The sequence below is a fragment of the Lemur catta genome, chromosome 9 (assembly GCF_020740605.2).
Source record: "Lemur catta isolate mLemCat1 chromosome 9, mLemCat1.pri, whole genome shotgun sequence".
In the NCBI taxonomy this organism is placed as follows: domain Eukaryota; kingdom Metazoa; phylum Chordata; class Mammalia; order Primates; family Lemuridae; genus Lemur; species Lemur catta.
The window spans coordinates 62,823,798-62,967,976 of NC_059136.1; the positions used below are offsets into that span (position 1 = coordinate 62,823,798).

Sequence of the window (144,179 nt, forward strand, 5' to 3'; positions counted from 1 at the left end):
GTGGGGGTGTGTGTCCAGGGACCAATCCCCTTGGGATACTGAGGGATGACTATACACTGAAGCCACCAGATATCCTACGTACCCTAGAGAACTGTTTGGGGCCATGAGCTTTACCTATAAAATGTAATTCTGGGAAAACATAGAGAAGAATGATTTTATTTTTAAAATGTAGACTTGATTCTATAGAAATATATTAAATTTGAAAAATGTACCAAGTCAAAAGATTATTTCATCCAATACATTAGTAATTTAGATAGTGGATAGATTATTTTTACCACCTCCTTATGTTTCTCTTATCCATGTGAATTTAAATGGATAAGTTGTTACAAGTTAAGTATTATGACTTTCTAAAGGTAGGATTTATAATGGCATTCTCAGAATAGTTAATGAAACTCATTTCTAACAAATGCCAGATTTCTTAGAATAGTCAAATCAAGTACTTTTTTTTGTATGATGAGACATCAACTTGGTGTTATTTCATTTTTCAAGAAGTCACTCTACCCTGTTCTATTTTTACTTATGTGAAAATGCTTAAAATATGAGTTATTTTCCATGTGCCTTCAGAGTAATGTCAAATTTTCAATAGACATGTTTATATAACTTAAAGTGTAATAAATTGTATTTAATATATACTGTAGATGATGATGGTTAAATGCTTTGTTCATACATGTTCTTTTAAATGCAAGATAATACAATGTACTGATGTGTGTACTTTTTTTGTGTGCCATAAGACAAAGAATTCAGTACTATAGAGGTAGAATTTTTTGATGAAGCATGATTGGAATAAATTTATTTAGATGATTATGTTATAATACATGCCAAATGTACCATATCTAAATATCATAATTCACTTTTTTCAAATGTTAAGATCCACAAATTGTCAAAATCAAATACTTGATGAATTTGATTATAAATAATAATTAGATGAAATAAAATTGTCACATACTTCACTAATACAAAAGAGTAAGTTCTTAAAATATACAAGTTAAACGTTAACAGTTATGCTGAATCTTTGTATATGATTTTGAGAAATTGCTCAATATATTTTCATATATCATTTAAATTGTTTGATTAAAAGTAGTAGTTATAATTTGAGTATATATTATTTTTAGTTTTCAATTGCTTTGTAAATAGCAGAAAGCAAAATAAATGAACAAATGAAAATAAAAATCCATCCTTGTCAGCCCAAACAATTTAACTAAAATGAAATTACACCTCTTTAGTAGGTCTTTTGTGTTTTAAAATTATGTGTGAACTTACCTCTATTACAACGATTTTCTTTCCTAACATTTTATTAAGAAACCTTTTAAACATATAGAAATAGTTGAAAGAATTTTGTAGTTAAGTATTCATATGCCTACCACCTAGATTCTGCAATTAATGTTTTACTATGTTTGCTTTATCACATATTTATCCATCTGTGCATCCAACAATTCATTTTTTAAGACAAATGTTATTTTAAAACAAGTTGTAGAATTAGAAGAATTTATTCCTAAACTCTTCAGCATGAATATTATTAACTAGAGTTCATTATTTGTGCCTATGTGTTTTTTTAGGTAAAATCTGCATACAGTGAAATGCATAAATCTTAAATGTACCATTTGATGAGTTTTGATAACTGCCTACTGTTCAAGATTTGGAACATTGGCCGTATCTTGTGGCTTATGCCTATAATCTGGCACTTTGGGAGGCCGTGGCAGGAGGATTGCTTGAGGCTAGGAGTTTAAGACCTGCCTGAGTAACACAGAGGCTCTGTCTCTACAAAAAAATAGAAAAATTAGCCAGGTGTGGGGGCTTGGGCCTGTAGTTCCAGTTACTTGGGAGGTTGAGGCAGGAGGATTGCTTGAGCCCAGTTAGAGGTTGCAGTGAGCTATGATGATGCCACTGTACTTTAGCCCAGGCAACACAATGAGACCCTGTCTCAGAAAAAGATTTGGAACATTATCATCAACTCACAAAATACCTTCCTGCCCCTTTCTAATTATCTCCTAACATCTCAAACATTGTTCTAATTTTTAGAAAATCATAGATAAGTTTTGCCTACTCTAGACTTTCATATAATTGGAATACAATATGTATACTTTGTTTTTTCATCCATTTGAATGTTTTTAATGTTCATCTATGTTCCTCCATCCTCTTATCAGTAGTTTATTGCTTTTTGTTGCTGAGTAGTATTCCATTATAAATCTACCATAGTTTGTTTATCTGTTATCTTTTAGATGGCTTCTGGGCAATTTTCAGATTTGGGCTATTGTGTACAAAGTTTCTGTGAATATTCTTGTGCAAGTTTTCTGTGGGCACAATACTAGAGAACCATATACATTTAACCTTTAAGAAACTGCCAGAACTTTTTCTAAAGTGATTGTATCATTTTACACTTCTATCAACAGTGTATGAGGTTTTTTTTTTTTTTTTTTTTTTTCAAAATAAAGCTTTGCATGTTCAATGATTGGAATGTCAGAATTGAAATTGATGAATAACTTTTCTAATATTTAAATGAATTCAAAATGCTGGGCAGATAATTTACATATCTGGGAATATTGTAGTTTATTTAATTTCCCCCCCATTTTTAGCACTTACTGCATATATGCTCTTACATGAGATATTGAAGAAATATGATGAATTGTATAGTCACTGTCTTGCTTGTAAAGTATAATTCAGAAAATGATCTTTAATGCAAAGAAATATCTCTTAGGTTTATTTCATACATAATAATACTTGTACTTGGTTGACATTCAGTCTCTTACTAGGTAAAGAAAACTGGATGATTATCGTGTTTGAAGGGATTTGTATATTGTTTGTATATTTTTTAGTGTAATAAAAACTTAAATTTATATTGCAGTTATATGTTAATGCATATTAAAAGTTTCGGTAGATTTTGGTAATTTTATTTTTTATTTATTCTTTTTTTTTGAGACAGAGTGTCACTTTGTTGCCTGGGCTAGAGTGCCGTGGCGTCAGCCTAGCTCATAGCAACCTCAAACTCCTGGGCTCGAGCAATCCTCCTGCCTCAGCCTCCCAAGTAGCTGGGACTACAGGTGTGCACCACCATACCCGGCTAATTTTTTCTATTTTTAGTAGAGACGGGGGTCTCGCTCTTGGGTCAGGCTGGTCTTGAACTCCTGAGCTCAAGCGATCTTCCCACCTCGGCCTCCCAGAGTGCTAGGATTACAGGCGTGAGCCACCGCGCCCGGCCAGATTTTGGTAATTTTAAAACTCAGAAGATACAATCTATAAGAGTATTTACATTCTTTATTCAATTTGATTATATGGTACATTTTAAATTTTATTTGTGCCATTGAAAACAATGTGTGTATTTAGAATTGTTAAACAAAAAAATATTAAAGGCCTGGGTTTATGGGATCCCACCCTGGAGTGGCGATGTTTAGGACTCATTCATTAAGATGATAATGCTTGCTATTGATATCAAATTACATTTTTTCCTTATTTCTCTTTTATCAAAGCATAGTTTTAAGCATCCTTCCGTTGTGAATCTTTCTGGTAGGCCTTCAAGTCTCTTGTTTATGCAGACCATTTTTAGGTATTGATTTCACAAGTACATTACAGGGCCAAGGGGAAAATAGATCAGAACCAAGTTTGGAAATAAAAAATTACAAACCTGGAGCGCTGGCTCATGCCTGTCATCCTAGCACTCTAGGAGGCCAAGGTGGGGAGGATTGCTTGAGGTCAGGAGTTTGAGACCAGTCTGAGCAAGAGTGAGACCCTGTCTCTACTAAAAACAGAAAAAATTAGCTGTGTGTGGTGGTGCGTGCCTGTAGTCCCATCTACTTAGGAGGCTGAGGCAGTATCACTTGAGCCCAGATTTTGAGGTTGCTGTGAGCTAGGCTGACGCCATGGCACTCTAGCCTGGGCAATGGAGCAAGACTCTTTCAAAAAATGAAATGAAACAAAAAATTACAGTTAGAATGGAATTGTTAGGGGTGGTTATTCTGGCACATAGCAAATTAGTCAATAGGTTGTATAATACAAGTTTTCTAGATATAGAAGGTTATGTTCCATGATCCCATGTTCCTAATGATTTTGATTCTACTTTTTAGAATAATTTACCCTCTCCCTTCCCTGCCCTATGGCCTGCATGATTTTTAAAATGGGACTAAATGGGAAAGTGACAAGGACAAAATGGTGATAATAAACATTTAGGCAGCACTTACTATGTGTCAAGTACTATTCTAAATGTTTTACATACTTTTGCTAATCTATGCTCACAGTAGGTCTATGAGGTAGGTGTTAGTATTACATTCATTTTATAGATTCATAAACTGGCACAAAGGGGTTAAGTAACTTGTTCAGGGTTACAGAACTAGTAAGTGGCAGACTGAAGATTCAAACCCAGCCTGTCTGGCATCATAGTTGATGCCATTCTGCAAAAGAAAAGGGTATGTCTAGGTCTTGGAATCTTATGGTATTTCAAAGTAAATTACAAGTAATTTCTGAATTCTCAGAATTATTGTCTTTTGTTCATATTTTTCCTGGGGGTGGGGAAGGCAGCAGGGAGGGTTTTGGACGTAATGGTCATTCCTTTAGACCCTGAGAGTACAACAGAGTTTTTGACTCTAGGATGTTTTTCCTAGCCATTTTGGTGAAGACATTCTTTTTACCCCCACTTTGGGTCAATCTTGAACTATTTAAAGGGGAATTACACTTTTCTTTTGGGTAACTAATAAAAAACAGAGGAACAACTTGTGAAAATGCAGAAAGATGTTGTCAGTCTTTTATTCAGTGTACAGTGCTTGCTACTGGTAGATTAATACAAAAAGGAAACAAATAAAAATTGGCTAAAGTTGCACACCGCGAAACTTTTTGGACTTCAAAAACTTTTCAAAGCATCTTTTTTGTTAATGCTAAAAACCTCAGAACTTTATCTGAGAAAATCAAACTTGGTAAAACAACCAAAATAACACATGACCAACAACTACCAATTTAAGAAGTGGTAAATTTTCTTGACTAAATGATGCATTAATATAATCTTAATATTTATGTATGCAAAATTTGACTCAGCAAAACTGCATTTGGTAGCAATTATGTTTATAAAAGAACTCATTGGTAAAAGTTATAGTCAGTAAAACATGATACAGGAAAAGTGACTGAGTCAAATTTTTATTATAAAGTTTACTTCGAAAAATAATTGATCCCCTGAAGGTAACAAGTCTTTAAAATGGAAATAAAAATGGACAATAATGGAAATGAATTTTAAGATAATTCTATTTTAATTAAATATTTTCATAAATAAGTCAAAATGTACTTAGAGTCAATATAGCAGTTTTGAAAAGTATCTGTTGCTTTGGGAATATGGTGATGAACAAAATCAAAATAGACCCCCTCCTCAAAACTTTATAGTTTAGTGGGGAAGGCTGACATTAAATAATTTATTACATAACTAATTGTTGAGATATTGCTGAGGTAATAGGGCAACTTGATCTGGTTTGGCAATCAGGGAAGTTTAAGCTGTACAGAGGAGTAGAAATTAATTTAGGTAAGTGATTTAGAGGAAGCTAGGTAAAAGTCCTTGTGGCTGGAAGTAGCATGCTTCCTTCAAGATAATTATTGGATTTTAAATAAGAGATACATGATCAGATTTACATTTAAGAGTAGATAACTATAATAAATCTGGGAAATGGTTTTAGGGAATAGAGATGGCAAGAAAAGATCTCAGTAGATCTGTTGGGAAGTTCCTGCAGTAGTACAGAAATCCAAATCAGAGATAAAAAAAAAATGAAGGCAATGGAGAAAGCAAAAATAATACATAGCTTTGAGAACCTTGTAGGGGGCAGAATTTTCTGGATTTTGTGGTTGCTTGGCTGTGAGACTGAAAAAGTGGAAAGTGTCAAGGATGATTTCCAGTTTTCTGGCTTGAATAAGTATAGGACATAGGAAGATAAAAGGAGGAGCAATTTTTGGAGATAAGTGGACATGGTGAGTTTGAGATTTTTGTGAGACATTCATGTAGACATGTCTAGGAGGCAATTGGTTATACAGATATATGGATCCAGAGTTATAATCTGAGCTAGAGAAAAAAAATAGTTGTTAGTACCTGGGTTGTATTGAAGACATGGGAGTGGATGAGCTAATTAAAGAGGAGTGTTGCACAGTGAGAGAAGAGGGCCTAGAACTCAATTCTGAAGAAGTCCAGTAAATATTAAAAAAAGGTAGATGAAATGTAAACTGGCAAAAATGCCTAAGAAGAAGCAACCAAAGAAGTGAGAGGAAAATTTGAAGGATGTTAGAGAAGCTACAAATACAAGTTTAGTATTTCAAAGAGAAAGTGGTCAACATTGTCCAAAGCTTTTGAGAAATTTGATTAGAACTAAAAAAATAACCTGTGGATTTATTGACAAAGAGCTCCTGGTGACCTTTAGCAAGGGCAGTTTTGGGGAAAGACTGTATTGGAAGCCAGATTAGAGTAGCTGAGGAGTGACTGGGAATTTGAAGAAGCAGAGGCAGTGACTGGGGTGTTTGGGTACTTGAAGTGGAGACAGTGGGGGTAGACAACTTTTCTGGAATTAAAACTTCCCTTTTCCTGCATGTGTTTCTTCCTGAAACATAACACAACACAGAATAATCTTGACCTGATTTTTCCATGCTATATAGCCTTTTCCATGATTTATTGTGGGGAAAGGAATTTATCAAGTAGGAAGAGTGACCTTGTTAAAAGCTCTTTATTACTCCCAAAATGATGCACTAACTCCCCCTACACTTCCATATTTATTAAAAAAAAATCAGGTTTTGTTTGGCCCTTTTACTAAAGCATGTTGATTTATTGATTTAGAGTATAGTCATGTGTCACTTAACAATGAACATAGAGTCTGAGAAATGTGTCTTTAGGCGATTTTGTTGTGTGAGTGAACGTCAGAGTGAACTTACACAAACCTAGATGGCATATACTAGACACCTAGGCTATATGGCATTATAGCGTACTGCTCCTAGGGTACAAACCTGTGCAGCTTGTTACTGTACTGAATACCATAGGCCATTGTAACACAATGATATTTGTGTATCTAAATATAGAAAAGGTACAGTAAAAATATTGCATTGAAATCTTATGGAACCACCATCGTATATGTGGTCTGTGGTTGACCAAAACGTCATTATTTGGTGCATGACTGTATAGTAAAGTGTGTTGCCAAAATGTCTTGTCTTTTTTTTTTTTTTTGGTGGGAGGCAGGTGGTGAGAGGAATAGAAAGGAGTGTTTAAATGACCTGGGTTTATTTTAAATTTTACAACAGCTTAGTTGTAAAAAAAAAAAAAAAGTCTTAGTTATTAAGGAAGATGTTAAATGGATTCCTGATTCTTCTAGCACAGTCAAAACTTATGTTTTAGGTATTTTATCAATATTTTACATATTAAAATTTAATGTTTATATTTTTCCTTTAATTTTAACAGAATTTCTTACTAATTTAACATCTCTTTTATGTCTATTTTCTACTTAAAAGTTTAAATGAAATTTTGAAATAAGTAGTAGTTGAATGTTCTAATCCATGAAATAAGAGCTCTGCTTATTTAGATCTTTGTTAATTTTTTTCAACAGAGTTTTAAAATTTTCAGTGTATGGGCCTTGGATGCCTTTTGTTAAATATTTTTCTAAATATTCCTTGTGTGTGTTTTATGGCTACTGTGAATGGAATTTTTAAAATTTTAGTTTCCAGTTACTTATTGCTAGTCTATAAAACTACAATTGATTTTTACATATAAACCTTCCATCCTGTGACTCTGCTAAATTTGTTTTATTAATTCTAGTCATTTTTAGATTCCCTGGAGATTGTGTCATCTGCAAATGGTACAGTTTTATTTCTTCCTTTCTGATCTTTATGTTTTTTAAGCTTTTATTGGCTTATTGTAATGGCTGGAACTTCCAGGATGATATTGAATTGATGTGGGCATCCTTATTTTATTCTTGATATCAGGGTATTTCCTTTTTCTTTTCCTATTTAAGTAAATGGTGTATTTTATTTTATTTATTTATTTATTTTGAAAAAAATGAACTTTTAATAAAACGAATGAGCCTTTTTGTAACTTTTTATATAATTCCCAAGTTATAGAAGTGTTGCAAGAATAGTACAAGGAACTGTCACATGCCCGTTACCTAAATTTGCATATTGTTTACATTTCCTCAAATTTGATTGTTCACTTTCTCTCTCTCTCTGATTCATTTGAAAATAGGTTGGAGATATCCTTTACCCATTACCCTCAAATACTTTAGTGTGTATTTTCTGAGAACAGGAATACTGTCAACATAACCTCGATACAATTATTAAAATAGGAAGATTTACTGTTGAAACACTGCTACTATTTAATCCAGAATTTATATTCCAAGTTCATTAATTTTCCCAATAATGTCCTTTGTAACTTTTCCCCCCGACTCAGGATCTAATCCAGGATCATGTCTTGCATTTAATTGTCATGTCCCATTAGTTCCCTTTGATCTGAAACAGTGCCTCAGACTTGTTGTCTGGTGTTCCTCGTGATTAGTTCCAGGTGATGCAGCATTGGCCACTGCGCTGGGTTCTTCTCATTGCGTCCTATCACATGTCACGTGTAAATGGTATATTTTAAAAGGTAGAAAATTATTTCACTTTGCTTTTTAAGCTCTGTTGTTTTGATAACTTCCTTGGTTCAGGTGTGTATTAGATAAAACACATGGTGAAGGGTTCTTCGATAATGGGGGAATAAGATTTTTGTTTTAAACTAGCCTACCTTTTATCCAGCCATTGAAAATCTAACATAGAAGTTAGGTAAGAAGCTTGAGCTAGGAAACAAAAACATTTTAATACAATTTGGTCTCATTTCTACTTTGCTGTTTTGCATTTGTTCTTATTTGGAAAAAAAGTTACATACCATGGTCCAGCAATTCCACTCTTGGGTCTATATCCAAAGAAAATAAGTATATCAAAGAGATATCAGCACTCTCATGTTCATTGGTGCATTATATTAACATTAGTCAAGATATGGAATCAACCTAAGTGCCCATCAATGGGTGAATGGATTAAAAATGTGGTATTTACACACAATGGAATACTATTCAGCCTTAAAAAGAAGAAAATCCTGTCATTTGTGACAACATGGGTAAACCTAGAGAATATTGTGCTTAGTGAAATAAACCAGTCACAGAAAAACAATTACTGTATGGTCTTATTTATATGTGGAATCTAAAAAAATTGAACTCATAGAAGCAGAGAGTAGATTGCTAGTCACCGGCGATTGGGATGGGGATGGGGCATTGGAAAGATGTTGGTCAAAGGATCCAAAATTTCAGTTGAGGAGGAATAAGTTCAAGAGCTCCATTGTACAACATGGTAACTATAGTTAATATATACTTGAAAAATGCTAAGAAAGTAGATTTTAAACATTCTTACCACAAAAAATGAGTATGTGAGGTAACGGATATGTTAATTAGCTTGATTTAACCATTGCACAATAATATGTTTTGATGCATATATCAAAAGAGCATATTGTATACATAAATACATGAAATTTTATTTGTCAGTTAAAAAATAAATAAGAAATTACAGGTTTTTCTTTCAGAGAACTCTGCAATCTTTATTTTTCCTTGATGTTACTGTTAATTAAATCATTTGTCAAAACATGGTTTTAGATGTTTTCTCATGCTATAGATGTTGAAATAATATCTCTAATTGCTAGAGTTTTAAAAAGTTTACAATGCTTATATTATTCTACTTCAATTGAGTGCATATGACTTTGTGACAATAAGAAATTTACATTTATTGTCCTCATGGTATTGCTAGCATCTGACATGTGGATTTCTCAGTTTATAAAATGCTAACATGAGTATGATTGAATATTGTTTCATAATACTTAATACAATCTGATTTTTTTGTGCTTTTTTTGAGTGAATGTCTTTACTACTTATATATTAAAGTCATCTTTAATAATGTGGGTTTTTATTTTTATTTTTTATTCTAGTTCATTCAGCCCCTAAAGAACTAGCAGTATCCAAGGGACAAGAAGAGGAACCTGATAGCCTAGTTAAATATTTCAGTGTTGTTTGGTGTAAGGCTTCAAAGAAAAAACACAAAAAGTGGGAAGGTGATGCTGTTCTTATTATAAAAGGAAGGTCATTTACATTAAAGAATTTGGAAGGCAAAGACATTGGAAGAGGTATTGCAATATTATCTAATGTTTATGATTTGGCCTAAAATTAGTATATATCTCCAATCACATAATTGAAATATTATCGGGTTTTATAAGGAGACAGATTAAGGTGTTCTTTAATTGACTTTCATGCCTCAACTGTGTATGATATATAAAATTACCTCATAATGGTTAGTGAGCCATTATGAAGTGTTAATCGTTAGTGACAATCATATGACCTATGCTAGCTCATTGAGGCAAATCCTATACCGTGGTTTCATTTTTTCCAAAAATAATCAGCTAGCAATAAACAGCTATTTTGGCACTTTTCTGAGATAAAGCTGTTTGTCTTGGTGTACTTTTTTTTGGAGAATGCTAAGTGATAAAAATTGAAAAAGATGTTAATATCAGGATTTGAATGATACCTAATTTCAGTGCTACTCAATAAAATTTTGAAAAACAGAGCAAAGAGATAATGGTTAGGCCTGACCTAGATTAACACATCTAAATTGGAGGTTACCATTATTTCTGTTACAAAATGTTGCCAGCATAATACAAGTTAGCCTATAAATTCAGAATGCCTAAAACCAACTATAGTTTTTTTGCATTGTCTCTCAGTGTTCAATATTGAGAATGGCCTATAATTATAAAATCTGTTTTAAATGTTCATTCATTAAAAAATATACTTCATAGTTTTTAATAACTGTTACGTACCAAGCACTATGCTAGGAATAAAGATTCAAAGATGATTATAATTTATAGTTTAATGAGGATAAGGCAATATAATTGATAATTAGAAAACAATAACATAGTTGTTTCAATGAGAATTTTTACTAAGTGCAGTGGGAGCATAAAAGGACCATTTAAATCTGCCTAGGAGGATAGGAATAAGCTTCAGAGGGGATACTATTGAAGGTAGTATTTGAAGAATGAACAGTTTTGGAGGTTATAGGAAAAGGGCACATGCAAAAGGGAATAGCTTATGCAAAGGCACACAGGCATGAGAGAATTCAAACTACTTCAGTGTTTTAGGAATGTAGTGTATAAAGAGTAGTGACAGTGGTAAAAGTTGAAGTGGAACTCAATTATCTATAACAGAATGTTTTATTTATTATAAAAATATGGAACTACTATATGTACAGTATTATGCTCAGTGATTAGAGGAATTAAAAAGAAAAATATATACATTTCATGTTTTTGGTTAAAGTAAATTGGGCTAGATTTTTAGAGAATTTATTCATGCACTGGTGGTGTTTCTTGAGTGAAACTGTATTCTAAATCCAGCTACAGAGGTAAAAATTATCAGAATTACTCTGGAATATCTCTTACTGATCAGGTCTATAGTATGTATGGTTTTATGAATGTGTAGTTTATAGTAAAATGATCTTTCAGTTACACGTAGCAAAAAATGCAAATTAGGCTTAAACCATTGAGTTTTTACCCTGATTATCCAAGTAGAATCACCTGCGGTGCTTTTCAAAATGCCGATGCCCAGGCCCTGACCACTGAGTCCCTGATTTATTTGGCCTGGAGGGTAGGGAGAGGGACTGGGCATAGGTATATTTTAGGTTGCCAGGTGATTCTAATATCTGGCCAGATGCTGAGATCTACTGGTTTAAATAATAAAGGGGATTATGTTGGTTTTCAAAATGAAAACATCCAAACATAGGACTTTGCTATTTAATTTTAACATTAATAAATGTATCAACCTGGAGTTAATTTTGCAAGTTATATAATCCAAGCAGTTTTTCTTTTAAATAAATTTGATATAAAAGGGAACCTGTGGACTTGGGGCCACATGTGGCCCTCTAGATCCCCAAGTGTGGCCCCTTGACTGAATCCAAACTTCACAGAACAAATCACTTTATTAAAAGATTAGATTATAAAATAAACTGCTTTTTATTAAAGAGCTAGAACTTGAAATATCAGTGGGCTCTTGTCACAACTGTATTTTAACTTTGCTATCTCATGTGGGACAGTAGGTACTAGTTGTGTTAGCAGTTGCTCTAATTCTTCATGTTTCCAGCTGTATCTAAGTGGAACTAGAGATACCATGGTGTTTCTTTAGTTTATTTACAAGAAGGGAGGGTCCAGATAGCCTATCAGTCTATTAATATTTTCTTGGCTTAATTTTTCCAGATAAGAGATGGCAAAACTTTAAAGAGTACAATACACTGTATTTTCAATAATAAAAAACAGTCTTGTTTTCTGTAAAGCATTGCTAATTTTTTGTTGTTGTTGTTATATACCAAGCATGTTAACAAAGCATGGCTAATTTTTTTTTGCCTACTGAAATAATAAATTATGTTTCCATTCTGGTAATGAGTTATATGGGATTATTTACATTCAAAGCACGGTTTATATGCTGTATAGTTATGGGAAGGTGACTATTGTGTCATCTTAGAATGTCAGTTAATTCAATTAATTATTTTTCTTTTTCATCTTAAAGGCATTGGATATAAATTCAAAGAGCTTGAAAAGATTGAAGAGGGCCAAACACTGATGATTGGTGGAAAAGAAATAGAAGTCATGGGTATAATCTCTCCAGATGACTTCAGCAGTGGCAGGTGTTTTCAGTGTGGAGTAGGAAGTCCTGCTATCCAAAGTTCTTCTCAGGCTTCCAGGAAGTGTTTCTCTAACCCTTTCAAAAGTGTCTGTAAACCAAGTTCAAAGGAAGATAGAGAGAATGATTTCCAAAATTGCAAACCACGCCATGATCCATATACACCAAGTAAGATTTCTAAAATAATTTGAATATTCTGTTTTTACTTTCAAAAGATTTTTGGTATGTGAATTTGAAGTTTAAATTTCTTTTTAAAGTTTTTAGGTAAAAGTATAAATTTTTCTTCAGATACGCAATCTGACATAAGGGATAATGTTGAAGTTGAATGACAGTATAGTTTGGGAATTATTTCATATAAATGCATAATCGTAAGAATACAGTAATCAAAATACATGTGTTGAAGGAAACATACCTAAATTGTAGATGTATACATACACATCTATAATTTTGAATAAAACATTTTTAGTAAAGAGAAAAATTAGTAAATTTATCAATCAAGATTAGGATTATATTTCTGGTTTGAAGATTATATGTCCCAATCATAATCATTAGCATTTTAAAATATTGAATGGTGAAATATCATACAAAGAATTCAAATTTTACTGGTGAAAGTTCACTTCAGTGAGTTAATTTTCACACTGATGAACCTAATTTTAAAAATCCATTAAAAGAATGAAACTTAACCTGTTTCTGCTTGTCCTTTTATTTGTTCACTTAGCAAGTATTTATTAATTGCCTTTTATGCAGTGGGCCTCAAGATAAAACTGTCATCACAGAGCTTCTCATTAGTGAGGAGGACAAGTAAATGTGAATGAAAATACAGTGTAGTGGATGTAGAAGTTGGGAGATATACAGTAGGCTTTTTTCTTAGGAGTAGCAAAAATAAAAGTATATAAAGTAGTATGTATTTTTCCTCCTTGTAAGTATTATTGAAATATAAGTTTTGAGATAAAGGGGTCTCTGAGATCATTTAGATCAGTCCCCACATTTGAAGAAACTGAGGCCTAGAAAGATGAACTGACTTACCTAAATTCAAATAATCAATGGCATTACTGGGACAAAAACCCAAATTAAAAACTTTTAGGCCAGGCGTGGTGGCTCACGCCTATAATCCTAGCACTCTGGGAGGCCAAGGCGGGAGGATTGCTTGAGGTCAGGAGTTTGAGACCAGCTTGAGCACGAGTGAGACCCTGTCTCTACTTAAAATAAAACAAATTAGTTGGGTGTCATGGTGTGTGGCTGTCGCCCCAGCTACTTGGGAGGCTGAGGCAGGAGGAAGGCTTGAGCCCAGGAGTTTGAGGCTGCAGTGAGCTATGATCACATCACTGCACTCTAGCCCAGGTGGCAGAGTGAGACCCTGTCTTAAAAAAACAAAACCAAAAAAACCGCCTCCTAAGCCCGGGTGGCAGAGTGAGACCCTGTCTTCAAAAAACAAAACCAAAACACCCCCCTCCTAGTTCTGTATTAGCTTATTCCAAAGACAGTTGAAATATAGAGAGTAGAAGCTTATGCTTCTGAGTTTTCTCTGTTTATACAAATATTTTGCATGTACCACCAGCTCTTTTAACAACCCTCCTCCTCCTCTTTATTCTTCTTTCTCTTTGTATTTCCTATTACACAATAGAGGGCTGTGGGAAACTGCAAAGTATACTGTGCTTATTCAAAGATATGAGTTAGAGTCATGGTTTTTGCCTCTGAACTAACTGGTTCTTTGACCTCTTGGGGGTAGGCAGCTTACTAGTGTTTTGCCTCCTCGTATATAAAACGTGGGTCCTAATAAACACCATAGAGCTTTAAAGTGCCTAGTATTAATATTTATTCTGTCCAATAAATATTTATTGAGTGAATGAAAGATTTTATTGTAACATTTATGTGTGTATGGGTATGTAAGTGTGTGTGTATATATATGTGTGTGTGTATGTAATATATGTGAATATATTTGTGTGTATATGTGTGTGCTTATATATATATAAGCACTTTGTGTAAATGGTTGATTATTCTCAGTTATTTATCATGCCAAGGATAGAATTAGGTTATAGACTTCAAACTAATGTGTGAGAGATTTTGTTAGCATTAGATAATGTCTCATCATTGTGAAGATAAATAGGTGTCTTAAAATTTGAAGTGGTGTTCCATTATTGTGGCTGCTTAGGTTTATTTTTCTTGAAGATGGGTCTTTTATTAGATGACTTAATGATCCTGTAGTTCTTCTTGGTTGAGCAGTATGTGATTTTTCATCTCTATCTTTTTCCTTGTCCTTTTTAAAAGATAGAGGAAAAAATAGGGCATTTCTTGGTTGGAAGTCCACGAGGAATACACTCTCGCTTTGCTATGGGGATGGATATAAGGAAAAGCCAGGGACTAAATTTTCCATTTTCACTTCCTAATCCTCTACCTAACAGGAATTGACCTGAAAGCTGAAAGTTCCTTTCAGTTACTTAGAAACCTAGGAAAACTTGTCCTATGGGTAATTGCTTAGAGTAAACATGACCAAACTCTTATTCCCGTGACTGTATATTTCCACATTGATGGATATTTATTTAATCTACTGGAACCTATTTCTTTTTATCTCCCCTTCTCCTCTGCTTGTCCTTCTCTTTTTTTCTTTTTCTTTTAATCAAATTCAGTTTTTAACCATGATGTAGACATGTATATATACTCCCAAAATAATTTTGATGGGTTTATTATCTCACTTCAGATTTATCAATTGAAACCTGCCTACTAGTTATATTTGAGTTTGCCTTTTTGGGTGATAGTGTAGTAAATATTTTAAATTGTGTCAGCATATTTCTGAAGAAATACATTCCTCCTATTTGATGGTTACTTCATGCTGCTTTACAAAGGTTCATGAAATTGACATTTATAAAGTAGTAATTAACTTTAAGCAAATAATGCTGACTAAGTCAATGGAAGATTTATCATCCTTTCTCAGTTCTGATTGATAGGAGTAATGGTCATTATTAGTGTGTACAGGACTGAAAATATAGAGAGCTTTTATGTTAAGTTTTGGGAACCTTTTCAGAATGAGAAGCTGTGCGCCTTGGCAAGTCCATTTGGCAAAATTCCAGCCTGTTCTTTCAGTTGGAAATAGTTCTCTTTGCTGTGAATACTGAACTATTGAATGTTGTGGCTTATTGAATTCCTTATTAGACAATAGTGAATTTTGGTGGTTTCTAAGCACTTTTGGATATATGAAGTTTGGAAGGCTCTTTGTAATTCTTTGCATGAAATCATACATGAGTAAGGTATGAGATCATCTTTTTTAATTTTGTACCCTTGTTTAGCATTAGTTACTAAATTTCGGATTTTTTTTTGTCTGATGGCAAACAATTCTATCATAGGAATAATGGAAACAAGATAATGTTAGTTTCTGACAAAGTAAAGTTACAATACATTTATAGTTGTACTTTTACCATTTTTTTAAGATTCCCTTGTTATGCCACGACCAGACAAGAATCATCAGTGGATGTTCAATAAGAACTGTTTCCCTCTTGTGGAGGTAGTGATAGATCCTCACCTTGTATATCATCTTCGACCACATCAGAAAGAAGGAGTCATATTCCTTTATGAATGTGTGATGGGAATGAGGTAGGAAAATAAATTATTTGGTTAGTCTAATCTGAGTTTTAGTGTAACCTGTAACATAATAATGGTTTTCTAAGAAGAACCTGATATTATTAATATAATGAATCTTGAGGGTACACCATGAATTTTAATTGGTAGGAAAAGTGAGTAGTACTTAATGTGTGTATTTATTCTAAAAGTGGTTCTTGATGGATGGCGTGTGCCAGACATCCTCCCAAAGTGCTGATCCTCCATGCCTGGCTCCGTATCTGCTCTTTCTTTTGAAGATCTTATCTCAGTTGGCCTGCAAATCATCTTTGACTTCTCTATGACCTGTGAATCTAATTAAACCTGAACTTTTAATTATTTTAATCTCCTAAAAGGAGATAGGCATACAGGAGACACGACTGCAGTCCTTATTCTTCAGTAGTTTATAAAGTATTGGAGTAAACAGATAAATACAGTTGACTTTAATGTTGTAGAGTAAGAGCTCACTACTAGTATGATAAAGGATTATGGGAGCAAATAGAATAGGCTTTTGATTTTGATTATGAGAAGTCTGGAAAAAGATTTTCTTTGCTCTCACCTCGACTTCTAAAAAAAGTAAAGTGTCTTTTTCCCTTTGGAATTGAGTTTTCTGATTAAAGAATACCTTCTTTTAAAGATATTTTAGAGGACACCCCTCCCCAAATAGAAAGAAAAAGAATCAAAGGCCCCTGCTGACATCTATATTTCCTTCCAATCCTTTTTTTTGTTGTTGTTGTTGGTTTTGTTTTACTTTGTTTTTAAATGTTGAGGCCCTTGATTTTTAAATTTGTCATTTAAAGGTAGTTGGAAATGTAATTCCTCCCAACTCTAAGGACTCCTTGAATGATGAAAGGTTAAGGGAATAGGCATACTATCTCCTAGAAACTTTTATCTAGTCTTATATTCTCTCCCAAATCTGCTTTCTTTGTATTTTAGAGGTAGGGTTTTGCTCTGTCACCCAGGCGATCCTCCTGCCTCTGCATCCTGAGTAGCTGGGACTGCAAGCATGCACCACCATGCCCAGCTAATTTTTCTTATTTTTTGTAGAGACAAGGTCTCACTCTTCTCCAGGCTGGTCTCAAACTTTTGGCTTCAAGTAATCCTTTTCCCTTGGCCTCCCAAAGTGCTGAGATTACAGGTGTGATCCTCCATGCCTGGCCCCGTATCTGCTCTTTCTTTTGGAGATCTTATCTCAGTTGACCTGGGAATCATCTTTGATTTCTTCTCTCACTTCTAAATCTAATCAAACCTGAACTTTTAATTATTTTAATCTCCTAAATATCATTTGATCTATAATCTTTTCTGGCATCCCATTGCAGCAGCTCTAGTAACTGATGTCATTTTATCTGGCCTGTTGCAATGGCTCCTAACTTGTATATCAGCTTCTGATGCTTCTCAGATCTATTCTACTTATAGCCACCAGCTTGAGTTTTCTGAAAAGCAATTCTGGACATGGCATTCCCTTACTTAAAATCATTCAGAGACTTTCAGAATTTAGAGCAGTGTTTCCCAATCTGGTATCCCCACGGTACTGGTGGTATGTGGGACCATTTTGAGGCATCAAATAGGTAAGCCTTGTTTTTAATTTTAATAATACTATATTTAGTTAATGAAGTTTTAGAAAAAATAGCACATTAAACTTTTGGATTCACAAATTATGCTTAGAGAGAGTTTTCAAATAAAGTCAACTTAAAAAATGAGTTGATTTAAAGAAAATTAATAAATAATAAAATGGAAAAAATCTGATGATAGTCATTATAGACTGATGTTTGAGAGATGCTGATTTACAAAATATAGTCTAAACTCTCAAGGATAAGTCTCCTCATCTTTTGTTTTCTACCTACCTTACTGGCTTCATGTTTTTATATTTTCCTTCTTGGAATTCAGTTCAAGCTCCAACTATATAAAACTGCCCAATTAGTATAAGTAAATTCCTATTTACCCCTTAAAAGTCTGCTTAAGACACATCTTAATCAGCAAAGAGTTCCTCCTTGTTCCCTTCTCTGTACCGTGAAAGGATAGATCTCTATTTTCTCTCTGCTATTCACTAAATCTCATTTGGCTGACATTTGATCCTGTGTTGGCAAATTGCTGATCTAAAACAATAATAGTGGCTGTGATTCATGTTTATAATTTTTTCTCTATACCTTGAAATGAAAAACATATATAAAATTGCATATTGGTTCTTATTTCTACAAAGAAGAAGTAAAATTAATTAACAAACCACAGTTGATCCTTGAACAACTTGGGAGTTGGGGGCATCAACCCCTCTGTGCAGTCGAAAATCTGCATATAACTTTTGAATCCCCAGGAACTTAACTATTAATATCCTACTATTGACTGGAAGTCTTACCGATAATATAAATAGTCAATTAATACATATTTTATATGTTGTATGTATTATATACTGATTTCTTACAATAAGTAAGCTAGAGAAAAGAAAATGTTACTAAGAAAATCGTAAGGAAGAGAAAATATATTTACTATTTATTAAGTGGAAAATGAATCATCATAAAGGCATTCATTCTCATCGTCTTCATGCTGAGTAGGCTGAGGTGGAGGAGGAAAAGGAGAGGTTAGTTAGTCTTGCTGTCTCAGGTGGCAGAGGCGGAGGAGGTGGAGGGGGAGGCAGGAGAGGCAAGAAAATCTGGTGTAACTTTTACTGAAAAAAATCTGCATATAAGTACACCTGCACAGTTCAAACTTGAGTTGTTCAAGGGTCAACTGTATACTTACGTTTTTTGGTAATATTCTGAATTCCCTTGGACTTTATATCTTTTTAAAATATATAACACATATATATATCTAAGGACTTTAAAATATAAAATGGTATAAAAATACATGGTCTTGGCCGGGCGCGGTGGCTCACGCCTGTAATCCTAGCACTCTGGGAGGCCAAGGCAGGTGGATCATTTGAGCTCAGGAGTTCGAGACCAGCCTGAGCAAGAGCGAGACCCTGTCTCTACTAAAAATAGAAAGAAATTATCTGGACAACTAAAAATATATAGAAAAAATTAGCCGGGCATGGTGCCGCATGTCTGTAGTCCCAGCTACTTGGGAGGCTGAGGCAAAAGGATTGCTGGAGCCCAGGAGTTTGAGGTTGCTATGAGCTAGGCTGACACCACGGCACTCTAGCCCGGGCAACAGAGTGAGACTCTGTCTCAAAAAAAAAAAAAAAAAAAAAAAAATACGTGGTCTTAATAATATTCCTAGTAACATTTAATTTTAAGTTGCATTAATTTATGTCTGTAGGATAACAGACTTACTAGATTACATGTATTAGATCAAGTATTTAGTGTTTAATTTTTTATATTGTATATGGAGCTATTTTGGTTGAGGTTTTCATTTACGGACACAGAATCATAAAATATAGCTCCACAGATCTTGCTGATTAAAATTACAATGTATTTTAAACCATTTTGATATCTGACACTGAAACTGATAAAAATTGTTCAACTGTTAGTGATGAGAAACAAATTTGTAGTTAAATTTATCCAAATGTAGATATAAAACTTGGATTCATTTCTAGCTTCTAAATATTTACATATAATAGTAACAGATGACTTAGATTCAACTCTAATTTCAGATTTATGTTTTGGTAATTTAGTTGACAATATATAATGTATATATTTATGAAAGATGCAAAAGAGATGTGTTGTAAATCAGATGAATGAAATGTTAGAAGAGTCTTCAGTGTCATAATTACAAGATATCAGTTTCTGTTTCTTGATTTTGGGAGTATAAAATATTTTCCTATTGTGATTAAAGGAAGTAAAATTATTTCTAACAGAATGAATGGCAAATATGGAGCTATTCTTGCTGATGAAATGGGTTTAGGGAAAACATTGCAATGTATCTCGCTCATCTGGACCCTACAGTGTCAGGGACCCTATGGAGGCAAGCCAGTAATAAAGAAGACACTTATTGTCACACCTGGAAGCTTGGTAAATAATTGGAGGAAAGAATTTCAAAAATGGCTGGGAAGTGAAAGGATCAAGGTATTTACTGTAGATCAGGTAAGAGACTTTCAAAAGTTTACTCATTTTTAAATCTCTAGCTTTTCAGATAATTCAGTTTTTATGTTGCAGTTTTTCAAGTGTATGTAACTTGCTAACCCCTTTGCACAAAATGGAGTCCTGGCTTACGCTTTCAGTTGTTAAGGACTGAATTCTTGTTCCCCTAAAATTCATATGTTGAAATTCTAACTTTCAATATAATAGTATTAGAAGGTGGGGGCCTCATGGAGGTAATTAGGTTTAGCTGAGGTCATGAGGGTGCAGGCCCACGATGGGTATTTGCCCTTATAAGAAGAGGAAGAGACGCTAGAGCCTACTCTCTCCACCATGGGAGGATACAGTAAAAAAGCATCTCTTTGGGAGCCAGGAAGAGGGCTTTCACCAGAACCCAAACATGCTGGCACCCTAATCTTAAACTTTCCAGCCACCAGAACTGTGAGAAATAAATGTCTATTGTTTAAGCCACCCAATTTATGGTATTTAGTTATAACAGCCTAAGCTAAGACAGAGAAAGGTAACATGTTTCCATACTTGATAAGTGACTGTCAGGAATATGCGCTTAAATTTGATTTCACATATTTCTGCACATAATTTCAGAAATTATGAGTTTCTGCTCATAATTTGTTAACTATTATCTTTTTTTCTTCAGGACCACAAAGTTGAAGAATTCATCAAAGCTACCTTTTATTCTGTTCTTATCATCAGTTATGAAATGTTACTCCGTTCCCTGGATCAAATTAAGAATATAAAATTCGATCTTCTAATCTGTGATGAGGGGCATCGTTTGAAGAATAGTGCCATTAAGACAACTACAGCCCTCATTAGCCTCTCCTGTGAGAAAAGAATAATTCTAACTGGTCAGTATTCACTTTGGGGAAGATGTGGTGGAATTTTTGCCTAGGGAACATATAAGATTTGTAGTTTGATGCTTAACATCCAAAGAACTGGTAAACCTGTGTTAATTGACTCTTGCTAAGATTCTTCAGTCTTCAAATCCCTATGTAATTTTCAACCCCCCAGATTTTGGGGTCTTTAAGGAATAAATACAGTAGTATCATGGTAAGGAATATAAGGAGATGGGGCTGAACTGCCTGTACTTGGTTCCTGAGTCCAACACATAACAGCTGTGCAACTTCAGGCAAGTTATTTAACTTTTCTGTGCCTCAATCTTCTCATCTGGTGAACCTCACAACTCAACTTTATAGAGTTCTTATGGGGGTCAAAGGAATTAGTCCATATAAAGTTCTTGGAAGATTACCTGACACATGGTAAGTCTTTAATATAAATATCAGTTATTTTTAAATGTCTGTGCTACATGTGGATTGTCTGTTGCTGGCCTAAGCTTTTGGCCCAGGCTATCTGGAAAGGTGGGATGAATTATGTGTAATTCAAGAATCCTTTTCTACCTTTTTAGCTTAATGCCTAGACTAGAGTCAGGTTTAGCTCAATGTAGCTTTTCTGCCATACTTCACCTTGGTCTTGTGTGGCCCTTCCAATCTGCCATTCCAGCAGCAGAAGAAAGAAGAGAATTGTATTCATTACTAATATTTATGACCCCTCCATTTTCTATTCAAGGCTGTATTTCCCTGCTGTCATTAACCCTTTTGGAAGGAATGGGCAGGGCATGATTATTCTTATTATATAATCATCTCTATGTCAGTTTTGTTTGTTATAGAGACAGGGTCTTGCTTTGTTGCCCAGGCAGTCTTCCCATCTCAGCCTCCTGATTAGCTAAGACTATAGGCAGGCGCCACAATAACTGGTTTAATTTTTACATTTTTTGTAGAGACAGGGTCTCACTATGTTGCCCAGGCTGGTCTTGAACTCCTGGCCTCAAGTAATCCTCCTGCCTCAGCCTCCCATAGTGCTGGGATTACAGATATGAGCCACTGTGCCCTGCCTTCTTATGTCATTTTGTCCTTCATGTGCCTTTTATGCATGTCAGGCCTCTTCTCTGAAGTTAAAATGAGGAGAGAGAAGGAGTGTGACCAATAACTTTTTCTTCCTTTGTACCTCTTTAGGTTAGAAATATACCCTAGAACAACAGAAAAGAAAAAAGTTCTCCTGTTCTTACTGAGTTGAGTATGGGGAGGGTATTCATCTTTAAGTAATTCATAGTCATTTGACTTCCAATCTGTGTAGGAGGATTGTATTAACCACTATCAAAAGTGATTTTTAAAACTATGCTTTTGAAAAATGATTTTGAGAAATGTTAAATGATCTTTTTATTTTTAGAATTTAATAACTTAAAGATGATAAAGATAACAAGAACTGGGATCAGATCTCATAGTTACTATACTTATATCCCTGAGATTTAGTGGATGCCCAAATAAATGTTTGTCAGTAATACTGATGTGGAAGAGTAGAAAAACTGGTGTCAGATATTTATAAAATGCTATTTTTAAAGAACAAAATGAGTTGAGGAAATGGAAAACTTAATCTGTGTGATTTTCATGTCTTTGGCTGTTTGAGGAACTGAGTAGATTCTTTATATTTGATTCCCAAAGTTGCAGTTCAGATTTCTTGACTAGCCTTTGATCTTGAGATCTTTGGGACCAGAAAAGCCATGGGAAAAAATGTAGAAAAAGACTGTTAATTCTTATAATGTTGGGCCAGTATTGCTTATTTAAAGAGTAGTTGCAAATACAAAGTAAAAAAGATTAGCACTAGAAGAGGGGACAAAAAGAAAAAAACATGAGTCAGAAATAAAGTTTACTGAAAAGTAATCAAGGTAAGGAATAAAAGTAGTTCCCTGCCTCACTTGAAAATCAGATAGTTTTCTTTAGCAAAAATGGACAATTATACTGCTAGTCTCAATTATGAGCAAATACTAATTTAACTAGCATTTCAAATTAAATTTAATATTTTAAAATTGATCTAGGACTTCATTCAAAAAGAATGTTCTCTTGGTGACTAGTGAGATAGTTTCATTTGAGGGATTAGCATTGTCCTCTGTTTCCTTACTTTGTCAGTCTTAGCTTGTTTCTACTTTCCTGTCTTGTCACTCCTACTCCCTGAACTATGAATTTAGGTAAACTAGGCCCAACTAATCTCTTAAATTTGGAAATACTCATAGTTGGTTATCTTCTTAGAATTGCCTGAATGAATTCTTTGCTTTTAAAATGGCAGGGTATTTTACTTCCAAGGTGATTTGTTTCTTATTATGAAAGTACGTGTTTGTATATGAGTATATACAGTGGCATGTACATGATAGGTGCTCAATAATTATCTAAGAATCAAATGAAAGGCATTTTATTTTGCTTCCTGGTTTTATCTAGCCCAGTGCTGTGGAGAACATTCAGTTAATATTTACTCAAAAATGTTTAGGATTCAGTTTGATTAATAGAGGTGTATTAGTCTACCATGACTGCCATAACAAAAGACTACAGACTAGGTAGCGTAAACAACAGAAATTTGTTTTCTCACAATTATGGAGGCTAGAATGCCAAGATCAAGGTGTCAGCAGGTTTGGTTTCTCTTGAGGCCTCCTCCCTTGGCTTGTAGATGGCTGCCTTCTCGCTGTGTCCTCATGTACTCTATCCTCTGTGCACACATATCCCTGGTGTATCTCTGTCTCTCTCTTTTTTTTTTTTTTTTGAGACAGAGCCTCGCTTTGTCGCCTGGGCTAGAGTGAGTGCCGTGGCATCAGCCTAGCTCACAGCAACCTCAAACTCCTGGGCTTAAACGATCCTACTGCCTCAGCCTCCCGAGTAGCTGGGACTACAGGCATGCGCCACCATGCCTGGCTAATTTTTTCTATATAGATTTTTAGCTGTCCAAATCATTTCTTTCTATTTTTGGTAGAGACGGGGTCTCACTCTTGCTCAGGCTGGTCTCCAACTCCTGACCTCGAGTGATCCACCCGTCTCGGCCTCCCAGAGTGCTAGGATTACAGGCGTGAGCCACCGCGCCCGGCCTATCTCTGTATCTTATAAGGACACCAGTCATATTGGATTAGGGCCCCATCCTTATGACCTCGTTTAACCTTAATTACCTCCTTAAAGGTCCTGTCTCTAAATATAGTCATATTGGGGGTTAGGACTTCAACATATGAATTTTAGGGATGCACAATTCAGAGCATAACAAGAGGTGAATGATTATTACAAGATATTAGATGCCCTTTCATTATATCATAAAAAAGATAAATCTAGGATTTCATGCAAAATTCTTATTAAACACTGAAAATTTAAAAGCACATATATTGCTATACTGTAGCATGCTCAGAAACTAGAGAATAGAAGTCATCCTCCAACCTCACTTCCTTAATTGTTAGTATTTTGGCATGTTTTATTTTTCATACACACAACATACATGCCTATTTGTTCCTTATATATATACAAAATACATGTTTTTTCATATATACATATGTACATCAAAATATACTTAATGTAGACATTTTCCTATGATATTGCATAATCTTGAAAACTATCCCTACTATTTGACATTAGGTTGTTTCTAATTCTTTACCGTTATAAATAATGTGGTGATAAATACCTACAGGCATATGTTAATACTTTTTCTATATAGATTCCTAGAAGTGAGATTATAGGATCCAAAGGAAAAATGTAAGTATGAATATATAAAGAGCTCTCAGAGCTTTTTTATTTTATGTTTTTTTTTTTTTTTTTGAGATAGGGTCTCACCCTGTTGCCCAGGCAGGGGTGCAGTGGCATCATCATAACTTACTGGGCTCAGGAGATCCTTCTGCCCTAGCCTCCCAAGTAGCTGGGACTATATAGGTGGTACTACCATGCCTGGCTAATTTTTTTCATTTTGTAGAGACAGGGTCTTGCTATGTTGCTCAGGCTGTTATCAAACTCCTCACCTCTAGCCTTGGCCTCCCAGAATGCTCATATTATAGGCATGAGTCACCAACCCTGGCCTCAGAGCTTTTTATGATGGTAACAGGAGGTTATAAGTGTAGGTTATTGATAGTGTTCTTGTATTTGGGTTGGGGGGTGGATTTGTGGCTCTTCTTAAAAAAAATAAAATAAAACCAAGAAACAAAAAGCTTTTTTTGTGAGGCTAGGGTAGAGGTAGGGAAGAGAAAGAGTTATTTCATTTGCCTACAAATTTCTCTTTCATAGTCTTGAAAATAGTGTTAGTAAGGATACCAACTTGACTTAAAAATCTTTAGTGTTTCTTTTTCTTCTTGTCACAGGACATTGCTGCTCTGCTTTTGTTATCATTAAATTATTTAGCTGCTTCTACATATTTTAACTAGTCTAGAATTAGAGAAGAATACTAAAAGCAGCAAATTGGGGACTAAACTACCTCTAGAAAACAATGTGACAACCTCTCACACGATGCCATTCTATAATGTTTGCTTTCTCTATGGCCACGTGCCCCTTCTCTTCTTTCCCTCTCCTTCCTTTCTCTTTTTCCTTCTTATTTTCTTCCTTAAATTCTTTTTCTCATCCCCTTCTTGTGTTCTGCCTCTCTCCATTTTTCCAGTTTGCTATTGCCTCTTCCCTTTGTGTATCAGTTGGGATGATTTCAGATGCAGGTAACAGATATCTGAATCAAATGTGCTTTTTCTCCCATATAACTGGAAGACCAGAGGTAGGGTGAGCTCCAGGAGCTCAACATTGTCATCAAAGATTCTGAACGTCCTCTGCTCTGCCATGTTTGGTGTTATCTTCATCTTCAGACTGGATAACAGGTGACTGCAGCAGCTCCAGACATCGTAGCTAGATGTGGTGATACCCAGTGGAGAACAGGACTGGCTCTTCTAGTTTCCCTATCCTTCAGAGTGAGAAAACATTCCCAGAAGCCCCTTCTTGATGTCTTCTCATGTTTCATTGGCCAAGATGGGTCACATGCTACTGACAGAACCCATCCGCTTTTCTGGGCTGTTGTGTCCATCCTTTAGCTGCTGGGTCTATTGGTTAAGCAACTCGTAGCCCCTTCGTTTTCTGGAGAATTACCCTTGATTGAATGACAGCTGCTTTTCTCCTCTACAGCCTGTCATCAGTGATTGGGGTAAGCAACAAATGCCATCCCCCCTTACCTCAGGGTAATTTTAGGACCAACGTTATGGTACAATTTATGCTCTAGAGCTCTCTATAATTTACCTCAAGCTAAATTATAGCTGAGGCCTTTTTGGCTTCATTTCTTCCCCTGCCATTTTCAGATTCCATTATTCCCTCCTCTTGAGAACACTCTGTAAATCATGTGCAAGTGCATTACTGTCTCAGGTTCTGCTTCCAGTGAAGCCAGTCTAAGACACAAACTTTTTCCTACATCAGTAATTGGCAAAGGGGATAGAATGACCATGGTTGACTTGATGCATCATCTGGGGTTGGATGAATGTCTGGAAGCCAACCAAAATGATCTTTATAGCTTTCTTTCTCTTCTTCTTGCCTTTCCTGTTCTCCCTATCTTTATTCATCATCACCATGAATATACTTTTAAAGGGTTAACCAAATACATACCAACATAAATATATTTTCCCTGACTGTTTAGATGGTATGCTTAAAAATTTAGTACTGACAAGATGTGTTAAAATAAATTTTAAAAATTAGCAAGGACTGGTCCAAACTGGGGGGAACCTATTAAGTTTTGGGTAGGTGATCATTAAACTCTCTGACTTAAAATTCATGTCATCTATATTAATGAAATAAGTGCATTTTCATTTACTTTTTATATTGTTAATATATTATATATTTGGATGTCCTTTTCTGGTCTGTTATTTGAAAGCCATCTGAAATTATACTGTTGGACTGTGCTGGCTTATGTATTCTTTTTTTTTTTTTTTTTCTTTTTTGGTGCCGTGACTCGGATTCCTTATGTCTTCTTTTGACACTATTATAATTATTGAAACATGCTAATGTTTCTTTGAAAATTAGTTAGCCCAAAGCTATTGAGTACCGTATATGATATAGTCAGGATATATTAATCCATTATAGTCTCTGTCAATCCTTTGGACAATGAAGATCCCAATTTGAGCTGATAACTTTGAGGTAATAATAAGTACCATTCAATGAGTTCTACTATATGTCAGGCACTGTACTGGCCACTTCACATATATTGTCTATACTTTTCATTATACCTCCACTGGGAAATTATTATCTTCATACTTTTACAAATGAAAAATAATCTTGAGTTTAACTTAAAGAGCTTAGGCAGTTTGTCCAAAGTCACATAGTTATAATAATATTAAAAATTGTTAAAGTTATGGAACATTTATTGTGTTCTAGGCACTGTTCTAAGTATATTACATGGATTGACTACTTTGATCCTCACAACCCTGGGAACCACTATTATTATCCCCATTTTACAGATAATAAACTGGTGTAAGTAATTTGCTCAGAGTTGCTCAGGGGGAGTAAGTGATAATAGCTAGGATTTGAACCTGAGCGGCTGATTCCAGAGCCTACATTCAGCCACTATGCTATACTGCATAAGCCTTCAGTACACAGTTAAAATCAGAGTTAAAAATTTATGTGATTGTTAATATTTTTTTAACTTGATTTGACTGTTTTTAGTTTTAGTGAATTTGCTTGTATTTATTCTTCTTAGGGAAGACAGTACAAATTTCTCCATATTTCCATTATGGTTCTGCTATAAACCTGTGATTGTAAAACACAAATTAGACAATTTTATCACTTTCATGTTTCTTTAGGTACTCCAGTTCAGAATGATCTGCAAGAATTTTTTGCATTAATAGATTTTGTAAATCCAGGAATATTAGGCTCTTTGTCATCTTACAGGAAAATATATGAAGAACCCATCATTTTATCGAGAGAACCTTCTGCTTCTGAGGTATAATTTACTTTAATAAATAAGTTTTGTAAAAAACGAGCAGTATGTCTGGGAAAATCATCCATAATTTCAGTATTATTTTAATTTAGAAAAAATTAATATTGTGAACTCTTTATTTTTCCCCACAATCTTTTGTTTCCTGCATTACTTATTTTTGAAAATGACATCATCATTTGTCTAAATTCATGAATAGGCACTTCACAAAGGATTATAAATGACAGCAAACACATACAAATGCTCATCCTTACTAATATGGAAAAAAGTAAACCAAAATAACCATGAAGTAACTTTTGTACTTTTCTACTGGTGTTTGTTTGTTTGTTTGTTTATTTAGAGATGGGCTCTCACTATGTTTCCCAGACTGTCCTTGAACTCCTGCGCTCAAGTGATTCTCCCGCCTCAGCTTCCCTAGTAGCTGGGACTACAGGTGTGGATCACTGCACCAACTTGGATTTGCATAGTATTAATAATAGCAAGTATAGAGGAGAGTGTCAACCTCTGCTGGTTGGAGTGTAAATTGGCACATCTTGAGGAGTTTGACAATGTGTATCAAAAGCCTTAAAAGGGCGTGTATCTTGTGGCCTGGCAACACTACTTTCTGAATTTATTATAAATAAACAACAGATTTGTTTAAAACTTTACCTGTAAGGGTTAAAAATTGGAGATAAGCTGGAGGAGATAAACAAACTAATGGGAAAGAAACATTTCTGAAGATAGGAAAATGGTTAAATTATGGTCTACATGTTGTATAGATACTATATTTCATCGACTCTAAGATCCCACCAATTATAGGATATATCACTATTTTATGTTATTTAGGAGACTGGCTTCACTTAATTAAATGATTAAGCTGAACAAATAAAGGTATTATAGTTTGTTTTTCTATCCTTATACTTGTTTTTTATTTCTTCTGTTAAAGAAAAATCTGTTGAGAAGCAATTAGTGAATGGTTTATCATTATAAAATCTTTAATGTTCACTTTAAGTATTTTTGTTTGTAACACTTCTATTTAAGTCTATTATTTTTCCATAGGAAGAGAAGGAGTTAGGAGAGAGAAGAGCAACTGAACTTACTTGCCTCACTGGACTCTTTATTCTTAGAAGAACCCAAGAAGTCATAAATAAATATCTTCCCCCTAAAATAGAGAATGTAGTCTTTTGCCGGCCAACAGCACTACAGATTGAGCTTTATCGAAAACTGTTGAATTCTCAGGCTGTCAGGTTCTGTCTTCAAGGGTTGTTGGAAAATAGTCCTCATCTAATATGTATAGGAGCTCTTAAAAAACTGTGCAATCATCCATGCCTTTTATTCAGCTCTATAAAGGTAAGTACGTAGTATGTGAAACTCTGTCAAGGATGTGAGATGAGGGTTCTATGGTATGTGAATCTAAGAAGGCAGATTGGATTAATTCCTGGTGTTGTATTTGTGGGTTTTTGAAAAGCTTTGCAGCCTCTCCAATATGGTTCTGCTATAGAGCTTATCCAGGCTTCTACTTGCTCTTCAGAGGATGCCCACATTCCTAGAGCTAAACTAAGGATGAGATGGATTTGAGGCACTGCCTTCTAGAGTTTGTGCCCCATGTGGGTTGGTATCTTGTCTAATACTTTGCCATGGTCTCCCTTCTTATGTTAACCTAGTTTTGTTTTTTGGTGCTAACAGATATGAAATTTACCATTAAAATAATTCAGTTTTTCTCATCATAAAAGTCATACATGATTATTTCATAAAATTTGGAAAATTCAGAAATTACAAAGAAGAAAATAAAATCATCTTAAACTCTCTAGCTAGAGAAAATCACATTTTGGTGTTAATATTAATAATAATAGTAGATAACAGCTATTAAGCACTCACCATGTACAGTTTGAGCATCCCTAATCTGGAAATCTGAAATTTGAAATGCTTCAAAATTTAAAACTTTTTGAGGGCCAGCATGATGCCACAAGTGGGAAATTCCACACCTAACACCTTTGCCTTCTAATGGTTCAGTGTACACAAACATTGTTTCATGCACAAAGTTATTAAAAATATTATATAAAATTACCTTCAGGGTATGTATAGGGTGTATATGAAACACAAATGAATTTTGTGTTTGGGTCTTACCCCAAGACACCTTATTATGTATATACAAATATTCCAAAATCCAAAAAAATCTGAAATCTGAAACACTTCTGGTCCCAAGCATTTTGGATAAGGGATAGTCAGCCTGTACCAAACACTGTGCTTTTCTCATGTTAATTTTATTTATTCTTTACAAAACTCCGTGAAGTATTATTATTACCATCCACATTTTTTTGATAAGGAAATAGGGGCTCAGAGATATGTATATATAACCTTCTCTAGAGAAACTTGATGCTGTGCTCACTATTTTAAAATATTTTTTTTTTCACTAAATAGTGAACATTTTCCCAAGTTAGATACCTTCTACAAATATGATTTTTAATGACTACATAGTTGAGTTGACTAGTTAGATATTTAATGAACATAAGACAGTTTGGAGTTGCAAGGATTTTTTGTTTTGGAGTTTGATTTGAGTATCAATCCCCACTCTGCTACTTACTAGTTCTTTAGCTATGGGCAAGTTTAACCATGGTCAAGTTACATCTGTGAACCTTAGTTTTGTTATCTGGAAAGCAGAGACAATATTAACTTCCTGATAACATTATTATGACAATTTGAGAAATTACGGTAGGCTGTCTGGCCATAGAAGTTGCACAAGAGCTATTATAATAATACTGTTATTCCCAACTCATGTGGAATAATTTTTATTCTTTTATTTTTTCTTTAAACAGTTAAATCATAATTTGCCCAAAAATAATCTTCCAAAACAAAAACTATGGGTGCTGCGTTATACTTGAGGTCATTAATTATATACTTAGAAAATGGAGTGTTCTATTATAACAGAATTCTCTAAGTTTAGCCTAAAATGGATTATATTTACTTAGCTTATCATAGAAGTCAGCTTTGCATAACTCTTCTGTAGGTAGTATTATAATAATTTATTAAGCAACTTTTTAAGGAACAGATTCTGTATACAGTGATAAAAATGAAACCCTTTGGGCATGAAGCCCAGCAAAAATAGAGGCCAAAAATTATTCCTTAAAAGGAAGACCCCATGATGGTCAAGAGTGTAACAGTTAATATAGAATATCCTTGTATATTTTTCAAGTAAGCAGCAGGGAGCTCTGAGTGTTTCTCCATTGTTGCCATGTGGCCACTAGTAATAGGTGTAGGATACTTTTTTTTTCCCTCAAGATTTTTGAGTAAGGCATAGGATACTACAAGCTTCAAGTAGGGTGCATAATTTACACTCTGAGATTTATTCAGGAAAACCTTTCCTCTAACCTCTTAGCAAGTAAGGGTTGATACAAAAGGGCCGAAATGAGTCTTCTATATGTATAAGTAACTTTTAAGCAATAGTTTGTAAATGTATTTCTATTGAATCTAGATTGTTTCCCAAGTTCAAATAAGGTGATGGGGTCTCTCCTTAGGAAGTGTGGATGGAATGTAATCAATAACAATATCATAACTCATAACCAGAGGATATTAGGTTATATGAAGTCAGAGGAGAGAATGTTCTGATTAGCTGATATAAAAAGTATGATTGGTAAATCTCTATGATGAAGGTGATGCATTAGGCTAACATAGCATAAAGATATTATCCATTAGCTGATTATTAATTAGTGGTTCATATTACAATGTCCTGGGAAGCTTTTAAAGCCACATTTGTCCGGTCCTCAATGAATATGGAGTGATTCCGTCTCTGAGAATAGGACCCAGGCATGAGGATTTTTAAAAACCTTTCTCAAGTGGTTCAAACATGTGTTCTTGGTTAAGAACTTGTGCATTAAGATCACCCGTCTCTTTTGTTTTAATATTCACCAGACAGCCTTCTGCTGGTTGTTTGGTTTTCCCTGTGGAATTTCTTTCATAGGGCAGAATGTATACACCAATTGGTGTAAATAGGTCTTGTTTTTAGGTAAATACATTTTCATTCAACTTATTAATTTGATTAATTTGAATCATTTCTCTAGAGCTTTAGCATATTCAAGTTTAAGAACATGAAAAGCTGTGGACTAGACCCTGGGTCTGTGGTCCTTTGATGACCTCTCCAACTTGTAGGCATTTTAGTAGGCCTAACCCAAAACAGCCAACTACTATCTCTTTCCCCACATATGTCCAGTGATATATAATAAATATCAAAGAGTTCCTAGTATTTTTAATTCAGTGAGTTTATCTAAATATTGCTATATTCTGGCAACTTTAAGTACTTTGTGCTTAGCATTTTATGCTACAGGATTCACTGCCCTTAAGGTGTTTCTAGTATTACTACAGAGGGAATGCAGCACACATGAAAACGTTAAGGAAATATAAAAAAGTACAGCTGACCCTTGAACAATGCAAGCCCAACCCCTGTGCAGTTGAAAATCCATGTTTAACTTTTGACTCCCCAAAAACTTAACTACTAATGGCCTACTGTTGACCAGAAGCCTTACCAATATCAAACAGTCAATTAACATATATTTTATGTGTCAAAATATTATATACTGTATTCTTACACTAATTAGGAGGCTATAGAAAAGAAAATGTTATTAAGAAAATCATAAGGAGAAGAAAATTGATTTACTATTCAATAAGTGGATGTACATCATCATAAGGGTCTTCACACTGAGTAGGCTGAGGAGGAAGAAGAGGGGTTGGTCTTGCTGTCTTAGGGGTGGCAGAGGCAGAAGAGGTGCAGATAGAAGGAGAGGCAAGCACACTTGGTGTAACTTTTACTGAAAAAAATCCAAGTATAAGTGCACCCACATAGTTCAAACCCATGTTGTTCAAGGGTCAACTGTATATCATTAACTGATCAGTTAAAGAAGGTCAAAGCTGAAATATATTGTGTAACCGTAAAGGTTAAGATTCAATGCAAAAAGAAAAAAGCCCTGATTTGCACTAGGTCCTCAAGTATTGTAGGATTGGGATAATTGGGCAGAAAAATGAGAAAGCATTCCAGACGGGGTATAGGTTGAACAAAGTTTCAAAAACAGTGATAACTCTGATAAATGTGGCAAAGAATGACGTCTACCAATCCTAGGATTTTAACATAAAAGGTGATATAGTCATTAATAACTATAATCTCTAGTTATGTGTTCACGTGTCAGCTAAGCAGTTTTGGAGGATGAATTTCAGAGGGCTGATAATCACCTTAGAATAAATTTATGTTAAACTATTGATAAAATAAAAAGTATTATTATAAGTAAAAACAAATTTCTCTGTTAACTTCTTGGTGAAATTGTTCCTTCTTATAGAAGAAACTGGTAAGATTAAGTGAACTATTACGCTTGTTTTTAAATGTCACCTGGGAGGTGTTTTATGAAACAATCAAGAAAAGTAATAGGGAAAGAAGGAGAGAGAGTAAAAGAGAAAAAGTTATCGGTGATGCAAAATGTCAGGGCTTTGGAGAAGATAGATTTTGTATCGCTGTATGCCTTTTATTTCCTTCCGCTTTCTTTGCCCACAAACCCCATAGTTATACATGGGAAACAATGCTGCACTTGTAAGGTGAACGTAGCAGGCATTAGGAGACTGCGTTAGAGCTGCTCTGTAAGAAACTCAGTAGGATACATGTTACTTTTTTCAAAAATGGTCAAATTGTGACCTATAAAGATTTACCTCACAGCTTAGACTTTTCAGATAGCTATAATCTTTACCTTTTTCTCCCCCAAATTTTAGTGTTTTTTTCTCCTAACTAAAAAAATGAACACGAGCCACTATTAACAATCATCATTTTGAATAGGAAAGAGAATGTAACTCAACTTGTGATGACAATGAAGAAAGGAGTCTATACGAAGGCTTGCTAAATGTGTTTCCGGCTGATTACAGCCCTCCCCAGTTTACTGAGAAGGAGTCAGGAAAACTACAGGTGCTCTTAAAGCTCTTAGCAGTTATCCATGAACTTCGACCTACTGAGAGGTAAGAGATCAATAGAATAAACTTCTTATAAGTGCTCATGTTAATTTTAATTTGTACTATGTTTTTACTTCCCCCTCTCCCTTTAAAAAAAGAAATCATTAAAAATAAGTTGTTTTCTTCTTTGGGAGTGTGGTCAGTTCAGCTCCCAGTATTTTATGAACTTATAATTAACAATGTGTCTATAAGTTTTTACTTAAGAAAAACTAAATATAATGTATGTATATTTAAAAATACCTAGTGATGTCTTTTGATATATAACACAAGTTGTTTCTCAATCTCTTTGAAAATCCTTTTTCCTTTTAGTGTTTTTTAAATCTTGGTATGCTTTAGGGTTTTCTCTTTAACCTCACTGTCAACACCCTTCATGAGTGATCTCTACTCCCCATACTTCCAACTATCACCCTTGTAATATTGATTTCAAATCTATATCTAGTCCAATCCTCTCTTCTAATTTCTACATCCTTATTTCTGTTTAATGGACATCTACATCTATCTTAATGTCCCATAGGACTTCAAGCTTCACATGTCCAAAAGCAGCTTCATCATTTTGTCATTGCAAGCCTGATCTTTTCCCATTATTCCTTGGCTTCATGAATGGTACCATAATGTAAGCAAAACCCCTGGAAGTTATTCTAGTATTCTAGACTCACTTTTCTTCTTCACTTACCCAACATTTTAGTCACTAAATTCTATTGATTTTCTTTCTTTCTTTTTTTTGAAGCTCAAATTCTTTATTCAGTTTACCAGACCACTAGTTAAATAATACATGGTTCTCAGTTATACTGATGGGAAATTCAGCTCTATATTGCCAGATACATTGGGGGCAGAGTGACCAGGATACTTACCTCCAGTTTTGTTATTGGAGCTCATGACAGAGTTTTTTTAGCCACAGCTGCAGAGTTTCTGCAAGCATTCTCTTCTGGGATTAGAGAAATTGCGGTTGTCAGGAGAGGTTCCCAATCTTTCTTCCTTTTTTTTTTTCTTAAATTTCTAAATATTAAGGAGGTACAAATGTTTTTGTTACATGGATGAATTATATAATGCAGAAGTCAGAGCTTTCAGTGTGCCCATCACCAGAGTAATGTACCTTATACTTGACAGGTAAGTTTTTAATCCCTCCTCTACCTCCCTCTCTCCTCCCTTCTTAGTTTCTGATGTCTGTTACACCACTATATGACCATGTGTACTCATCGTTTAGCTCCCATCGTTTAGGTCCTGTGGCCTGCTGTGCTGAATAGCAGCTTGGATAGCAGTGACCATAGGGACGACCACTGGGGAAGTGTGGAGTCCCGAGATTCTCTCCTCCGTCCCTTCCCCATGTGCGGGCACCTTCCCTGTGTACCTCTGATTCCACAGAGTGGGTCACTTTTCTTCCCTCTCCTTCACTTTGGATGCCTCCTGTTACCTCTCTGTTGATTCCCAGTACTCTTTCTTAAATGATGGCTCTGAAGGTGAATGTTCACTCGCCACTTTGGATCCGCTCTATGAGAGTGGCACATGCATTCTGCTTCTAGTCCACCATCTTGGCACCTCACTCCTCTTTCTTCCTTTAGATTTTATTTCTTTTCTTTCTTTCTTTACTTCTCTCGCACCCCCCCCCTTTTTGGGGGGACAGTCTTGCTCTGTCACCCCATGCAGTGGCGGCATCGTATAGCTCATTGCAACCTCAAACTCCTGGGCTCACGGGATTCTCCTGCCTCAGCCTCCCCCATAGCTGGGACTACAGGTGCATGCCACTACGTCTGGCTGATTGTTTCTGTTTTTAGTAGAGGTGGGTCTCCTTCTGGCTCAGGCTGGTCTCCAACTCCTTGGATCAAGTGATCCTTCCGCCTCGGCCTCCCAGAGTGCTCATTACCAGCATGAGCCACTGTGCCCAGCCTCAATTTTATTTCTTAATCTAAGGAGTTTACTCCCTTCTTTCTGGTACCATGATTTTTGTTTTTATTCTTACAATTACTGATTTGGGTTATGATGATCTCTAATAAACTACTACCCTCTTACTTTCAACCCCATTGCATACTCAACATTGCCCTGAATTATATTTCTAAAATATAAATGTGAATATGTCACTCCTTTTCTTAAAAAAAATCATTCAAAGACTCCTAGTTGTCTTCCAGAAATTTCTAAACTCTTTAGCATGTTTGGAAAGACTGTTCATGATATGGCTAATGCCTCCTTTTCCACCCTCATTTCTTAACCACTCCTTCACATTTACCATGTAGTCCAGTCATACCAAACTACCTGCAGAATCCACAATTTGCCCTACCTCTCACCCTCTGCCCTTACGTGTTGCAGGTTCCTATGCCTAGCTTGTCTCCGCTTCTCATTCTCTGGACAACTTTTTTTCTGTGTTAAGACTCAGCTTAAATACTTTCTCCTCTTGGAAGCCCCCTGCCTCTGATTGAGTTGGATGCCCCTCTTGCATACTCCCATAGCATCCTGCACCTACCTCTAATGAACAATTCTCACATATTTTATTAGATAATATTTTATACGTGCAAAAGGACATGTGTAATGTATATATGCAGACGGTGACCCAGTTTAAATCTGAGTGTAGACTTAATTAGGCTTGTGTTTGCATGTTTTTTTCTTTTTCTTAACTGAATCTTTTTTTCCTCTTCTGAGGAGAAGATAGGCAGGGGTTGTTGGATAAGAGATAATGAGTGAAAAGAGTTTTATTTTATTTATTTATTTGTTTATTTTTTAGTGACAGGGTCTTGCTCTGTTGCCTCAGTGTGGAGTGCAGTGGTGTGATCACAGCTCACTGCAGCCTCAAACTCCTGGGCTCCAGTGATCCTCCTGCCTCAGCCTCCTGAGTAGCTGGGACTACAGGTGCGCCCCACCACACCTGTCAATTTTTTCTATTTTTTTTCTTTTAAGAAATAGGGTCTAGTTATGTTGCCCAGGCTGGTCTCAAACTCCTAGTCTCAAGCAGTCCTCCTCCCTTGGCCTCCCAAAATACTGGGATTACATGTGTGGGCCACTGTTCCCAGCCTGAAAATAGTTTTAGAGGAAATGAGAAGATAATAAGGTTTGAACATGTAAGAATTTGTCCTTGAAGATGTCATAGGGGAAAGTTTCCCTTTTGTGGTTAGGAAGAATAAAGGAATGATGATGAAAAATATAATGATGAAGAAAAATAAAAATAATATTTTGGGGTAGGAGTTGGGGTGGAGTCATTTTGACTGCTTTTGGGTCCCTAAGAAAACCAAATCCTACTGCCTTGTCACATTGGAGAAGAGGCAATGCTTCCATTAGTGACGTGGTCTGGATCTTTGTTCTGTTGCTTCACATCATCTGAGGAGACGGCCCTTTCATTTTTAAAAAATTGTGCTAAAATAGACTTAACGTAGATTAACCATCCTAACCATTTTTATGTATATAGTTTGGTAGTGTTAAGTACCTTACATTGTGGTAGAACCAATCTTCAGAACTCTTGAAAATTTTGCAAATGAAACCAACACACTATATCCATTAAATAACAACTTCCCATTTCTCCTTCCCCCCCGCTCCCTGTCTCTGTGAATCTGATAGTACTTGTCTTTTTGTGACTAATTTTACTTAGCGTAATGTCCTCTAGGTTCATCCACGTTGTAGCATGTGTCAGAATTTCCTTCATTTTAAGGCCAAATGATAGTCCATATATGTATAAACCACATTTTATTTATTCATCCATTGATAAACACTTGGGGTACTTCCACCTTTTGGCTATTGTGAATAATGCTGCTATGAATATGAGTGTACAGATATCTTTTCAAGACTTTGCTTTTAAATCCTTCTGGGATATATAACCAGAAGTGGAACTGTTGAGTTACATGATAATTCTATTTTTAATTTTTTGAAGTACTGTCATACTATCTTTTATAGCAACTGTACCATTTTGATTCCTACCAGCAATGTACAAGGCTTTAAATTTCTCCACATCTTGGCCAGCATTGTTATTTTTTGCTTTTTGTTAATAGACAAAAGGTGGTATAGCATTGTAGTTTTGATTTTCATTTTCCTAATGATTAGTGATATTGAGCATCTTTTGATGTGCTTGTTGGCCATTTACAATTGTCTCTCCTTATTTACAGGGGTACGTTCCAAGACCCCTAGTGAATGCCTGAAAATTGCAGATAGTACCGAATTCTATAGAGACTGTTTTTTCCTATTCATATATACCTATGATAGAGTTTAATTTATAAATCAGGTACAGTAAGAGACTAACAACAAAAGTAATAATAAAATAGAACAATTATAACAATATACTGTAATAAAAATTATGTGAATGTGGTGTCTCTGTCACTCAGAATATCTTATTGTATGTAATATTTTTGGACTGTGGTTGACCTCAGGGAACTGAAACCATGGAAAATGAAACTGCAGATAAGGTGGTCTTCTGTAATCTCTAAATTCCTTTGTATTTTCTTTGTCTTTCCTTTATGAGTCCTCTGCCCTCCTGCTTGAACCTAATACCTAATCTTGTTACATAGCTGTCATCATGGGACTTTTTTTTAAACTAGTACCTATAAATTCCTCTTTCTTCTCTTCTGTGTTGGATTTTCTGTTTCTTAGGTTTCACAATTTGCTGGAGCACATCCCACAGTAATTTCCTAAGAAAGAAAAGATGGGAGATAAATCTTTTTGACTTTTTTGCATGTCCGAAACTGTCTTTATTCTGCTGTAGCACTTGACTGACAGCTTGCCTGGTTATAAAATTCTAGATTGAAATAGTATTCCCCTAGAATTCTGAAGGTATTACTTTGCATGTTGTCTTCTAGCTTTTAGAGTTGCTCTTGAGAAGTCTGATGCTTTTCAGATTTCCATTCCTTTGCATATAAACTGTTTTTTCTTCATGAAAGCTTCAGCAACTTTTCTTCATTATTCATACTTTGAGTTATAATCTTGATCTGCTTTAATATAAGTCATTGTTTCATTTATTGAGCTGGGAACTTTTTAGTAGATGCTTTTTATCTGAAGACTCTATGTCTGTCTGGGAAATATTCTTACTCTTAAAACAATTTCTTTCTTTTGTTTTCTTTGGAATTTCTGTCAGTCAGATAATTAATTGAGCCTCATGAATTGATTCTCTAAATCTATTCTCCCCTATTGGTCATCGCCTTTTTTTCTTAATGTATTTTCTGGAAACTCTCCTGTTAAAATTTTATTTTGACTTCATTTTAATTTTAAATTTCCAAGATATTTTTCTCATTATTTTTTTTTTTTGGGGAGACAGAGTCTCACTCTGTTGTTTGGGCATAGCCTATGGCGTCAGCCTAGCTCACAGCAACCTCAAACTCCCGGGCTTAAATCAATCCTTCTGCCTCAGCCTCCTGAGTAGTTGGGACTACAAGCTTGTGCCACCGTGCCCGGCTAATTTTTTCTATGTATTTTCAGTTGTCCGACTAATTTCTTTCTATTTTTAGTAGACATGAGGACTTGCTCTTGCTCAGGCTGGTCTTGAACTCCTGACCTTGAGCGATCCTCCTGCCTCAGCCTCCCAGAGTACTAGCATTACAGGCGTGAGCCACCACATCCGGCCATTTTTCTTATTCTTGATTGTTCCTTTTAAAACTTGCATTCTCTTCTTGTGAGTGCTATCTCTTATTTGAGGCCATTAATTATTTCTCAAAGTTGTCTTCTATTTTTTCCATTGTTCTGTTTGGTTCAGATTGCTTCTTTGCTGTTTATTTTGATTTTCCTTTTCATGTTGAAAAGGAAATCCTTACGTCAAATAGCTGATATTCCTTGGTGTCCATATTTAAGAGTGAAGCAGGAAAACGTTAATTTAATACTCTATGTATAGGCAGGGCTTGTTGGCAGGGGGCCATCACTGGGTAATGAGGCAACAAGCTGGCTTTTTTATTTGGGGACTCCCTATCTGTGGATCTTTTCTTTGGCATCGTTCAAGTCCTTCCATAGATGAATCCTTCAATAATACCCCCCTTGGGCTGGGATGTGAGAGGGGTAACTTGTTGCTAGTTCTGGAAGTTGGCAGGAAACGGGGCCTAGGATCTTACCATTGAGTATTCAGACTTTCATTTTTTAAATTAAAAAATTTTTTTAGAGACAGGGTTTTGCTGTGTTACCCAGGCTGTACTCAAATGCCTAGGCTCAAGGAATCTTCCCTCATCAGTCTCCTGAGTAGCTAGGACTGCAGACATGTGCCACCACTCTAGCTCAGACTTTCATTTTGATTTCTAACTATATCCTGCCTTCTACAGTCTCCTGGTATACATTTCTTTGGTTTACTTCCAGAGAATAAATGTTCTATTTGAGAAAGAAAAGTCAACTGGTCACATAGGAGGAGGGCCTAGGTTCTACTGACCAATGCTGCTGTAATAGCTACAGTCTAAACTCCTTCCTTCTGGGGCAGCTTAGCAAGATTCTATGGTGTGGATGAACTTGTACATGTTTCTTATTGGAATTCCCCTCTCTGGGCACTTAGGTTTCATTTTCTCTATACTCCTAAGTAGGTCACTGTTTCACTATTCTCTTTCTGTTTTCATATGTAAATGTAAAGTCTCCTTGTATTTTCAAAGATAGAATTTATATTTCTGTTCATTTTTGTATTTCGCTCATTCTGCTGTTTTACTATTTTAAAACTGGAAGTTTAGTTATTGACTTTAAGATTGAATGTGAAAAAGTACCTATGTTTTAATTTTACAAGGTCATTGTTGCATGTTCTGTAAATATCAGTGATATTATTGTGGTATTTTCCTTCAACTAAAAAAAATCTAATGTGGCCTTTAAAGTGTACGTCAAGAATCTTTCTTTTTGATTCACAGGGTGGTATTGGTATCCAACTATACACAAACTTTGAATATTTTACAAGAAGTGTGCAAGCGTCATGGATATGCTTATAGAAGACTTGATGGACAAACGCCAATCTCTCAAAGGCAGCAAATTGTTGATGGCTTTAATAGTAAATACTCTTCTGATTTTATTTTTTTGTTAAGTTCAAAAGCTGGTGGTGTGGGACTTAACCTTATAGGAGGATCTCACTTAATTCTCTATGACATTGATTGGAATCCAGCCACTGATATCCAGGTAGGAATATTTGTGCATTAAATAGACATTATTCAATATCTTGGGATACAATGCCTGTTGGGGATACAAATATGATGATGATATATAATAACTGCTGCATATTGAGCCCTTATTTTGTATCAAGCACTCTGCTAAGTGCTTTCCATCTGATTAATTTTCACAGCAACCCTACAGGAATGGATATTAGTAGTCCCATTTTACAGATGAAGATATGGAAACTTACCTTCAGTTTATAACTTCTAAGAGGCAGAGCTAGGATTTATACCCAAACCTGTATGTCTCCAGGCTCTTGTTCACTGCATGCTTGGACCTTCAGGATGCTCATGACCAGCAGGGAAAGACAGTAAAGTGTTATGGATGCTATGATCAGTGTTTGTGTACACTATAGTAAGGGCATAACATTAACTTACTTAGGAAAATATTTTAGAAGAAGCCTTTGGTTTTCTTTAGTGTAGAGTCTATCTTTATGTATTTTGAAATTTCTACCTATAGATTTGGACCTCATTTGGTATCTGCATTAGGGGATCCAAAGACAACCAACCCTCAGGTTTAATAATTCACAAGAAGGACTTGTGGAACTGAGAAAAGCAGCTGTACTCACAGCTATATTACAGTAAAGGATACTAAACTCAGCAAAGGAAAAGGGTGCAAAGGGCAGACAGAGTCCAGGAAAGATTAGGTACAAGCTTCCAGTTAGTTGTTCTTTCTCACTGAAGTTATATGGACCACACTTAATTCTCTCAGCATTGGTGAGTGACAACACATATAGAGTATTATCAGCTAGGGAAACTCGGTGTCCAGAATTTTTGTTGGTGGTTAGTCCTGTAGGTGTGGAGCCACCTGCATGACTAATCTTAGGTACTCAGTCTCCAGTCCTTCCAGAGGTCACACTGTTACCATCTGCCCACGTCTCCCACCTATATTATTACATTGTTAACATAAACTGCCTGGTGTGGCCCAAGGCCCAGGTAAACAAAGACACTCTTATCAGGCAGGATATTCCAGTGCCTTAGAGATGATCTCTTAGGAGCTAGTGGAAGGCCAGACTTTTCTTTGGAATGTGCAGGGTTTGAACATCAGCCCTTTACTACACAGTATCATTGATAAATTCTTAAACCACAGGGGTCGGCTGGGCGCGGTGGCTCACGCCTGTAATCCTAGCCCTCTGGGAGGCCGAGGCGGGTGGATCGCTCGAGGTCAGGAGTTCGAGACCAGCCTGAGCGAGACCCCGTCTCTCCTAAAAATAGAAATAAAAATTATCTGGACAACTAAAAATATATATAGAAAAAATTAGCCAGGCATGGTGACGCCTGACTGTAGTCCCAGCTACTCAGGAGGCTGAGGCAGTAGGATCGCTTAAGCCCAAGAGTTTGAGGTTGCTGTGAGCTAGGCTGACGCCATGGCACTCACTCTAGCCTGGGCAACACAGTGAGACTCTGTCTTAAAAAAAAAAAAAAAAAAAAACAAACCACAGGGGTCTACCTAGATCCTAAGCTGATTACACATAACCTAGGCACTTTTCAGGAGTGAATTATTAGCTACTTGGACTGGAATGAACTCTCCTTGCCCATGCTACACTTGGTTCTTTGTGTCCTTTCTGCCCAAACTCACCGTCCCATTCTTTGATGAAGCTATACCCTCTCACTGTTGCATGTTATTTTATAGGATCATGGTGAGTGTTCATCCCTTTCTTTATCCCAGGAAAAAGTCTGAAGTGGGGCATGCTTGGGCATGCCTTGGATTTGTTTTTTTTGAAGCTATAAATAAAATCTAGAATCCCTAATCTTAAAATATATTCCTACAAATTGCATATATGGAAAGGGCCATCAGTTTCTAGTGTACTCTCAGAATTTTATCTTATTTTCTATAGGCAATGTCTAGAGTATGGAGAGATGGTCAGAAACATCCTGTACATATTTACAGACTCCTAACCACAGGTAATAGCCCTTCATTGTGATTTAAAACATGTTAATATATCCTTTATTAAAATTACTTTACTAAAAATTAAAAAAATTTTTTTGTTAGTCTGTGCTTTAATGTGAAGAATATATTATTTTGTTAACTAGTATGCTAATAAACATGTTTTACCTTACAAAAATAATGGATGTAAAGATCTGAAGGAAATCTAATGAATGTTTTCTCTTCAGGTACAATAGAAGAAAAAATCTATCAAAGGCAGATTAGTAAGCAAGGTCTTTCTGGGGCCGTTGTAGACCTAAACAAGACATCTGAACATATTCAGTTTTCTGTAGAAGAACTTAAAAATTTGTTTACATTACATGAAAGTTCATGTTGTGTAACTCATGACCTGCTTGACTGTGAGTGCACAGAAGAAAAAGATCATACAGGTTAGTTGTATTTTAATTGTTAATATATAAAGTTAATTTATCTCTCTTTAGCAGTTGAAAATATTTAAATAAAGAATAACTTTTAACTATTTACATTTGTATATATTAGTTTTCTTTTTCCCTCAGGTCTTAGGGCAACTGCCAGATGGATATTTGAGAAAATATTCAGTAGAACCTTACTCTCTCAATTTAGCTTCTTATTTCTGAATCAGTTGTGAAAAATTGAACTTGTTTAGGGAAATCTTTGAAATCTTGGTATTAATATAATGGCTTTGGAGTCAGAAAACTGTTTTTAATATTTATTTCTTTTTTACAAAAGACATACTCTTAACAGAATAATCCTACTGTTTATATTGTATAGAACTTATTCATAATGGGGTCATACTTTCTGAGGCACTTAGCATGGGCCACTGTACATCTCAGTACTTGAGGTAACTGTTAGTGCTGCTTAAATAAAGCTAAAAACGTCAACTGCAGAATTAGACAGCATTCAAAAAGGAGCTAGTTCAAAAGTAAGACTTGAGCAAGCAAAGTCCAGTTGTTGAAAGTTACTTGATAAATTATATTAAGATAGGTTTAAGAAATTAGACTATATGAGACTGATATGGAAGAATTTATGTTTTATATTAACATAAAATATATTTTATATAAATTTTATATTATATAATCTACATCACATAAAAGTAATAAATGTAATCATGAATAATAATATATAACAATATATTAGATATAATATAATGATGTTTATAGTATATAAAATACATATATGTTTTTATTTTTTAGTGGGTAGATTTTAAATTTCAGATAAATGTTTTCAGGTTTTCTCTTTCTTTATGGTCATTTTGGTAATTTCAAAAAATTGACATTTGGTCCTCTCTACTAAATATTTTTTTCTGTTTTAATAATTTCTTATTTCCTTTCCTCCTTTTTCCTTGTATTTACTCTAACGTTTTTTTTTCTCATTTTTAAGTTTAATACTTAGCTCAGTGATTTTTCAGTCTTCTTTTAAAAAATGGGTATTTAAGACTACAAATTTTTCTCTAAGCTGAATCTCATAATTTTGATATGCAGTCTTTCATTATTCAGAAATATTTTGTATTTTTCATTGTGATTTCTTCTTTGACTCATGAGTTACTTAAAAGTATATTTTAAAATGTATTTTAGTTTTTGTTATTGAATTTTGAGTAATACACTGTAGTCAGAAATATGATCTACATGATATGGATTCTTTGATAACTATTGAGACTTGGTGTATGGTCTAGTATGTCGTCATTTTTTGTAAATATTTCTTCTGTGCATGAAAATCATGTGTATCCTTTTAATTGCTTAGTTTAGAATTCTATCATATTAGTCACATTTTATTATGGAATCAATCTTTTCTTATTTTACAGATTTAAAAATTTACTAATTTAGCTTTTTAATTGGTAATGTATTTACATGGCTCAACTATTTAAAATTATAAAATGTATGTGTGAAAATTCTTCGTTCTACTCTACCCTCATCTGCCTAATTTCTAGCCCTTCTACCCCATAAGAAACCATCATTATTGATTTTTTTGTGTATCCTTCCAGATATATATGTATGCCTATGTAAGCAACTCTGAATATATAGTCTTGCCCAGTTTTCCAATAAAGGATAGCATAGTATATGCATAGTTCTATAGCATATCTTGAGCTTTTTACTTATCATTAGAGAGTTTCGTCATTCTTTCTTTCCCTCGGCTATATAATCCTCCATTGTACTGAGGTATCATAATTTATTTATCTGTCCCCCATAGATGTACAGTTAGGGTCTTTCCAATCAGTATACATTTTTATTCATACATCGTTTTCCATATGTTCAAGTATATCTGTAATGTAAATTATTAGCGTTGCTGATTCAGAGAATATGTGCATTTGTAATTTTAATAGTTATTGCCAAAACGTCCTCTGTTGGATGTTGTATCAAATTATACACCACCAAAACTATTTTAGAATGTCTATTTCCCCATAGCTTTGCCAATTTAGAGGATTATCAAATGTTTGGATTTTTGCCAATCTGATAGTAATAAAATAGTATATTGATACAGTTTTAATTTGCTTTTCTCTTATTATGAGTGAAGTTGAGCATTTTTTCCTATGGGTAAGAACCATATTTCCTTTATGTGAACTATCTCTTCATATTGTTTATCAATTTTAAAAATTAATAACTTATGTCTTTGTTAGGTGTATCTGTTATTGAAAAAAGTATGTTAAAATCTGATGGTATGACAGTGGATTAGTCAAAGTTTATTGTTATTCTGTCATTTTTTGCTTTATATATTTTTCATATCTTCCTTGTGAAATATTTTTCATTATGGTTTATTTTATTGTTTTATAGTGATTGTTTTATCTTTAATGCCTTTTGCTTTCATTTTGTCTTAAGTTAATATATTATACCAGTTTCTTATTGTTAGCATTTGTCTGGTGTGTCTTTTTTCATTCTTTTACCTTCCTTAAATCTCTCTGTGTTCTTATGTTTTAGGTATCTTTCCTGTCAACAGTGTAAAGCTAGATTTTGCCCAGTCTGATAATCTGTTTTAACTAGAACATTTAGTCTATTTACATTTATAATTATTGACATACTTTGATTAATTTCTACTGTCTTTTAATGTTCTTCTTTTTTTTTTTTTAACAAGGGCTTATAGTGGCTGTCAGTCTTTGATTTTTCAGTGTATTTGTTTTTTCTCCCTCTCAAATGCTATCTTTGCTGGGTGTATAATGCTAGTTGATAGGGGTTTTTTTGGTCAGTACTTAGAAGGTATTATTCTAGTGTCTCCTAGATTCTTCAAGCAATCTTGTCATCTCTTTTCTTAAAACTTCAATGATTATGAACACTGATAGGAATTTGGTGATATTAAGGAATGACTTGAGTGTTTTTTTTTAGGTGTGATAAAATTTCGAAAAAGTCTTTACCTTTTAGAAATGTAGGGTGAAATATTTATGAGTGAAATGATATATGTTGTGTATTTATTGCAGCATAATAAGGAAATAGAGTGTGGGGTCTAAATAAAACAAGATTGGCTGTTAGTTGATTAACAGTTATTAAAGGTGGGGGTATATACAGGTTCTTTATTTTTATCCTATTTACTTTTATATTTATTTGAAATTTCCCACAATTAAAAGGTTAAAAATATACAACCTTCAAGCTTCCCATTGCTGTTAGGGTAAATACTACAATTTTTAAAGTGGTAAGTTAGTTAGAGAAGGCTAAATGCTGCATGCAACAAGAAACTAGAAGAGCACGGTGGCCTACCACAACAGAAATATGTTTCTCGCTCATATAACAGGTCACTGTGGGCGTGTAGTAGACAGAGCCAGACTTCTTCTACTGTGGGCTTTTCTATCCCCTTGGGCCTTAGAGTCCTCTGCTGAAATCCCCTGCATTTGCCAGCCATCAGTGAGAGAAGAGAAAGAGTAGAAAATTATGCGGTTTGGGGGATGATTATAGTCCAGATCTGGAAGTGGTGTAGCCACCATTCCATAGGCCAAATTCGGTGGCTACATTGAACTGCAAGGAAGGCTGGGAAATGTGACTAAGTACCCTGAGGACAGAGAAATGGATTTGGTGAATAATGACTTGTTTCTGCCATTCATGTTTTACATAATCCAGTCCTTGAATATGTGCTTCAGCTTGCATGACTCAACTTTTTCTCTTGCATTATTCTTTGCCTTTGGGCATTAGGCTCCTATTAGTTCCTTAGCTGTGCTAATGTCCCTTCCTTTTCATAGTTTTTGTATGTACTTATCCTGGAATGCTTTACCTCTCTTCCCCATCTAGTTCTTGCCTCCTCATCTTTCAGATCTTTTTTTTTTTTGAGACAGAGTCTCGCTTTGTTGCCCAGGCTAGAGTGAGTGCGGTGGCATCTAGCTCACAGCAACCTCAAACTCCTGGGCTCAAGCAATCCTCCTGCCTCAGCCTCCTGAGTAGCTGGGACTACAGGCATGCGCCACCATGCCCGGCTAATTTTTTTCTATATATATTTTTAGTCGGCCAGATAATTTCTTTCTATTTTTAGTAAAGACGGGGTCTTGCTCTTGCTCAGGCTGGTCTTGAACTCCTGACCTCGAGCAATCCACCTGCCTTGGCCTCCCAGAGTGCTAGGATTACAGGCGTGAGCCACTGCGTCCGGCTTCATCTTTCAGATCTTAATAGAACATTTCCTCAGGGAGCCCTTCACTTATACCCCAGACCAGGTCAGCTTCTCTTGTCATATGTGTGATAGTCCCCTGTATCCTTCCTTCATACCCTTTCCTCTAGTTGAAATACAACTCCACAGTCTCTCCTTATCTTCACTTCTAAAATCTGGAAAACTAAAAGACCAAAAGGTTTTTTCCCTTCATAAATTTGCAACAGAATTATTTGTTGGAAAAACCTTACCTAAATTGATGTAATTTTTTCAATAGTCTTTATTTAACCCATTTTACAAGACTATTTATATGACTTGCTGCAGAATATTAATGAGTCTGATTTACAGAGTGCTGACCCAAATTGGGCCAATTATTTTCTGAATTTGGAAACATGTCGGCTCCACAGGTTTTAGCTAATGGATTGTGGACCTGTAGTATTGGGTGATTATTTGTTTAATGTGTATCTCCCCCACTAGACTGTAAGATCCTTGAAATCAGAGATCATGACTATATTTGTTTACCATTTTTGCCCCTAGTTCTTAAATCAATGCATAGTAAACAATTTGTAAGTATTTGTAGACAGAATGAATGAATTAAATTTGTTTTAACTTGAACCATGATGATCAAATGTAACAAAACAAAAAAGTATTGTGTATAGTAGGATATTGGTTGGCCTAAGGATTTTCTCATTGTTTTACTTATTTCAGGTGATTCGTGCGAAAAATTCACTCTCTCTAGACATTGTCAGCTTGGTCCACATCACCAGAAATCTGACTCCCTGAAACCTCTTTCTATGTCCCAGCTGAAGCAGTGGAAACATTTTCCTGGAGATTATTTAAATCTTACAGATCCTTTTCTTGAAAGAATAAGAGAAAATGTGTCATTCTTTTTTCAGAATATAACCAATCAAGCAACTGCCAAATAATGAAAGAGGATTACTTCATGATATTCCTTTGTTCCTGTTTAAAAAATTATTGTAGTAATTAAGTGTAATTTTTGAAAAATCATAGAATTATTTAAATTATAATGTATTTTATTGCATAATATATCATAATTTTGATATAGTCAAAATTGAGTTTAATTTTTTGTATATATTCTTAAATGTTGAAAATGAAACATTAAAGACATGCTTCTATCATATAATTGTTTATTAATAATTATATGATTAATATGCTTTTATTAAGTATCTACTGAGAAATTTTTATAAATAATATGAGAAGGTAAAATAGTTGGTCTCTGCCTTTGGGAAATCTAAGCTGAGGACATAGATATGTGAGAAAGTGGAAAAAGGTGGTAAGTTTAAATTATAGCCCAAGGGAGAAAGAGAATCAGAGGCTAGGATTGCATATGCTAAAGATGTTGACTATAATAGTTGCTGCAGGCAGTTTGAGTGAGAGTATTCATTAGCTTGGGGCAGGAGATGAAGGACTTTGGGACACTTTAGAGCACTAGTTCCTAGTCTGGGACCCCACATTCATGAGGAGTGACATGCAGTCTATAAAGCCATACCCACCAAACATTGTTTAAACACCAAGTAAAGATTTAACTAACATAATTCGAGGGGCTGTCTGGAGTAGTATTAAAAGGAGTTTTAATGCACAAAGCAATCTTTAGAAGACTGATGCCTGCAAAGAAAAAGGAGCTACCCATTTAATCTCCAGTTGAGGCTTCTGTAATCACCTTTTGCTTCCATTTAGGAAAATGTCTTTTATAGTGAACACAGGCATACTTTGGATATACTGTGGGTTTGGTTCCAGACCACTGTAATAAAATGAATATTGCAATAAAGTGAGTTACATAAATTTTTTGGTTTCTCAGTGCATATGTGTTATGTTTATAACATACTATAGTCTATTAAATATGCAATAGCATTATACCAAAACCAAATGCATATATCTTAATTTAAAAATACTTTATTGCTAAAAAATGCTAGTGATCATCTGAGCCTTCAGTGAGTCCTAATCTTTCTGTTGGTGGAGTGTCTTGCCTCAATGTTGATGGCTGCTGACTGATCAGGGTAGTGGTTGCTGAAGGCTGAGGTGGTGGTGTCAATTTCTGAAAATAAGACAACAATGATATTTGCCACACTAATGAAAGATTTCTCTGTAGCATGTGATGCTATTTGATAGCATTTTACCCACAGTAGAACTTCTTTTGAAATTGGAGTCAGTCCTCTCAAAACCTGCTGCTGCTTTGTCAACTAAATTTATGGAATATTTTAAATCCTTTGTTGTCATTTCAACAATGTTCACAGCATCTTCACCAGGAATAGATTCCATCTCAAGAAACCATTCTTTGCTCTTCCATAGGAAGCAACTCCTCATCCATTCAAATTTGATCCTGAGATTGCAGCAATTCAGTCACATCTTCAGGCTCCACTTCTAGTTCTTTTGCTGTTTCTACCACATCTGCAGTTCCCTCCTCCACCGAAGTCTTGAACCATCCATGAGGATTGGAGTCTTCTTCCAAACTCGTGTTAGTGTTGCTAGTATGACTTCTTTCCATGAATCATGAATATTTTTAATGCCCTCAAGAATAGTGAATCCTTTCCAGAAGGTTTTCCATTTACTTTGCCCAGATGCATCAGAGGAATCACTGTGGAAGCTATCACCTTATGAAATACATTTCTTAAATAATAAGACTTGAAAGTTGAACTTACTCTTTGATCTGTGGGTTGCAGAATGGTGGTTGTGTTAGCAGCATGAAAACAGCATTAATCTCCTTGTACATCTCCACCAGAGCTCTTGGGTGACCAGGTGCATTGTCAATGAGCAGTAACATTTTGAAAGGAATCTTCTGAGCAGTAGGTTACAACAGTGGACTTAATAAACTGCTATAAACAGATGTGCTGCCATGCATGCTTTGTTTATGGAGCACAGGCAGAGTAGATTTAGGGTGTAGGATTTGGGGAATGGTAAGTGAGTGTTGCCTTCAACCTAAAGTCATCAGCTGCATTAGACCCTAGCAAGATAGTCATCCTGGTCTTTGAAGCTTTGAGGCCAGGCATTTACTTCTCTCTCTCTCTGAAAGTCCTGGATGGCATCTTCTAATATCAGGCTGTTGTGTCTACATTGAAAACCTGTTGTTTACTGTGGCCACCTTTATCAACAATTTTACTTTATCAACAATCTTCTGGATAACTTGCTGCAGCTTCTCAGTCAGCACTTACTTGCTCTTTTACCTTGCACTTTTATGTTATGAAATGGCTTCTTTCCTTAAAACTCATGAACTGACCTTTGCTAGCTTCCAACTTTTCTTCTGCAGGTTCCTCACCTATCTCAGTCTTCATAGAATCAAAGAGTTAGGGCCTTGCTCTGGGTTAGGCTTTGGCTTAAGGGAATGCTGTGGCTGGTTTGATCTATTCAGACCACCTCTCCATATCACCAATAAGGCTGTTTCACTTATTCGTGTGTTCACTGGAATAGCACTTTTAATTTCCCGCAAGAACTTTTCTTTTGCATTCATAACTTGGCTAACTGATGCAAGAGGCCTAGTTTTTAGCCTGTCTTGGCTTTTGACATGCCTTCTTCACTAAGCTTAATCATTTCTAGCTTTTAATTTACAATGAGTAATGTGTGGCTCTTCCTTTCACCTGAACACTTAGAGGGTATTTTAGGGTTATTAATTGGACTAATTTTAATATTGTTGTGTCTCAGAAAATAGGGAGGCCTGAGGAGAGGGAGAGAGATGGGGTAATTGCTGGTTGGTGGAAGAGTCAGAACACAACATTTATTGATTAAGGTTGCCATCTTATATGGGTGCGGTTCTTTGTATGCCAAAACAATTACAATAGTAACATCAAAGATCACTGATAACAGATATAATAATAATGAGAAAGTTTGAAATATTGCAAGAATTACTAACATGTGACACAGAAACATGAAGTGAGCACATGGCTGTTGGAAAAATGGGGCTGATCGACTTGCTTGACGCAGGGTTGCCACAAACCTTCAATTTGCAAAAAACACCGTGTCTGGGAAGTGCAATGAAACAAGGTATGGCTGTGTTGTCTTGAAATGTTAAATAAAGACTCAATTATGTATCATCAAATATGAGTCCTTTCAATTTGTAGTGCCATACCTGGGCAGTTATACATCTAGGATTCACAAACAGGCAGTTTGGGACCAAATTTGTCAGTGAGGAAGTAGTCAGCTAGTAAGTATAAATGTTGTTTCTTGGCCCCATGCATAGGTTCCATGTATGAAGCTTTATATAAAACTATTTTTTAAGAGACAGGGTCTTGCTGTGTTTCCCAGGCTAGATTCTAACTAAAACTTCTTTCATTGTCTACCTTGCATCATCTATTCTCAGGCATAAAATTCTTTAAAAAAAAAAATTGATAACTGTAGTGCTGCCCAGACTGCCCTCTTCAGGACAAAGGTGCTTTTTTCCCCAGCTGCCCGGAGCATCGCCTGCTGGCCACTCAGCCAAATCTCTCCCCAAGAATAGCCCTCAGCTGAAAGGAGCTGCCTCACCCAAGGTTAGGCTCCTCCCCAGCTTGACTGGCATTCAGAGACTTGTGGATGCAGGGTCAAAGGTCCGTCACCCTTACCTCAACTAGAGACAGCTCTATAAAGGACCATTCCAGCTCCATAGGTAAGGGTGCTGGGACTATTTCAATAACAGAGATGCCTTCCATTCTCCATAAAGTTGTTTTCTAAGTAGTGTAGAAAGTAAACTTCACTCCATCTCTCTGCTTCGCTCTGAAATCTTCTTGAAAGGCTACAATCTCACGTATACTGTATGTGAGTGATTTTGCAGTAGAAATTTTAGAAGAGGCTGAGGTTCATGAGAGAACCCATGTGAGATGGGACAAAGGCGGCATGTGTGACACAGGAGCCCAGAGGCTGAGAAGTGCCGCAGATGGTAAGCCGTCTGGGAATTGAGGAAGGCGTTGGATTTTGACTAGCCAGGGGTTTGTGGGGGCTCAGACTCATTTAATTCAGATGTTAAGGGGCCCTCAGTTAATATCTGAGTTGCATATGTAAAGCACCTTTTTCTATGGCAGAAGCACAATTTATAAGAATTCCCCCCTTTGCTCCCTTTTCTATGTTCCCAGTCCTTAGTAAGCTCTGCTATGTAGGACTTGGCACGCTGTCTGTAATTACTTATTTACCTGGTGCTCTCTCCCATTAGGCTGCATTCTTTGAGGATAGGGATTTCATTTTATAGTATTCTCGGGACCCTGTATGGTCCCTGGCACAAAATAGCTACTTAGTAATTGAATGAATGAATGAGGTATTTTGCCTCTTTTGCTTTCTTAATCATCTTAATCATGTTTCTTGCTCATAGATCTCAGTTTGAAGGTACTTATTAGGCCAGTTGCTGAGCATGGAGCTGTGCTCAACACTGAAGAAAGCAGAGCTAGCAGTTTTTACTTGCCTTCTGGCAGGATACAGACTCTCTTCCCTTTTTGCTTCCATGATCTGTCAATCTGCTGCATGAGCTGACAAAAGCTGTCAGTGCAATGGGTAGTAATTTAAGTCACGTACATAATTCATTTGTAATTACATGAATACACCTTTCACCCAGCTTTATGTGACAATGTTCTTACTCTAAATGACAATGTAGATATATTTCAATCACGTTCTCATTAGGATTGAATTATCAATACTAACTGAATTAAAACATGAGCAGCTCCAATTTTCAGAATTAAAGTTCTGGACAGCCTACTGATCCATTTTACAGGGTGTATGATGAAGGAGCAAGTCCAAAAAACCTAGCTGGCATTTCATTTGAGTGGTGCAGTCATGACATACAATCACATTGCCTGGGCAACTTAGTGTCCTAGTATAATGTTGGCAAGATTGAAATTCTGACTGTGACTTGCGGCAAACAATATGTATAATCAGCAGAGGGCACTGTTTTTCTGAGTTGTTCCCAAATTGATATATTGTGTACTAGAGGAGTTCGTAGATATGTTACTTTGGTGTTCAAGGAAGGATTCAACATGGCTTGTTACAAAGGGATGTTATTGTCCCTTACCTTGTGTGATACGGATTTTTTTGGTTTAGACCAGTTTTCTGTGGCACTCTTGTATAGCTAGCCTGTGTTCTGCTTTCAAATCATTGCAAACTTCCAACCTTGAGATGCTTTGCTGTCCACAAAATCAAATACCAATTCAGGATACAGCCTTTATGATAAAAACTATAGGGGGAAAAGACTTATTGACACAGAACGGTTTGTTGGAATTTGTTACACTTACTTGAAAACCTGAGGTGTTAAGTGTAATTTAATCTTTACAATTTTTTTTAGATTTATAAAAAAAATTATAGATCTTTTTTGAGTAAGAAGATAATGAAATTCTAACAAAGCAGACCAAAATAAATAATTCCTTTATTTTTATTTTTGGAGGAAATGTCAGCAAAATACTGAAGACAGTTTTTGAGTAGTTTTAAAAATGTATGACATCACAGGTATCTACAGCATAAAAATTCCTTTATACCTGCAATATATTTATGATTATGTATTCCTTTTTTATTAAAAATTTCATCTCAAGATGCTATGCATTATTTATGTAGTAATTATAGATGAAGTTAGAATTCAAAATTGGGAGTTAAAACCCTTCCTGAATATTTAATTTCTGGATGTGTCTGTGAGGGGGTTTCCAGAAGAGGAAGACTGAGTAAAGAGGATCACCTCACCAATGTGGGTGGGTATCATCCAATCTGTTGAGGGCCTGAATAGAACAAAAAGGCAGGAAGGGTGAATTTGCTACCTGTGTGAGCTGGAACATGCATCTTCTCCTGCACTCAGACATTGGAGCTCCTGGTTCTCTTCTGGACTCAGACTGGAACTTTGACTATCACCCTTGCCTTCATCTGTCTGGGCCTCTGTAACAAAATGCCATATACTGGATAGCTCATAAACCACAGGAATTTATTTCTCACAGTTCTGAAGGCTGGTGAGTCCAAGATAGAAGGCACTAGTAGAGCCATTGTATGGTGAGGGCTCACTCTCGGTTTTACCCTCAGTTTCCTAGACAGCACTTTCTAGCTGTGTCCTCACATAGTGGAAGGAGCAAGAGGCCTCTCTTGGGCCTCTTTTATTAGGGCACTAATTCCATTCATGAGGACTCTGCCCTTAAGACCTAATCACTTCCCAAAGGCCCCACCTCTTATTGTCACATTGGTGATTAGGCTTCAACATAGGAATTTGGGGGGAACACAAATATTCAGACCATAGCAAACCCCCTTCTTAGGCCTTCAAACTCAGACTGGAACTTACACCATCGGCTCCCTTGGTTCTTAGGCCATCGGACTCAGACTGAATTATACCACTCGCTTTCCTGGTTCTCTAACTGGCAAACAGCAGATGGTGGGACTTCTTGGCTTGCCATTCCCATAATAAATCTCTCTCTATATAGATCTATATATCTCTATCTCTGTTGCTGTCTGTATCTCTGTGTATCTTTACTTCTGTTTCTCTGGACAGCTGTGACCAATACAGACTGTATACCATTGTTTAACATCTGAGTGGAGCAAATTTATAGCTGCTACATTTGCTTAAAGAAAACATATAGGAATATCAATCAAATGCTTCTGTCTCCTACATAATATAATAGTGCTAAGTAAAGGTTTAGTATTTGTAAATCTTTATTTTATTATGTATACAGTATAGCAATTATGGACTAATATAAATAAATGAGAGGTATTGTATACTTGAATATAGGATCAGAGATTTTCTGAAGTACACCAAAATGAACAGGTGAAAATTGAGTGCTTGAAACATAAGTGATAATGTACACTTATTTAGCTTTTTTCATTGTTTATCTGGTTTGCTCCTTACAACAATGCTGGGAGTTGGAAGGAGCAAGTATTCTATTATCTCCATTTTACATATTTAAGGCTTAGAAAGACGAAATGATTATTCAAGATCATTCAATGACAGAGCTGAATCTTGAACACTAACCGCTCTTCTAATTCAAAATTTAAAGTTCTTTCCAGTACACTATCCTGATTTCACCATGCCACGTTCCTGAGATAGATGTATATGTGAGAAGGAAAGTGAACTAATGAGAGTGTTTCTTATCACTTTTCTCTTTTCAAACGAATTCATTAAAGAATTGGGTTTTGGATTGAAGTGTGTGAATTTCCTAAGATCTGAATATTATGCTCAGGAAATGAATTTTCATGTCCTCAGCAGACAGATCAGGACAGAAGACTTTATGTAAATTATTAGCCTTGGGAATATGATGACGGTGAACTTTAGACATCTTTTAAAGTATTAATGCTGTAACATATATATCTTATTTTACTGGGACTTCTTACTCATTTATTCATTTTCTATGTGACAGATATTGTACTAGGTGTGAGGAATACAAAAATGACTGAGACATAGCCTTTTCCCTGAAAGAGTTATCATTTTACTGGGGTGGACATACTTATAAACAGGTGATTTTGATGTGCACAGGCAGCCCTTGAGACCACAAGAGGAAGGGCACCTGACTGACTCTGTGGCCCTGGGAAGGTTTGCTGAGGCAGTGACCACCGAGCTTCCTCCAAAGGGCAAGTCATTTCGTAGAATGGGGGTGGAGTGGGACACAGCATGAGGTGGGGGTAGAAGACCATCTCAACTTCTTATTCCTCATTTTGTTGTTAATTTTTATCTTGACAGAAATATTTGGTACATACAGATGTTTATTCTTTCACAGAACAATAGCAATGACAATTTGCAATTGATACGCTAGATTTGATTACACCACTCATGCTGCTTGGATTGCTCACATTGATAATCCGCTCAAGACATGGTGGGCTGCATCCAGCTTTAAGTTACTTATCTTTTAATCATACAGGGCAGGCAACAAGAAAGCTTGAATTGCAAAAGCAGAGTGGACCTTTTCAGTCTAGCAGGAAAGCTTCCAATGTCCCAGTCACTGCACTGGGGATACATGTGGTCATGAGAGACAAGACAGAGGGTGTGGACAAGCTCCGTTAGTGGGAGCCATCAGCTCTAGGATTCCTTCAGTCTTCTTACCTTGCTAAGGTTGGGAAACAGAACACACACGGAGGTCAAAATATCCCTTTTATTTTTGATAATAGCCTAGCTGATGGACTTGGCTTTACGTCTATTACCCAAGGGGGCTTGTTAATACAGAACTCTGTCCTGCCTGCGAGGAAGTGTTTCCCAGGTAAGCTTCATGGTCTGAAGGCACCGAGGAGAGCTTGTGTTTTTTACAAGCAGACTAATTCCCGGGAGGAAGAAGGTAGAGATATTTCCTTTCTTTTTTGTTTACAATTTTTTTATGAAGGTAAATTTCACATAACATAAAATCCACTACTAAAAATAGTTTATTGAGGTGAAATTTATATAACAAAATTGATCACATTAAAGGGAACAATTCTGTGGCATTTAGTATATTCACAATGTTGTTTAGTCATCATGTGTTACTCCAGAATATTTTCATCACCTCAAAAAGAAACCCCATACTTGTAAGCATTTACTCTCAGTGCTGGGATGAACTGTGACCATCCTGGTCCCTTTCGTCTTCTCTAAAATAGCAGCAAGGGAAGGGGCTGACTGAACATTTGAGGTTCTAAAGAGCTGGTTCCCTCAGGATCGTGAGAGTAGGGTAGGAATGGAAAGTGACTGTGCTGAGCAAGGCTTCTAGTCTGGTCCCTTATCCTACCTTCTGGTTGTCATCAAACAGAAATTCCAGTGGCTTCTAGTGCAGGCCTGTTTTAACTTTCCATTCGTATTAATTAGAAGCAGAACTGATATGAGATCTCTCTCTCTCTCTTTCTCTTATCTACAGAGAAATTTATTTGAGAAATTGGCTCAAGTGATTGTGGAGGCTGGCAAGTCCGAAACCTGCAGGGTAGGCCAGCAGGCTGGAAAGTCAGGCAGAATGTCCTTGTTGCACTTTTTTTCTGTTTGTCAGCTCAGGTAACAAACTGAATGCACATTATAGTTTTGAGGCAGAATTCTTTCTTCTTTGGGGTACCTCAGTCTTTGCTCTTATTGCTTTCAACTGATTAAATGAGGCCCACCCACATTATGGAGGGTAATCTGCTTTACTTGAAGACAACTTATTGTCAATATTAATCACATCTAAAAAATACCTTCCCAGCCACCTCTAGACTAGTTGACACAAAATTAACCATCACACCATTCATTCTTACTTATTTTATTTTTCATTCTTATTTATTTTATTTTTAATTAATAATAGTCATATAGTACTCACTATGTGCCAGGGACTTTTCTAAATGAATATTAACTCATTTAATATGCTGCTTTTTTTTTTTTTTTAAGAGACAGGGTCTTGCTGTGTTGCCCAGGCTGGAGTTCAGTGGCAACATCATAGCTCATTGTTACCTCGAACTCCTGGGCTCAAATGATCCTCCTGCTTCAGCCTCACGAGTAGGTAGAAAACCAAATGTACACCACTACACCTGGCTAATGTTTTTAATTTTTTTGTAGAGACAGGGTCTCACTGTGTTGCTCAAACTGGTCTTGAACTCCTGACCTCAAGCCATCCTCCTGTGTTGAACGCCTCCCAAAGTGCTGAGATTACAGGGGTGAGCCACTATGCCTGGTCCATTTATGCTTATTAATGAGGATCCATTATATGTACATGAATACAATTCTTAGTGTATATTAATAATTTGTGGCTTGTTAGTATGGTTCCCCAAATCCTTGCTTTTTCCTCTTATTTATCTATTTTTTTTATTTATTGAGACAGGATCTCACTCTGTGGCCCTAGGCTGGAGTGCAGTGGCAAATTCACAACTCACTGTAACTTCGAACTCTTGGATTCAAGTGATCCTCCTGCCTTAGCCTCCTGCGTAGTTAGAACTACAGGTGTGCACCACTATGCCCAGCTAATTTTTTAATTTTTTTGTATAAATGGGCTCACTATGTTGCTCAGGCTGCCCTCCAACTCCTGACCTTAAGCAGTCCTCCTGTCTTGACTTCCCAAAGTGCTAGGCTTATGTGCGTGAGCCGCTGAACCTGGCCTTTTGTTGATTCTTAATCTCAGTCACTTCTGTTCATTCTTAATCTCAATCATTTCACTCTTATATTTGGATTTATTCCTCTGTGTATCCTCCCTTTCCTGGCTATGCCCTTTCCTCCAGCGTTCTTGGACTGCTCGCTGCTATTCTGTGGCTATAATTATCAGAGAACCTTATAATACAGGGGCTTAAACAAGGCAGAAATTTATTTCTCAGGTAAAAGTCTGGATCAGCAGTCTGGGCTGGTGTGGTAATTTCAGTCACTGGGGACCCAGCTCCTAGGTTGTTGTTGCTCCTTATTCCATACCATGCAGTTTCCACCCTGTAGTACAGGCTGGCTCCAGCAATCATGTTTGTATTGCAGCCAACAAGAAAGACAAGGACAGGACTTCCCCTTAAGGTCTCATTCTCACAATTGCATACCACACTTTCACCTTCTGATCTCATTGATCAGAACTAACTCATGCCAAGGTAGAAGTATTCTTTTTTATTTTTATTTTATTTATTTTAGAGACAGGGTCTTACCCTGTCACCCAAGCCGGAGTGCAGTGGTGCGATCATAGCTCACTGCACCCTCAAACTCCTGGGCTCAAGCCATCCTCTTGCCTCAGCCTCTCAAGTAGCTGGGAGTATAGCATGTGCCACCACACCCAGCTGATATTCTTTATAAATTTCCTACTCAGATAAGTCACTCTTTCTCCCAAGGGCTGGGGTGAATAAAGGAGCAAAAAGAGGCCAGGAGTTACACAAATTGAGCTCTCTTCAGAAGGGTGAGGAAGAAGCACTTCCCCCTAATAATAGACATGACTGTCCACAATTTTAATAAGCACTGATGGACGCAGAGTCATTCACTAGACAACTGAGGATGGTGGGGAGTGTGATATCCAATAAGCTTTGGAAAAATAGTTTGTGAGAGAGTTTTGCAAAGAAGGTACCAAGAGCCTTTGGAGATCCTTGGTTAGAAAGCGTTGTAGACAAAGGAGTAATTAACATATAATTTAACATTTGATAAGATAGCAAGTCCAGAATGATGACATGTTCAAGTAGAAAGGGAAATATAATGAGAGTCTAATTATAGAATAACATGTTAAAGATACTTACGTGAGACTTACTGAGGCACAAACGCTCCACTCACTCTCTCTCTAGCTAAGTAGACCTTTGGAGTTTCTGGTCTTCCCCAGCTCCTGATCCACAAATATTTAGCAACAAGGCTAGCTGGGAATTCACGTTGTCCAGTATTCTGTTGCATGGAAGCTTCCTTACGTGAGACATCAAAGGAATCAGTTCCAGCCCATCTTAAGCAAGGAGACTCTGTGCCTTTGGTTACTGCTTTGCCCTAGATGAGAAATCATTTCCACTAATTGCACTGGGTTTCGACTCTCATGCTTATTACGCTCCATTGTAAATATAGTTAATGGTGTCACCTGACAGAGAGAAATAATGGCGAGCTGTTTTATTTCTCTGAAGCGCTGCAATAGAAGGAAATTTCAAAATTTAGAGAGAAATCTCAGGTACTTGATTTTTATGAGAAATATTACCACAAAAATACCACTTGTGCATGCAAAGGGAAAAAAGCTCTTATCATATGTTGGAGAGATGTCCAGTGGATCTAATGATTTGTATAATTCTGGGCTTATAAAGTAATTGACTTTTTAAAAATGATGTTTCCAGCAATTTTCTGCCTATCCCAAGGGAACCAAGGCTTTCATATTAATTAAAGAAACAGAAAGTCAGCATCCCTGCAATGTGATGGTCAAAGCCCTTGGCTTGGGATCAGAAGATCTGGAGGTTCTAGTCAGAATTCTCCCATTGACCTGGCTTCTAATTGTATGGAAGTCACTTAATTTTTATACTTTCTTGTAATAATAATAATAAATCATTGGTTGCTTATTGTGTGCCAGACATTTTGTTAAATGTTTTCTATGCATTATTTCATCTATTCCTCTTGACTCTTCTAAAACATTATTATTACCTTCATTTTACTGGAGAGGAAACTGAAGCCTAGAAAGGTTAAATACTTCCCAAGAGCACAATGAATTCTACTTCGTGGTAGAAGCTGGATCTAATCCCAGGTCTCCATGTCTTGAGAACTTGCTTGTATGCACCAGCCTTAAATTCATCAGCTAAATGAAAATTTAAGGAATATCTTACAGCAGTCATCAGTGTGATGGACTGTGGGCCTCCACCTTTTCACTTTTTCTCATATCAATATATATTTATCAGGAACATGATCTCAGAAAAGCAAGGATTTAGGGGCTTATGAAGAAAAATGTAAGAATAGAAGATAAAGAGAAAGCTTAGGTCTATTTCAGAAACAAAGGAAAAAGGATTATATATAGTATATCTTAAAAGAGTAATTGTTATTGCGATACCCATGAAGGAGATTTGTTATTTTATCTAATTATTTGTCCTGATTAAAGAATTTGGTGGTCAAGGGATATCTATAGAGGAGTTGGAAACAAAACCAAACCAAAAGCAAAGGGGAAGCTACCATTTTGTGAGAATGACCTGCTGGTGGCAGCAACAGCTCACAACAATTGTCTCTCATCACATCAGAAATTCCAGGCATGTCTTAAAGCACATAGCTTCCTGTTTTTATAAGATTTCAAATCACAGGCTGCTGTTACGATAGCTATAAAAGCTGGCAAATCATTCTAGCTATCAATATGACTGACAGGATTATTTTCCACAACACTTTATATTGCCAGAGTTTTACACTCATTTTTTCCCCCATGGGTTGTGTGGGTACAGGGGGAGTGGGTATTAAATTATTAATTAAGTAAAAAGTGAGCAAACTTAAAAAATTGATGGAAATAGTTTGTTGAAATCAGTAACACCTTAGTTGTTAACTTCTGATTTTGTTGTAAGATGAATATGGGTTAATAAGCCGACTTTTGCACAAAATGAAGATTTATTACTTTACCATGACTATTTTGAGAGACCTCCAGTAATGATTTTTCAGTTCTCCATATACCTTATTAAAGGATTTTTTGGTTGTCAAATAGCTTTGAAAACACAAAAACAATAATGTTTATTCCATAAGTAGTAGAAAACAAAAATATGTTTCTGTTGCTTTATTTATGCCTGAGGAAATGCCCATAAGGAGGAATTTTCAGCTGCTGCAGTGTCAGAGCCCTTGATGAAGGCCGACCTCTGGTCACCAGCTGGAGCTCGGTCGACTCCCAGCAGTGCCCTGGAGGCCCCTGTGTAGAAGAGTCAGGTGGTCACACAGTGATGCTTTGACCTGGATGTTACTTTCTGTCTGGGTGGTTTAGTCCCATAAGCTTCCCTATCTCTGAGCCAGGGTTTCTGATCCCAGGGTGGGAAATGGGAAAGAGTTTGTGCTTCTGAGGAAGATGAGTAAAAGAGCAACCCTTATTGTTAGCACTGCCTGCAGACCACATCTAGGCTCCTCTAATGGAAGGAGCAAATACCAAGGCTTAGAGGATGCTGAATTTTGGGTAAAAAGGGATCTGCCCACAGGTTGGACCTGGATAGAGCCCTTTAACAGGAGAAATGTGATCAACCTCTCAGGACATCAGTCATTCCTGTACCTTGAGATATTGATGACACCAAGCAGGTGCTCAATACAGGTGAATTAAATGGACAAGTGAATGACTAAAACAAATAATAAAATGCAAGAGAACTCCTTTCATTTCTTCAGTAGGGAGCTCAATGTCTCATATCATTCATTTATTTGTTCATTTGCCATGCAGTGTTTGAGAATTTATGATATTCTAGGTTTTTTAAAAACACGTGGATTCAGAGATGCTTTTTTTCATTTCTGGTTCTGTCGTTTGTAATTTTGGTGTGAGGAATGAGTTAGGAATCTAAGTTTTAGAAAATAGTTTTCCAGTTGTAGCAACACTTAAATAATCCATTCTTTCCCCATTGATGTGAAATGTCACCTATATCCTTTAGGTTTATTTCTGGATTTTTAAATTCTACCTATTGATTTGTCTGTTCTTGAACAGTTTTTAATTACTATGAATTTACAAGATTTATTAACTTTTAGGAGATCAAATTCCTCTGTTGTGCCCTTCTTTTTCAGTATTTTATTGGTTATTCTATATTTTTCTGGAATTATTTTATCAATTGATTTTGAGAAAAAAATGATATAGTATTAATCCAGGAATATGGAATGTCTTGCTAGATATTCATGTCATTTTTTTTATGTTTCTAGGAACTATTGTATTGTTTTCTTCTTGTAGAAGAGGAACATTGCTAAACATTACTGGCTTATAGTTTACAGCTAGGTGCTCAGTCATCACCTCCTGAGGGTGGCCTTCCTAACCACTAACTATGCTATTTGAGTAGCATACTGCCCATCTTCCTATAAATTTTTTTCTCTAATTTTTTATTATGTTAAAATATACATAACATTTACAATATTCACCCTAAGTGTACAGTTCAGTGGTATTAAATACATTCATAATGTTGTGTAACCATCACCACCATCCATCTCCATAACTCTTTTTTTTTTTTTTTTTATTTCAGCTTATTGTGGGGGTACAAAAGTTCAGGTTATATATATTGCCCATGTCCCACCCATCCCCCCGAGTCAGAACTTCAAGCGTGTCCATTCCCCAGACAGTGCGCATTGCACTAATCATGTAGTTATACCCCCATCCCCTCCCCCCCCACCCCCCACCTCAGTCCAATACCCAATTGGTGTTATTCCCAAATGTGCACTTAGGTGATGATCAGGGAAACCAATTTGCTGGTGAGTACATGTGGTGCTTATTTTTCCATTCTTGGGATACTTCACTTAATAGAATGGGTTCCAACCCTCTCCAGGAGAACAAAAGGGATTCTACATCACTGTTATTTCTTATAGCTGAGTAATACTCCATGGTATACATATACCACAATTTACTAATCCACTCATGAATTGATGGGCATTTGGGTTGTTTCCACATCTTTGCAATTGTGAGTTGTGCTGCTATAAACATTCGGGTACAGGTGTCTTTTTTATAGAATGACTTTTGTTCCTTTGGGTAGATGCCCAATAATGGGATTGCTGGATCGAATGGTAGGTCTACTTGAATCTGTTTAAGGTATCTCCATAATGCTTTCCACAGGGGTTGCACTAGTTTGCAGTCCCACCAGCAGTGTATGAGTGTTCCTGTGTCTCCGCATCTACGCCAACATGTGTTATTTTGGGACTTTTTGATAAAGACCATTCTCACTGGAGTTAAGTGATATCTCATTGTGGTTTTGATTTGCATTTCCCTGATGATTAGGGATGTTGCATCTCCACAACTCTTAAAACATTTTTTTAAATTTATTTTTTAACTTCTTTTTAGATATGGGGTCTTGATATATTGCCCAGGCTGGAGTACAGTGGCTATTCACAGGCATGATCATAATGCATTACAGCCTTGAACCCTTGGGCTTAAGTGATCCTCCTGTCTCAGACTTCTGAGTAGCTAGGAATACAGGCACATGCCACTGTGCCTAGCTTGCATAAGTCTTTTTATCTTGTGAAATTGAAACTCTTTACCCAGGAAACAATAACTCCCTGTTTCTCCCTCCCTTTGGCTCCTGGCAACCATCTGGTGGTTCTATTGGCTCTTTAATTTTGACTTCTCTAAGCACCTCATATAAGTGGACTTACACAGTATTTGTCTTTCTGTGACTGGCTTATTTCACTTAGCATAATGTTGTCAAGGCTCATTCACATTGTAGCATATGTCAGAATTTCTTTCCTTTATAAGGCTAAATATTATTCCATTGTGGTATATACCATATTTTACTTAACCATTTATTTGTTGATGGATATCTGGGTTGCTTCCATGTTTTAGCTATTGTGAATAACTGCCATGAGCATAGTATGCAAATATCTCGAGGACCTGTTTTTAATTCTTTTGGGTATGTATCCAGAAATGGAATTGCTGGATCATATGATAATTCTATTTTTAATTTCTTGAGGAACCACTGTGCTGTTTTCCACAGTGGCTGTACCACTTTTCATTTCTACCAACAATGTACAAGGGTTCCAATTTCTCTACATCCTCACCAACACTTGTTATTTTCTGTTTTTTTGGATAGTAGTCCACATCCTAATGGGTGTGAAGTGGTATCTCATTGTAGTTTCCATTTGCATTTCCCTAATGGTTAGTGATGTTCAACGTCTTTTCATGTGCTTATTGGCCATTTGTATATCTTCTTTGGAAAAATGTCTATTCAAGTTTGCCCATTTTTTAATTGGATTTTTTGTTGTTGAATTTTAGTTCTCTATATATTCTGAATATTAATCCCTTGTCAGATATATAATTTGCAAATATGTTCTCGCATTCTGTGGATTGCCTTTTTACTCTTTGATCTTGTCTTTTGATGTACAAATTTTAAAAATTTTCACAAAGTCCAGTTTGTCTGTTTTTATTGTTGTTGCCTGTGCCTTTGGTGTCATATCCATGAAAGCATTGCCAATTCCAATGTTGTGAAGCTTTTGCCCTGTATTTTCTTTGAACAGTTTTATAGTTTTAGGTCTTAGATTTAGGTATTTGATACATTCTGAATTAACTGTTGTATATGGTGTTAGGTAAGGGTCCAACTTCCTTCGTTTGCCTGTGGATCTCTAGTTATCAGCACCATTTGTTGAAGAGATTATTATTTCCCTACTGAATGGTCTTGGCACTCTGTTAAAAATCAATTCACCATATGTATAAAAGTATATTTTTGGACTCTTAGTTTTATTCCATTGGTCTGTGTATCCTTCTGTTATTACTATATGTTTTGATTATGGTAGCTTTGTAGTAAATTTTGAAATCAGGAAATGTGAGTCTCCCAGCTTTGTTTTTCTTTTTTAAGATTGTTTTAGCTATTCAGGACCCTTGAGATTCCTTTTTAGGATTGGCTTTTCTATTACTGTAAAAAATGTCATTGAGTAATAGAGATGTATTAAATCTGTAGATTACATTGGATAGTATTGACATCTTAACAATATTATGTCTTCTAATCCATGAACATGGGGTGTGTTTTTATTTATGTCTTCTTTAATTTATTTCAGGAATGTTTTATAGTTTTTTTATATAAGTCTTTCACTTCCTTGGTTAAGTTAATTCATAAATATTTCATTCTTTCTGATGCTGTTGCAACTGATTTTTGTGTGTTAACTTTACCTCCTGCTACTTTAATGAATTTATTTATTAGTTCTAGTAGTTCTTTTGTGGAATTTTTAGGGTTTTCTACATATAAGATCATATCATCTGCAAACAGAGGTCATTTTATTTCTTCTTTTCCAATTTAGATGCTTATTTTTTCCTTCTCTTGCCTAACTGCTCTGGCTAGAACTTCCAGTACGATGTTAAATAAAAGTGGTGAAAGCAGGCATCCTTGCCTTTTCTTCATGTTGGAGGAAAAGATTTGAGTCTTTCACTATTGAGTATGATGTTCGCTGTTGGTTTTTCATGTATGGATTTTATTATGTTAAGATAATTTCCTTCTATTCCTAGTTTGTTGAATGTTTTTATCATGAAACAAACTAGGAATAGAAGTTGATCAAATGCTTTTTCTGCATCAATTGAGATAATCATATGTGGTTTTTTCCCCCTTCATCCCTTAATTCCCTACATTGACCAGTATTCATATGTCGAACCATTCTTGTCTTGTAGGAATGAGTCCCGCTTAGTCATGGTATATAATACTTTTAATATGCTGCTGAATTTGGTTTGCTAGTTCTTTGTTGAAGATTTTTGCATCAGTGTTCATAAGGGATATTGGTCTATAGCTTTCTTGTAGTGTCTTTGTCTAGATTTGGCATCAGAGTAATGCTGACTTCATAGAGTGAGTTAGGAAGTGTTCCTTCCTTTTAATTTGTTGGAAAGGTTTGAGATGAATTGGTTTTAGTTCTTTAAATATTTGATAAATTTCACCCATGAAGCCTTCAGGTCCAGGGCTGTACTTTGTTGGGAGATTTTTGATTACTGATTCAGTCTCCTTACAAGTTATAGGTCTGTTCAGATTTTCTACTTATTTTATATTTAGTCTTGGTAGGTTTTGTGTTTCTAGGAATTTGTTTGTTTCATCTAGGTTATCCAATTTGTTGGCATACAATTGTTCACAGCATTCTCTTATAGTCCTTTTTATTTCTGTAGAAACTGTAGTAATGTTCCCACTTTCATCTCTGATTTTAGTAATTTGAGAGTCCTCTCTCTTTTTTTCCTTCATCCGTCTGGCTAAGGATTTGCCATTTTTGGTGATCTTTTTGAAGAACCAACTTTTGGTTTCATTGATTTTTCTCTTTTATTTTTCTCTTCTCTATTTTGTTTATCTCTGTTCTAATCTTTATTATTTCCTCCTTCTGCTAGCTTTGGGTTTGGTTTGTTCTTCTTTTTCTAGTTCTTTAAGTGGTACAGGTAGGTGGTTGATTTCTTTTCTTTTCATTTTTTTTTTTTTTTTTGAGACAGAGTCTCACTCTGTTGCCTGGGCTAGAGTGCTGTGGTGTCAACCTAGCTCACAGCAACCTCGAACTCCTGGGCTCAAGCAATCCTCCTGCCTCAGCCTCCCGAGTAGCTGGGACTACAGGCATGCGCCACCATGCCCGGCTAATTTTTTTTTTCTATATATTTTTAGTTGTCCAGATAATTTCTTTCTATTGTTTTAGTAGAGACAGGGTCTCGCTCTTGCTGAGGCTGGTCTCGAACTCCTGACCTCGAGCGATCCACCCGCCTCGGCCTCCCAGAGTGCTTAGGATTACAGGCGTGAGCCACCGCGTCTGGTCTTACATGGATTTTAATTTCAGCCTGTAAAGCTACACGGAATCATTGACATTGTTTGTTTTGACTCTAGTCTCTTTTAATAGTAATACAAATGTATTAAGAGTAAATTTGAAAAGAAGGTCTTATCACCTCAAAAAGTCATTATATGTTTGTATATTTTCTTTGATTATGTTTTCTATGCTAAATTTAAATTTCTTACTAGTAAGCCTGGTTCTCTCTTCCTGGCTTGGACAATTTCATATCCCTGTCCCCATCCCTCCTGCACTCTTGTTCCTAACCCCTTTCTTTTCTTCTTTCTGCTACAATCTTTGAACATTTTCTAACAGCTCAGCCCCAATAAATGTTCTAAATTATTTCAAGAAATCCCTCTTTGCAGCTACTTAACTATAGATTTTCTAAAAATGGCCCACATCAACCTTTCCCCCCAAATCTTAGAAGATGAAACCATGTTGTAATGTTTTGATCCTTTGGTTTACATAATCTTTAGACTTAGTGTTGCACCTACATCTTTCCCAAATCTTAGTAAAACAATGTCAATGGTTCTGAGACTTATAACATCTTTGATGAATATTCGTTTTCTCTGGACAGTGAGATAAGTTTCTTTTTACCCTGAGATGCGATAATTCTGTTGTTTCTTTGGCTGTTAGTAGGCCTGTTAGCTGTGCATACCCATAAAATACCACAAAAAAGTTTAAAACTTCTACTTTGTTTAAAGTGCTGATGAGGTCACTTTGTGTTCCAGTATTTTCTGTATAGGTCATTTTTGGTATCTTCTACTGCCAGTAAACCAAAAATGCAATTTTAACTGATGTTTGGAATATACTTTATATAGTGTAGATAGAATCAGTAGAAGCCAAGAAACATGAACAAGTCCTGGCAAAATGTTACTAGACAATACCAAATTCAAATTTTGGGTGGGGGGTACTCTGCTGGAAATGAGCTCTCCTGCCAGGACTCAGAGTTTCACTGACCTCTACTGAAAATGCTAAATGTTCTGATAATCAGATTGGCTCAGGTTCACTCCCTCTCAGAGAGGATTTCCATGTCTCCCTTGGAATGAATCCAGAAGAACAGAATCCAATTATCTCTTTCTTGCAGCACTGCCACAAAATGCTCCTTCACCGCTGACTTCAGTTGGGAATTTCAGGCTGTTGAGCCATCAACCACAATTTTAGGAACACAGCCATGCCCTATGGCCACGAGCAGAAATCTCTGTCAACAGAGATCTTTTATTTGGGCCCCATGCTAGCAGGGTTGATTGCCTATGTAAAGACCTTTGATGGTTCCTGGACTGGAGAAACGCCTCTTATAAATAAATAAAAAGAATGGTGACTATATTTAGTGTTAATAACAGGCTGCTCGTTTTTCCATCCAGACCTTGTGAAGCACATGCCATTAGGCAATGGTGGCAAAAGCCCTCTTTGTTGCTGCCAGCCACATTTCCTGGTTACATGTATTCATTCACCTCATTCATTAATGTCTTGGTCACTTGGATCACTCTCTGTTTCCCCAACACTACTTCTGTCACCAGACAAATAGTATTTGTGTATGCAAATTTTCCTTTTTGAAACTAGGAAATACTTTAAACATACAAAAAAGTATATAGTGCAATGTCATAGTAACTTGAAGGAATTAAGAACATGCCGCCCCAAAATATATTGCTCTGATATACCGACCATTCTGAGTCAAAGGCACATGAAAAACAGCAGGTACAAGATCACTCTGACCTTCCTTCTGTCTCTTAAAAGCACGAGCTGAAATTCCCATGTGAAAGATGTCCTTCCTATACCAGAAGGAAAGTATCATTCTTATTATCAAGAACAGGAAGTTGAGACCAAGGGAAATCTGTACAAACCTTGTTAAACTAACCCCTATCTTCCTGTACACTTCTTTACCTAATTAGCTGCCCTGCCCAAGCCCCCTTGCCCTGTCACGTTTTCATAGTTTACTACTCTTCGTCCAATTCAGTGTATGTGTTCAGTTCTAACTGTTATCTGTGGGTCTTCATTTACTCATGAGGGCTCCCCTGCCATGTAGAACTTGTGTTCAGTAACTTCAGATGCTTTTCTCCTGTTGGTCTGTCTCCTGTCAATCTAATGCTCAGGCCCAGCTGGAAAACCCTAAGAGAGTGGTGGTAAAATTTTGCCTCCCCTACACTACTTGTGTCCGTATCACACAACTTTACACAATCGTAACATCTTGCTGTGTTTGCTTTATATCTCTCTTCATTGAAAAGTAAAAGCTAACAAATACGGTGAACTCCATTCTGACCTATTCCTCTCCCCAGAAATCATTAATATTCTAAATTCAATGCTTATCATCTCCAAGCATGTTTTATACTATTACTGTACATGTGTCTGTCCATGACGTTTTTATAATATTGTTTTGCAGGCTTGTAAAACTTCATATAAGTGTTATAATTCTGTATTCTTTCAACCTACTCTTTCTACACTACATATTTTTTAAAAAAATATATCCATGCTGACATATGTATCTCTAGTTTTTCATTTTGATTGCTGAATAATATTCAACTGTGTGAACATGCCACAATTTATTCATTTTTTTCACCTCTTGATGGGCATTTAGGTTGTTTGCAATTTTTTTGCTCTTAACAATGTTCCCAAATTTATTCTTGTGCATATCTCTGTGCACATGGGCAAGACTTTCTCTAGAAGTAGAATTGCTCACCCATCAGGTATATCCATGTTTATGGGAAAATTACTCTCCAGAGTGGTTTTTGCCAGGGTATACAGGAGTGAAATTGTATCTTAGTGTTACTTTATTTTTCATTCCCTTAACTACAAGCAAAATTGAGAATGTTGTCATATTTTTATTGACTAGACTTTTTCCTTTGAGAATTTTCAACTTTAAACATTGAACATTCTCTTTTTCTTATTTTTTTGATATAAATTCTTTATATATTTTGAATAATCTTTTGCCAGTTGCATGGCAAGTATTTTCCTTCAAGTGGCTTGTAGTTTCATTTTGTTAATAATGTCTTTTGATATGTAGAGGTTTTTAAATTCAGTGTTTCCTTATGCTTTTCACTTCTTGTGTTTTGGTGAAAAAATCCTTCGCTACCCTAAGGTCATAAATATATTCTAAATTTTAGTCTAAAAGCTTTAATATTTTGCTTTTCTCATTTAATTGTTTAATCTGAAATTTATTCTTACATATGTCATTTGATAAGGATCTAATTTCACTTTTTCCCTTATGAATAACCACTTAGTCCAATACCATTTACTTACTGGTTGAGTCTTTCCCCATCAACTGTCAAGTTTTTAATACTGTGGTTCTGTTTTTGGGCTCTCTTTTATCTCTCATTGATATGCTTGGTTATCCCTGCACCAGTATTATGTTATATTAATCACTGTAGCTTAATATAGAAGTATGTTCTTCATCAGGCTTTGGCTATCTTTGGCTTTTTGCTTTTTCATATGTATTTGAAAATCAGACTGTCAAGTTGGCACAAAGAATATTCTTGGTATTTTGATTGGATTTGCACTAACTTTATAGGTTGATTTTGGGAGACTTGATCTCCTAGTGATAATGAATCTTCTCATCTATGAACAACGAATAATTCTCCAGTTATTTGGGTTTTTTGTAGTGTCCTTCAACAATGTTTTGTGACTTTTCCCACAGAAATTTAGCACATAAACTATAGATTTGGTCCTTGGGACCATATAGTGTTTTTTTTTTGTTTGCTTGTTTGTTTTTTTGTTTGAGACATTGTCTTGCTCTGTTGTCCGGGCTAGAGTACTGTGACATCAGCCTAGCTCCCAGCAACCTCAAACTCCTGGGTTCAAGCAATCAGCCTCCCAAGTAGCTGGGACTACAGGCATGTGCCACCATGCCTGGCTAATTTTTTCTATATATTTTTAGTTGTCCAGCTAATTTCTTTCTGTTTTTAGTAGAGACGGGGTCTCGCTCTTGCTCAGGGTGGTCTCGAACTCCTGACCTCAAATAATCCTCCCACCTTGGCCTCCCAGAGTGCTAGAATTATAGCCATGAGCCATTATGCCTGGCCTATATAGTATTTATTATTTGTGAAAAACATGATATTAAAATTTACTATTGCTACTTGTTTGTGGCTGATATATAGAAAAGTAACTGATTTTTGCCTATTGATCTTCTATTCTAATAACTTGCTGAATTCTAATAGTTGGTAAATTCTCTTGAATTTTCTATGTTGCATATATCAAAAGTTCACTCCTTTTTAATACTGAGTAGTATTCCATTGTGTAGCTGTACTCACAGTTTATCCATTTACCTGTTGATGGGCATTTGGATTGTTTCCAGTTTTGGGCTCTTACAACTGAAATTGCTGCAGAGATTTATGTAAATGTCTTTGTGTAGACATACATTTTTATTTCTCTTGGGTAAAGACCTAGTAATAGAATAGTTGGGTCCTGTGGTAGGTGTATATTTAAAGATATTTTGCCTTGTTGTTCTCAGCAGGATAGTTGGTTGAATTACCTAATCTACTGTTACAAGAAGTATATGTCCCTTATATTTTCTTGTACTTTTGTGGGGTTTTTTTTCTATTTAAGTCCCTGCCAGAATTTATTTTGGTGTAAAGAGTGAAGTCTCTAACATTTTTTTCAGATAGTTAGTTAATTGTTTCAATACCATTAACTCTATACATTTTTTAAGTCAAATTTTAAAAAAAATTATAGGTATATAATTAATAGTTATATATCTTTATAGGGTACATGTGATGTTTTGATACAGTCATACAATGTGAATTAATTAAATCAGGGTAATTGGAGTATCCATCACCTCAGGCATTTATCATTTCTTTGTGACAGGAGCATTCCAATTCCACTCTTTTAGTTATGTTAAAGTATACCCTAACTTATTGTAGATTTTAGTCACTTTGTTGTGCTATCAACTATTATTCATTCTATCTATCTAACTATATTTTTGCACCCATTAACCATCCCTATTTTATCCCCCCATCCCCACTACCCTTCCCGGTCTCTGGTAACCGTCTTTGTACTCTCTGTCTCCATGAGATAAATTCTTTTTAATATTTAGCTCCCACATATGAGTGAGAACGTGATAGATTTATTTTTCTGTGCTTGGCTTCTTTCACTTAACATGATGTTCTCCAGTTCTATCCATGTTGTTGCAAATGGTAGGATTTCATTCTTTTTTGTGGCTGTATAATATTCTGTTGTGTATATGTACAATTTGTTTATCCATTCATCCATTGATGGACACTTAGGTAGATTCCAAATCTTGTCTATTGTGAATAGTGCTGCAATAAATATGGGAGTTCAGATATCTTTTGGATATACTGAATTCCCCTCCTTTGGATATATACCCAGCAGTGGGATTGCTGGGTCATATGGTAATTCTATTTTTAGTTTTTCAAGGAACCTTCATACTGTTCTTCATAGTGGTTGCACTAATTTACATTCCCATCAACAGTGTATGAGGGTTCCCCTTTCTCCACATTCTGGTCAGCATTCATTATTGCCTGTTTTTTTGATGAAAGCCATTTTAACTGGGATGAAATGATATCTCAGTTGGACCTTTGATTTGCATTTCTCAGATGACTAATGATGTTGAGCATTTTTTCATATGCCTGTTGGCCATTTGTATGTCTTCTTTTGAGAAATGTCTACTCAGATCCTTTGTCCATTTTTTAATTGGATTATTTGATTTTTTCCTATTAAGTTGTTGGAGCCCCTTATATATTCTAGTTATTGATACCTTGTCAGATCAATGGTTTGCAAATATGTTCTCCCATTTTGTGGGTTGTCTCTTCACTTTGTTGTTTGTTTCCTTTGCTGTGCAGAAGCTTTTTAGCTTTATATGGTCCCATTTATCTAATTTTGCTTTGGTTGGCTATGCTTTGAGGGTATTGCTCAAGAAGTCCTTGACCAGACCAATGTCCTGCAGTGTTTCCCTAATGTTTTCTTTTAATAGTTTCATAGTTTCAGGTCTTAGTTTTAAGTCTTTAATCCATTTTGATTTGAGTTTTGTTTATGGCAAGAGATGAGAGTCTAGTTTTATTCTTCTGCATATGGATATCCAGTTTTCCCAGCACTATTTATTGAAAAGACTGTCCTTTCCCTACTATATGTTCTTTGCACTTTGTCAAAAATAAGTTCACTATAGATGTGTGGATTTATTTCTGGGTTCTCTATTCTGTTCCATTGGTCTATGTGTCTGTTTTTATGCTGTTTTGGTTGGTACAGCTCTGTAGTATAATTTGAAGTCAGATAATGTGATTTCTCCAGTTTTGTTCTTTTAGCTTAGGATGGCTTTGGCTATTCTTGGTCTTTTGTGGTTCCACAGAAATTTTGGGATTGTTTTTTCTATTTCTGTGGAGAATGTCATTGGTATTTTGATGGGGATTGCATTAAATCTGTAGATTTCTTGGTGTAATATGAACATTTTAACAATATTGATTTTTCCAATCCATAAGCATGGAATATCTTTCCATTTTTTTGTGTCCTCCTCAATTTCTTTTTCTTTTAATTTTAAAAAAATTTTTATGTTTTTTGTAGACAAGCATTGAATCTTCAATTTCTTTCATCACTGTTTTATAGTTTTCATGATAGAAATCTTTCACTTCTTTGGTTAAGTTTATTCCTAGGTATTTTATTTTATTTGTAGCTATCATAAATGGAATTACCTTCTTATTTCTTTTTCAGATTTTTTACTGGTGGCATATAGAAATGCTACTGATTTTTGTATATTGATTTTGTGTCCTGCAACTTTACTGAATTTGTTTATCAGTTCTAATAGTTTTTGGGTGGAGTCTTTAGGTTTCTCTAGATGTAAGATCATATTGTCTTCAAACAAGGATAATTTGGCCTCTTCTTTTCCAAATTGGATGTCCTTTCTTTCCTCTTGTCTGATTGTTCTAGCTAGAACTTCCAGTACTATGTTGAATAACAGTGGTGAACTTGGGCATCCTTGTCTTATTGCAGATCTTAGAGGAAAGGCTTTCAGTTTTTCTCCATTCAGTATGACACTAGTTGTGGGTCTGTCATATATGACTTTTATCATGCTGAGGTAAGTTCCTTATATACCCAGTTTTTTGAGAGTTTTTATCATGAAGAGATGGTGAATTTTATCAAATGCTTTTTCAGCATCAATTGAAATGATCATATGATTTTTGTTCTTCGTTCTGTTGTTATAATGTCATAACATGTGATGTATCACATTGATTGATTTGCATATGTTGAACCATCCTTGCATCTCTGGGATGAATCCCACTTGATCATTATGAATAATCTTTTAAATTTTTGTTGAGGATTTTTGTGTCTGTGTTCATCAGAGAATTGGCCTATAGTTTTCTTTTTTGTTGTGTCTTTGTCTGGTTTTGGTACCAGGGTGACATGGGCCTCATAGAATGAATTTGGGTATTCCCTCTTCCTTGATTTTTCTGGAATAGTTTAAGTAGGATTGGTATTATGTCTTTGAATGTTTGGTAAAATTCAGTGAAGCCATTGAGTCTTAGACTTTCCTTTGATGGGAGACATTTTGTTAGTGCTTTATTCAGGTTTTGGATTTCTTCCTCGTTCAATCTTGGTAGGTTATATGTGTCTAGGAATTTATCCTTTTCTTCTGGGTTTTCCAACTTATTGGCATATAGCTGCTCATAGTAGTCTTAATGATCCTTTAGATTTCTGTAGTATAAGTTGTGATGTCTGCTTTTTCATCTCTGATTTTATTTATTTGAGTCTTCTCTCTTTTTTTCTCAGTCTGGCTAAAGGTATGTCAATTTTGCTTTATCTTTTCAAAAAGCCAACTTTTTGTGTTGTTGATCTTTTGTATTTTTTTTTGTCTCAGTTTCATTTATTTCTGCTCTGAACTTTATTATTTCTTTTCTTCTAATAATTTTGGGTTAGTTTGCTCTTGTTTTCTAGTTCTTTGAGATGCATCATTAGGTTGTTTATTTGAAGCTTTTCTGCTTTCTTGATGTAGGCATTTATTGCTATAAACTTTCTTCTAATTACTGCTTTTGCTATATCCCATAGGTTTTAATATGTGTTTTCATTTTCATTTGTTTTGAGAAATTTTTAAATTTCCTTTTTTTTGAGACAGAGTCTCGCTCTGTTGCCCGGGTTGGAGTGAGTGCCATGGCGTCAGCGTAGCTCACAGCAACGTCAAACTCCTGGGCTTAAGTGATCCTACTGCCTCAGCCTCCCGAGTAGCTGGGACTACAGGCATGCGCCACCATGGCCGGCTAATTTTTTCTATGTATATTTTTAGTTGGCCAGATCATTTCTTTCTATTTTTTAGTAGAGACGGGGTCTCACTCTTGCTCAGGCTGGTCTCAAACTCCTGACCTCGAGCGATCCACCTGCCTCGGCCTCCCAGAGTGCTAGGATTATAGGTGTGAGCCACCGCACCTGGCCTTAAATTTCCTTTTTAATCTCTTTATTGACCTACTGGTCATTCAGGGGCATATTTTTTAATTTCCATGTATTTGTATATTTTCCAGTGTTCCTCTTGTTATTGATTTCGAGTTTTATTCCATTGTGGTCAGAGAAAATATTTGGTATAATTTCAATGTTTTTAAATTTTTTAGGCCTTGTTTTGTGGCCTAACATATGGTCTATCCTTGAGAATGATCCATGAGCTGAAGAGAAGGGTGTGTATTCTGTAGTTATTGGATGAAATGTCTGTAAATATCTATTAGGTTCATTTGGCCTATAGTGCAGATTAAGTCCAATGTTTCTTTGTTGGTTTTCTGTCTGAATCATCTGTCCAATACTGAAAGTGGAATGTTGGGATCTCCAATGATTATTGTATTGGAGTCTATCTCTCTCTTTAACTCTGATAATATTTACTTTATATATCTGGGTGCTTCAGTGTAGGTGCATATATATTTAGGATTGTTATATCCTTTTGCTGAATTGACCCCTTTATCATTATATAATGACCTTCTTTGTCTCTTTTTATAGTTTTTGTCTTGAAATCTATTTTATCTGATAGAAGTATAGCTATTCCTACTTTTTTTCTTGTTTCCATTTGCATGGAGTATCTTTTTCCATCCCTTTATTTTCAGTCTATTTCAGTCTATGTGTATCTTTACAGGTGAAGTGGGTTTCTTGTAGACAACATATAGTTAGCTCTTGTTTTTTTTTTTTTTTTAATCCATTCAGCCACTCTATGTCTTTTGATTGGACAGTTCAGTCCATTCACATTCAATGATATTATTGATAGGTAAGGACTTACTTCTGCCATGTTATTATTTGATTTCTGGTTGTTTTGTTAACTCCATATATTTGACAGCAATATAAATAAATTAATACTGAAAGTATACTCTTAAAACTCAGAACACTCAATGAAGATTTGAAAATCTTATTAACCAAAATAAACAGAAACAAGGGCTTGTTTCTTCTTTCCAAGAGGTGTGCTTGGAAAGTCAAGAGGGACGTGAATCATTACCAAATGAAATATTAATTGTGCTTATTTTGAGGCTTTTTTTGGCCATATTTAATAGAAAAACAGAAAGCAAAAGATATTTTAACCTCAAATACTTATCTCAGACAATAACTTCATGTAGTCTGTATTTTTCCTCAATAACAATTGTGTAACTTTAAGAAAACAAAGTTATGTTACTTTGAATTTTAATCATGTTCATTAAATGTGAAACGAGGATAATAAATGAAATAGTCTTTCAAGTAGGCCAGTATGAAAAAATATGAAACAGAGTTAGTGCAATTCTCTCATATGATTCATAGTCTGAAAACAAATATTTCTTCTCTCTTTTTGATTTCCCAATGAGTTCTAAATTTACATTTCTATAAATATAAAAAAGAAGCTACTATTGGGAAAAAAAGAAGCTAGCACTGCTACCTCTTTTAGATGTCTGTTGATTCCCAAAGCATATGTGTTATGATTTTTTGATTACCATGTTAATAAAGATAATTCTGAATATTGTTATTTTAGGTTACAACCCTATTATTGTTGCTATAAGGAAAAGATGAAATAACTCTTGCTCCACAACTATGGATTGCACTTGAGGTTTGAAATATTGAACATTTTGGTAAGAAAACATGCTTAATATAATGCATGATTTGTGTAGAATATAAATTTGCTTTTAAGAAGATTACATGAACTCAGTATTTCAAATACTGTAAACTCTATTATTAAACCATTTTCTATTATGAATTCTCTAAGCTTTGATCTATTTTTAACTTAAGTATTTTAATTTATTCATTCAGCCAACATTTGTTACTTCATTTATTCAACAGATACTTGTTGATACTATGAACAGGCTTAGGCACTATTCTAGATATTAAGGGTACAGTGAATAACAAAGATGGACAAAGTTTCCGATCTCATGGAATTTGGGAGAAACAGAGAATTAATGTACAAATAAGGTACCTGTAGGTAATAACAGATGCTATAAAGAAAATTAACTGTTTGACATGGGGGAGAGTGGTTATGGTCAGTAGTGTACAGGGGCATGGCTCCCTAATATGTGCTGAGCACGGTGCCAGGTCCCCTGGAAGATGTGAATCCAAAACAGCACCTGAGATCTGGGCTTTGGAAAAGATCCAATCCCATCTCTTCCCAGAGGCAGATTTCCCAGGAGCTAACACTAAGGCATTCAGCCTTAGGCCCCCTCACTGGCATGTAGCAGAGTGTTCTAGATGGAAGCCAAGTGGCAACCAGGACATGTTTTCTATGTAAATATTTCAGGGGAATTGTCCAAAGCCCTCTCAGAAGAAAAGGATTCACGTATTTAAGGTTCAAGTAATTAGTTGTGTTTTCTATTTTCATTCTGAATGTTCACTTTCTTAGCTAATTTTATATTTGTATACTTGAAATCTTTTGCTTCAAAAGATCCTCCCTCCCCAAACATGCATAAGCTCCAAGCCCTGTGAAACCTGGTATTGTTCCTGGCTGTTAGCCTTTGTCTATCTTTATGACTCTGTGCAAGCTATTTAAACCCCTTGTGCCACAGTTTCCTCATTTGTAAATGGAAATATTACCCCTCCCCCCTGCTTGATTTCCACTGAGTTTTATTTCCCTCTGTGCACATGTGTGTAGTTCCAATTTAATAGCAAGTACATGTGGTATTTGTTTTTCCATTCTTGAGATACTTTACTTGGGATAATGGTCTCCAGTTCTATCCAAATTATTGCAAAAGGCATTAATTCACCCTTTTTTGTGGCTGAGTAGTACTCCATGGTATACACATACCACATTTTGTTAATCTGCTCATGAATTGATGGGCACTTGGGTTGATTCTACATCTTTGCAATTGTGAATTTTGCTGCAATAACATTTGAATGCAGGTGTCTTTTTGATAAAATGACTTCTTTTCCTTTGGATAGACACCCAGTAGTGGGATTGCAGGATCGGTGGGATTGGTAGGTCTACTTTTAGTTCTTTGAGGAATCTCCATACTGTTTTCCATAGAGGTTGTACTAATTTGCAGTTCCACCAATAGTGTGTAAGTGTTCCTTTCTCTCTGCATCCCTGCCAGCATCTATTGTTTTTGGACTTTTTAAATAAAAGCCATTCTAACAGGGGTAAGATGATGTCTCATTGTGATTTTAATTTGCATTTCCCTGGGGATGATTACTGATATTGAGCATTTTTTCATGTTGGTTGGCCATTTGTCTATTTTCTTTTGAAAAGCTTCTGTTCATGTCTTTTGCCCACTCTTGTAGATATCAGCCTAGGCAAAGAATTTATGACTAAGACCCCAATGGCAATTACAACAACAATAAAAATAAATAAATGAGATTTGATTAAATGAAAAAGCTTCTGCACAGCTAAGGAAATAATCAACAGAGCAAATAGACAACCTACAGAATGGGAGAAAATATCCATAAACTATACATCCGATAAAGGGCTAATATCCAGAATCTATGAAGAACTCAAGCAAATCAGCAATAAAAAAAACCCCATATACTTTTCTTTTTTAAATTAAAATGTTCAGTAAATGGTAGCTATTATTAATACATAGGGAAGTTTGGATTAGTAACCCAATAATCTGGCATGTTTTGTTTCTAGAAACATTGTGTTTCCCTCATACAAAGGTTCCTCTTGGCATGGTAGCTTATCTCCTCTGACTAACACAGAAATAGGGAACCTCAATGTCAAAGTTCCAAATATGATGATTGACTATAACTTCATAAATACATAGTATGGTACTGAATGTTGGGTTAGGTAGAATGATGAAAGCAAATGTGTTTGTTCATAATTGTTCAACTCATCCAAGATTTCCCTGAATTATTAGAGAACAGTGGCATAAATTGACTGGGGCTCTCCATAGGGCTGTTACAAATATGAGAAAGAGAAGACCAACGTGGGCTGCAAACATGAGCAAAAGCTTCAGGGGACGGTGATGTGAATTCGACGCTGATCATGGGGTAGATTTGGACAGGTGGACCAGATGGCTTAGGATTCAAGGTATCAGAGAAGAGAAATGTTCTAGAAGAGTAGAAATCCAAGTGTAGGAGGTAAGGTGGAGAAGACATGGAGGTCCTTAAGAGGAGCCTTAATAAAGGATTGAAAAGTCATAAAAGCCTTTAAACAATAACACACAATTTGAAATTTCATTTAAATAAAAAAATTGAATTTATATTGAAAAAAATATTTTAAATTTTATCTCTGTTACTAGCTGACTTCATATTCCAGCTGGCTAAGCCTTTGTTCCTAAAGCCACAAAGAAGAGAAAGCATTTGTTTTACCTTGGCAACAAATCCGTGGGTCATAAGTCTGAGGAAGTGATTTAGTCAGTCATGACTTGCCCCAACAATTAAGGCTGGGGCTGACTCATTAATGACCTGTTTTATTAATAATGGTTATTCAGCTAACAAAAAAGGAATACTTTTCAGATGATGGGGTATCTAGAAACCAGCTTTAATGGGCTGTGGGTAGCCCTGAATGTTGGGGCAAGAACTGCCCATGGCAGTGGGGATAACCACCACACTCTAGTTAGTTGTAGACAATAGATACTGCACCTAGGTACATGCCTGTATGGCTAGACAGGCGAATGGGAAGCTTCGATAGTGAAGTAGAGGACATTTTAGAAATATTTAATGAAAAACATTCCACTAAGAAAAGGGTCTTGCGTGACTGCTCTGTTTAGGCAATTTGAATCAATGTGCTACTGCCCAACACAAGTGTGGGGCAGCCTTGAGGCTGCCTGTCATCATGTAACCCCTCTTTAAAGAAGGGACAAGCAGTAAGCAGTAGGACAGATAGTTATAGACAACCTCCTGGCCAAAGGCCAAGGACTGTGTGGGGGTCAAATCCAGGAAAGGCCAATAGGTGAAGAGAGTGTCAAATCAGACATCAGCCAAGGCCACACGGAGCTTTATGTTATTGTAGGAGAAAACTGGTGTCTGTTAACCCAGTTTTGACTGAATGTTGTGTATTGTTTCATACTGACTAACAAAAATGGGTATTAGATATGTTTAATACTTGGAGTTTCAGTTGTAGAAATGTTAGCGGGATGCGTGAGATGATTAAGTTATTCTCTCGAGATTTAAAATGTTTTAATTCCCTGGTCTTCTGTCTTCTCCCCTTTTCTTCCCTCTTTTCCTTTATGTCTTTCTTCCCTCCTTTCTCTAATAAGTGTAATAAAAACACTGGACCTTTAAAATCTGTATGTGTCATTTTTATATGGGTAACTCTAACTATCCAAAGTAACAAAGTTAAAAATGTCATGATAATTTTTGAATATAAGTTCTAAAGGAAAAACTTTAGACAGATTAAATTTAATAGAGTTTAACTGAGTGAAGAATGATTCATGAATTGAGCAGGCCCCAGAACCAAAACTGGTTCAGAGAAACTCCAGGGCTGACACATGGTTGGATAACATTTGTGGACAGAAAAATGAAAGTGATGTACAGAAAATGGAAGTGAGGTGCAGAAACAGCTGGATTGGTTACAGCTGGGCATTTGCTTTATTTGGACACAGTTTGAACAGTTGGCTGCCTGTGATTGACCAAAAGATGGCTACTATGATTGGCTAAAACTTAGCTATTTGTTACAGAAGCATACTCCCAAGTCAGGTTTTCAGCTTGTTTATGCACTAAGTTAGATTGCAGTTTGTATGTAAGGACTCAAATGTGTGAGTACAGAGGCTTTCTCAGGCCAAATTTAATTTGATTTTACAATTCACCTCTTTCAGTCAGCCTCTCAATTTTGAGAGACTGACCAAAACTTTGGCCATTGATGCTACTCTTCCGCCATCATTGTAAAAGGACTTATTTGGTCTCAGTATGAAATTCACAGGTCTTATTTGGTCTCACTATGTAATCCATAAGTCACAATGTCACATTAGTTGAATAATTCTTTAGGTTCTTGCTGACTTAGTGAAAGTGAGTTCATTCAATGCTCAGTGGATGCCTGCAAACAAACATTTAAGACTTGAGAGGACACAGTGCACAGGGGAGCTATTATGATAACTATCAAGAGGATTATACCAAAAGCCCAGCATGTATTCCTTAGCAGGAGTCCTTATGAAATGATCCAAACCGAGTCAAGTCAAAGTTCAGGCAATGTAGGCAAATCCACAGTATTTGAGTCTAATTGGTCATAGTCCTTGTTTGGTGTGTGATGGTGATTAAGGACCATAGTTTGCTATAAAATGGCCCAATTTAAAGAGAAATTCATTTTTATTATTAGCCTGGTAACACAAGTCATAATAATGTGGAGACCCACTAGAGGAAATATAAAGATTAGAAAACCTTGGAAAACCCAAGCTTGTCATACACCATTAGGATGCCTGCAAACCAACCGTTAGTTGCTCTTGTAAACACATCATGTGTTTCTTTCTCCTGAGAAATTTCCGTAATGTATGGTGGCATTGTCTAACAAAACAGCAGTATCAGCCACCTTTTAAATTAAGCCTTCTATAGTAACAAAATCAGGGAGAGAAAGGTACAATATTCAGTTTTGTTCGATACCAAACATATGCCCCAAATTAGGCAAAAAGGAGATCTAAATCTGAATGATGTTTTTTAGTAAGTGTTTTTGTTGAACTCATATGTTATCATCCACCTTTCAGAGAGTGGATTCTACTTGTTCGAAGCCCTGGGAGGTCTGATTGGCTACAAAATCCAAGATTTTCCCTAATTTAGGGATTAGCTTCAAATTCCATACAGTTGGTACCCTACTACTGCCAAGAGAGTGAGCTCCTGAACTCCTCTAGAATCTTTCCTCAGTGGAAACTAGCTTATCTTTGTCTGTTTCAAGGTTGGTGCTAATTTTAGTTATTGACCGTTTTGGCCTCCGAGCATAGGAGCTATTACAGGGACTTTGAGAGGGAGCTATTTAAAAGGCAGGAGGGAGCCACCCCAAATAGCAAGATCTGAAGTAGAGAGGAGGGAGAACAGAATAAACAGATTCTCTGCAGACCCAATATAGGCCTTTGGGGATTGGAAAAGAGGGCTACCCACTTGTGTTTGAGCAGGGGTCAGTTAAATTTGTTGAGCCATAAATCTACATGGCTCTTGAACACAGTCTGGTGGGAAATCTACTTTTTTGCAGCTCCTTTATAACATGCTATAAATAAGGTGTATAACCACATTTAGTGAAAAAGGACCCTATTGGATTTAATCCAGTGATATTATACACATACAAATAATTACTTTTACCCACATAGGTAATTCTCAGGTCTTGAATGCATGATGCCTGGAAGCATAATATACCTTCTGCAGGTACCATTCCAATAGGTTTTCTATATTTGGTAAAGATCAGGTTATTAATTAGAAAGGTTAGAGTGTTATTTGTAGTCCATGTAGGAAAGCAAGTAACAGTGATGTTTAAAATATTGAGAACAGCTTTCCACACTTCCTTTGGAGTTTCAGGGTGACTCTCATTGGGTACACAGAGAGACACTGGCGTTCATGGGATTGTTTCCTGATATTTTTGGCATTAGCCCACAAATCCAACAATTGCTCTGGTTTTGTGCAAGAGCATAAGTTATAGCTAAAGCCATCCACTGATTATGGTCCCAAGGATTTTCCTATAAGGAAAAGGGATTAGTACAACAGGAAATGAGAAAAAATGATAAAGCTTTCATGATGGCAGAGAAGTCTTGATCCATGATCTTGGGAAAGCTGTTCACATCTAGAATGTTATCTGCTTCCGGGGAGAAATTTCCCTGGCCAGCTTTACTTTAAAGTTTCCAACAGGTATTCAGTCTAGGAGTCTGAATGGATTCATTTGAGCTGTGAGATATGGATCCAAGATTTGAAGCCTTGAAGCTTCACTGAAGTGTGGGTGGTGAGAAGAACTTGGTATGGTCCCTTCCAATGGGGTTCAAGGGCAGTCTTCCTCTGAATTCATTTCTGGAAGACCTAATCTCTGGTTTTTAGACTATGAAGGGTTTGATTGTCCTTGGTTGGTGGATCGCGAAAAGCTTCCTTTACTGGATGAAAATACACTTTGCCATAATGCATTAAACCCTTGCAATATTTAGTCACATCAGTGTTTAGGAAAGTGGGAGATGCATGAAGTTCTATTACTAGGGGCATAGGACTTCCAGTGACTATTCCATAAGGAGTCAACTTATGTTTTCCTGTGGGAGTGGATCTGATTGTCATTAAAGCCAATTGTAATACCTTTGGCTAAGCCAACCCTATTGATGCAGTTAACTTTGCCAATTTCAGTTTTAAGATGCTATTTGTTCTTTCAATCTTTCCAGAACACTGAGGGTGACAGGGACAATGGTAGGGCCATTGTGTCCATAACATCTTATTTAACTGCTTTATAACTTGCCAAGTAAAATGAGTTTCCCCTATTGCTGGAGATTTCTCCAGGAATGCCCCATAAAGGAAATACACTTTCTAATAATTTCTTGGCTATTGTCACAGCATCAGCTTTCCTGCATGGGAAAGCCTCTACCCAACTATAAAATATACAAACTATTATAAGAACATAATGATACCCCATTGAGGGTGGCACTGAATGAAGTCCATCAACGTTCAAATGGTCCATCAGGTGGTAGAAATATACCACCTGGAGTTTTTACTTTTTTCCCCAGAATTGAGTTTGACAAACCAAATATTGGTTGTAAACTATTTTAGCAATTTTGGGACAGTCATTCCACCAATATTTTTTCATAATTTGGATCATTTTGTCTGTTTCATGATGAGTTGGGGAGTGCAGAGCTGTTAACAATGGAAGCTTCAAAGACTGGGGAAGAACAAGGCAGCCATCCAGGCCCTCTGTGAGTCCCATTTAACACTGAATTTACATCCTCTTTGATACCAGTTTTGTTTTTCCAAATCAGGTGCATTGCACTGTTTATTAAATAGGTCATCATAAGGGAGTTGACTTGGCTCAATCTTATGGAACTCATTCAAATTGCATATCCTAACAGTTTTAGCACTAGCTGATTTAGCATAAAAATGGGCCAGGGCATTCCCTTTATATTCAGGTCCAGTTTTAGGTATGAGATTCAATTTTAATAATGGAAAATCTGTGATTGTAACAGGTTAGCAGGAAGGAGTTCATCTATTTGGAGTCCATTTTTGATGGCGTTCCCACTAGAAGTAAGAAACTTTCATTTCCATAAAATGCTGAAATCATTGACTACTCCAAAAGTCTATCTATTATCTGTATCAATATTTACTGAATTGTCCTTAGCTATATGACAAACTTAGGTGAGAGCAAAAAACTCCACAGGTTGAGCTGACTTAAATTGGGGAGGAATTCCCTTCTCTGTTAGCTCATTTTGAGTTGTAACAGCACATCCTCCTGATTTTTTTTCCTTCTGAGTTTTTGGCATAGGACCCATCAAAATAAGGTATTGACTCAGTATTACCCAGTGGAGTATCTCATTAATCAACATGGGCGGGGCGGGGGGCAGGGGGACTATTTCCAATACTACACTTACACAATTGTGGTCTTCATTGTTAGGTAGAGGCAATAGAGTAGCAGGGTTAAATAGGTTGCAGCGTTTTAGATGAAGATTAGGAGACAGAAGAAGAATTTCATAAGATGTTAGTCTGTTTGCTGAAAAATGCTGAATTTGGTTGGAATTTAATAGACTTTTCACAGCATGTGGGCCTTACAAGTTAAGTTCATGTCCTAAAACCAGCTCAGAAGAAACTTCTACCAATTTGGTAGCTGCTGCTACTGCTTTTAAACAATTAGGATATGCCTTAGCTACTGGGTCCAATTGCAGGCTGCTATATGCAATGAGCCAATATTTTCCCCATGTTCTTGGGTAAGAACCCCTAATACCTGATTGTTATGTTCTTGAATGAACAAGGTAAAAGGTTTAATGTAATTTGTCTGAAAGCTGGGGGGTGTCGTAAGGCCAATTTTATTTGGCTAAAAGCTTGCTCATGACTGTCTTCCCAGTGTAAGGTGTGACTCCATTATTATTTTTAGGCTTGTGTCCCAATGTATGGAATTTATTTATGAACTATATACATTTACTACTGTACTAACTGAATCGAAGTTTTAATGTTTTCTTCCCAACTTTGGTGGATCCACTTGTGTACTTTTTGAAGTGCATGACACTCCCCCACCCCAACCCCAAGAACTTCACATAATGGTTTAAATAGCTACTTAACTAGTTTAAAGAAAGAGTTTAAAAAATATGCCCTTAATCCTGATCACAGGAAACAATTTATAATTTTCAGAATTTAATCTTTATTGTCAATATTGTGCCTTCTGAATTTACTCTCTGTCTCATCAAACCAATAAATAAGGTTCTGAAGAAATAATATGAGGTAGAGCAGGGAGCTTCTGGGAGGTGGTACAAGACAAGAAGTTAGAGACAGAGGAGAATTTTTTTTTTATTCAATTTTATTTTGTGTCTATGGTGTGCCAGAACACTAAGTTGTAGAAGAGATGGTCTCTCTCCTGAAGTTGTTTTTAAAAGTCTTAGGCCGGGTGCAGTGGCTCATGCCTGTAATCCTAGCACTCTGGGAGGCCAAGACGGGAGGATTGCTTGAGGTCAGGAGTTTGAGACCAGCCTGAGAAAGCGGAAGACCCTTTTCTCTATAAAAAATAGAAAAAATTAGCTGGGTATGGTGGCACGCGCCTGTAGTTCCAGCTACTCAGGAGGCTGAGGCAGGAGAATTGCTTGAGCCCAGGAGTTTGAGGCTACAGTGAGCTATGATGACACCACTGCACTCTAGTCCAGGCAACAGAGTGAGACTCTATCTCAAAAAAAAAAAAAAAAAAAAGTCTTAGTAACTTAGAGCAATTTATCTTTTTTGGAGGAAAGAGCCAGATAACCGTAACTATCTAAGCATTAGCTTAACCCAAAGGAGAGGGAACAATGGGTAGAAACAGAAAAAGTTGTTCCCACTAATTAATGAATATTAATTGAATACCCATTCTGTGCCAGACTCTATATATGATCTTATTTAATTGTCTCAAGATTTTTGTAAGATAGGTGTGTTATTACTACTGTACAAAGGAGGAAATGGGAGCTTAGATAGGTGAAGTAGTTTGGATAAGGTCGACAGGGGGTAAGTGGTCTAGCTAGGATTCTAACCTGACACAAAGTAGTTACCATTTATTGAATGTTTCTTATGTGCCAGGCACATAAGTGGTAAGTGCTTATTTATAGTATCTCATTAAATTTTCAGGACAACCCTATTGAAGTACCATTATTTTACCCAGTTTACAGGTGAGGACTCTGTGACTCTGAGAGTTATTCAGGGCACACAACTTCCAAGTGGCAGGACTGTCATTGACTTCTTTCTCTGATGATGGGACAAGAAGGTATCAGGGCAAGGGAGAGATGGACCAAGACTCTGAGGAGCAGCCTGTGGTGGGATGTGATGGCGGATTCCCATGGTCTAAGTGGGCATTGCTTGCTAACAGACTTATGTATAGCCCTAGAAATATAGGCTATCTGTAAATAGTTGAGTATACTTTCGCTAAACGTTTAGTAAATTTGCTTTTAATCTTGTCTATAGAGCATGAGTATTATGTTCTTTCCAGGAGACATCTGGGTACAAAGGCTTGATTTAAGAACAATGGCAAGGGATTGTGTCTAACATAAATCCTACTGACTTCACTATCTCAGACTTACACTGGTGTGCAGCTGACAGAGACCCCTCAGAATGGATCTCCTCTACCTCTTTGGAAGGAAGACATCAGGGTTTATTTCTAGCCTATTCTTGAAACTTGTCTTTCCCACTCATCCTCATTATCCACCCTTCAGTCTTCTGAGTCATCTCACCTGAAGGTCTTAGAGCTCTGCTGCATTTCAGGAGCTGCAGGTGACCACATAGGTAAATATACTTTTATTTTCCCCTGATCTCATAAAAGTAGAATTGTGACTTGGTTATATTCTCCAGAGCGCCAAAGTTATATGTGTCCAGACAAAGAGTTAGTCACACAAACAAAGCAGGTTGCTAAGCAATGTAATACACATTTCACTAATTGCAGCAATGGCACTGTTTGCTCTCAGTGCCCGTGATGTATGGGGGACTCCAAGTTAGAGTCTCAAGGACATAGGAACAGGGAAGACCAGAAGGGTCATATGTGGTATCTTTTGGTTTCAACCGTATTTTCCTTTTTCCTTCTCAAATCTCTTTGGATGATTTCACACTTTGTGGTCAGGAGTGAAGTGATGAGATGTGAGAATCAGAGAGGGGGCTGATACACGTCAGTCAGCTGAGATGGTAACATAGTTGGGCTTTCCTTGTGTGTGCATGTGTGTGGAATAATTGAACTTGACAGACACTCACACTTAATTCTGGTTCTTTAGGTTCCAGCTCAAATATCAGTTTCTGCCACAAGCCTCCCAAGACTGGATTAGGTGTCTCCTGGTATGCATATGTGCTTTTATTGTTGTTATTGTTTGGAGAAGAATTCCCTCATGTGTAGTAGGTGTGAGGTCCCTTACTCCTCCTCCCAGGAGGAGGAAGTTAAAAAGGGGGACATGCTTTCTCTCCCACTCCCTTACAGTCCAGGTCTCATCCAATCACATTTTACTTTCTGGAATTTTCAATCATGAGTGAGTAACACAAAGACAAGAGAGATGACTACAATTCATTTCTTTTTTCCAGTGTCAGGGGCAGCTGCCTCATGGAAGAATTATTCCTTCCATTTGGTGTTTGGAGCCTTCTGGAGTCTTCCACATTTTCTAGGCTTGTTCCTCCAGCCCTTCTAGATCCTCTGAGCCCCATATTGAAGCCCCCTTCCCCACAGCCTTCCAGGGAATCTTTTTGCCTAACTCAGCCAGAACTTCCCAAACTTGACCCAAGAACCCTGAATGAGTCACTCTCTCATGAGCTCTCAAGAGTCTCTGTATCATTAATACTTTCTGATGGCTGCTGTAACACATTATCAAAAATTTTGTGGATTAAAACAATAGAAATTTATTCTGTTACAATCCTAGAGACCAGAAGTCTGACCTCAGTATCACAGGGCTGAAATCAAGGTATTGGCAAGACCATGCTCTTTCTAGAGACTTGAAGAGAGAATCTGATCCCTTCCTTTTCCAGCTTCCAGTTCCTGGTGGCTGCCAGAATTCTTGGGCCTGTGCCTTGTGGTCACACCACTCCATTCTGTGCCTCTGTGGTCACATTGCCTTATCTTCTGTCTGTGCCAAATCTCCCTCTGCTTCCCTTTCATAAGGACACATGTGATTGCATTTAGGGCCCACCCTGGTCATCCAGGATAATCTCCCATCTCAAGATCCCTAACTTAATCACATCTACAAAGACCCCTTTTTGCCATATAAGGTAACACTCACAGATTGCAGGAATTGGGATGTAGATATCTTTTGGGGGCCATTTTTCAGTCTACCCCAGTATCCTCAGCTTACTCCTCTGGGGCTCTGGTTGTCAGTTTACTCATTTGTCTCCCTTACTAGATTGGGAACTTTTGGAGCTCAGAAGCAATTTGTGTTGTCATCATTTATCCCTGGTGCTGAGCTTCTGGTAGGCACACAAAGATGTCTGTTGAATGAATCAATAAATAAGTTAAATTCAAGATGCAATTCTTATTGCATCTTTTCTTCAGCACAAGTTTTGAAATGTAAATATTTAGTGGCAAATTTTATCTCTTGTAATAGGCATGTTGACAGCCACACTACCTGTCTGTTTAGTAGAGTTACTTTGCTTTTGAACTTCTAATGGCTCTTCTTTACTGTTGGACTAGGTCAGCAGATATGAAGCCTGTGGACCACCATTCAGCTCCCAGGGCAGACAGTTCTAATCTTTTCTCAAAAGCCCAAACACTGACTTAGAATCCTTGACATGACATGGTGTTCCAGGTGTCCACTCCTTGTTGAGTGACATTGAACTGCAAGATAAAAATTTTCATGTCATCATAGTCAGAAGACAAAAACCCAAGTTCCTCAGTCTGGTCCCACTTCTCTCTCATTATTTCCAATGTTAACTCTTCAACTAGGATCAAACATACCACATTCGTTCTCTAAGTTCATAACATTCTCTCTTTCCTACCTAGGCAGTCACCTCCCTTCAGGTTCCAAAGCAAGTCCTCACTTTGAACAGAAGAGATTTTTTCTTTAACCTTGACATGTATAATTGTTTCTTGTCATGCTGCCAAAGGCAATCGTTTTCTCCTCACATCTCTATAATCAGCACCTACTTACCCCAGTAAGGTTCCTTTTCTTCCTCCATCATGCTAACATTTAATTTATTATCTCTTCCCCCTAAAACAAAACATTAAACACTTTAATTCTTTTCTGAGTTTCCCAGAGGAGACTCTCATGACCTGCCAAGTGGCTCCATCAACTGCCAAGTGGTGCGGATGGGCCCCCACCTGCATTGTGTCTGGTTAAGGGGACTGTTCCAGGTGTGTCTGGTTCTGACCAGCTGTAATGTGAACTCTATCTTTGGGCCAAGTTGGAAGGATCCACCAGCCTCTGACCTTTACCTTCCCCACAGGGTGATCTCAATGGCAAAGTGAATGATAACATTTCCAATACAAACAGCTTAGTCACTGTTTACAGTCTCAGAGTAAAATTGCAAAGAAAATTCTCCGTCGTGTAGGTACCTGAGGTTAATGTTTAGTGCCAGTATCTTTTGGGGAATGGGACAGCCTTTAGCTTCTGCAATGAACAGTCCCCAAAGCAGCTTCTAAGACATAATTTCTGCTTGTCCTCCAGGCCAGTGCCAGACCAATTAGGAATAAGGCCTCTGCTCGATTATTTGCTTTGCAGCATCACAATATGGAAGTGTTGCTCATGTTTAGGTTGTTTTCCAGTGCACAGTGCCAACCATCTGATATTTGTGCTAAGAGGGATCACTGAGAGAAATATTAGTGGGGGCAGCTTACCAACACGACAGATTATGGGGAGGCCCCTCAGCCACAGTAATGGGCATTTGGATTCTCCAACATCCATCCAGAAAGGGAGGTGAGAGCTGCACTCTTCAGATGCCTGGAATTTCACTCTTGGTTGCAGCCACACATAAACATCTGGTCAAGGCAGGCAGGCAACACTGATTAGTGTTGTTTATAACAAATAACAAATGACCTTCATTTGAAAAGAAGCTATTTGGTTTTTTCCCTATTACCTGGTTTTTGGGAAGGCAAGAATGTTCTCAGAGGAAGGACTCCTATCAAATGTTGGATTCATAAACAATGAGGGCATGACAAGAGGAAGACCTTGGGAAGACATGGTTCTCACTGTTTGCAAGATGTTCTAGAGGAGTGCTCCTCAAACTTTAATGTGCTCACCAACTCCAAACCACAGATCACAGTTCTGCGGTGGAGATTCTGAGTCTGAATTTCCAACGAGCTCCCAAGGGATGGCCGATGCTGTTGGCCCATGGACAGCTCTGTGAGGAACAAGGGCTTGTATCAGTGGTTCTTGTGTGGGGCAGGGAAGGCATGTATGAGAGCTAACCAGGGAAATCCTTTCAGAATGCACATTCCCCTCTTTCCCCACCAGGACTCTCAAACTGGGGTTAACAAGGGGCAGATGCATTTTTTTAAAGGCTTTATTGAGGCATAATTCACATGCCATAAAATTCACCCATTGTAAGTGTACAATTCAGTGGTTATTCATATTAGTTATATAACTATTGTCACCACAATCTTAATAATTTCCATCACTCTAAAAAGCCTTGTGCCCATTTTCCATCATTTTCCATTTTCACCCTCAGCTCTAGGCAACTATTAATACTATTAATCTATGATCCACCTCTATAGATTTGCCTTTTCTGGATCTTTCATATAAATGGGATCATACAATATGTGTGTGGTCTTTTGTGTCTGACTTCTTTCCCTTAGTATGATATTTTTGAGGTTCATCCACACTGTAACATGTATCAGTACTTCATTCCTTTTTATGGGCATATGGGCTTTTAAAAGCTTTCTCAGAGTGATTCAGTAGCCTCCTGTTTGAGGACCACCATATATATATCAGTTTAGAAATTATCATCTTCTTTGCAAAATGAGGAAGCAGAGGCTAAACAACTCCTTCATGCAATTTTGATTGAAACCAGTATCTCTGTCTTCAACCTTAAGGCCCTTCCCCTGATGCACACGTTCTATAAACCCAGGATATAAGAGGTCTGGGGTCATGTCAGGCACAAAGTGCTCTAAAGACCACGACTCACTAGAATGCAATCAGGAGAAGGCTTTGCATCGGTCTTAGCAAGGGTTGCAATCAAAGGAAATAAATAAACTTCCAACTTCAAAACAACCTTATGAAAGGATTTAAGTCTTTACTGAAATCCCTGGATGAGGCACAGGGGAGAGGCGCTGCACCACGTGATACGCAGCAAACTCACGGTCCTCTTTGAGTGCCACCTCCCCCCACATTGCTCTTTGCTCAGCTGCTGTCTCCAATTCTGGCCGTTGCTCTGTGTCCCTGCCCCTAAGCTTGTGCTGGCGGCTGGTCTTCCACTGCCTCCTTCAGGGAGGTGTGATTTTCTTTGTTCCAGGAGTTCCTTGGCCTGTTAATGAAAATCGACTTAGTCTTTCTTGCCATTCTCTCCCTTCTCCATTTGTGTCTTTACCCTTTCTTCTCAGAGTGGCACTCCGAGGATTTGTGAGGGTGGAGAAGGCTATGACTAGGTTTCAATTTTTTCTCTCCTGTTCCACAAGTGTTGGAGGTGGGTTGTGTTTTGGGCTACCACAGCCCACCTTTTGAAGAGGCTTCCAGAGGGCCAGGCATTAATGCCGACTGGCCGAAGTTCCGTCTGAGGGGGATGAAATCCACCACTCTTCTCGCTTCCTTGGCTTGCTGCCATCCAGCACCCCTATTCCCAGTTCAGGCTAGACTTGGCCTTTCTGGTAAACACCTGATAACAAAATACTTAAGGAAACTTGGTCCTTTTAAAACTTCATAGTTTTCACTTCATCCTAACCTAATAGTTTTCCTCTTGTTCTGGACATAGATAAACTGTTCATAGTGTCTCTTGTTATTTATTAATTATAAATTATACAAATATATTTAAATATATAATTATAAAATTACATATAATTAAATAAAATTATAATAGTAAAATAACAATTATTAATGATTATTTATTACTTATTAATTCAGTCCATATATTACATACTGGACATGGCGCAGAGCAACTCGGCAATTTGAGAGTTTTAGTTCCTCTGATCTCTGCCCATGACCTGGGTGCTTCTCCCTGCCTCGAGTGTCTTTTCCTTATTTAAAAATGAAGATCCGGGCCGGGCGCAGTGGCTCATGCCTGTAATCCTAGCACTCTGGGAGGCCGAGGTGGGTAGATCGCTCGAGGTCAGGAGTTCGAGACCAGCCTGAGCGAGACCCCGTCTCTACTAAAAATAGAAATAAAAAAATTATCTGGACAATTAAAAATATATATAGAAAAAATTAGCTGGGCATGGTGGCGCATGCCTGTAGTCCCAGCTACTTGGGAGGCTGAGGCAGAAGGATTGCTTAAGCTGAGGAGTCTGAGGTTGCTGTGAGCTAGGCTGATGCCACGGCACTCACTCTAGCCCGGGCAACAAAGTGAGACTCTGTCTCAAAAAAAAAAAATGGAGATCCGGCCACTTAGAACCCCAGGATCCCAGAAAGAGAGAGTTGGAAGGGTTCTCAGAGCTTATTTTCTCCAACACTCTCATTTTCCAGGTGAAGAAACCAGCCCCTCAGGGGTGCCATGTCCTGCAATTGTTGTCATCTTTTTAGCTCCACTTGTGTGTGGGGAGTCTAGCTTGTCTGAGAAACAGAAGGGAAGAAGTCAAAGAGAATAGATGCTGTAGAGAGCCAAAAGCAAAAAGTGATGTAGTGAAAGCTGGGAAAACAATAACATTTGAAATGGAAGTAAATTCTCAGACTCTGTCTGTCTCACCCATCATCTGGTTCAGAGGAGTGATGAGAATATTGATGTGCTAGAGTTAGGTGGGTGATGCTTTGGGGTTTTAAGGGAGAAAAAGATTCTGGATAGCTCTGGAAACCACATGTCTAACACATTCCTGGCACACGGCAGTTGCTGAATAACTATTTGTTGATTGGCTCAAGTAAGAAGACAACAGGTAGGCATGTTTCAAAGCATGTGCAAAATGAATAGGCTGCAATTTCTGCATTTGGTCTCTGGGGGTACTGGTCTTTGAAGTTTCCCACTGGTGAAGAGACTGTCTACCTACAGCAGATTCAACTGAGTCCGATTCCACTATCAAGACATTCTGAGCGCTCCCTCCTCCTTGTTAATCCTTCCCAGAGTATGGAACTCAAAGGGAATAGAAAGGAGAGACAGGAACATTAAGTCTCATGGGTCTGATGCCTAACTTTTGTTTAACTGGTAGTAGCAGTGCTTTGTAGCTTATAGAACAATCTCACATACATTTTCTCATTCCGTTCCCTCCGCAGCCCTGTCAAGCCCAGGCTCTTGAGAACAAACGTCAGGCTGCCTGAGCTCCGGTCAGTGCCTGGTTTTCTGCCTGCTTGGAGTTCTTCCAGGCCTGGCCACCCCGTGAGGTTTCCATGGCACCCTGAACAACTTATCCCAGTATCCCCCGCCTGGCCTTTCCTGGGTGCTGCTTCTCGGTCAGGACATCCTCTGGCAGAGCTCGCCCCCCTGCAGCTCCCATCTCCCTTGGGAGATGTCCTGTGCCCAGTGACCATGACTCATGGGCTACAGGAAGTTCTTGGCATGCTCCCTTCATGCTGAAGGAAAATGAATGGCTCAGCAGTTGTGCTGGTGAAGGAGAAAGACACGGGCAGCCGCAGAGAAGTACCTGGTTGAAACAGCTGCCCGTCTATGGGGAAGTCGGCCCTGGTTTGGCAGAACTGGTGACTCCTACATGGAATCAGGTCTCAGGTGCTCTTGCACGTCCTTTCACTTGCCTTTCGCTGTCTGAGCCAGGTGCTCCAGACTTACACACCCACAGGCATTCCTGCCTCAACCTGCCCACCTCAAGATGCTAGTGTGGATTTGTTCCCTCTCTCCTCATCAAACCAACAGGGGTCCCCTTTCCTCCACAAGCCTTATCTCAGCTAGCACTGCGGAGGAAAGCCGCAGTTATACCAAGTCCCACATAGCTATACTTGCGCTGTTCTTTAAGGAGGTATTTATCATTCATTCATTGATTCGTTCATTTTCTCAAAAAATAATTATTTATTAAGAGCTCACCATGTCCTAGATTCTGGGCCATGATGGCCAGCAAGTAATACCTGTCCTCTACCCCATGGGGCTTACAAGACAGTCTGCTGGGAGGACGGGATAAGATGGCAGGAGAGAGGAAAGGACGGTCGGTGTGCCTCAGAGCATGAGGCATGGACATCTAATCACTTATTGATGGGGTCAGGGCTTACTAATTCAGGAGGGGAAATTCACAGGGTGGGATCTTAGGCAATGCAGCACATCTTGGGAGGGTCAGTGCTCTGAACCATAGGTTCCAGTTCTAGCTGAGTGACTTCAGCAAGTTAGTTACTTCCTGACCTTGTTTCCCTCTCAGGACAGCAAGGGCTTTGGTCCTAATGGTCTCTAAGGTCTTTCTCAATGCTGCATCCAGGCCAGGCACGGTGGCTCATGCCTGTAATCCTAGCACTCTGGTAGCCCAATGCGGGAGGATCACTTGAGCTCAGGAGTTGGAGACCAGCCTGAGCAAGAGTGAGACCCCATCTCTACCAAAAAGAAAAGAAAAGAAAAGGAAAACAAAACAAACTCAGCCGTGCATTGCAGTGGGTACCTATAGTCCCAGCTACCCAGGAGGCTGAGGCAGAAGGATGGCTTAGAGCCCAGGGGTCGGAGGTTGCAGGGAGCTACAATGATGCCACTGCACTCTACCCAGGGTGGCAGAGTGAGACTCTATCTCAGCAAAAACAAACAAGGAAACTGAGCACCAGAGGAAAAAAAAATACTGCATCCAATGTGTTTCTCTAGGAGGCTGAATCTTTTCCTTTTTTGGGTAACAGATACCTTTGAAAACTGTTGACTTTCTCCCAAGAAAAATGTCCTTAAGCCACACAACATTCTGCATATAATTTCTGGGGACTCCCTCTGTGTTGGGCAACACCTGGTGAATTTCCAGTGACTTTGACACAAGGGCAGTGGAAGCCAGGGAATTTGCCTGTGTTTGTGGAATGTTGATACCAACGATTAAAGCAGAACTAAGGGTCTAGGAGCCTCTTGGAAAGTAAACCCTGGGAAATGTTCAAGCAAACCCTTATTACCTCCTTTTGTGTCTGTGGAGCTATTTGCCTTCCAGGGCTCTTGTAATTCTCAGAGGAGTTGACAGGCAGTAGAGAGGAGTCATACAAGTGTGGGCTCTGGTGCTCCGCTGTGGGGGTACAAAGCCTGTCTCTGCCACAAGCTGGCTGAGTGATCTTGAGTTAATTAACCTCTCTGTGCTTCAGTTTCTTCCTCTGTAAACTATTGGGTGTAGTAACACCATCAATAGGTCTCATGGGGTTGTTAGAATTAAATAAAGTGAAACAGAGTTTGGCTCATGGTAAGAACTCAATAAATGAGAGCGACCATGAATATTAAAGCAGACCTTGTGTGTTGCTTTTCTGTCTCCTAGTTCCAGGAAAGACTCCATCTAGAGTGGATTTAAAAGTGTCACTTCCATGCTGACTCTATCAGCTGCAAGTATTGGAAGGCCCCATTAAAAATAGCTTACATGACAAGGACACTTAGTATCCCACAGAAAAGATCTCTGGAGTTGGTGGTGCCAGGGCTGCTTAATTCAGAGCTGGATGGTGTTAACCACCACCTGATCTCTTCCATCTTTCTTCTCAGGGGTCCTTGGCAGCTAGGCTTTATTCTTGGGGCTGCCTCTTTGAGGTCAGAGGATGGCTGCTGCCACCTCAGGCATCAGGTGTGGGGGGCTCACCTGGCTGAAAAAGAGGGCATTTTTTCCCATGGATCTCTTTTTAATTGGGAGGAAACACCCTCCCAAAGCCCCTTAAACCCTGCTTTCCCAGCAGACTTCCCTTGAGACCACCTGGCCAGGATTGGGTCACAGGCCAGTGCTTGCTCTCCCTGGGAGGCTGCGAGGTGTCTGGTCACTGCAGCTGCAGCTCTGGGCTGGGAGTGTCGCCGGGGCGAGCAGTCTGCACCATCTGCCTTGCTGGCATCAGGGGGTTGGCCTTGGGCCCAACCCCATCCCTCCGGGTCTCTTCTGCGACAATCCCGTGTTTCTTTTTTAGTGTAAAAGGTATTAAATTAATACTGTCCAGTGGAATTGATGCTTTGGGAAGCTGCACCTCGTGTAACCTGTAGCTTCCATGATGGTGGCACATGTGGACCCCAGTGTGAGTGACCCAGAGCAGGTGCTCTATATATGCTGGTTAAAACTCATCGCAGCACTCACTGGAAAGGTTTTCAAGAAGTGGGGGGGACTCCAGCAGAAAGCTTTGAACCCCCAGATTTCTGTGCTCCTTGGATGGAGGTGGTGGTGGTAGCTGTGGTCATGGGGCAGGTCTTTATTGCAGGAAGAGAGTGATGGGCACTGCCTGTCCTTGACTGGGGTGTGGTGACCCATCAACCACCATCCTCTGCCCCTGCTCCCTGCCCCTGGTGATGAGCAGAGACGATTCTTCCCACGCAATCCCTGGGGAAGGGGACTCTGTGACCCAAAGCCTGCTTGGCGGCCATCTGGTGATGGAGTCATCTGAGGCAGATCTAAAAATCCCTCTCTTGTCCTGAGTCCTTGCGATGCCCCAGGCCCTGTAGGGGGCACTTGTCATGCACTTGATCGTCACAAGGACCCTGTGAGATAGTATCATCCCCCATTTTATATGAGGAGGAAGGGTCCTCCTCATATAAGTAAGTGGCAGAGCTGGAATGGACCACTGACCCATGAGATTACCTATGTGACGTGGCCCCGCACCCCCACCCCTCAGCCTCCCTCCTCTTCCTCGGCTTCCCACAGTGGCAGTGGGGGCCCCATGCTGGAATGGCCACTGCGCGGTCTCTCCTGATTTGGTCGCACACATACACTGGGACAGCCTGTGGTATTACTCTGGCTTCACAAAGGAATGAAGAGCCCTTGTGGAAGGCCCTTCCCATCTGGCAGTGTGGGCAGAGGTGCCACACTCCCCCTTCCTGCCACTCTTCTGCTCTCTCAGGGCCCACTGTGTGCTCTGAGTGAATCCTCCAACTCTGCCGCACCTCGCGCGCAAAACCCCAGCCCAGGACTGCCCCCTCCCCCCTTATACGTTTTGCTATAGATGTCACTGCTAGTTGTCAGTACTTTGGCTTTTAAAAGAAAAGGAGTTTTCCAGGCTGGTAACAGGTGAAGATTTGCCAGGATTGTGCAGTGAGCCATCCCTTCTCAGAAATGCCCCTGGTTAGGTGTGGCGATTGCTTTAAAGTGAGAGGATGAGAGCCCTGTGACGCAGAGCCCCAGATCCTGCAGTAGCAGATTGTGGCAGTTCCCAGGCCAGCCCTGGAGGTGGGTGGCGGGGGCGAGCGAGGCTGGGAAGGCCTGTTTGTTCTTTGCTGACCAGAGAAGGCTGCGGTGCACATCTGGATTTAATCAGCTGTCAGCTGGTAACTCAATATTAAAATGCCCACAGAAGATGTCTTTGGCTTTCCAGTTTATAGCAGGGTTAGAGGTGCATGCGTTTTGCCACCCTGGGGCATGGCATTTAATCAGAGGGGATTTGTTTTTCATTCCGGAGGTTGGCTGGCAGTTGGCTTTCCAGGAGATAACATTGTTTTGACTTTGAATCAACGGTTTCTTTTCAAATAAGTTCCTCCTCATAGCCAGGATTTCTCTCCCTTTGCCAAGGGAACAACTCTTCCCAGGGTTCCTGACAGGCCCTTGTGTAAGTGCTGGTGATGAGTCACGTGGAGGGTTTGGCTCCAGGGTGGGAGTGGGGGGTGGGGGCGCTGGGCTGGCCTCTCTCAGGCGCAGTGCCAGGCTTCCCCCTCCACGCTGCAGAGAAGGGCCTCTGTCCTGTTTATAGGCACACTTCTTTCGTGCTGCCGAGAAGGGCCTACTTACCCAAGAAGGGATATTTCTCAGTTGCCTCAGGCTGGGTGATCTCCCTGTCAATGTTTTCTGGAATGTGTATTCAGTCTAACGTTGACTGCTGTGGGGATCCCAAGGGGTAGAAGACAGAACCCCTGCCTTCTGGAAGAAAATAATCCAGTGGGAAGACAAGACACACACATCTATGGTGAAAGGACAAGACTTAAGCAAGAGAGCGAATGTCATCCCCAGTTGGGACATAATTCACTGTCAAAGGAGAGGCCAGAAACTTGGAAGGGAGGCTGAGCTTCCTGTGGTTGGTGGGAAGCAGGGAGGTGGCATGGGGAGGGGAGTGAGGGCTTCTGTGAAGGGGCTGAGCCGTGGGGGGATTTAGAGACCTAGGGAATTTGGACAGCAGGATACTAATAATCACATTGATGGCGGCCATGCTAAGCATTGTATGGATATCAATTCAATCTTCTTTATGGTGGATGCTACTATATCTATTTTATGGATGAGAAAACTAGTTTGGAGAAATTAAGAAACATGCGCAACGTCACACAGCTAGAAAGAGAGAATCTAGGATTTGACTAGAAGTGAGTCCATATCCAAAGTCTCTACTTTTGTCTTTTGGTGGTTGTTAGGAGATGACTTTCCATGAGCCTCTGTTTCTGCACGTCTTATGAGTGGACACTGGCTGCTATTTGTTTGGTACTATCTTTTCAAAGATGTTTGTATAGTGAACAGTCTTGGAAGATAGCAATAATGTTTCCTTGCAGAACAAGGGACAGTCACCTTCACTGCTCATTCTCATTGAGGTTCCCTAAGCATTGGATTCCTCTCCTGTAACGCAACCCCACCTCATGAGCAAGTGTCAACTGGCCTCTTCTCATTGCTGTGTGGGAATCTGAGCTTTGGGAGCCAGCACCAAATATGTTGATGCTCGTGCTGCTTGTTGTGCTGTGAGTAATAAAACCCTTTGTCTCTGACCCAGGAGTCTTGTGTCTTCTGCCAGCATTCATGAAACCATGGTAGACTAAGTTACTTGTTTGTAAGTAGGGCAAAACTGCAGACCCTTTATAGTTTGTGACGGTGGGGTAGAGGGTGTGTGTATGTCTTTTTTTGCACATGGAAGCCAGACAGTATGAAAATAAGGGAACTTTGCAGGTCAAGAAAAGTGGTGGGAATGGAAGCCCTTGGTGAAGGTCAGTATGTGCATGAGTTTGCCCAGCATGGGGAGCTTGTGTAGGGGAGAAGTGACAGAGAAAGCTGAAGGCATAAATTATGGCTAGCTCGTGAACAGTCTACAAACTGAAAAGAGCATTATGAGAAAAAACTATGAGAAACAAGATTGGAGCCTGGGAACATTTCTTCAGCATCACATAGGAATGAACGTTCGATGTAGTTCAACAACAGGTATGACAACATACTCTGAGCACTGGCTACAAGGACACAGCAACCCACACTCATCCTGCCATCCCCAGCTGCCTCGTGGCTTGTGGACCAGCAGTGGCACTGATTTTCCCACTTCATGCCAGCCCATTTCTCTGTTCCCAGACAAATCCGAGCTTCAGCAGAAAGCACTTAAGCAGCCTCAGCTCCCCAGTGCTGGCACAGAGCTGGTATTTGAAACACTTTGCTTTGTCTGGACAACCAGTTTGCCTGCACTGTGGCTGAGGACAGTGGCCTGCCTGGGACCCTTTTCCTTCTCAGCCAGCCCTGCGCCTTGTCCAGCTGACTCAGGTTTTCATCCTTCCTCACCCTAGATTGCAGATCCAATGAGTTCCTAGCCGTTGTCTTTGCCTGCCCAGTTTGAGGTGTAACCTGCTGGGTTCACTGACCAATCCAGAAGGACAGTGATGAAGATGAAGATGCCCTCAGGTGTCTGACCATCCAGCAGGAGTGGAAGACAGCTCAGCTTCTTTATACAGTCTTCCCCATGGCCTAGCTTTCCCCTGGGAGTATGTCTTCTGTTTCCCTTTCTTCCTGGTTTGTGGATGCATTACTTAAGGCCCTGAACTCTTTAGGGCCATGATTCGTTACCTTGGTGTGGAGATGCACATGAGATTGCAATTGACTGTGGAGCTGGTGCAGAAGCCACGGTGGGACCTGGGAGTAGGGAAGGGCAGGGCGGAGACGAGAGTGGCTGGCGGTGCTCTGCCTGTATCTCTCTGGCCTTCACCCTCTCCGTCCATGCCTGCCCTGCTTCCAACTGGCAATACCATGTCTCTTTGCTGAAGGACTTACTTTGGTCGCCAAGGCCCACTTTTCTCGTGTGCCAAGCAGGCTGGATATGCCAGGGCATTAACGCCTTCAGGCAACACAGAGAGAAAAGAGTGAAGAAAACAGACTAAGTATTGGTGAATTCTGGTACAACTCAAGTGGTCTATAACACGTATCTAATTGGAGTCCCTTAATGGAGTTGGAGGAGGCAGAAAAATATTTGAAGAAATGGCCACATCCTATTTCATTGTGTTAATAAACTATAATTTGTTTAATCATTCCCTATTGCTGGGCATTTAGGTTATTTCCAGTTTTATACCATTAGAAATAGCATTCTAATGAACACTCTGGTACATTAAAAAATCTTTTTGGATCTTTCTATTTCCTTGGGATAAATGCCTACAAGTATGTATGTTGAGCCAAAGGATATAAACATTTTTTAAAGCTTTTAAGATTTATTTTCAAATGGCCCTGCAGAAATATTGACCCAATTTACACTCCCACAAGCAGCCTATGAGGTGCCTATTACCCTATCCGCACACACACATTGGTTGATCTTTGCCCATTTTATAGGCAGAGTAGTGTTGCAAAGTTGCATCACACTTTTATTTCTCATTGACAGAGCTGTCTGCTTAGGTCCATTGCCCATCTAAGCATTGTGTTATCCAACTTTTTCTCCCTGACATGTGATCTTTCTTTATATGTTACCTTTCATCTGTCATGTATTTGCAAATATTCCTCTTGGTTTTTCATACTTGTTTTTGGCATTTTGGATCAGCACCTGTCATGGTTCATTTCTAGTCATCTTTTGGACTGGTAGCACCAAAATATGTTGACAGTGCTTTCTAGCCCATGGTTCATGTGTCTCTTGTTAAATGCTATTGCCAGTGTCAAGAGTAATGAAGATTAAAGGTCTTTATTCAATGATGCAGGCATGAAACAGGTGTGCCTGGCTGCTGTGTATAGTTGTGTAAGTCATTCCTGCCCAAGGACCCAAGGGATTCCCCTCCCTCCCCTAGTAGGGGCCTGCATTGGCCTGGGAATATCTTCTTCTAATTATCATAAAGGCACTGTGTAAGTCAGGGATCTCCAGAGAACCAGAAGAAATAGGAGACATGAGAGAGAGAGATACAGATAGAGATTATAGGAATTGGTGCATGTGATTATGGATGCCGGCAAGTCCGATTTGCAAGGTGGGCCAGCAACCTGCAGACCCAGGGAGAGCTGACATTCTAGTTGGAAGGCCATCAGGCAGGAAGAGCCAATATGGTAGATTTAGTCCAAAGGCAGTCTGCTGGAGAACTCTCTCTTACCTGGGAGAGGGTCAGTATTTTTGTTCTATTCAGGCATTTGACTAATTTGATGAGACCTGCCCACATTATGGAGGGTAGTCATATTCTGCTTGATTCTACTGATTAAAATGTTAATCTAATCTAAAACCTACCAATTTAACTATTTATTTTTAAAAATATTTATTTATTTGTTTATTTTGTAGAGATGGGGTCTTGCTATGTTGCCCAGGCTGGTCTCGTACTCCTGGCCTCAAGTGATCCTCCTGCCTTGGCCTCCCAAAGTGCTGGGGTTACAGGTGTGAGCCACTGTGCCCTGCCTTACATATTAATGTCATCCAAAAACACCTTCACAGAAACACCCAGAATAATGTTTGACCAAATATCTGGGCAAATATCTGGTGGCTCAGTGAAATTGATACAAAAAATTAACCATCACCTAGAGGCCAGCAGTTCCCAGTGATGCCATTATGTAATTTCAAGCCTTGACCTCTGAGTAAAGAATTTAAACATAAAAATACTTGTCTTTAGGAGACTTGAAATGAAATAATTTGGATAGTGTTCTTTATGTAATAGAATGGGACACAGATTTGTCTGGAATGAAGTCTCACCTGTAATGAAGAAACATACCCTAAGTGAGGGGTAGAATATAATACATATATCAACATGAAGTATAAAAGGGAAATATTTTGTTCTCATCTTTATTTCAAATTAATACAGTTGTAAACATACAGGTTTGTATCTAAATTTTCTTCAGTATCTCAAATTGAGTGGCTTTGAGTCTCTTCCCAAAACTCACTAACATTTATTTTCGTATCTAATCCTTATAACAATTCTGTAAGGAAGATGGACAGATACTACGATTCCTCATACCAGTTTGTCTCTCAAACTCCAGTTATTTGCTCACTACTTTCAAGATTCTTACCTTACCCTCTGCTATACCTATACTATTATTTGCTTTAAGTCTACTCACCATTTTTTATTTGAAATATTTAAAAACCATATTTTGCATCACTTGTATATTAAGAACCAGTATTACCTATCATAAATAGTAGGTAACCATACCAATAAATACAATAAAAAATAAAACATTTAGGCCAGGTATGGTGGCTCACACCTATAATCCTACAACTTTGGGAAGCCAAGGTGGGAGGATTCCTTGAAGTCAGGAGTTCAAGACCAACCTGGGCAATAGCAGGACCCCGTCACTACAAAAAATAGGAAAATTAGCCTGGAGTGGTGGTGCACACCTGTAGTCCCAGCTACTCAACCTGTAGTCCCAGCTACTCGAGAGGCTGAGGCAGGAGGATCCCTTGAGCCCAGGAGTTTGAGACTGCAGTGAGCTATAATTACACCACTGCACTCTAGCCTAGGTGACAGAGTGAGACCCTGTCTCAAAAATAAGTAAATAAATAAATAAAACATTTAAAAATTTTAGCTATTGTGTGTTGTGTCAGCTGAAGACCTGCTCTTTCTTAGTTAAAAAGAAAATTAGCAAGTGTTGGAGGCTTGTTTAAGGCTAGTCCAAATGGAAACCTTCCCCCAGACATAATTAGTTGTTTTGAAAGGGATCTGAAAAGAGAATCCCTTCTCTCTCTGATTGTCATTTAATCGTTGCAAACACCATAACCCCTAATGTGATGGTAATTAGGAGGTGGGGCCTTGGGGAGTGATGAGATCATGAAGGCAGAACCCTCGTGGATGGGATTAGTGCCCTTATAAAAGAAAGAGGCCTTGCGCCTTCTGAGGACACAGCTAGCAGTGCTATCTATAAATCAGGAAGTGAAATTTCACCAGACATCAAATCTGCTAGCACCTTGATCTTGGACTTTCCAGGCTTCAGAACTGTGAGAAATAAATTTCTATTGTTTATAAGCCAGCCAATCTATGGTATTTTGTTATAGCAGATTGAACAGACTACTCTTATACAGCATCTCTTGTATCACTTGATTCCCACACGTTGGAGAAGAAGCTATAGCTATATGGTCTAGAGATGACTGTTTTATTCATCTCTGTGTTTCTAGTACTTAGCATGGTCGGTCAACAACAGACATTGAATGAATGAATGAATGAATGAACAATGATTCATTGAAAATGCTCAGACACTTTAGGTGCCCAAATTGGGATCAGAATTTACATCCCCTGAATTCAAGTCCCAAGTGTTCTTTTCTGGATTGGTCAACATCTGGGTTTACAGAGACAACCATCTCTCCCAGGAGTTAAACGCTGGTCCTTCTAAAAGGTGAGGTTTGACTGGTTGGGCCCAGAAATTCTCCCAGTCCTATGGGGGTGATTCCTTCCTTTAGTGGCTTCTGACACCAGCTAGACTCTGCTTGCACTGTTTTGGGGCTGTTTACAAAGTCAAGAATTATCCCTTAAACAATCACTTCTTTAAAAACCTCTGAATAATTAGCAGCAAGAGGCTACTGCTGGGATTCTTTTGCAGGGAAGAACAAAAGTCCTGGAGGGCTTCGCTTCAACTTGCCTGCCCTAGAGCCTCGTGGAATGCCAGAAGAGTGTTGCCAAGACCTAGGATCAAAATCAAAATAATTAAATAAAATCTTCCTAAGGAACAAAAAACTTTTCATAAGGGACTAATTGTTGGGAAATCCTTCAGTATTTTGCAAGTCTTACTAACTGGTTCGTATTAGCTGGGGCTATTTTCCTTAATTGTTTTCCTTTAAACATTTAAACATTTTGACTGTTTTAACTTATGTCTTCCCCTCTCCCCCTTTTTTTTTCCTCTACAGTAGCTACGGTTGATTTAGTTCAGGAAGATTTTACTGAGAGTCTGTTGAATATAAGCCCCTTTGTGGAGATGTGAAATATAATGTAATGTAATGAGGATAATAGCAGATAACTTAACAATTTTCCAGGCAATGTGCTAAGCATTTTATGTGCATTATTTAATTTCCTTCTCACAATGACCCTAGGAAGTATATGCTTATTATTTTCACTTTACAGTTGAGAAAACTGGTTACAGAGTTCCAGTAAGTTGCCTCAGTCACAGGCAGGATTCAAACCCACCTTTATCTGGCCTCAAAGACTGAGGCCTAAGCTGCAGCACTGTATTCCCCTCTAACGATCCTGTCGGTGATTCATATAATGAAACTCTTAGCTGCATTTTCTTTTCTTTTCTTTTTTGAGACAATAATCTTGCTCTGTTGCCCGGGCTGGAGTGCAGTGGTGTCAGCCTAGCTCACAGCAACCTCAAACTCCTGGGTTCAAGCGATCCTCTTGCCTCAGCCTCCTGAGTAGCTGGGACTACAGTCATGCGCCACCACACCTGGCTAATTTTTTCTATTTTTAGTCTGGCTAATTTTTTCTACTTTTAATAAAGGCGGATCTCGCTCTTGCTCAGGCTGGTCTCGAACTCCTGACCTCAAGCAATCCTCCTTCCTTGGCCTCCCAGAGTGCTAGGATTACAGGCATGAGCCTCCAAGCCCAGCCTAGACAGTTTTTATTTTCATTTTTTTGTTAGTATTTTAAGTATTCAGGCACATTAAGTCTTTTTTTTTTTTTTTAGACAGAGTCTCGCTCTGTTGCCCAGGCTAGAGTGCTGTGGTGTCAGCCTAGCTCACAGCAACCTCAAACTCCTGGGCTTAAGCAATCCTACTGCCTCAGCCTCCCGAGTAGCTAGGACCACAGGCATGTGCCACCATGCCTGGTTAATTTTTTCTCTCTCTATATATTTTTTAGCTGTCCAAATCATTTCTTTCTATTTTTAGTAGAGATGGGGGTCTCGCTCTTGCTCAGGCTGGTCTCGAACTCCTGACCTCAAGCGATCCTTCCGCCTCGGCCTCCCAGAGTGTTAGGATTACAGGCGTGAGCCACTGCACCCGGCCCACATTAAGTCTTGAAGGGTAATAAGATGAAAATGAAAGTCTTTCATTTATATTGTGTATTTGCTCTATTATATGAGAATCTTCAATTGTGCTATTGAAGAAAACAAATGGAATATATAAAACTTAGAAGAAAGGTTAGGTATAGATAGTGGGTAGCTTGTGAGACGTAGGCAGATGTGTTTAATTGATAGTAAGTTGGTAACCTGTAAGACATATGATTTTAAAAAATGGTGCAAAAAGAAGTGACACCTGCTAGAAACACCCAGTGTGCTCCCTCTCTGGCCCCACAAGTGCTATGTGTGCAAATACCAATAAAACCCTGGTCAGTTGGTGAGATCTTGCTATGGCCAGACCTCCTGGTGCCTTCATCTCTCCATTTGAACAAGAGTGTATGCTGGGTCCCCTTCCTCACCCCTCAACTCTGGTCCTCCACCCATCAGTGAAGAAGCCCTTGCTGCGGAAGGGGAGGCAGGACCTGAATCCTGAGCTACACAGGGCAGATTATACATCTGTTTTTCTCTCTGCAGACCCCAGGTGTTAGCCTGCTCCATCTCCTGCCCCTTACTCCTGGCTGTGAGCTTTAAATTGATTTAGCTCACTTGCTCTGTGAGTCTGTCTGTTCCATGACCTCTGGGAGAGCTTGCCTGCTAGCATTCTTGGAAGCTACTAAAATTGCATCAAGGTAATTTCCTAAATGACACAACCCTACTCCTTCCTACCCCTGGCTTTCTCAGTGAGGCAATTCCTTTGAACTTTTCCTGGTTTTCTGCATATATTTTTCTGTTTCTCTATGTGTCAACTTTAATTCATACCAACTGACACTCCACTCTAAGAGATATTAACTATATTCTCCCTCACCTCCTTTGCTTCTCCACTTTTATATTACTGTAGAAAATGTATTACATTAGATCTTCTATCAAGAACTTTTATAACTTTAAAAAGTGAACTTAATCTGATTTATCAGCTTCCTTTTGTTTATTTTTTTTCATTAAAAAAGTAATAAGTACATACAGTAAAACAGAAAAACAGTATGAAAGGGAACAAAATAAAAAGAATTCTCCTTAGCTGCCATCCTCCTTAGAGGCAGATATTGTAATAATTTATTAAATATTGAGTTGTAAAACTTATTTATAAATAAAAGCACACACTCTAAGAATATTAAATATTCTCCCACATTTTCCTCTAGAACTTTTATAAACTCATTTTAAAATCAACTTTATTGAGGTATAATTTATATATAACAAAACGCACTCAGTCTGAGTATGCAATTTGATGAGTTAGATGTAATAGCCATCTAATCAAGATATAAGACATTCCCATGACCTCTAAAAAGTTCCTCCTGCTCCTTGGCCTCCTACCCCTGGCCCCAGACAACCACTGAGCTGCTTTCTGTCACTCCTGAACCTTTTTTAAACTCTGATTCACCTAGAATTTACTTTAGTGTACGGAAAGAAGAAGGTCCAGTTTTGTTTTCTTTCAAATGGATAGCCAGTGGTCCCAACCTGACTTAATTGAATAATCTACCTTCCTTCATTGTTTTAAAATGCTACCTTTATCATATATAAAATTCCTGTATGTATGTGAATCTAGTATTTGCATTGATATATCCTTCTCTTCTTTTGCATATCCCAAAGTGTTTCAATTACCACAACTATATTATTTTAAAATAAGTAACAGGGCAATCTTCCCGCCCTACCGTGGTCATTCTTCTTTTCCATATTTGTTCATGGCTTATCTTGCATGTGTATTCCGTACGACACTTATACTTTTTTCCCTTTAAAACCAATTTGTCTAGTTCCCCTAATAATCCTGTTTTCTTTAAAAAAATTAAGATCAGATTGAATGTAGGGATAATTGAACAATTCAGAGACCATTTAAATAAAAGTTTATAGAGACAATTGAGTTGATATTTTTATATTATTGACTTTCCCTGTTTAAGATCAAGTATGAATTCTATTTCTTTGAGTCTTATTTTATATTTTTACGTAGAGATTTAAAATTTTCTTCATGGAGGTCTGCACATTTCTTCTGTGATTCCCAAATAGTTTGTCCTTTTTGTGCTTTGGTCAATGATATATTTCCTTTTGTTATATTTTTGAACTGGTCTTTTTGAAGCACTGGTATAATAGCATAGTAGCTAAGCATAACAGATTCCCTGATTTCAGCTCTATGAACTAGGGTGAGTTACTGAATCCCTCTCTGTGCCTTGGTTTCCTTCTCCATTGAAAGAAAGTAATAATAGTGCCTGTCTCATGGAATTGTTAGGAGCATTAAGCAAATTCGCTTTGGAAAGTACTTTAAAAAGTGCCTGCCATATAGTAGGCGCTATGTGGCAGAGCTATGGATTCGCACCAATTTTGCAATCGACCACTTTCCTGAATTTTCATATTGTTTCTAACAGTTTCTTAGTGGATCCTCTGTGTAATCGAGGTATATTGCCATTTTATCCATTAGCTTTAAAAGGGAGAGAGTATAGAATGAAATGGCAGCATGAACAGACAAAAATAGATGCAATATAATTACTAGAAATAACAACAAAAAAACAGGGCAAGAGTAGAATAGCATAAGCAAAAATTTTTAATTGTTTTCCATATTGTGGCAGTAGTATTAGTACTATTATTTTTTTGTTTTTTCCTCATAGTTTCTTTTTTTCCCATTTTTTTTTTTTTGGAAGGGAAGGATATTTTTTTTTTATTTCAAAATATTATGGGGGCACAAATGTTTTTGGTTATGTGGATTGCTTTTGTAATGCTTGAGTCAGGGCTATAAGTGTGCCTATCACTCAGTTAGTGTAAATTGTCACTGTTAGGTAGGTTTTCACCCATCCTCTCCTCACTGCTGCCCCCCCCCCCGCAGCCCCCCACCTCCTGCTTGATTTCAGTAAGTTTTACTTCCCTCAGTAGTACTGTTATTCCGAGCCTGTTATGTACATGCAGAGTCCTGTCAAAAAAACGCTTGGTAGCCAACTTGAAGAGGCTCCCACTGGCCAAAGATAGTCCAATTTGAGCTTGAAAAAGAATGACAGTTGAAATCAATTGAAACCTATGAAATATATTTAACCTTCACAGTTTGGGCTTGTTTGGACCCATCCTTCTTGAGAAGGTTTTCCGAGTGTTCAAAGGGAATTGAGTTTGTGGTCTAAGTCTTTGGTCACTGTAGCTGTATCAGCACGGGGGTGTCCTAAGCCCAGTAATGCTGTGACTCTTGCAGACTCCTGGTGGCACTGCCGTGGTGGACATGGGTAAGATGTAGGAGAATTCTCTGAATTACCAGGCAATGTCTCTCACTCTCTTCCTTCTCTGTGCTGGGCTGCTGGAATTGGGAGAGGAGTGATGCGTACCTGAACCCAGCCCAGTCTCACCCAAAACCAGTGGTGACTGTTGCTTGGCTACCTCTGATGTTTATTCAAAGCTCAAGAACTCTTTAGTCAGCTGGTGGTGAATCCTGCCAGGACTCGGTCCCTCCCTTCAGGACAGCATGTTTTCCTTCTGGCCCAGTGTGGGTCCAGAAATGCCAAGGCAACGCAAGACTGTCTTTCCTGCCCTCTTCAGTGCCTCTTTCCCTTGATATAATATTAAAACCAGATAGTATGATTGTTCACCCGATTTTTGGTTCTTTTGAAGGTGCTTATTTGTATGGATAGCTGTTGAATTTGGTGTTTGTGCAGAGGGATGATGGCTGGAAGTTTCTATTTGGCCGTTTTGCTCCCCCCATATATTTCAAATATGTTTAAATCCATGATTTCTTCTAATACTGAACTGGATAAAGAAGAAAGAAATAATAAATCCATGATTTCTTAATTTATATATGTATATATTTAAATGCAATTGGTCATCTTTGGAGGATGATATCATTTTGAAAACTTGTAAAGAATGGGAAAGGGACAAGCACAGTGGCTCATGCCTGTAATCCTAGCACTCTGGGAGGCCAAGGTTCGAGACCAGCCTGAGCAAGAGTGAGACCCCATCTCTACAAAAAAAAAAAACAAAAAAAGAATGGGAAAGAACCAAGTATTTATCCTGCCTTTCCTATTTAAACTTTACTGCCAGAAAACCACATTGTAAAAGAGGAAGTAGGTCTTCACATAAGTGTTCAAACTGACAAATGTGAGAGAAATGACAAAATTAAAATATCACCATTTTGCAATCCCTGATTAATTAATAGCTCTAGGCATTGAACCTGAACATCCTTTAATATAAAAAAGAGTGAAAATCAGACATTATGTGGCTCCTAATGAAAAAATATATAAACACCTTGAAAACAATATGCTAAGAGAAAGAAGCCAGTCACAAAAAAACACATATTGTATAATTCCATTTATACGAAATGTCCAGAATAGGCAATTCACTAGAGACGAGAAGTAGATTCATGGTTGCCTAAGGCAGGTGGGGAGGGCTGGAGCTGTGGACGATGACAGCTAGAAGGCATGTGGGGTTTCTTTTTGAGATAATAAAAATGTTGTAAAATTGATGAATCAATATACTAAAACTCATTGAACTGTGCACATTAAATTAATGAATTTTATGGGATGTGAATTTTATCTCAAATCTGTTACCAAAAATCCCCCCCAAAAAACAAACAAAAAGGAACCTGTTTTATTGTCCTGTGACAAAGACAGAAGCTGAATTGATCTTGGCTCTGGATCCAGGTGCCCATTTGAGGAATACAGAGGAGAAGAACAGGCTGAACTGCACCGAGTGTGCATGAAGCAAAGTCCAGACTACATGCTCTCCAACAGATAAAGCATAAGAACAAGAAAGAGGTGGAGGGGAAACTTGTAAATTTTAAAAAGCCTTAAAAGACATCTAATTTTAAAAAATAAAGAAGATTAAACTATAATGCCTAGGGATGCACACTTGGGTGATAAAATGATAAAGTAGCCAAAGAAATGATTAGTACAAAAGCCAGGAAGCCTGAGACTGGGATAGTGAAAATGGAGGGGATTTTGGGGTGAGTAGCAAAGTCCTGTTCCTTGAGCGGAATGGAGGTTAAATGGATGCTCTCCTAAGAGTAATTCACCAAGCTGTTCTTTTGGTTTGTGGCTTTCTTGCATCTTTGTTTTACTTTACAATAAGAATGGGGTATTAATAAAAAATGTTTACAATATTATGAATTATGTGAATATTATTTCGTGTACAGTATCAATGGGCAATTGGGTAGAAACAACTCAAAATCATACTGTACTTTAGCTTCATTCTATATTTGAGTTGTGGTTTTCTTATTTTTGTGTTCTTTTCCCCCTTAGGGTTTCTATTTGTCTTTTTTTACTGTGGACAAAGAAGCACACAACTTCATATTATCCAAGATCATCCAGCTGCTTAACTCAATTATTAATGTGATTTCACTTCTCGAAGACTTATTCTCTGAGCTCCCTGAGTCTCTGATTTATTGTTTTAATTTGGACTGGTTACTTTCTAAGCTGCTGCACAACTGTTATCTTAGGCTTTAAAAAAATTATTTCTTATTTTTTATTTTTACATTGAGCTGCTGGGTTGGGTCCCCTATTTATTGAATTCCATGTTTGTTTATTTTTTTCTTGGATTCCTTATTTTCTTTTGATTTGCTGGTTGCTGTTAAAGGAATTTATTTTCCAAAGAGATTGAGAGGTAATTTTTTTGAGTTCTTTTATGTGAGACAATGTCATCATTTTTTCCTTACACTCCATTGAGAGGGAATATTAGGCTCAAAATAATTTTTCCCTTAGAACTTTGAGAACTATTTTCTAACATCCATTGTTGCTTATGCATGTGACACCTATCTAGTTCTTACTCCTTTATAGTTAACCTTCATTTTTTTTTTTCAATCTGAGGACAAATAGATCTTCCCTCTGTCCTTGGTATTCGGAAATTTCATAATGATGTACCTTGTGTGGCTCTTTTTTATTTCTCTGCTCTGTGCTTGCTGAGCCCTTATAATCTATAAAGCCATATATCTTTCCTCAGCTCTGGGAGATTTTCTCATGTTATTTATTTCCTGTTTTTCTCCCCTGTATTTTCACAATTTTCTTTTTCTGAAATTCTTTTAGGGGCTACTTCCTGGGTAAGTCCTCTATATGACTCTTAACGTTTTGCTTATTTTCTCCATTTCTTTGGCTTTTGCTGTATATTCCAGGAGATCTCCTTGACTTTTTCTTGTAGCCTTTCTAATAATTTAAAAATATTTTGTTACATTTTTGATTGTTCCTTCTTTTTTTTTTTTTAACAGAATCCTGCTCTAGGTTTTCTAGGCATTTTTGCCTCAAGTCTCTTTAGTTATACTAATTAACATTATGTTTAAGTTGTCTTCTTGTCAATTAGCTGTTTCCTTTGGGGTCAGATACCTAGTTTGATCACCTAGGTCCCGTTGTTCTGTGCCATTAGTTTCCACTGTTGTGTAGGTCTGTGGCTCCTGTGCGTGGAAGCTGTCATTGTCAGCCCGGAACTAGTGGGTGTACTGGCAGCCTTTGCTGTAGGATAGGTGGGGAGGAAGCAAGTGCTGAAAAACAAGGGCACGGCTCTAGGTTATGTATCAGTCATGGTTCTTTGGATGCAGGGGAACTTACAGGAAAGATACGGGGTAGCATTGCAAGCCCAGGGCAAAGCAGAAGAAGGAGGCTCAGGGCAGGACGGGAGCTAGGGCCCGCAGGAACCGGATCATCTCCGGGAATTTACCTTTAGGCAACAACCGCAGATTAGGAACCAACAGCTTCTTCGGGGCTCTATTGGAGGGTGAAGGAACCTGAGCCACTTTCAGTGTTTGTGTCGGTCTGGTTGAAAGGTGATCTGATTGGCCTCACTTGGCTCAGGTGTTCGCCCCTTGGTCAAGAGCGGAAGACATTTTGGTCCACCATTTCTTGATGGACTGGACGGTAACCAATGCAAGATGATGGTTCCCCAAAGCAAAACTGGGGTTCTGAAAGAAAGAGGAATGAATGCAAGGCAGGCCAAATGGTAGGTGCCCATGACAGGTGCCAGCACGTGAACCCGCGGCTGGGTCCTCCCTAAGGAGAACATTTTACTCTCCAGCAAGCGTAGCTCTGGTTTCTCCTCAGCAGTCACCTCCAGCCAACGGTTGTTCTCCAACTGTTTCAGCTGGAGGCCTTCAGTTCACCCTGATTTCTGCTCCACTTCCCACTCCCACTCTCTGTTCCTGCAGACCTTGAACTCACAGCCCCTCAGAATGGCTGTAGCCTTAGCTGCAGCGTTCTCTGACGTATATTCTGAGCTGTTACTGCTCCCTCCTGTTTTATCTGCCAGTACAATCTCATCGGCTCTCTTTATTCCCAGGAGTCTACCAAATTTCTGACTCGCTGAAGCCTTTCTTATGTGATATGTTCTCCTTTCTTCTTTACTGTCATGTCCGTGTGATTTTAGGAACGAGGGGAGGTAAAGGCCTGTTTACTCTGGCATGTTGGATCAGAGGCCTCAGGAGATAGATTAATCTCTTGCTTTCTTGAATGTTTCCATGGTCAGCTGATTTTAAGAGCTTCTTTATTCTTGGCAAATAATCCACACTTGTTGAAAGTTACATAGGAAGTCCCTGGCATGTCCAGCATTTTCCTTGCTCATGATGGAAGAGAGAATAACCGTTTATTTAAAGCTGTGCTTGGGTCTTATCAGCAGGCACACCATAGACCCAGGCACAAGGCACTGTAGCATCTCAAACTCCTCTGCCAACTGGCCTGAGCTCATTGCTGACAGGCCTTGGCCCATTAATCTTCTCCCTTGACTTTTGTGCTTTCCTGGATGCTAAATTTTAAAGAAAATTCCCTTCTCTCATCTCCCAAAAGAAACTAAAATGAAGATCTCTTCAATTTCCAAAGGCTTAGGTTCCGTTTATTCTGAGAATCTTCCAGCTGAATACAATTTTATCTTTAGGGAAGGGGCAGATCCTGGAATAGTTTTTTAAAAGTAGAAACCGGAAGACCTAAGGTTTTAGCCCTTGCTTTGTCACTTACCAGTGTGTGACCTCTGGGAAATCTCTGAGCCTTAGTTTCAACATCTGAAAAATGGGGCTAGGAATACTGCCTCTTCTTCCTTCACCTGGATGTCATAAAGGTAATATTTAAAGAAGCACATTGTAAATGATTATATAAATGAAAGCAGTTGTTCAGAAGGGTTGGCACTTTTGAACCTACCCTTACAATTGCCTTAAGTGCATAGGCTCTAGAAAAAGTGTGAATCTGGGGCAAAAGTTAGTGGTAAGGTGTGATCCGTGCTATAGAGAGTGTTGACTCTGACGGTGCATTTATTTGTTCAACAGATATTCACTAAGCACCTTCCCTGCATCTGGCAAGTGCAGGGCACCGGGGATAGAACGGTGAGTAAATCAGCGTGGTGCCTGCCTTCCCGGGGCCTACTGGCTAGAGGGGAGATGGACGTTACCCAAGTAACCACCTAGGTCAATACAGGAGAATGTAAGCTGTAAGATAGCAGGCACTGTTTTGTTTCTGCTGTGTCCCCAGTCTCAAGAATGCCCAATAAATCCTTAATAAATATTTGCTGGGCTTGTGGCAATCCCTAGACGGAAAAGCACAGGAAGCCAGAGAGCGACCATCAGGGCCCTGCTTAGCCTTAGGGCTGAGGAATGCGCTGACCGAGTGGTATCAGTATGAAGAATGAGTAAGAAGGAACTGGGAGGAAGCGGGTGGTAGGGAGAGTTCCAGTCTTAGAGATTGAAGGAGGAAAGAGCTTAGCATGTTCTAGCAACTGAGGCCAGGGACCTGCAGTACCCCAGGAACAGAGGCAGTAGAAACATGGAGGGAGGTAGGGCCAAGGAGAGGTGTCACAGGGACTTATGGAGCTTTCAAAACGTGATCTTTGTCCTGAGAACGAGGGGAGCCAGTGAAGGGCAGTGAGCAGGAGAGGCCAATATGAGGTTTATGTTTTAAGTCAGCTCTGCGGTCTGGGAACTCGGAGAGGAACCCACTGGAGCAGTTGCTTAGTTCAGAGGAGAGAGAGCAATGGTTTGGACCAGGTTGCCGTGGGGGAAATGGAGAGAAGTGCGTGCAATCAAGATTCATTTTGAGGTATTATCAGCAGGACTTTGTGATGAATTGAATGTGAGGAAGGAGAGAGATGGAAGAGTCAAGCGTGACTCCGGAATTTCTGTTTGTAGCTGAATAGCTGAGGGTGCGTCCATTGAGAAAGGGAACTCAGTGAGGCATTGACCTAAATGTAAAAGTGTCTTCTGACAACATGAGCCCTTGGATACAGTTCAGGAACATCTCTGGCTGAGGGTTCTCCCATACAGTCCTCTCTTCTTGCCACCCTTTTATTTCCCATCTGATTATTTTCCCCATTCAATTTTGTTCTGTTGTCAATGGTTACCTCCAAGAACAACACCAAGCAAGCTATCCCAGAACCCAGAAAGGCTCACTGACAAAATTAAAATGCTCAAATCACATGGCTTATTAAATCAGTTTAATAGATTTAATGACATAGCAAGAAACAGGGAAAGTGATGGGGCTGGTTACACTTAGGATAGGGTGCAAGGACCACACTGCCTGAATCCTGGGCTTTGCAATGTTCATATGTCCTGTCCCTTTCTGCCATGTCAGTGTTCCCTGCAGATGGTGTGATTACAAGGACGAAGTTTGAGTAACACGAATGGAAAGTACCTGGGAAGACACATAAGCTTGTTTTATCTGCAAAACTTAGGGCAGGTATACCTGGCCACAACTGTAATTTACCAGTTAGCCAACTATTAAACAGAGGTGGAGAACCTGTGGCCTTGGGTCCACATGTGGCCTTTTGGATCCTTGCATGCAGCCTTTTGACAGAATCCAAATTTTACAGAACAAATCCTAGTGTAGAACAAATATGGGACAAAGATGAAAGCGTTATGGATGCCACCAATGGGTGGTCAATACCAGGGTTCCATAGCTGTCAGCTCAAAGGCAGCAAAATCATAACTTTTGACTTGGTCTTTCCATCCTTTTTAAATAAGTAACACTCTTCCTTGTTCTATCACAATTCCATTTATTCTATCTGTTTTTACAGCTCTGACAGATTACTGATTTACTTACTCTTTATATTTAACACATCTTAACACTTCTGTCTAATTCTCATAAGCTACTCATTGAGTCATCATCTATGTTTCTTCCCATTCATATAGTTCTGTAAATAGGTTTCCTCTATTCTACTTATTTCTCTTGCCTTTTATAGCAAAGTTGAATATTCTCAATAATAAATAACATATACATTATATACTCTATTAAGAAAACTCTTTTGTATTTTCCAAAACAGCACAGAGTCTAGTGCCTTATAGTATCCAAAAATAAACAGTAGCTATTATATAAATATAATATGTTTACATTTTATATGTAGGCATGTCTTAACTTTAGTCAAACAAAATATGTAATAATCTGGGTTAAAGATGGCATATTAAGTGATGCTTATTTCCTTTATAAAGTGTTGCTTCACTTTACAAATGATTCTCCACAGTAAATTCTCCTAATGTATTTGAAACACGATCCGGTTTATAGCAATGATAATTATATGTCTGATCTTAGGTAATTCTTAAATAAAGTGAGGTACACTTAAATCACACAGGGCATTGTTTATTACCTCTCCTTCTCAGTGGCTTGTTATCTTGTTCTGCCTTATAGATAGTGCTTTAAAAAAGGTAGGACCTAATACCACTCAAAAACATAAAACTGAACAGGAGGATTATATCAGTTAGGATGGCAGTTTGGTTGCTATTGCCAAGACCAAAATAATAGTGGCTTAGAAAGATGGAAGTCTTTCTCTGTGGTGGCAGAGTAATGGCCTCCCAAAGAGACCTATGTGATAATTTCCAGAACCTGTGAATGTTACCTTACATGGCAAAAAGGACTTTGTAGATGCGATTAAGCTTATAGACTTTGAGACTGGGAGATTATCCTGGGTTACCTGGGTGGGCTCTTCCACGTGGAGAATCTTTCCTGGCTGTGGTCAGAGAGAGATGTGATTATGAAAGAAAAGTCAGAGATGAGACGTGAGAAAGATTCCGCCTGTTGCTGCTGGCTTTGAAGGTGGAGGAAGGAGCCACAAACCAAGGAATGGCAGTGGCCTCTAGAAGCTGGAAAAGGTAAGAAAATAGATTCTCCCCAAGAGCATCCAGGAAGGAGCCTAGCCCTGCCAACACCTTGATTTTAGCCCAGTGAGACCGATGGCAGACTTTTGACCCACAGAACTGTAAAATAATAGACTTGTGTTGTTTTAAGCCACTACATTTGTGGTAATTTGTTATAGCAGCAATAGAAAACTAATACAGATTTTGGTACCTGGAAGTGGGGTACTGCTGTAACCAATGTAATGGAGCTAAAAATGTAATGTAATTAAAAATGTTGAAATGGCTTTGGAATTGAACAGTGGGCAGGGGCTGGAAGAATTTTGAGGAGCCTAGATTGCCTTAAGCAGACTGATAGTAGAAATAAGGACATTCAAGTTTTTCCTAGTGAGGGCTCAGAAGAATCATCTTAGAGAATAACTGAATGATTGTAAAGAGACTAGAAATCTGGATTTAAGGACATTTCTGGTGAGGACTAAGAAGGAAATGAGGAAAATGTTATTGGAAACTGGAGGAAAGTGGATCCTTGTCATATAGTTAGCAGAATTGTGACTTGCACTTATATGGAAAGCAGAGCTTGTAAATGATGAACTTGGATATCTAGGTGAGGAGATTTCAAGGCCGAGTGTTAAAGTTATGGCTGGTTTCTTCCTGCTGCTTATGGTAAGATATGAGAGCACAAGATGACTGTTAAACAAAAAACACCCAGGACTTGATGTTTTTGGAAAATACATAGCCTATTCAGATTGCAAAAGACACTAAAATGGAAGGATTTATTGATAGGAATGCATTTTCTAACAACAACAACAACAAGAAGAAAAACTAAGTGTGTGGCTGTACAATCTTTTGCCACTATCTCAGAAAGATTGAAAGGTCAGAGTAGTAAGTCACACAAAAGCCTCTTCAAAGGGTGTGTCACACGGATACCTCAGTCAAACCAGAGAGCATCTAAGAAGCCTAAGGGCATTGGTCCCTTAGCCATCTCAGCAAAAGCAAAAATAGAGATGGGATTACCTAGCAAAGATCTGTGGACAAGATTTTTGCTTCATGGAGTGAATTCCTGTAACATACGCAGGAGATCCACAAGGTTCTTCAGAACTTTATATGAGCAGAAATGCTGCCAGCTTGGCCTGAAAAGGACAGAGTATAAAATGAAGACAGGGTATTAGATAATGTCTTCCCTGCCCCCCACCAAATTCTACATGTGGGAAACAAGCTGATAAAACTAGTCAGTTGCAAACATGTGCTACCACTCATGAAAAGAGAAGGGCATATGGATGGAAAAGGAAGAAAGGAGAACTTACAAGACGGGCATTTTTGGGTGCCTTTCTAGATAGACTTTATATGAAACGGGCCCTCAGTTTGTTTGAGATGAGCTATAAACAAGCCTGCTTTCCCATGGGAGTGGATTGTGGTCGTGTGTGCTTTCACATGTTCTGGGGCAGAACATCAGGGCTATATTTATAAGCAATTGATACAGTTATATCTAGTATGACCAGTGTTATTTTTTCATGATAATAGAAGCTGGTATAGAGAATGAGCACCATTTTTCAAAGAGATGTCAAAATTAGCCTTATCCAAGCTTAGTTTTTTGTGAAAACAAATTTTCATTCCAATGTAAGCAGAGAAAAGAGAGGAAGGACAGTGGCATAAGAGTAGAGTTGATCAAGATGTCAGTACCCTAATTTTAGAGAAGCACTAGCAGTTGTAATTTTGAAGTTCCTCTTTCATTTAGCTGGCAATGGATTGACTGTATTTCTAAAGACTTGTGTATTCATTTCACAACAGACTTGAATTATCTTCTATGTCTGCCAAACCTTATACTAGTTACTAGGGAAAATAGAGCCCGTTAAGACATGTTTCGCTGCTTGTGTTGTTTGAAATAAATTGCCACAAATTCCTCCTACTCCTGTATTGGATCCTCTTAGCAATGTGACTTTGCCTCTGTTCCCATCAATGGGTGAAGTCTATTTTACATCTTGAATGTGGGCTGACCTTGTGACTTGCTTTGTCTGATAGAAAATAGCGAGAAAGACACTCTGGGTGTTTCAGCTGTGGGAGTTCGGGCCTTTCAGCCTGCAGTCCTGCTCTCTTGACATGCTGTCTTGGGATGTTACTGCTGCCGTGGGAAGAACCAAGACTAGCCTTTTTGGTGATGAGAGATCACTTGGAGAGAGAGAGGCCCAGCCAACAGCCGGTCATAGGAGAAAGTCCATTTTGCATCATCCAGTCCCTGCTGAACTGCTAGCTGATAATTGCCACGTAGGCCCAGATGAGACCAGGGAAAGAACCACCCATCTGCATTTAGCCCATATCAATGACCCAGAGTATCATGAGCTAATAAATTATTGTTCCTTTAAGCTACTAAGTTTTGGAGTGGTTTATTATGTCACAATATACAACTGCTATTGAGGGGCTCACAGTTTAAGGAAGATTTTTCCATACTTTTTCATTCTAAAAGATATACCTAGGAATTTTGTATTTAGATTTGCAGTAATTCAAGTCATTGGGTTTCTCACATGTACATATTCCATTTTGCTTTTTTATCCTTATAGCCCAGATTTTCTGGATATCATATACTACTTTTGGATTTTGGTAATAAGGATTTCTTTAATTTTATATCCAGTGTCTCAGGAGAAATTACTGTTGGGTTTATGTTGGACTTCTACTTGGCAAGAGCTGTTTTATACCATGAGAGGGGAGGGGGGAACCTGTGGCAGGGAGGGACCATCTACACAGGATTTGTATTCATTGCAAGAAGCAGGGATATAGTTTTCTTGGGCAGGTTACTTCTCCTGCCTTCTGAGCCTAGGTGTTCCAGAGTGCTTTGTCTGGGCCTGACAATGAGAATAATTCTGACCAGTGCTCCTCCTACAGAAGGAGTGTACGAAGTTGGACAATGCCTTTGTGCTCCCCTACCATTTAAAATAAAATTTTACATTTCAGGTTTGCAAATGAGCCCCCAAAGGAAATTTTTATTGAGCGGCATGTAGGAGGGATTGCCCCCCTGTGGTTATCAGTCAGTTAAAACTCACCATCCCCCTAATGGAGTTTCTTCAGCTGAGTAGCCCCATCTGGGTTGACACCAAGGATGAGTCTGTCTCTATTCGTGGGTGAAAGAACTTTCTGACGGCAGAACATCTGCATCTTTAGTACAGGAATGTGCTCACTATGATTGTATGTTTTAGGTCATAAATGAACTGGAAGCTAGGCTTGTATCTAGGAGATCAAAATATTTAGGATCTTGTGTGTAACGTGATGTGTCTGTCTTTTTTTAAAATTCCCATTCGTTCTCAGCAATATATTCTTTCCTCTTACTTTGTGTTTGTGTGTTACATTTCTCCCTAATTTATGGCAAGAAGTGAGGCATTGTAGTATTTAATATTAATTAGCCCATATTTCTCAGTGAGGCGCATGAGAGAGTAAATACTTATATACTTCTTGCCTCTAGTTGTTTAAATAAGAAATTTACAGAGGGTTTTACAAAAAGAATCACTATCTTACCATGAGGATTATAAGGCCTTAGTCACCAAGAAGTTATGTAGCAGTCAATGATTTTGCAATGTGTGAGGAGTTTTTTCTTTTAATCTACCAACTGCTTGCCCTATTTTACTTTAAGACTTTCAGAAGTATTTGAGAAGAATAAGGTTTATTGAAATACCAGTTGAGGGTAACATAGTACACTGAACAGTACAGTAGTAATTTTATTGAATGTATGTGAAATGCTAAAAGGGTTATTGTTTGAAAATTTAAAAAGCTCATAGTGATTCCTAAGGAGCTTATTTTATGTCCAGAGAGTATTTGGAGACATGACAGGTCTTTTATAATCTGAGTGCTAGAAGCTCATGGTTCCTTTTGAGGAAAACTACCAGACCTATAACTCTCTTCTGGGAAAAACAGAAGCAGACAGTTCTTTACTCTTCATTTCTAGTCTGCAGACTTGTAATTCCATTACCCCTGCCATAGCTGAGGGGACCAGGGATTGATGGATTGATTGGTGACTGACCCGCAGGGAGCTATAGGTCAGTTGAGGTTGACAGGCCCATCCAATCCAATCTACCTTTGGGGAGAGTGAACTCCATTTACTCAGAGAGATGCTGGCAGTCAAGTGGCACAGAAGCCAAGTGGTACGGAGACAGGCTGTAAGTAGAAGGCATGAAACAATAGTAGCTACAGGTAGGAAGAAGTAATGAGGCAAGGAATAAGAGAGGGGAGAAACTTAGTGCAGGAGAGACTACCAGGATCTAGGTCACCATGAAGCAGAGCCCAGGTCAGGAAGCAAGGAAAGCCCTCTGAGAGGAGAGGACAGAATGGCCAAAGATTAGTAGACATCTTCTGTGGCATTTGCTCATTTCACAGCAATCCCTTTCTTCTGAGAACCTTCTTTTCTCACAGTCTTAGAGCTTCTCTGTGGCAGCCATGTTTGTGGTTCATGGCTCCGCCTTCCAGGCTTCTGTTGATTGGACCCAGGGTGGCAGTTTCATCCAAGCTGAGCCAATCAAATGCTCTTTTCTGGAACCTGGAATTGGGACTGAGAGATGGGCTGTCCCTGCCTGTGGCTGGAGTAAAGGGAAGTGTGGCTATGGGGTGAGAAGATGCAAAGCTGGTGTGTGGAAAGAAAAGAAACAGATATATGACAAGAAGCAGACATGGAAAGGCCATGTGGGAGGAGGGAAGGAGACGGTGTGTGAGTCTTGGCTTCAGATAGCTTTCCACTTCCTTGCTCTGATCCCTCAGAGACATGGCTTAGGGCCTCAAAATACCTGCATTTTTATAATATCCACCACTAATTTTTTAAAAAATTAAAGTAACTTGAGACGCTTCCAATTTTTGCAATGGCGAGTCTCAATGAGGACATAGAGCTTGTGGGGTAATCTGTGTTCTCCGTGAAGCCCAGCAGGGCAGCTGTCAAGATAGCTTCCTGCCTCTCTCACAATAGGCCTTCAGCTGAATATGTCTCAGTTTCTTGCAACTAGAATGGACTAAGCAAATGTACCTGGAGAATCCAACATACTAATGGAATCATCCCACAATAATGGGATAATGGAATGTAGAGCTAATGGTGTTAGATTTTTCAAACACCAAATACCAATTGCTATTTGAGGATACTTCTGCTATTTTCTCTTCTGGTTACCCTTTGCTTTATGTATGTCTTTGTGTCCTTGAAGGGCAAGGACGGTCTTGGTACAACAGGACTGGGGGAAGCCCATGCTTAGCTTCTCAGGTTCAAAGTTCCCTCTTTCCCCATGAGAAATCTCACTAGGATCCTGCTCATCATGCTGACAGGGTTTGGCCTTCGAGGTAAACACACATTTCAGCACTAAATGTGGGTTCAGTGATTGTGATTTTATTAAGGGCAAGGATTATGCTGCTTTCATTTGTTTACCCCAGAGCCTAGCACCTGGCTCAATACTTAATAGGTCCTCCATCAAAATTCATCAAGTGAAAGATTGAAAAATAGTTGTTCTCACTGGCAATTTGAAGGTACAAAAAATAGAACTTAAAATATGACACAAAACCATATATATTAAATTATATAATCTGAGCATACAAATGGATGGATATCTAATAAAATTCTTTAGGGTAATAATTATGATGATGGTATCTTTGCTTTGCTATGCTTTGCTATGCATTTCTTAACCCAAGGTATGAGTTCCCTAGTGTGGGAAACAGGGACAGGGGTACTGGTTCTATGTGTCATTTACAAGGGGGCTTGCTTTCTCTACCCTAGATTGTGTTTTAATTTTGAAAGGAAAATGGCAAGCCCTGTTGCCACAGGGTCATACATCACTCCTATGGAATTCTCCTGTGGATTTCCTATGGAAATCATGACTACATGACTTCTCAGAGATTTCTACTTACTGCATTTGTCAGAGGAACATTTATAGTTTTCATACAATTTTAATGGACCAGCTGTTCGCCATCCAACTGTGATGTTTCATATTGACTATAGATGGCAACCCCTTGGTTGATCACAAACCATATTTGCTGTGTATTGGATGCTCAGAAAAATAGTGTAGATCCAGGACAAAGAAGTGGAGAGGAGAGAATGGGTTAGAGAGGAGAAAGTGGGAGCACTGAATAGAAGGTCTTGGTGGATCCCAGGCTCCCCCTGGGATCCTATGCTGTTCTCCAGACATCTCAAATAGGCTTTGCACATGCATTCCTGTCTGCATGATGGGTGCACATGCACAGAACACACGCATGGAAATACATATACCCTCCCCCCGCCATAATAGGTGCACACACGAATATGCTAACCTGCCAACTTCTCTCCTTATTTCAAAGCACGTGGATGACTGCAGTTTCTCTGTGAAGTTTTTTCTCACATATGCAAGCACAGCTCATCACTGCCCCTCTTGCTGCCCCCACTATTCTGAACACACAGCCCTGTGATGTCATGTCACTTTGCAATGATGGTTTGGCATATAATGACTCCTGCTCTGAAGTCAAATTGCTTAGGTACAAATCACAACTGTGTCACTGGGCTGTGTGATCCTGGATAAGTTACTTAATATCTCTGTGCCTTAGTTTCCTAATTTGTTAAAATTAATAATGACCACGTAGGATTGTTGAGAAATTAAATGAAATGGTACATGTAAATTACTTGGCAGAATACCTGGCTCAATAAAGGGAAGCTATTAATATTATTAATTGCTGTTTTTTTTCCCACCCACATCTTACACAGGGACTGTCTCTTATGTACCCTTGTATTCCCAAAGCCTCGCGTGTAATAGGTATTTCACATGTTTATTAGTTGAATCATTCAATTGATGGCTCCCAGTGGCCTACTGGATCAAGTTCATGTTCTGTGGAATCAGAAGTTGGGGTTCAAATCTTAACTTTACCATTTTCTAGTTGTGGACAAGTTAAGTGAACTTTCTACATTTCAGTTTCTTCATCTGTAAAATGGAAATTATGAAAGTATCTAGCTCATAGGGTAATTGTGAGGAAGATTAAATGAAATATTACCCATGTTCATAGTACCTGGAATATGGAAGAAAGATCACAATAAACATTAGTTATTATTCTCATTCATGTTATGAATACTATTACATTTAAAGGCTCATCATATTTATTTTTATTTTTTTTCAGCCCCACATCACCCCACCCCACCCTTGAAAGGTTCATCTCAAATAGCACCATATGAAGCCTTTCTCAATCACTCTAGCTGGAAGTCATCTCATTCTGTATTAAATCAGCCTATATAATTATTAAATGCCAGCTATGAGCTAGACACTGACTGTGCAGTGGTAAATAAATCAGTAATGACTCCTACCTTCATCTAAGTTGAGGTTTGAAGGAGTGATAAACCTCAAAGTCCTCAGCCCATGGATTTGGAAGACAGGAAGAGGTGGGATGGCAAAGGAAGGCTTTCTTTTTATTAGTGAGGAAATTCTTTCCCAGGAGCTTTCATCCCTCTACATCTTATTGGCCAGAAAAGGATCATGTGCCTATATTTAGACCTCTGGCAAGGGGATGAGCTTACCTTGACCAGTTTAGACCAATCACGATCCATCCTCTGATGCCAGAGACTCTCCATCTACTCCTTGAACAGACTTCTGTTAGAGGGAAGAGGGGGAGAGAGCTGCTGGAAGTCCATCCACTGGATTGCCACACTTTCACACAGAGAGCAGCTGCAGGCCCCGCCCCCACAGCCTGGTGCTGCTTGAAGGACAGGAGGAGGAAAAGAAATGCCCCATCCTGCAGGCAGCCTGGCCCCAACGAGCAAGGAGTGAGGAGGCCGAATTGCATATGCTCAATTTCTTCCCTGATCTCACCAGTCAGGAAGGTCAGTCCTTCTCCACTGGAAGGAATGCATGTAGGGAGGGAACCAGAGCAGGTGGTGCCCAGGGGAGAGGAGATTGCAATTACAATAGTGTGCTGCATGCGCCCAGGCAGACACCACGCTGGAGGGGAGGGAAGGCTCTCCTGCAGGAAAGGGGACCCTGTGGTCTCTGCCTTGCTCTCCTTCCTTGTGTTAGGACTGGCATCGCATTGCATCACATTCTGCATCTGATCACTCTCTGTGTGCACAGCTTTCTCTCCTGGGTCCTGAGCTCCTCCAGTGTGGGGCCTTGTACCGTGGGCTGTGTACCCTGCACAGCCTTTCATATATGTCCTTGTACATGGTGAGGGCCCAGCACGTGGTATTGAATCACTCAGCTCCACTGCCTGGGAGGGAGGCCCGTTGCATCCAGGCCTCCTGATGGAGGCCTGTCCTGCCAAAGGGTCACCATGCAAAGATGTAATTAGGGAGTTTTAAGTAACTGACAGGATAAGGTAGTGGTGCGTGCCGTTCATTTATTCAGTTTTTCAGCAGACACATATTCAGTTCCCTCTGTGAGCCAGGTTTGGTCCTGGGAGCTGGGATACAGAGATGGATATGATATAGTCCTGCCTTCCAGCAGCTCCCAGTGTCTTGTGCAGGAGGCTGACCTAACGCGGCACCTCTGCACACGCGGATGTAACATTGTCCAATTTTTTTCACCCACTTTCCGCTGTCCCAGGGGGTAGACGCAGTGCCAGTATCTGCCCTTTGGAACTGTGGAGAATCTTACCACATGGACCAGAGAGGTAGGTAAGAGACGGAATCTGCCAGTTCCTAGCTATGTTACCTTTCTCATAATCTCAGTTTCCATGTCTGTAAAAGGGGAATAATAGTGGCACCTACTTCATAGAGGCATTGTGAGGGTTGAGTTAGATAAGGCTGTGGGTGCCTGGCACGCATGGTAGCCACTAGTACCATTACTTCATCTGTTAGCTTCAGCACCTCCAACAAATGCACCATTCTGGCTCAGAAATGATACCTTGCTTATGTAGAGAACACAGAATAACAATTTGCTACTCAAAGATTGTTGCCAGATTTTAAATGGATTATGAAAAAATATTTAAAAAAATAACAATTTAGACTTATAACTTTTTATCAATTAAGGGCTTGATTCATTTTCATCTTTAAAAAAAAATTCTGGATGATATTCATTGAAGGGGTGAATTAAATGCATCCTACCAAAGCTAAAAAGTCTTGCTGCCTTTTAAGTGTTGGAGAAACCATGCAATTGTTTAAATAAAGACCTGGAAATCGGGAAGATGGTGAGAATAGGCAGACAGAGCAGGCAAATGGGATACTTACAAGTGCATATTAAAGATGTTAACTGTGCATGTCTCCAACCCGTCTGATCATTCCTTTGGCCTTTCTTGATTTATCATTGAAGAATCCTTGTCATAGTAATTGGCTAAATCAAATCCTTTGCCTTGGTCTGGTTTTTGGTTCCTTGGATTAAGTAGTCTCGTTAATCTTTCTGTTGCTGAACCCCAGGGAAAATATTGTGTTGTTTGGGAACCCAAATATACATTGGGCCAAAGCTTTTAATGCAGCTCTTGGAGGATCTCCTGGTGGATTTGGTATTGTTGGGGAAAGGAACACTAGACTTTAAGCTCCTTGAGGACAGAGATCTGGTCTTATATAATTCTGTGTCTCTGGGGCTTAGGATATTGCTTAATAATATTAAGTACTCAATTAAATATTTGTTTAACTCACATTGTTGAACTACAGTTTGGTTGGGGCATAGGATTCCATGTTAACAGTTAAGCACTTTGATCTTATTATGCAACTATTTACTGACTTGTTGGTTGTTTTTGAGAAGTTTTCTGTCCATGTAATTATCATTGCCCTCTTCCCCAGGGGTAATTCTATTCTGAAGTTGATGCTTATTTTTTCATACATGTTATACTTTTCCTAAATATGTATTTACCTATAACATATTAGTGTGGTATTTTTAAAAAATTATATAAGTTATTGATATCCTGCAATATGCTTTTTCAAGTCATGATTATGGTCTCAATATTTATCTATATTGATACGAGTATACCTACTTCATTCATTTTCACCGCTGTATACTATTTCATTGTGTAAATACACCACAGTGCATTTATTCATTGATGATGGTTAGGTGGTTTCTGATTGTTGCTACTGCAAATGATGCTTTCATGAGCACCCTTGTGCTGTTTCCTTGTGTAATATGTAAATAAGGTGCACATTTAAAAGTGGAATTGCTAGGTCACAAAGGATATGCACATCTTTGATGTTGATGATTGATTTCCAAAGTGGCCATATGAACTTACACCCCCTCCAGCTGGGCACGAAAACAACTCACTAACCTGGGCATCGACAGACGTCTGAATGGGCATGCCCTCAATTCCCTACTTTATACTTCCTCTCCAGTATTATCATCTCTTTTTTGCAGATGACAAAACTGAGGCTAACGGGTGGCATGCTCAGAGAAAGAACAAGTGAATGGATGATGAATGTATGAATAAATGTGGCAATACTTTATTAATTATTTCTCCTATCAGAATAGAATTTACATGAGTGTAAGGATCTTTTCCTTAGCCCTTAGAACTGTCTTTGCATAAAGTAGATGCTCAGTAGTTATTTGTTGCTTAATGAACAAATGAATTGAGGAACCTGGGCAGAAAATGTTTGCTTTCTTTAGGAGGCTCCCCTCAGCCTTCTGAGATACACTCTGCACTTACTCTGAAGGATTTAGAGGAAGAGCTCTAGCTGGCTCTGCCTCTGGAGCTGGAAAGGCCTGTAGCAGGCTGGGCTAATGGAGTGGAGGAGGGGTGATCACTAAGAATTTTTTCAACGGAAAATTAAATCTGCTCCGCAGGAGTCTGATGAGAAGCTGGGGGCTGGTCTGAGGAGGATGCAGCTGGAGGGGCTGTCCATCTGGATCTCGCAGGCCTCTGGCTACTGGGAGGTTATTCTTAGCCATCCCTTCTTCAGTCTTTATTTTCTCTTAATCAGGGCTCTTTTGATTTTTCAATTGAAACCTTTTTTTCCCCCACTTCTGTAAAGCAATGATTTTCCGTATAGTAATTCTTTCCTTCTTTAGACTTCCCAGAGTGGGTGGGTGGTTCTTTTTGTGCTCAGACACTTTGCACATTGCCTCCCACCCAGCTCCTCCCGAGTATTTTTGTGGCTGGTGGAGACCTATGATGTGTACTGGGTATTTAATCCCCATTTTCTTGTTTACAACAACCTCCTTGCTAATTCTTTTTTCCTAGTAACATCTAATATGAGCACATTTCCCGCCTGTCCTCCTTCCACCTCATGTGTCCTGAATTTTGCTGGATTAATTTAACTTGAGCCTTAAAAGGCAGCAAAACCGAGGGCAGGTGGCTGAGCTTCAATCCTTGGCTCCTGCGTCATAATCATCATCACGCTCACTGACACAGTGCTCCGTGGTTAACATGCACTTGCACAGTCAGTAGCTCTTCAGTCCCCAGAAGAGCAGAAGCCAAGGCCTCTAGGGTTTGGTGACATCTCCAGCCGCACATGGATGAGGAGAGGAAGGGCCTGGGTTTGAACCTGTTTTTCTGACGTTAAATCCCCTGCCTTTTCTTTTAGCCCAGGCAAGGATCACAAAGTCACATACCTTCAGGGGCCAGGTAGATAGCATAAGTGAGACAAGCTGGTTGGTGCAGAATATATTAGGGATTAGTAAGAACTGTGGGGAATTGGTGGAGCTTGCCTTGCCTAAAGGCATTAAAATGCAAAACATTTAAAGAACAATGGGGAAAAACCCATTTATTTTATCGCCTACTCAGTGCCTGGTGTATAATCTACTTCTTTGTTGGAGGAAAAGGGAGAACATTTGCATGGTGTCCCCTTTTCCACTAAGTAGCATTTACTTGATGGCTTGGGCAAGCACTGCCTTGGTTGTTGTCAGTCTGTAGTATAGACGAGGCAGTGTGGTATGTTCAAGACTGAATGACTGATTCTGTTTAGAGTAGAATTACAGCTTTTAGAATAGCATTGTAGATCCAGGCATATACAGACCCTGGGGCCCGCCCATCATCCCTCCTGCCTTAGAGTTTTCAAGGGGTGGTATTCAAAGGAACATTATGTTAATGGTTCTGCAGCCACTCCCCCCTTTTATTCACAGCCCCACATTTTCCTCCCCCTCTCATCCCATTTGAAATCATGGGACCTGGTTGCTCAAGTCTACATGCTGAGAGAAAGACAGTAACAGTGATAAAGAGGTGGGCAGGCCTCCAAAGGGAGTCCAAGTTCACCTTCTCACGTAGGACAGGGGCGTGGAGAAAAGAGAGGAAAACATGGCTCATGCCTTTAAGTAGAGAAACCCTGCCCACTAGGAACAGGTGGTGCAGTGAAGGTCATGGGCTTTGGCCAGTCACATAAAAACTGCTTCTCTTTTGAGGGGAGTTTGGAAGGTAGTAGGCCAAGGTGGGGCTAGCATGGGAACAAGGGCTGAAGTATGTCCCCTATTCTAAATAGGACAGTGGTCAAGACTGTGGCCCCTGGGTGCACAGGTCTGCCACCTAACAGCTCTGTGACATTGGCTGGTTACTTAATCTCATTGCTCAGCACCTTCCTCCATAAAAGATGGGCAGCTGCAGCGGTGATACGGGTTAACTGAGATGGGCATGGGTTTTGGTCAGTAAAGCGAGCTGTTTTTATTGCTTTGAGTTCTGCCTCTTTGCTATACCTTTGAGCTACTCATTTTAGTTAGAAATTGAGGAAGCCGTTAAATGTCAGCAGAAAGAATACAGAGATAATTCATAGAACAAGAAACCACAGGCCGGGTGCGGTGGCTCACGCCTGTAATCCTAGCACTCTGGGAGGCCGAGGCAGGTGGATTGCTCGAGGTCAGGAGTTCGAGACCAGCCTGAGCAAGAGCGAGACCCCGTCTCTACTAAAAATGGAAAGAAATTATCTGGACAACTAAAAATATATATAGAAAAAAATAGCTGGGCATGGTGGCGCATGCCTGTAGTCCCAGCTACTCGGGAGGCTGAGGCAGTAGGATCACTTAAGCCCAGGAATTTGAGGCTGCTGTGAGCTAGGCTGATGCCACGGCACTTACTCTAGCCCACGCTAGCCCGGGCAACAGAGTGAGACTCTGTCTCAAAAAAAAAAAAAAAAGAAACTACAATATTCTGCCAATTTTTCCTTTTCAGAACCACTTGCCCAAATGCCCTGATCCCACCTTTTTTCTCCAGCTCCATATACCCTCAGATGGTCCCAGTGAGCTGGAGTCCTGGACCAGGTAGATGGAGCTCTACTGGATAAGATTTGGCTCTCAAAGTGCTTACTGTGAGGTGTAACTGTGGTTTTTCTCTAAATAGTCATTCCAACCTAACTGCCATTCAGTCGAAACTTTTCCCAAGTAGTTGTTTTCTCATTTGTCTACATGTGGCTTCTAGTGGGACAGAAAATTTTAATAAGCAGATTCTTTTATTGGAACATAACATTGCTGTGCCTCCCCTCCCCAGTCTTTCAAGTTCATTTTCTTCGGTTTCACATAGACCAATGAGACATAGTTCATAGTAGATATTGCCCAGCATAGAATTAGGTTCTTATGAATATGAAGTATTAGGTTCTTATCAATGGGCAAAAGTAGAACTGAGAGACTATATCATATGCTTATAAACTGATTTATTCTTAGTTTTCACTCCCATGTTTCTACTGAGACCAGTTGACAGAGTAAGAAGCTCAGCATGGAAAAAGCATGGAGAATTCTGAAATGCAGAAAATTCACCAATGACGTGTGTTTTAGAGTGGAGTCAGTGATAAAAAACACCCTTGGAGAGCACTCCCTCTCTCCCTCTGCCCTGCCTCTCTTTTCCTTTCCCCACATCTGCAGCCATTCCCTCCAGAAGAGAAGAGCATTGTCCAGAGAATGATGATCCTTGGTTCTAGTTCCAGCTCTCCCATCTCCTAACTAAGTGGTCATCATCCCTCTGGGTCTCTGTTTCCTTATGAATTAGATAAGTAGAATAGGGCTGGGTGGCGGTTCACGCCTGTAATCCTAGCACTCTGGGAGGCTGAGGCATGAGGATTGCTTGAGCTCAGGAGTTGGAGACCAACCTGAGCAAGAGCAAGATCCCGTCTCTACTAAAAAAATAAATAAATACAATAAAAGAAAAATAAGTAGAAGACTGGGGCCAGGACGCCTGAGACTAAAGGAACTCTAAGTTTTTATTATTCTGCGGATACCACCTTTGCCAGCTTGGGACCTGGCAGGCCTTAGACAATCCCCAAAGCAGATGCATGCCTGCGGGATAACTGAGAATCGGCTCTAATCACAGCAGAGTCCAGACACTTCTATAGACGCTGGTGCCTTTGGCTGCTGCTTGGAGCCACCAGCCAACCCAGAGATGAAGCTGGCTGGAAAAGCGGATGGATATGTTGGACAGGCCGGCATCATCTCTAAACACAATCTGGGAAATGCCCATGTCCCCAGGAAGAGGTCACTGAAACCCTTCTCTGGGTGGTGCAGTGCAGAGTCAGGCAAACCAGGTTTTAAGTCCTGACTCTGACGCTTACACCAGCTGTGACCTTGGGCAGGTTCTCAGGTCCTGCGTCATTTTCCTCCTCCATAGAATGGGGGTAGCAATGTATCCACCGTGCGGAGCTGTAGCAAGGAGTAAGGTCCCTGGAGGCCTAACAGTACCTACTAAGACCAGGTCCTCAGAGGTACTTAGTAAGTGGTCGTAGCAGTTACTATCCTGTGCCCTTTATGCACAGGAGTCTCTCGCAGGGACTCGCGCTCCTCCCCATGGCCGGGATGCCTTGGCTGGGCGCCCGAGGCCCGGCCGTGCCAGGGAGCCTGGTACAGAGATGCTGCTGATTGGGATGCTGATTGAATTCCCTGATTGAGGAGCCTCAGCATTCTGGCCCAGAGCAGGAGGGCCAGCAATATTTAGTGCAATCTGCGTGGGTCCTTAATTATTTTCCCAGACTACCCTTTTCAAGGTCTCTGCCCCTCCCCTCACCTCTCTCTGCCCCCTTCTCTCTGGGTCCCTGCCAGAGCAGGGAAGCGAAGCCTGTGGGGCTCCCTCTCCCCCCCTACCCCATGCAGAGAGGTGACAGGAGGCAGGAAGAGGCTGTTTTCCTCGCAGAAGGCAGAAGATGCGGCTACATCAAGCCCCGGCCATGCAAGGTGGCTGCAGCCCCATCCTGGAGGCTCAAGTCTCCGCACCCTCCCGGCTGATCCCTGTTTTCTTGGCAAAGCTGAGCTCGCAACCCTTCTTCCATCCTTTATTTCGACAGCTCGCGAGTGCCTTGCTGGGAAGGGCGATTAAGTGGCACTTAGTGTATTTTTCCATTTTCCTGTGTCCATCTGGTAGAAATAAAATAAAACAAAATAAAGGAGGCCCGGGATTGAACTGTCATTATTTTTTAAAAGGGGAGAGGGGGATCACATGACTGCGAGTAACTGATTTCGCCGAGTGGCGGCCGCTCGCGGAGTTTGCTGCAGAGCCGCCCCTCCCGGGGGGGCGCTGACGTCACGGAAAAGCCCCGTCGCGGGTCGCCGGGCGGTTATAAAGCGCGGGCCGCGCGGCTGCGGGCGGCGACACGCACGGCGGGCACGGCGGCGCGGCCCCGGCCCCGGCCCAGGCGCGGACCCCGGCCCCGACCCCGACCCCGGCCCCGGCGCGGACCCCGGCCCCGACCCCGACCCCGGCCCCGGCGCGGACCCCGGCCCCGACCCCAGCGCGGACCCACCGGCCGAGCCAGGTAAGCAGGGCGGCCGGGGTGCTGCCGGGCCCGGGGAGGGAGCGGGAAGCAGGGGGCGTTTCCAGCCCGCAGAACTTTCCAAGTCGAGGAAAGAGCCCCCGGAAGGTGCGGTCTGCGCGGTGGCTTTCTGGTGGGGGCAGAGCTCCAGGTGCCAAGGATGTCACCTCTCATCGGCAGGTTCCTTGGTTCAGTTCGGTGGGGGGTCACCTCCTCCCACGGACTGGGCGGTCAGAGGGCAGTTCTCAGCGATGCTTTATGCTTTTGTTGCTTGGATGTAAGTCGGCCAGCTACGGCAGAGCTTGAAGGTTTAAAAAGCAGCCGGTCGTCCTTGCCCTGGCTAGTGGCCGAGGTGCTGGGGTGTGGCGGGTGGGGGCAGGTGGGCAGAGTTTGTGCGTTTCCCCCTCTCACGAGTGGCTCTCGCTGATTCAAATGTGAAAGCTTCGACTTTATCTCAAGTAGCCCATGGAAACGCACAGCTCCGTGCAAGGGAAGGCAGTCCTGCCAAGGGAAAGTTACAGGGAAGTTGTTGAATGTTATTTAGGAGAGTCTTTGGTCTTCTGATTTGCTTCAAGAAGGTGGGAATCTGAGTTGAATTAAAAACTCTCCGGGTGGACGTGGTTTGATAAGAGTGAAGCTCTTTCTCTGCAAATTTGATAGGTCTGAATGCAAGCAGGTCATTTCCCTGCCAGAATGACTAGACTTGGAGCTGGGATGTTTTTCAAAGCCGTGTCTGTGGGCAAGAGGGCAGAGCTGAGGCCTGAACCTGGAACACGAATCCCCCCGCCCCAGCCCATAATGGTCGGTTCACGCAGCTGGAGGGCATCCTGGCAACTTTACTAAACATGGAAGTTCCAATAAGTGCCTGTCCAGTGCAGCCAGGGAGTGATGTCATTGCCACGTGTTTCCCACCCAGGCACAAAAGCCTGCTGGACGCTGGTGCAATTAAGAGCCAAGTTTAGACAAGAGCGGCTAACCTGGCCAGCTGGTCCCCAGCAACATTAACTTGTTGCTTTTCAAGTCTCTCTGGAGGCTGTTAGTTCCTTCCAGCTGCCTCTCTGCCTGCTCTGAGCGGGGATCAGGCTTCTTTGAGGATGGAGGAAGCCCATGGGCAGTGGGCAATGTTAACGGTACCTTTTGCTCTATGCAAATGACAGTCTGCTTGAGGAACTGGTTACCAATAGGGTGGGGAGTGTGTGTGTGTGTCCAGTTGCAAGCCTGGCTTTTTGGGGTTTTGGGTGTGTTTCATTGCTTTTCCTTATATTAGGGATACCTGTTTCTTGCCCCATCTAATGAAATGCCACTGATGACTGACCATGTGTTTGAGTTCTTGCTCGTGCTTACTAATGCTGACATCTTGGCTGCTTTGCTCCCTAGGACCCAACGATGACTCTGAATAATGTCACCATGCGCCAGGGCACTGTGTGCATGCAGCCGCAGCAGCAGCGCTGGAGCGTCCCAGCCGATGGCAGGCATCTGATGGTACAGAAAGAGCCCCATCAGTACCACCGCCACCACCGCCACTCCGCTGCCCCCGAGGACCACTGCCGCCAAAGCTGGTCCTCTGACTCCACAGACTCAGTCATCTCCTCTGAGTCAGGGAACACCTACTACCGGGTGGTGCTCATAGGGGAGCAGGGGGTAGGCAAGTCCACTCTGGCCAACATCTTTGCAGGCGTGCACGACAGCATGGACAGCGACTGCGAGGTGCTGGGAGGTAGGTGGCCCAGGACCGGTGGGCTTCTGTCCATCAGCAGTGGTCCAGGCAGAAAGAGCGAGCGTGGCTGGGGCTCTGCGGAGTTGGGAGCTGAGGTTGCGTATCCTTGGCACTGGTTGGGGGAACTGAGTCCTCGGAAAAGCCCTGGTACAGGCTCGTGGGGCAAGAAAATGAAAATGCTCGTAGATAGGACCAAAATCTGTTGTACCTGGGCCAGAAAGGGAATTTCTTAGATTGTATTTCTACCCTGGCTGGGGAAGGCTGATTAAAGAGGGCAGAGCCAAAGTCAGGATCTGGCTTTTGCTGACTTTGACCTGAATGCTCTTCCCAGAGCTCAGTCTAGACACAGCCTTTATCTCTAAAGCCAAACCAATTTGAAAAACCGTTAGGATAGATTGATCAATTTGTTTCCATCAGTATTAGAAGCTTTTGAGGGTATAAAATAGCTTGAAATCTGTATTTGAAATAGTATAATGTTTTTTTTCAAATTTGAAGTATAGCAATGATGATAAACACTTTGTGTGGAGTCTTATAGCTTTTCTAGACAATTTTCCCTGTACAGTCTCATTTCAGATATTTGTTTATTGAAGCCTTGCCTATTTCCAAAACTGTGTTGGGGTGACATTATCTCATAAATGCATGTACTCCTCAACTGTGGGTAAAGCACAGCCCTATATTCCAGTAAATAATATGAGGATCCTAATAGCCAAGGGTATCCATTAAGTGTCTTTCAGCCACGGCTTCAGGCTTAGCACGCGTGACCAGGATACTATGTGTCCCTATTTTCAGCTGCAGAAATGAAGGGAGAGCTGTCCAGTGCTTGCCCAAGTCACACGGTCTGTCCATACTCTCAGTTGCGACTCACAACTGAATCACAGGCTTCCAGGGTGGGAAGGTGTCTTAGTGATGACTCAGTTCTCCCCTCCACTCGATGCATGTGAATCCTACTCCTCACTACCCACAGTCCGTTTCATCTGAAGGTTTTATTCTTCTTGATTGTCTGTCTCAGTGTCAAGGAGTTCAGTGCTTTAGGAGGCAGCTCAGGAACTGAGCTATAAATGATGACTCATTGATGTAACATCGATTTCTCACCTCCCTCCTGGAATCTCAGGGACTACAGCTAAACAAGAATTGAGGGAGAAATAGTGCTGGTGTTGTACGATTGATTCTCCCTTTCCTTGTAAAGCCTGGCAGGTGGCTGCTGCGGGAAGAGAGGCCAGGGAGGAAGGAACTAACATTGGAGTGAACATTTGCAAGGGGAGAGGTGCCTTCTTAGGTGCCTTGTATTTGCTGCTGTTTATTTTGGTCCTCAGAAAATTCCTGTACTCCTCAGTAAACTGAGTCTCAGGGAGACCAAGTGGCTTATCTAGAATCACCAGCGGGGAAGCTGGGTTTAGAATTTGGGATTTTATACTCTTAGTTCAATGCTTTTCTCATTTTACCATTTATGGGAACCTGCTATGTGCCAGGCACTGTGGTAAGTACTTCCCACACATATTTTTGATAATACTTAAAAAAATGGAACCAATTTGATGTTAATATTCTCTATTTTACAAGTGAAGAAATGGAGGCTTACAAAGTCAAGTGACTCTCTCAGGGTAAAAAGCTAGGACACGCTGTGACTAGGATTCGGACCTAGCTGCGGTGGAACCCAAATCCTGTGCTCTGTCACTGTTCCCTGAGGCCTCAGGGTTTAGCTTCCAAATGCTGCCGAGTCCTGTGGCACACGTGGGGTATCAGCCACGTGCCTGGCTCCGCTCTGAGCTCTGGGGTTCACAGTGGTGGACGAGGTGCCCCTGCCCTTTTCGTAGGGAGCGGAGTGCCCGTTGCTACCATGCGGAGCAGGGTAAAATTAACGATCACCATAAGAAGTAACAATAAAGTGCTTTGGGATTGACATAAACAAGAGATCAACTGGGAGTTTTTTTGTTTTGTTTTGTTTTGTTTTGAGGGAGGAATTGAAAAAGTTAGTGGATAGTAGAGTTTCTAGAATGTTTGTCCATTAATTAAAATGGAGTGTTACCTATCCAGAGGGTGGTAACCCCATAGGCATAAATTATTAAGAAGGGCCAACTCATACCTGGAGTTTGGGAAGGCAGCCTTCTATATTTGGGAAACCTTTTTGTTGAGAGAAAGAGGGAGAGGAAGAGAGAAAGATGATCCTTTCTTTATCTCCTTAAACAGACAATCTTTGACAGTGAGAAGCTTCTCAGGTGACCCATCCTATCTAATGTGTCCTGTTTTGAGTAACTTGATTTATACTGTGTAGGATGACATCACCTATCTGAAGGCCCGTTGGAATCACTAGTTGGCCTATGTTGCCCAAGAGGAAGGTTTTCCAAGGCACATCGCTACGTTGTTTTTTTTTTCCAGCATTAACCATAAGAAAAAAAATAATCTACACAATATTCTTATTATTTCTCCTAATAAAGATGAATGTTACAGTTATATTGCAATAATCTTATGACTCTGTACACATTTAATGCGATTCATTCATTCCTAAACTGTTACTGAACATATACCATGGCACTTGACGGGGCACTCTGGGGACATGGGGCTTCTTCCATAGAGATGCTCCCAGTATGCAATGGAGCATACTATATACACCAACTATAAATCAAGATAGGATGTGATAAGTGTTTGAAATTGGTATAAGGAGAGTGCTATGGGAATTCAGAGGTGAAAAGATTATTTCTGGTTGTGGATATCAAAAAAAAGCTTCATGCAAGAAGTGATCTCTGAGCTAGACCCGAAGGACAGCTAGGATTTGGAGGCCCTGAGCTCGACGAGAAGGCTCCACACACACACTGTGAAGTGCAGGAAGGAGCACTGGATTTGGAGTCTGATGAATGGGTGCTCTGCCCCCAGCTGTGACACTGACTTAACTGGGTGCTCTGGGACAAGCTTCCTTATTGGTATAATCCGGGTAATACCTACTTCATAGGGGTTGTGAGTATTAAAGGAGGTAACATATTAAGCATTTAGCATAGTGCCTGGCACAGAGTAAGTGTGGAATGAATATTAGTTCGAGATGATTCTGCATCTACTATTTCCTTTTGATGTGCTTGTCTTCCAAACCTGGTGGTTCCATTGCTTGTAGCCTCTATCCTCTTGGGTCACTCTTGGCTGGGGGCCTTTGAGATGTGCAGAGGAGACCTGAGCCACCAGAGGAGAGGACAGTATTCCTAGAGCAGGCATTTCTTCCAAGGTTCGTTTGGATTCCTTGGGGTATGAAAGCTGAAAGCAGTTGAAAGTTTTTTGGGGAAGGGAGGCTGGAGCCTCAGAACTTTTGAGAGGCTGCAGGTGCTGGTTCTAGTGAGTGAGAGACTACCTGAGTGAGTTCCACACACAGCACCTGAGCCAGTCTTGGGCAGGAGGGGCCTCCAAGCACAAGGGGTGTTAAAGAAAAAAATTTTAACCCAGTGAGGAAGACTTTATTCAGGACTATTGTGGTAGGCATAAGACTCTCCCAGGAGAGTGAGAGTTGGCTCAACTCCAAATACAACAAGTGGGGATTTATAGCCAAGGGGCAGGTTGTGGGGGTGTCGGTGGATGGAAAATTACTAAGAGGAGACATCAAGGTTAGGGGGATTCTTGCTGAAGTCAGGCCAAGGACTTAGATGTCAAAGGGAGGGAAAGGATGAGGAATTTGATCAGATATTGAAGATGGGAGATCCTCACTAAACTGACTTAGCAAGGTTCTTGCTAAAACTGGATTCTGCAAGGATGGATATGGAAGCCCAAGGTGGAGGCCTAGTAGAGAAGAGGGTTCAGAGGAGCCGGACTGAAGTTTGGTGTGGGAGAGTCTTTGGGAATCAAATGAGGAAAGACAGACTGAGGTGCACTGGCCCAGGGAAAATGGCTACAGCCACAGTTGCCCCCCTGATACCACCTCTGTTTCACCCCACCAGGAGGATTTCTCCTGCTATGTGGGGTGTGCTGGAGCGTGCATGGACACCCCAGCTTTGATCCAGAGCACTGGGGAAGGGAGGATGTCCCCAGACCCAGGCCACCAAGAGCCTCACAGGCTCATGGGCCTCAACCCTTGCTTAATAGCCCTGTTGGAGTTTGGTGTTCTTTTATTTCCCCTCTCTGCACCTGATTAGCACTTGAAAAGGCTAAAAGATGAGCTGAGCTACTGAACTAGAAAGAGAAACTTAGAGCTTTGGTGACTCTCTGGCTGGCACCTGGTGAGTGGCCGGCCTTCAGACAGGATGCACGGTGTGCTGGAAGCGTTCTGGGTTCTGGGGCACGTAGCCGGAGGTGATATAGAAACCCATGTGCGGGGACTGGGGGTGGTGAGGGAGGGGGCCACAAGCACAAAGCGGGGAGGAGATGTATTGGTTTGGGCTCCCAGGTCTCCAGCACTGTGATATCAGGCAGACCTAAGGCCAGGCAGGGTGATCCTGCCAGGAAACTTGCAGAGTGGCAGAGCATCTTGTTTCCATGTTCACAGCAGTAATCCTCAGTCCACTTCGGCTCTAGACTTGTTCTGATCTCTCTTAAACCAAGAGAAAGTTGGGGTTTGCTTTTCCCCTTTGCTATTGGAATACAGTATGTGTTTTGTTGAACTGCTAGGCCCCCCAAGCAAGTCCCCTGTACCTGCTGTTGAGTGGTGGGCCAAGGGCAGAGAGGGTGCCTCATGGAGAGAGTTTTCTGAGCGCAGGAAGGGGTTTTAGAGAAAAGAGGAGAGCTCTGTGGCAGTAAGGGACAGTCAGCCCCCATTCCTGTCTGCTGGTTTCCATTCTGTTGGATAAATTTGCGTGTTGTGGTCATGGGTGCTCCCCACCCCCACCCTCCACAAAGTCAAAGGGTATGTCCCGCTGTGAGCTCACTCATGCTGCTCACTGTGGCCACAGCACAGGAGATGGGCACCACAGAGTTTCAGTCCCCCAGTGGGAAACAATTATCACTGATTAGAAGAATGACCTGGTTAACTCTCCTCATTTGTCCATAGTTTTCTTCCTTTTCTTCTCCTGATTCCAGTTTCTAGGAGAAGAAACATTAAACCAGGAGCGTCGCTTTTCATAAACTCCTTGCTGTTATAAAACAAGAAATGCCCTGGTTCCCCCCACGTAACTCTCTTACGCCAGATTTACCTGTGGCAGAAAGTGCTGAGTATGGCGAGAACCAGCTTCCTCCACCCGCAGAAGTGACAACAGCTAACGTTTATTGAGTTGCTACTTTCAGCCCAGACTCAATACATGTAATTGTCACATGGCCCTAAGGTGTGGACACTATTATCAATCCCATTTCACAGATGAAAAAAATGGAGGCTTAGTGAGCTTAGGTAAGTGGTCCAGAGCCCCGTGGCTAATAGGGGGTGGCACCCAGGTGCTAATTCAGGTTTGCTGCTGCTCACAGCCACATGTTGTATCTGCCATTCGCTGGACAAATGTGTATCGGGCACCAGCAGTGGACCAGGCACTGTCCTGTGTGCTGGGGACGCAGTAAACAGCGCAGAGACAAATCTCTAGGGGGTGAAGGGACAAAAAATAAAATAAGTGAGTTCAGTGTGTTGCGTGCTGGATGGCAGTAAGTGCAATGAAGAAACAGGGACGGGAGTAAGGAATGTTGGTGGGAGAGATAGGAAACACCTCCCCCAGAAGGAGGTGGGGGGTAAGGGAACAAGCCATGCAGATATCTGAGGGAAAAGATTCCAAGCAAAAAGAACAAGAAACTGGCCGAAAACATTATGAAAATTGTACTTTTCAAATGATGAAATTTCAAACAGGAAACCTGATTGTGAAAATGTTAGAGTGGGGATGGCTCGATTGTATGGGGTTGATGCGAATCCCTCTTGCAAAAATCCCAGTACACCCCTTCCACCCCCTCCCCTGACAGATTTTTCCAGAATGGAACAACTTTGGTGCGTTGTACTGTGTTCACCCTTCACCTACACTCAATCTGGGCTCCAGTGCAGGGAGGAAAGTTTCCATTACCAACTGGAGGCAGCATTTCTGCAGTACTCAAAATGGAAAAACAAGCCCATTTATTCCTAGGGAACTGCATTTTTTTTTTTCAAGGAAGAAAACTACACAGCCAAAATAGGGATAGTCTCAGGATCTTTTTCTTGTACTTCTCCAAAGAGGAGAAATGTCTCTGGGCTCAAAGCTCCTGAAATTGCCAGTGAATGTTCAGTAACTACCCACTGAAAGGTACAGTGGATTTCTGTGTGAGGCTTATGAAAATGGGGCTTACGGTTCCACTGGGCAGTTAATATTTTCTCATAGCATCATCCATTGACTCTGAGTCAAAAGCTTTTAAGTGAGTTTATCCTCATAAATGGTTTTCCTATATAAAAGATCCAGGAATGATGAAAACAAATGCCTTTTACTTTGAGTGGTTTAGTGATACACATTCAAGAGATATAAGGGTTCTGCTTAGGAATTACTGGAGGAGTATATGTAGAATATTGTTGAAGGTGACAAAGAATTTGTAATTTGCCTTTGCCGATATCTGCATATTTACATAATTAGTTGCCTATTTAGTAAGTTTATTTTCTAGCATAATTTTCTACATGACCTTCTTATGGAAAAGTGTTACATATTCACCTGACTCTAATATCACTGTTCTTTCCTTTCCAGAAGATACGTATGAACGAACCCTGATTGTTGATGGGGAAAGTGCAACAATTATCCTCCTGGATATGTGGGAAAATAAGGTATGCAGAACCCGTAGTTCTCTGTGAATCCCTTCAGGGCTTGCCTTTCAACAGGCTGTTTGGTGTGAGGGTGACCTTGTCCTATATAGCTGGTGTTCCAGATGAAGTTGGGCTCATTTTCTTGATTAAAAGCCTTGACTTCTGAAGGTTGAGACTGTTCTAAGGAACAGGTCATTCACAAATGAGCTCTGAATAACAAGCAAGTTGCAGTGACTTGCCCTTAGTTCCATTTAAAAAACACAAAGAAGTGTATTTGTTTTAGGGAAAGTGTAAACAAGCATGGACAATCATTTTAAACTACATCAAACCGTCTCATATGAAGTTGACATTCTTAATACTAGTTTTCAACATTTGCTTTTTAAAGATTTTGGGCTTCTGAGCATACAGGCTAGACCTTCTGTTTATTGAAAACCCTTCTCTTCTCCCAAAACTGTTATTAATTTCCTCAGTCGAAAAAGGCAAAAGGGAATTTTGGGGAAGTCAGAAAAGGCTCATTTTGGATAGATTAGATAGAAATTGGAAATACTGTTTGCCAGAGCAGTTGTATAATTTATCAACTCAAGCTATAGAAGATACTGGTAAATAAAAAGTTTTTGGCATACATGCTATACAAAGTAGCAATCTTTAGAGCCACCAGACATCTTGTAGGCATGAAAGACCAATGCATTTTGGGAAGTTGGAAGTAGTTTTCTTCCTTTCCCTTGTTGGCAGGGGTACTTTAGGATACACTTATTATTTCTTTGCAAACTGTGGTGTCATTCCCCAGGCCAGCCCGAGCTCATGGAAGGTCTTATTGTTTTATTAGGGGGAGAATGAATGGCTCCAAGACCACTGCATGCAAGTCGGGGACGCCTACCTGATTGTCTACTCCATCACAGACCGAGCGAGCTTTGAGAAGGCATCTGAGCTGCGAATCCAGCTCCGCAGGGCCCGACAGACAGAGGACATTCCTATAATTTTGGTTGGCAACAAAAGTGACTTAGTGCGGTGCCGGGAAGTGTCTGTCTCAGGTAAGAGGAGTGGTGCCCATACCATAGAAACGATCTCTGGATCACATGCATTTTCCTTCAGACGGGTGTTCTTCCCTTCCTCTTTTAGGAGGCTGGAGCCAGGGACTTACTAAGATGCTGCTCCCAGGAGGGCATCTCCATGCCGGCTGCTGCTCCCTGGTCCATCTGGTCTCCCTGAAGGATTCCAATCTCCCTACCTCCAAGGGGTTTCCTGGAATTCCCCAGGGAATTCAGGGAAGTGAAAGTAGCATCTTTATGCAAGAAGGATGGGGAACTCTGATTTAGGGGAATTGTGAGTTTCACTGAGAAAAAGAATTCTGCTTTGGCCGCGTCTGGCCCCTGTAAGCCCTAGAAACACCGCCAACCCCTGATCCCCTGCTTGCAAAATTCAGTTAAGGCATCAGTCTGATGGCATCACATATACTTCTTCATACTCAGTTCAGGGATAATTCCTGTTTGTTGAGTGCGCACCCACCCAAGTGCTTTTAGAGCCTTGAGACTTTGTTGGCCTAAGACAGATTTGGTTCCTGGTACAATTATAAAAATTAACTACTGCATTGCCAGGCCCTGCTCAGGAGGAAAGAAATGTGGTAAAGACAATGTGCACAAGCAGTTTGGGAATGTTGTACTGCTAGGACATGTCATTTTTCTAAACCGAAATGTGACACATGGTCATTGAACACACCGAAATAACTGAAATTGAGACTGTTTCAGAAAAGCTTATATATATAGTTTTCTATAACTGTATTCTACATTTGTGAAATTCTCAAATATCTCATCATAGTGCTTTTTTTTTTATAAGGGAGGAAAGCCAAGTAGTAGAATTCTTATTTTCAATTCAGCAAACTGAGTCGGGAGAAAGAGTTAAGAATATGGGCTTGAAAATTGAGCAGGCCTGGATTCACTGCCACTTACAGGCATTGTGACATCCCTCCAGGTTTTAAAAGACGCCCCTCAGTTTCTGCACCCACCGATAGGGATAATAATGTATTTTCCAAGATTGTTGTGAGCACTGAAAACTATGTTTGTAAAGAATTTAGCATAGTCTGCAGTAAATTAAGACTATGGTTTTTACTGTTATAATTAATATCACTATATTTGATGAAATTGGACCTGCAGACGGTAAATGTATGGTAGACCAGATCCAAAGTCCATCTCTCCTGCTTCCACAGGTCCTCCAGTGGGATTCTTTCCTTCTGTTTATTCCCTGGGGGGGCCTGTGCCACAGTGGCTTTCTCTGTCCACTGCACATAGGACGGACTTAGAGTCACCCTGAGGGGTCACCCGGCTTGGCTGTGGGCTGCGCAGCTGTGCCCGGTCATACTCTGCAGCCTCTCTGACTCCTCTCCCCCTTTGCTTTCCAGAAGGGAGAGCGTGCGCCGTGGTGTTCGACTGCAAGTTCATCGAGACCTCCGCGGCCGTGCAGCACAACGTGAAGGAGCTGTTCGAGGGCATCGTGCGGCAGGTCCGGCTCCGGCGGGACAGCAAGGAGAAGAACGAGCGGCGGCTGGCCTACCAGAAGAGGAGGGAGAGCATCCCCAGGAAAGCCAGGCGCTTCTGGGGCAAGATCGTGGCCAAAAACAACAAGAATATGGCCTTCAAGCTCAAGTCCAAATCCTGCCATGACCTCTCTGTGCTCTAGGCACCCAGAGTCACGCAGATGTCCCCCCAAGGGGACATCGCCGATGGCCGTCGGGACCGATAATCTATATTAGATTGGATACTTAAGTATTGTTAGATGTGGCTTCCCCCATTGCAGCCGGGAACTAATGTGTTAGCCTCAATGGCAACATGATGCATGAGAAATGAAAGATCTTTGTAAATAGTCAATATTTATTTACAGGAAAAGCCCGACCTTACTATCTGAACACCCATGACTCATGAGAGGATGTTTGGTGTTCACATGCGTTTCTTCTCTCCTTTGGATAGCAGAGACTTGAAGCTTACAAAAGAATGCCTAGAACAAGAACTTTTTGTCATTAAAATTTTGCCTGGTGTTCTGATATGTGACTTTGAGGCCAGTGGGTCATAAAGAAATGCAGGACAGCTGACAAGGGGTTTATGCAAAGGAGGGAGGACTTTCTACATACCTTGTATCTGTGGAGCTAAAATCGTAGAACTGAACTCATCAAAATTGTGACTCTTATTGCTCCGTCTAACTGTGAAAAGAAATTGCTGGAAACTAAAGCTTAGCAAGCAATTTTTGTTCAATGCCCACAGAGTCTTGTAGAATTGGGAACTGATACTTGTACCACTTATAGGTTCAAAAATTATATCTTTACCTATGTGTCTTACAGGTTTTTATTTAGGAGAAAATTATTTGAATCAAATTCTACTTAGTCAAACCACCTTTTATGTTT

The 144,179-nt window shown here is 39.2% G+C and overlaps 2 protein-coding genes across 3 annotated transcripts in view; both read left to right on the top strand.

Moving 5' to 3' along the window:
* The first annotated feature begins 9,940 nt into the window (after positions 1 to 9,940).
* On the top strand, positions 9,941 to 48,670 carry LOC123644585 (DNA repair and recombination protein RAD54B). Its single transcript, XM_045560758.1, has 12 exons — positions 9,941 to 10,135; positions 12,558 to 12,839; positions 16,097 to 16,259; positions 20,053 to 20,278; positions 20,928 to 21,135; positions 27,903 to 28,042; positions 29,075 to 29,365; positions 33,828 to 34,003; positions 40,774 to 41,035; positions 42,906 to 42,972; positions 43,183 to 43,383; positions 48,239 to 48,670. The coding sequence occupies exons 2-12, from the start codon at positions 12,611 to 12,613 to the stop codon at positions 48,454 to 48,456; spliced, it is 2,181 nt and encodes a 726-aa protein (XP_045416714.1). The 5' UTR covers positions 9,941 to 10,135; positions 12,558 to 12,610; the 3' UTR covers positions 48,457 to 48,670.
* An 83,711-nt stretch (positions 48,671 to 132,381) lies between these two features.
* Positions 132,382 to 144,179, top strand: part of GEM (GTP binding protein overexpressed in skeletal muscle) — a 12,140-nt gene continuing 342 nt past the window's right edge. The window contains exons 1-5 of one of the 2 annotated variants that reach the window (XM_045560762.1): positions 132,382 to 132,431; positions 133,806 to 134,145; positions 140,733 to 140,809; positions 141,615 to 141,819; positions 143,184 to 144,179. The exon at positions 143,184 to 144,179 is cut by the window's right edge and continues 342 nt beyond it. In XM_045560762.1, coding sequence (XP_045416718.1) covers positions 133,815 to 134,145; positions 140,733 to 140,809; positions 141,615 to 141,819; positions 143,184 to 143,461 — 891 coding nt within the window. In that variant the 5' untranslated portion in view covers positions 132,382 to 132,431; positions 133,806 to 133,814 and the 3' untranslated portion in view covers positions 143,462 to 144,179. Of the gene's footprint in view, positions 132,432 to 133,538; positions 133,559 to 133,805; positions 134,146 to 140,732; positions 140,810 to 141,614; positions 141,820 to 143,183 lie in introns of those variants that run through there. The other variant, XM_045560761.1, reaches the window with a different exon arrangement.

What these genes read in the sequence shown, in the direction of transcription:
- LOC123644585 (XM_045560758.1), top strand. Translation starts at nt 12,611, where the DNA reads ATGATTGGTGGAAAAGAAATAGAAGTCATGGGTATAATCTCTCCAGAT. An exon ending in GAGAACCTTCTGCTTCTGAG is followed by an intron (nt 28,043 to 29,074) that starts GTATAATTTACT and finishes ATTTTTCCATAG; the next exon opens with GAAGAGAAGGAGTTAGGAGA. An exon ending in AGAAGAAAAAGATCATACAG is followed by an intron (nt 43,384 to 48,238) that starts GTTAGTTGTATT and finishes TACTTATTTCAG; the next exon opens with GTGATTCGTGCGAAAAATTC.